This window comes from Pecten maximus, chromosome 12, assembly GCF_902652985.1.
Source record: "Pecten maximus chromosome 12, xPecMax1.1, whole genome shotgun sequence".
In the NCBI taxonomy this organism is placed as follows: Eukaryota; Metazoa; Mollusca; class Bivalvia; order Pectinida; family Pectinidae; genus Pecten; species Pecten maximus.
Window position 1 is genome coordinate 20,552,396 of NC_047026.1, and position 144,179 is coordinate 20,696,574.

The 144,179-nt window shown below is 34.6% G+C and overlaps 5 protein-coding genes across 6 annotated transcripts; 4 read left to right on the top strand and 1 right to left on the bottom strand.

Moving 5' to 3' along the window:
• The first annotated feature begins 21,878 nt into the window (after positions 1–21,878).
• On the top strand, positions 21,879–30,132 carry LOC117338815 (transmembrane emp24 domain-containing protein eca-like). 2 transcript variants are annotated; one of them, XM_033900166.1, is made up of 5 exons: positions 21,879–22,057; positions 23,258–23,373; positions 25,430–25,534; positions 26,014–26,160; positions 27,413–30,132. In XM_033900166.1, the coding sequence occupies exons 1-5, from the start codon at positions 21,919–21,921 to the stop codon at positions 27,560–27,562; spliced, it is 657 nt and encodes a 218-aa protein (XP_033756057.1). In that variant the 5' UTR covers positions 21,879–21,918; the 3' UTR covers positions 27,563–30,132. The 2 variants fall into 2 exon arrangements, with proteins under 2 accessions (XP_033756057.1, XP_033756058.1); XM_033900167.1 differs by lacking the exon at positions 23,258–23,373 and adding an exon at positions 23,843–23,958 and having other exon boundaries at positions 21,895–22,057.
• A 6,648-nt stretch (positions 30,133–36,780) lies between these two features.
• On the top strand, positions 36,781–38,593 carry LOC117339833. Its single transcript, XM_033901540.1, has 2 exons — positions 36,781–36,866; positions 37,049–38,593. Exon 2 carries the CDS (start codon positions 37,050–37,052, stop codon positions 37,512–37,514), a length of 465 nt encoding a protein of 154 aa, XP_033757431.1. The 5' UTR covers positions 36,781–36,866; position 37,049; the 3' UTR covers positions 37,515–38,593.
• Positions 38,594–41,800: 3,207 nt separating this feature from the next.
• LOC117339251 (putative pre-mRNA-splicing factor ATP-dependent RNA helicase PRP1) lies at positions 41,801–51,130 on the bottom strand. Its single transcript, XM_033900730.1, has 13 exons — positions 51,000–51,130; positions 50,245–50,342; positions 49,640–49,788; positions 48,971–49,161; positions 48,511–48,712; positions 47,954–48,130; positions 47,081–47,335; positions 46,085–46,343; positions 45,533–45,724; positions 44,340–44,462; positions 43,686–43,876; positions 43,163–43,332; positions 41,801–42,883 (listed from the first exon to the last, which is right to left on the bottom strand). Exons 1-13 carry the CDS (start codon positions 51,047–51,049, stop codon positions 42,763–42,765), a joined length of 2,178 nt encoding a protein of 725 aa, XP_033756621.1. The 5' UTR covers positions 51,050–51,130; the 3' UTR covers positions 41,801–42,762.
• A 68-nt stretch (positions 51,131–51,198) lies between these two features.
• LOC117339429 (sideroflexin-5-like) lies at positions 51,199–76,433 on the top strand. The gene is made up of 12 exons (XM_033901001.1): positions 51,199–51,300; positions 52,344–52,412; positions 59,024–59,128; positions 60,510–60,564; positions 61,577–61,602; positions 62,075–62,185; positions 62,770–62,835; positions 63,702–63,792; positions 64,760–64,875; positions 65,535–65,620; positions 66,341–66,458; positions 73,617–76,433. Exons 1-12 carry the CDS (start codon positions 51,244–51,246, stop codon positions 73,692–73,694), a joined length of 978 nt encoding a protein of 325 aa, XP_033756892.1. The 5' UTR covers positions 51,199–51,243; the 3' UTR covers positions 73,695–76,433.
• Positions 76,434–98,053: 21,620 nt separating this feature from the next.
• LOC117340027 (homeobox protein EMX2-like) lies at positions 98,054–122,268 on the top strand. The gene is made up of 3 exons (XM_033901776.1): positions 98,054–98,910; positions 112,618–112,790; positions 121,256–122,268. Exons 1-3 carry the CDS (start codon positions 98,448–98,450, stop codon positions 121,412–121,414), a joined length of 795 nt encoding a protein of 264 aa, XP_033757667.1. The 5' UTR covers positions 98,054–98,447; the 3' UTR covers positions 121,415–122,268.
• The last annotated feature ends 21,911 nt before the right edge of the window (positions 122,269–144,179 follow it).

A 144,179-nucleotide genomic window follows, 5' to 3' on the forward strand; every position in this document is an offset into this window, starting at 1 on the left:
CATTGGTCTTCTACGGCTTAACTATGATCTCATAAACAGGTGTTTTTTAATTTCATTTTCCGTACGTATTCCACGGACAGGATCAAATTTACAGAATCGATTTAAATAAACCTTGTTGGTAAGAATAGAACTTTTATAATTCTGTATACGATTGTTATTTGTCGAGTTTCTGATCAAAGGTTCAATCGGTATACGTGTTTATGTCATTGCCCAACAAATTAATGTGTATCAACATTTACAATGGCCACCACAATCTCAAATTTCCTGGAACCCATTAATTTGTTGTCGGGTTAAGATTACAAATAGTCAAATTGCAAATTCCATGTGATTGTACATGTACTACTTCAAAATAAAAAATGATATCAATTTCTTTAAACGCCACCAAATTTTCACAGATTATCGCCATGACGAATTGGTGAAGCCTCATTTTTTACTATCAGACTTTATTGTATACATTGAATTTACTTGAAATGAAATAAAAGACAGTTATAAAAAAATGTATTCTTTATTACTTTGAGCCATGTGGCTCATCAGTAGACACTTCAGATTACTACAGGACTACTTTTTAGAAAGCGTAATTAGCGCATCACAATTTAACGCAAATGAGATTACTGCTAAAATATGTACTTTCGCATTAAGGGGCATCTAAACAGCAAATCCAGTCAAAACATTGATATTTTACAGGCCGATAAATCCCTATTATGGTGCAATGTCACAGAAGTAACATGATGAACTTTTAGTATGTATCATGGCAAACCCTGGGTCTTGCTGTTGACATGTAATTTGTTAAGCTGTTTGTAAATTTCAACAAAACGTAAGAAAAATGCATGTTTCAGGGGGACATAATTAACTCATTTGTATCCCATATATTACACAAACTTGCCATGTCGTTTTTCTCACAAGTGTCTGAAGCACAAAATAGGAGCATTGGTTTGACCAGCTTTGACGTTATTATATGTATAAACGCTGTTTTTATTTTGACCTTGAATTGCAAATGGCGGTCGTGAATGATATCACACAAATATGGCATATGAGGAGGTATTTAAAACATCAAAAATGCTCTTATTAGACAATATAAAGTATCCTTGAAGTGGCAAGAAGACTGCTTTTATGAAAAAATGTTCAACCGTTGACTTTGGGGTAAAATATGCCTATTTCTGAAAAAGGCTGCAAACTCACCATTTTAACAAATTGACATTCAAATGTTCATGTTACTATGATGAGATGTCTTAAAAGTACGATATAGGAGTTTTGTTATTAACTGAAATGCCTCCTTTAAGCCATACTTGTGTAATATTATTCTCAGCTGCCATTTGCATTTCAAGGTCAAAACAAAATAAGTGTTTATACGTACATACAGTAAAATCCGGTCAAACAAATGCTCCTACCCTGTGCTATAGACACTTGTGAACATAACAGCATGGCTATTTTTCAGGTTTGATCATTTGCGTGACTTAGAATTATTCCATGCCAAATCTTACCACAAAGTTACTCTACAGAAGAAACTGGTAGCATCTATAGCAATTTATTGGTGATTGTAAGAAGCTACATGTCCAAACAAACATTTTGGTATATTACATGACATTTTTTGTGCAAATCTTAAGGTATTTATTCGTGTTTGAAATTCAACACTATTCTGCTATATAGATGACCCTTAACTGTACGGGCTCCATGTGCCTCCTGTTTTGTTTTTAACAACTTGCTTTTACTACCTCGTTATATTTTTCTGTGTGAAGTATGTGGTTTCTGTATTAGTGTCAAGCTAATGATATTAATTATATTAAATTTTGTTTTGAATAGCTATTAAGCAATTCCTCCTGTTCTGATAAATGTTTCTCTTGTCAGCCATGTTGTGGTGATTGCATATGTATTCAGTCTGGTATTTTACATTTCATAAAATCCCGTGGAGATGAATAGCACCAACATTACGATGTTCACCAACTTCTATTTTCACAGAACAGTTCATTCAGTATAGTTGTTTGGTATGATGAGTAAACCTTCACAAGTTCTGATTGCGACAGGCCCGGTGTTATGGTCCAATGGTTTTCTATGTTTGTGGATATTTTATAAGCCCTGTCTATTGAATGGACAAGTTGTTTAAAAATAGACTAAGTATTTGAGGTCATAGTATAGAACATCACGATCGACATACATATACTTTTAAATACAGTTCATGACAGCAAGAAAGTCTCGTGGTTCTGAGTCACCTAGTAGGCAGACAAATATATTGCGAAACATGAAACTGTCCTAGTAAGTGTAACACGGCTTCAGAACCTCGTACCATTTTATTCAATGTAAGAAACTATGTCAGGAAAACGTTTTGCATTTCACAAGTAAAGTTTTAAGCTGTTTCTAGAGATACATAGGCATTTTGGTAGTCATGTTATTGATAAAAGATGGGTCCGTCTGAAACAATTGGTACCATGCAGTGATTCCGTGTATCTGGTGATAAGATATATGTATGTACCCATTGTGTTTATAAAGTCTGTCATGAAACATCACACACCATAACTCTCGTTTTTATGACCCCCGGGATCATTGAGTTTATTTATAAACACAACACATATAGAAACATTCTGTGTGGGACACATGCCTGCTACTAGTATATCCCCGCGTCTACTGCGTAAGAAGCTACTAACTTGACCTGTCCCTCCTCAGGATCTGTGGCGGTGTCTCCGGTTTTGGGGACAATTCAGATTCCAAGAATGAGGCACTTTGTATCCTAATGCATGTAGGAGACAACTAAATGTTACTTCCGTTTCTTCCTTGTCGTCTGCTCAGGAGACATTGTAGAGACCAAAATAGATCTGGTGGCTAGATTTCAACATTTAGGATGTTATCCTTTCTTTCATGTCTGATCTATCTTCGTGCGTGTTTTACTCTTTTCTATTTTAATTTTTTTTTTAATTTTCTGTAATTCAATGAATAATTATAACCCTTATAATTATAAACCTGACACCGTCCTTACATGACCTTGAGTGTCGTTGTCTCCTTGACACCGTCCTTACATGACCTTGAGTGTCGTTGTCTCTCCTTGACACCGTCCTTACATGACCTTGAGTGTCGTTGTCTCCTTGACACCGTCCTTACATGACCTTGAGTGTCGTTGTCTCCTTGACACCGTCCTTACATGACCTTGAGTATCGTTGTCTCCTTGACATCGTCCTTATATGACCTTGGGTGTTATTATCTCCTTGACACCGTCCTTATATGACCTTGGGTGTTGTTGTCTACTTGACACCGTCCTTATATGGCTGTATCCTTGACACCGTCCTTATCCGTATGGCTGTATCCTCGACTCCAACCTAACATGACCCTGGGTGTTGTTGTCTCATTACATGACATTGGGTGTTGACACCGTTCTTATATGACTTATATGACTATGATTTTATAATAAAAATGTAAACTTCCAATGAATACATACATATCCCCAACTTATTATCTAAGGAATTGCACGCATTGCGGAGTTAATATTATCAACTGATTCGATGACACCTAGCGGAACTGTGATATAGAGGCTGCCATGTTTCGATTGTAACCTCATACCACAGCGTCGGTGCATGATGACATAACAGAAATAATTTATACCAGCGAGGGATAATCTACTTTTCAAATACATTGCCAAATGCATCATGGTTATGCGACACCATACAGTTGATTTCATTTCATACAGATTTTGAGAAACTGGCCATTTTGTTCTTGTTTGTTTGTTTATGTTTTACGGTCCATCGACAGCTAGGGTCATTTAGGGCCAAATAATACACTATCGTTTTTATTCTTAACGGGAAAATCTTTAAAGCACTGCCGAAAGGAGGATTTGTGTTCTTCGGGTAATGCACTCGATTTTGCACTCTCTTGTAGAGTAAGGTTAATATCCGGTGTTTCGACAAGTCATGACGGTACATCCGATACGGTGTACTCGCCTATGTTGTCTAAGATTATGTTAAGTTCATGAAGAATATTCGAAATTCTAATGCCAAAAGCCGGGTTTTCGGGTTGGATTTCAATTGGGCGGCAAATTAAAGAGCAATTTTTTTCCTTCGGTCATTTAAAGATAGTTCATTTGCCTCTACATAAAGGCTCTGCACTGGTGTTGTTCGGAAAGCACCAAGTGCTAGACGTAATCCTTGGTTATGGATAGGATCAAATATTTGCAGGTTTAGAATTCCATGCAGATCCATAAACGATGGACCCATAGTCGAGTTTTGATCGAATAAGTGCCCTATAAAGACGCAAGAACATTTAACGGTCCGCACCCCAGTCAGTATGCGATAGTACGCGTAAAATGTTTATTGCCTTTGAGCACTTATCCTTCGGGTGTTTGGTATGTGGAACAAAAGAGAGTTTAGAATCTAAAATTAGTCCGAGGAATTTGGTCTGCTCGACAACTGGAAGTTTGCTACCATTTAATGTAGATCGGGATCATTATGTGGTTTTTGTTTTTGGCAGAAGTGCGTGCAGACAGTTTTTGATCTGGAAAATTTGAAGCCGTTTTCATCTGCCCATGTTTGCAGTTTGCCTAAACATTGTTGAAGTTGTCGTTCTATCGTGTGCATGTTCTTCGACCTATAGCAGATCAATAAGTCATCAACGAATAGAGACCATTCAGTTGACTTACCGAGACATTTAGTTAAACTGTTGATTTTCAGGCCGAAAAGAGTTACGGAAAGGATCCCACCTTGAGGGACTCCCATTTCCTGTTTGGCTGTTTCGGAATAAGTTGAGCCAACGCGAACCGTAAAATGTCTGTCAGATATGTAATTTGAAATGAATTTTAGGAGATTCCCACGTACACCAATTTCATAATACCATATTGCCATGCAGTATCGTATGCTTTCTCCAGATCAAAGAACACAGCAACAAGATGTTCCTTCTTTGTGAAAGCTTCTCGAATGAAGGTTTCTAATCTGACCAGATGGTCTACCGTTCCTCTGCGGTTTCTGAATACGCTTTGGAGTGGACTCAAAATATTATTGAATTCAAGGAACCAAACCAGTCTAGTGTTTATCATTTGATCTTTTTAGCGATTCAAGCAACTCCGAGAGATTGAAAGACTTGTTGTGACTTTCTGTGTTTGGTTGATTTAAAGTTTAGACATTTCTTTTCTTTGTCCTTTTTGAAAGTTTGGAATTTTTTGAATTGATTTTTGGCGGATGAGTTCTGGGCTATATTTTTAGCAAATGCATTTGCAATTTCAGATGTAGAAGAGAAAATTTGGTTATTGTTGATAAGATGGGATTCTGGTGCTGTTTTTTCGTTTTCAACTTATTTTTCGTATCTGATCCCATATCTTTTTAGGTGATGTGTTCGAAGATATTTTAAAAATGTATTCCTTCCAGCTATTCTTTTTGTCTGACTTATTAGATCGCCGAGCCTTTGCTCATAGTAAACAATACAAATGGTACATTTATGATAATAGACTACTAATTGGGCTTTGAGGCGACCCTATCCGTGCTTTCTTTACTCCTTACTCACCAGTACCGGTATTTTAAAACGAAGAATTAAATGAGATCATTTAAGCGTGTTGGCTGTTTTATACCCTGTCATTTCATCTGGTGTTACCCTTGTCCGTCATTACCTCATTACATCGTCTTATTTACAGCTTTATAACTGTAATTTAGTATGAAGTTAATAATGATAGTACGCAGCCCAGTTCTTGCGTTGGTTATGGGTAATTTATATTTTCCGGAGTTATGGCAATATAACTTTAAACATTTCGATAAAAAATGTTAACAGCAATAGTGTAACCAAAATTAGAGAGCCTCGCCTAACTCCAGTGGAAATTAAAAACAAACAAAAACAAAAAATAAATAAATAAATAAATAAAATTAAAAAAAAAAAAAAAAAAAAAACAAAAACAGGAAATAATTACTTTGTTATAATCCAATGCTTAGTACATATCGTTATATTACAGAAGCCAATATCACTCAAAAGTTCCAAACTTCCCTTTTGGTTAGCAGCTGGACAATCGTACATATCTAGCGTGCTGTATTTTTTGGCTATGACGTCTATCAGATCTAGATTTACATTTCCTCGTGCTAGGGAAAACACATCATATTACATGTACTCAACAAAGGAAAATATCTGATATGCAGGTACTTTTGGCATTATTTGGAGTTGTGAAAGTGTTCCACGGGAAGATTTAAGTATCAGAATAACGTATGCTAGTTCGGTTCCTAAGGCGACAGTGGAGACATACAAGTTCTTTATTTACCAAAAGCCCTCAGGCCTATAACTGTTAAGTTTGGAATAAAATATGCCTATTTCTGAAAAAGGCCACAAACTCACCAGTTTAACAATTTGACTTTAAAATGTCCTTCTTACTATGAGCAGATGTCTTAGAAGTATGTTTTAGGAGTAATTTTATTGCTTGAAATGCCTCCCTTTATGTTATATTTGTGTAATATTATTCACAGCCGCTATTTGCATTTCAAGGTCAAAACAAAATAAGCGTTTATACGTACATAACTTAAGATCTGGTCAAAGAAAATTTAATGTTCCTAGAGACAGCATAACAGCTTCGCTACTTTTCAGGTTTGGTCATTTGTGTGACTTAGAATTATTCCATGCTGCATCTTACTTCAAAGTTACTGTAGAGGAAACATATAACATATTCATCGAATTAATAGTGATTGTAAGAAACTACATGTATGCACAAACATTTTGGTATATTACATGACTATTTTTGTGCAAATCTTCAGATGTTTATTCGTGTTTGAAATTCAATGTTATTCTACTATATAGATGATCCTTAACCGCGTCACTATCTAGGTTAAACGTGATATACACCTTACAAAACCACCAGTAGCGAATGCAATCACAAAACACACAGAAGATATTAGCATAAATCAATACAAACTGAAAGCTGTTCATACAAAACTCACATGTTCATCTTTTAGACGTCGAGTGATGTTAAATCTTAATGTTTTAGTAACTTGTACCTTTCAACCCTACAGGTAGGAAGTCAGAATTGTAACCTAATGTCTCACTTCATGATCGCAGTGAGAGACTAAATTTGGAATCTTCTCTCTTCTCTTCTTTCTGAACAATTATTTTCATTCCTAACGTCTCCCTTGACATGGTGGAAATCCTTGTTATACTCCCCTGTATGATACGAAGCTAAACATGGACGGTGTCCGTTGTTTTGCCTGGCTGCTCCTTCGGCATCAACCCAGCTCTTATTTTTGTGGAGCTGAATCAATGGGATAAATCAGAAGAAGCTTATCCTTCCGAAACCGTGGGTCTTATTCTCCATGTTCTGTACTTTGTCCATGTTTTGCCTTTTTTATCGATGTTAAGTTACACACATTGGTTACGTTGTATTTTCTATTAGGGCGTGTCAGTTATATAAACGACACGGCACTTCTCGCGCATATAGTTGCACGGTAGGCAGGGCGTAAAAATTGCATGTACACACTATCCCCATTACATGATTCGTAACAGGCGACTCAATTTGTGATTTTATCTTTTTTTCTATCCAACTTTCCCCTTCATAATATATATCTTGACTCTGTCTCAGTTTTGGCCTTAAGCTGAGTTTTTACCTCTAAGAGAGGACGGATTAGGGTTTGTCTCCTGGCCCCGACATACCATAGATTGGTAGTTGTTTACGTTACTTCCGCCTTACGCTCAGCATATTAGGTGTGAGACGACTGGTTCCCCCCTATGCCATTATGGGTGTCATTGTTAGTACAGTTCAGTGAGATAGCACTATATCGTTCCGCGCTATCAAAAGGAGGCAAACACGAAAATAACGCAGACTCACAAAACACGTCCTTAGCTCAGGACGTTAAACAATACAAATGGTACATGTATGATAACAGACTACCAATTGGGCCTTGAGGCGACCCTGTCCGTACTTTCTTCATCCTTTACTCAACGAGTGCTGGTACTTTAAAATGAAGAATTAAATGAGAAGATCAATTAAATCTGTTGGTTGTTTTATACCCTGTCATTTCATCTGGTGTTAAACTTGTCCGTCATTACCTCATAATATCGTCTTATTTACAGGTATATAACTGTAATTAGGTATGAAGTTTTAATAACAATAATTTGCAGGCCAGTTCTTGCGTTTGTTATGTGTAATTTATATTTTCCGGAGTTATGGCAATATAACTTTAAACATTTCGATAAAAAATGTTAACAGCAATAGTGTAACCAAAATTAGAGAGCCTCGCCTAACTCCAGTGGAAATTAAAAACAAACAAAAACAAAAAATAAATAAATAAATAAATAAAATTAAAAAAAAAAAAAAAAAAAAAAAAAAAAAAAAACAGGAAATAATTACTTTGTTGTAATCCAATGCTTAGTACATCTCGTAATATTACAGAAGCCAATATCACTCAAAAGTTCCAAACTTCCCTTTTGGTTAGCAGCAGGACAATCGTACATATCTAGCGTGCTGTAATTTTTTGTCTATGACGTCTATCTTATCTTGTTTTACATTTCCTCGTGCTAGGGAAAACACATTTCTATCATATTACATGTACTAAACAAAGGAAAATATCTGATATGCACACAAGGTAGTTTTCGCATTATTCGGAGTTGTGAATGTATTCCACGCGAAGATTTAAGTATCACAATTACGTATGCTAGCTAAGTTCCTTAGGCGACCTTACCAAAAGCCCTATTAGCCTATAGGTATACAAGATATATAACATTAAACATTATATGCAACATAGATGTGTACAGGAGAGTGTTACATACATGTACATAAAAATTGTTCGATATTTAATTATCTACACTAATCATGTCAATATTAGGATTACTAATTCACATTTCATATCAATGTCAGGATAAGTATTTCACATTTCATACCGATGTCAGGATACGTATTTCACATTTCATATCCGATGTCAGGATACGTAATTCACATTTCATGTCAATGTCAGGATAAGTAATTCGCATTTAATATGAATGCCAGGATAAGTAATTCACATTTCATATCAATGTCAGGATAAATAATTCACAATTCATGTCCATGTCAGGATAAGTAATTCAAATTTCATGTCAATGTCAGGATAAGTAATTCACATTTCATGTCAATGTCAAGATAAGTAATTCACATTTCATGTCAATGTCAGGATAAGTAATTCACATTTCATATGAAAATCAGGATAAGTAATTCACAATTCATGTCAATACCAGGATAAGTAATTCACATTTCATATAAATGTCAGGATAAGTAATTCACATTTAATACCAGTGTCAGGATAAGTAATTCACATTTCATACGAATGTCAGGATAAGTAATTGACAAACTGCATAATGCGCGCTAGCGCATTATGACATGTTTGTCTGCAAAGCTCTGTCATTTATATCGAACAGAGATACCATATCAAGACAGTTTAATGCTTATATTTACGTTTGATGAATTGTTTTTATTTGAAAAATATGTTGGTTTCGACTTATAATTTAAATTTCCCGCCTTATCGTCAATCGCGAAATTATACCGTTTCAAAACTGGAACAGCCTTTCTTCTCACGTGCAGATTGCCACACAAAATAGTGCATACAAAAACGACAAAAATAATGATATTGGTTTTCACAATGTTTTATTTATTATCATATTTTCTTTATTTGATGTGTTTTTGTCGATATTATACCATTTAGTTTAGTTGTTTCAAATGTCTTGTGTTTGGTCACTCAGGAGTTCAGAGTTCGATTCACATTGGCCGCCATCTTTGTTTACATTGTACATGTATTCTTACGCACTGGAATCATGGCATGCTTTGGGTGTCAGTTATACTCTCATAGACAACACTTTGTTTTGGTTAGTTTATTTAGTTGCATTGCCAGGCAAATGTAAATATTTGAACATATGCCCCCTTCCCCCCCGCCTCATGAAGTGTTGGACACATTTTGATAAGAATCGTTAAATAATTATCGGCATATTCATGAGTCGATGTAAAACAATTTTAGGGTTTTGGGTGATTTCTACTATAAAACCGCTATGTAGAGATGAGCGAGAGAGAATAAAATCCTACAGTCATCGAAGAACTCTTGCGTTCCTGATGTGCAATCCACCAAGACTACACACGTGACACGTATATGTTAATGAATGCCACCCATTTTATAAGCAGTCCAATTCTTTGTTTACTCCTACCTGACATGTCAACCACATTTGCTTTCCTCCCTTTGAGAATCACATACTTGTATAAAAAAGTATTTGCTCGGACTAAACAGGATTTGGAGGAAGACAAATGAGTTGATGAGTCTGTTTGCTCAAAAGTCGGCCATGTTGACATTCACCAATGGTACAACAGTGACCCGTTATTCAACTGGGCAGTCAACGAGTAGACACATTCTATAGGAATAACTTCATTTAAAAGGTCTTTAACCCTAACATATACAAAACACCTGTCTCACTTGTCTAAGGTATCTCGGATCAGAACAAAACACGACCGTTTCAATAAGTCAGAATTATACACTTGCTCAAGTTTAATATCATTTATTGTAAAATGTTGTCAGACGCGAATTAATTATACATACTGTGTTCCAACCTTTTATTATATGTACAAATCAAAGTATTATCAATCGATTCTAACACAGGAATTATGTTTCTTAAAAACATGGGCGATTTTCTCCCTGGAACACTGATTGAAAACATTTCCGTGATATAGATCAGAGTGCCACACTGAATTTAAGGCGGATTGATTATGTCATAGCTACATAAACTTGAAGTCCGCCTGGTTCGTTAATCACGTTTATGGTTTAATTATAAACTATTTCTTTGACTCCGAATGATTCAACACAGAGTAATAATAGCTATAAGTTGAAATTCGTGTTGTAGACTTAACCAGGATTGTAAGGCACGTGCAGCTGTTTACAGTGGTCACGATTTAGACCTACCCATGTTTATATTATATTAAAACCTGTTTAACCACTTAAAATAACACGGTCATTGATTAAACAGTAAAGATCGGTGCCAATAATATAGACATGGAACTTTGCAGTAAAAGCATGTGTAAGTAAGACTATACAGTAGTGTGGGAAATACTTGTGGATGTGGGAAATATTTGTGGACGTGGGAAATAATTGTGGATGTGGGAAATACTTGTGGATGTGGGAATTTTTTTTTTTTTTTTTTTTTCATTTTTCACTTTCTTTATTTTTCCAAGTTCACATATATAAACACATTGCTACAAGAAACAAAACATGTCTATTTGATTAATTCTTACTTCTGCTTACACATATACTTTTACTGTCTAGTACAAAATATATTTTCAATCTTACTTAATATTATTAATTATTAACTAGATCCAGTGCTGTGCTGATAGAAATCCATCTTTCTCTTATTCGGTTCGCCTTTGTTCGGGAATAAAATATCACACTTTGTTTTTCAATTTGTTTATAGTACATAAAAATTGACCGGATCCCTTCAATAGATGGGATAATATTTTTACATCTGCAGGAATAAATATACTTTTTCACAAGTAAAATACAAAAATTAATAACATCAAATTGAGAGTCATTATTACAACCTAACAGGACTGAAGTACAATTCATATCAAACAATATATTTAAATTAGTTATAAATCTATTTTTTATGAATTCCCATAGAACACGAACATAAGGGCATTCCCAGAAAAGGTGTTCAATTGTTTCTCTATTAGCCATACAAAAAGTACATAGTTCACTTTCAACAATTTTCATTTTCATTAATCTAGAATTTGTATAAATAATTCTATGAAGCAACCTAAATTGAAAAGTCCTTATGTTTGTATCATCTGACAACAAAAAAACTGACTTAAATATCAGTTTCCAAATTAAATACAGTTCCTAACTTTCTATTCCATTTTTCTACGACTTTGTTTGGAAATTCCTGCTGTTCACCGATAAGAAGATTATAAAATGTTTAGCCACTTTTTCGTTAGACTTAAGCGAAGTAATTAAATTGCCTTCAATATTATTTAGTTTTCTACCATTATTAATAATATTTTGTTTCCAGTTCCTTGGAATAGCAGAGAGTAGTCCTTGAAAGGTTATAACATTAGTATTTATATTATACTTCCGCTGGAATTCTTCAAAAGATAGAAATTCACCAGTCTCATTTAATAAGTCATTAATGAAAAACACATTGTTCTTTATCCATTTATAGTATATAACATGTTTATTATTTACAAGAATTTTATTGTTTAACCACAATGGTTGAGATGATTGGTCATTCGGGGTTGTGGGAGGTACACGTGTCAAGGAAGCCCATATCTGAATTACATTTTGCCAAAATGTGTTAAATTTACATGAAATTTTCAGTAATCCTTCACTATTCAGGTCCCAAAGTTTATCTCCTCCCATCTTTTCCACCTTACGTAATAGTAAGCAATTATTATGTACACATTTAATCAATATTATAAAATAATCTCAATACATAATTAAGTATCAGACATACAGTATTTATATTGTTTGGGGGCAGAGGGAAATACCATATCTTTATATTATAATCCGGTACCGGAATTTATAACAGAGTCCGGATAATATAGAACTGGGTTTTGGGTTCCAAAAATGTTTTAGTATTAGCAAGTCCAATTTCCGGGAGTGTTTTACTCGGATACACATGTGTTTCAATAGGAAAGTTTGTACTTTCTTTTTATAAACAATGCTTATAATTGGCAAAATAAATAATTAAGTATTAGACATATTTATCACATTGACATACATATTTCAGATACAACATAGTCTGGGATACGTATACCCCCATTCAGTAGCCCAAAAATTTTCAACTTCTTTAGAAGAATGTGTATCAATAAGTATCGAATATATAAGAATGTGCATGATGATTACGAGTGGTTGAAGAAAATACGGATCGCACATGGGCTGGGAAAATACGGGGATGAAGGGATAACACCTTGTTGAGGGAAACACACGGGAGTGTAGGGATTAGACGTGGGTGAGGGAAATATACGGGGATGTGGGAATTGCACGTGAGAGTGAGACATTTACAGGAATACGGGAATTGCATGTGGGTGGATGAGATATACAACAATGTGGGTATTACACGTGGGTGTTGGGCATATACAGCAATGTGGGGATTACACGTGTGTGGTACATATACAGCAATGTGGGTATTAGACGTGGGTATGGGACATATAAATATATAAAGCACTCAGGGTATTACACGTTGGAGTGGGACAAAAATCAATATGGGGATTACACGTGTGTGGTACATATACAGCAATGTGGGGATTGGACAACGTGGGTATGGGACATATACAGCAATGTGGGTATTAGACGCTGGAATGGGACAAAAATCAATATGGGGATTACACGTGTGTGGTACATATACAGCAATGCGGGACCTTCATAGAGGACAAAATTTCTCGCACAACTATTTGTGTTGAAATAGCCATCCTTTTACATTGGACTGTGCCTTTATAGAGGACGAAATTTCTCGCACAACTATTTGTGTTGAAATAGCCATCCTTTTACATTGGACTGTGCCTTTATAGAGGACGAAATTTCTCGCACAACTATTTGTGTTGAAATAGCCATCCTTTTACATTGGACTGTGCCTTTATAGAGGACGAAATTTCTCGCACAACTATTTGTGTTGAAATAGCCATCCTTTTACATTGGACTGTGCCTTTATAGAGGACGAAATCCTTTCTCGCACAACTATTTGTGTTGAAATAGCCATCCTTTTACAGTGGACGGTGCATGTTTTGCATTTACATTTGTCAGTATCGTTGCACCCATCACTTTAGGTATATATACAAAATGTGTTTAAAAATCGTGTAATTTCACATCGACTTACTCCCTAAATACCAACACTAGAGAGAAAACGTTTAGATCCACAGAATGGATCCACTAAATCACCACGCCTGGAAACTGCCACTACAAACTGAAGACAGCTGCGCACAAGTACATTGTACGTACTGCCACCGTAACTACGGCTGTCTCGTGTACTACCGCCCTGGAGACATTGACTTTGGTCTTAATAATTAGACATTATGTGGCAAATTGTGAATGTTCAAAAGGACCTTTCATATTTTTGATATAAAATCTACAGCTTTAATTACTTATGTAAAATTTGTCAAAACGACGGGTATGGTCCAACGGGAGGTAACTCAAGTTAAGAATTGTGCCGAAATTCACATTCATATAGGATGAGGTTTTTTTTTATTGCGAGCCTTAGCAAGCAAAAATTAAAACTTTGAGATGAGTTTCAACAAATCTTATAAGGAATGAAAACAGTTTTTATGATACTTTTTATCACGCCACTCAGAAAATGTAGGTTTTGACAGGTGTTTTTAAGTCAAAATGTGGATAACTTAATCAATCATAAATAGTCATTTTGTTGTGCCATTCACAATTCTTGACGTCACGTCATTAGAGTATGGCGTCACAATCAATTTCTGACTCTGGTGCAACCAATGAAAAATGCTCAGAGTATGTACACTAATGAAATATGTAATATGTTATAAGTATTTTAGATGATTCATTTGTTTCCATAAATTGCAAAGATAAAATTATTTTTATTATGAATGAGGAATTGCTGCAACCTCTTTTAGCTCGGTCAATCTTCCTTTTTATGAAAAGGAGACGTTGTAGACTGTGATACAACTGCTACATATTATGTATTTTATCTTAATTGGTGATGGTATGGCGACTTGTCGGTAGGGGCTCCCCTTCCACTATCGCTCTTCCCTCATCATTGCATCTAGCACAAATATTCTGTAAAGTATTTATTTTATAATTTACTATATCAAATTGATGTTATGATGACGAGGATAGGGGTTGTGCAACCTGTCGGTAGGGAATGGCCCAACCACAATCTCTCCCAGAGTGCATTGCGGTTCCCTTCATTAAGGGAACCGCAATGCACTCTGGGAGAGATTGGGCCCAACCACTCTTGCACTTCTCCCACCCTCGTATAGAGGTTCAATATTTTGCAAGTCCATGTACAATGGTATGTTCTGGACCTTAGTATTTCGTAAGTCAAATTTGGCTGGGCCTGTTTTACAAATATGTTTGTTGAGTTATTTGATGAATGAAATATTTTATTTTTATTATTATGCTTTTCTGGCGAATTCACTTGATAAGCATACTGGTTATGTGATAACTATGATTTACGCCTTTAAATCATATGTATTGTCGGTCCCTCTTTGTCAGTAAAGTCCGTAAACAAAATTCCGTAAATTCATGAATTCACAAAAATTTCAGGATTAAAAAAAAAGTAGAATAGAAGTACTCGGTATAAATTATAGATACGTGTAAATATTGTTACAAATACAATGCGGAACAAATATATCATTTATTTAATAAAATCACTTATTCACATAATGAACCTAAATGTGTCATTTTTACCCCATATGCCAAAATTCACTCTTTCTGAAAAGTGAGAAGAAAATAAATCTAATATGTTATACAATTCATTCGAATTTGTAAATTAGTTAGAAGAACAGCTAAGATTTTGTATCAAATCTAAAGGTGAAAAATACAGCAAAAACAAACAAATAAATAAAATTCACGTAATCTGTAGGGTGTGCTGAGATTTCCATATTACAAAGCAAATATATTCCAGGTTTGGTTAAAACAACATTGATGCTTTTTTTTTTTAGAAACTCGGCCAAATATAAACAGATCCCCAAGAGCATATTTGTACAAATCCACGGCACCCCTCCTGTTTTAATAATGAAATGCCGTCTTAACATCAAATTGCATCAAGCATGGGAATGCCTTGTAGAGATAATATCCAAGCTTATTGACAAACACATACCCGTACACAAGGTGAATGCTAAGCACAGATCCAATTTAGACCAGCAAACACGTCAGTCTATGATAACAAAGTCAAGGAAATGGCAAAAGTACTTGCATTGTAAACCAGAAACCAGACAACTAAGAATATAAAGACTTCAGGATACAACCTTGAAAGAGACCTAGTAGAGAAAATAAAAACTGATCCTAAACTATTTTGGAAACATGTTAGGTCAAAGACAAAAACAAAATCGTGTATTCAGCAAGTTAAGAACGAAAACGGAATACTTACCCAGGATGATAAAGGAACAGCTAATGGCATGGTCAGATTCTTTGCAACAGTCTTTGTCAAAGATACAAACAATCATCCACCAGCACTTAGAAACAGGGTGGTAATGGCTTACTTAACAGTGTGGAAATAACAGAAGAAAAGATAGTAAAGGCAGTTAACAAGTTAAAACCAAATAAAGCTGCAGGACCAGACAACATACACCCCAGGTTCATCAAAGAAACAATAAACGAACTAAAAGAATCACTTAACTTGATATTTAACAAGTCTTTTGACCAAAGTACTCTCCCATCTGACTGGAGACATTCGCAAGTCACACCAATACACAAAAAAGGACCAAGAAATGAGCCTGGCAATTACAGACCAATCAGCCTTACATCCGTGCCGTGCAAAATTATGCAACGAATCATCAGAGACTCCATCCTACAACACATGGAAACAAATAACCTGTTCAGTTCACACCAACATGGATTCAGACAAAAGAAATCGTGCACAACACAACTCCTTGAGACAATGGACGACTGGGCCAAACTGCTGGACGAGGGAAACAACATTGATGTAATATACATGGATTTCAGTAAAGCCTTCGATAAGGTTTGTCACAGACTTCTACTCCACAAAATGGAACACTACGGTATCACAGGAAAACTGCTACAATGGATTGCTGAATACCTTACAGATCTAACCCAACTAGTTGTCATAAATGGTATAAAATCGGAAAGTTTACCAGTCCTAAGCGGTGTCCCCCAAGGAAGTGTAATAGGGCCAATCCTCTTCCTAATATACATAAATGATCTGCCAGACCTGCTGAAATGTACCACCAAGCTATTTGCCAATGACTCCAAATTATACACCAAAAACTCAACACGGAAAGAACAACTCAATCTACAACTCAGCATAGACAAAATGTGTCAAATGTACATGCATTAATAAATGTAATTAAGGACCACCACAATCTGAAAAAAATATATAGCAACATCAAAGGGAGTTTGTTTTCTTGAAAAGTTTAATCTGGATTGGAATAAATGGAAAAACATATTATCTATTTAAGACCTCTAAAAGCTTAACAAGTGTTTATTTTCTGTTTTATCAATATGTATGTTTAGTTCTATTGATTCATGTGTTTTTTTTTGGGTTCCCCCCCCCCCCCCCCCCCCTCCTTTTTGACCCTGACAGTCTGTCCCAGGACTCTTAATTTTTAAAATAAGTATTATGATATGTCAAATTATAGCATTTTTAATACTCTGTCATTTGTTGTTACTAGGCCATAGTCTTATTTAGTATATCTTATATCCAGCTTTTACACTCAATTCAAATTTCATTACATTGTAAGTCCCGCCTCTCTCTCTCTCTCTCTCTCTCTCTCTCTCTCTCTCTCTCTCTCTCTCTCTCTCCCTCTCTCTCATAAAAAAGCAACATATGAATGAGATTTAAGATCGATGTATTTGGATGATGATAATGATGATGATGATGTGTCCGGATGACATGATGATGATGATGATGATGATGTGTCCGTATGACATGATGATGATGATGATGATGATGTGTCCGGATGACATGATGATGATGATGATGATGATGATGTGTTTGCTGGATGATGATGATGATGATGATGATGATGATGATGATGATGATGATGATGATGAACGGAAGGGAATTTGAATGAATTATTTTATTATGTACATCATATGTTGTTCATGAAAATGCTTTAAAAATACAAAAATACACAAAAAAAAATGTGTCAATGGACAGAAAATTGGTTGATGAAGCTGAACGTTGAAAAATGTAAACACCTGGAGTTAGGATCTAAGCAAAGGACAACAAACTACACCCTCACCCAACTCAACAACACCTTCAACATAGAAAAAACAACAAGTGAGAAAGATCTAGGCGTCATAATAGACGATAATCTAAACTTTTCGGTTCATGTCCAAAAAACAGTGAAAAAAACAATCAAATAGTTGGGATCATCTTTAGAAGTTTTACTTATATGAGCAAAGACATGTTCGTCCAATTATATAAATCTTTGGTAAGACCCCACCTGGAATATGCTTCCGTCATCTGGTCACCTATGTACATCAAGGACAAAAGGGCAATTGAGAACATCCAACGAAGATCTACCAAACGAGTGCCATCCCTAAAAGATTACTGGGACTACCAACCCTTGAATATCGAAGGGGAAGAGCGGACATGCTGCAGGTCTATAAAATTCTCAACAACATGGAAAACTTGGAGAAGGATAAACTCTTCACACTGTGCGAATATGGTGCTACTCGTGGCCACTCAAAGAAGTTATTTAAAAAAAACATGTAAAAAGCAGAAAACCCTAAACTACTTCAGTAACAGAGTGGTGTTAAAGTGGAACTCGCTACCAGAATGTGTGGTTTCAGCCCCGTCAGTAAATAGCTTTAAGGACAGGTTAAACAAGCACTGGCGTAATCACCCCCTGAAATTTGAACCCTCGTTCAACTAACCTGGAACACAAAGATCAGAAATAACACAATAAGTACATGTAGAATGTGCGAGTTCCAATCCAGCTCCACTGGGAAACTACGTCATAAGTATCCCACAAACTGTGTATACAATATAACCATAGTAGAACTATTGGACTATCAGTTAACCGATAAATGTATATAGTCGTGACGTCTACCATTCTCAGTAAGACATACCCCAGTTTTTTATGACCAACTTCGATAATATACTCTGTGTATACATTATGTATTTTAGAACTGTTTAAGTGTACATATAATTTTGTGATTATTAAGTGTGTGTGCAACCGGAACGAAGTCGCGAAAGACAATCATTAGTTGTGGATCACACGCTGGAATGGGACAAAAATCAATATGGGGATTACACGTGTGTGGTACATATACAGCAATGCGGGACCTTCATAGAGGACAAAATTTCTCGCACAACTATTTGTGTTGAAATAGCCATCCTTTTACATTGGACTGTGCCTTTATAGAGGACGAAATTTCTCGCACAACTATTTGTGTTGAAATAGCCATCCTTTTACATTGGACTGTGCCTTTATAGAGGACGAAATTTCTCGCACAACTATTTGTGTTGAAATAGCCATCCTTTTACATTGGACTGTGCCTTTATAGAGGACGAAATTTCTCGCACAACTATTTGTGTTGAAATAGCCATCCTTTTACATTGGACTGTGCCTTTATAGAGGACGAAATCCTTTCTCGCACAACTATTTGTGTTGAAATAGCCATCCTTTTACAGTGGACGGTGCTTGTTTTGCATTTACATTTGTCAGTATCGTTGCACCCATCACTTTAGGTATATATACAAAATGTGTTTAAAAATCGTGTAATTTCACATCGACTTACTCCCTAAATACCAACACTAGAGAGAAAACGTTAAGATCCACTAAATCACCACGCCTGGATACCCGCCACTACAAACTGAAGAGACAGCTGCGCACAAGTACATTGTACGTACTGCCACCGTAACTACGGCTGTCTCGTGTACTACCGCCCTGGAGACATTGACTTTGGTTTTAATAATTAGACATTATGTGGCAAATTGTGAATATTCAAAAGGACATTTCATATTTTTTTTATATAAAATCTACAGCTTTAATTACTTATGTAAAATTTGTCAAAACGACGGGTATCGTCCAACGGGAGGTAACTCAAGTTAAGAATTGTGCTGAAATTCACATTCATATAGGATGAGTTTTTTTATTGCGAGCCTTAGCAAGCAAAAATTAAAACTTTGAGAGTGAGTTTCAACAAATCTTATAAGGAATGAAAACAATTTTTATGATACTTTTTATCACGCCACTCTGAAAATGTAGGTTTTGACAGGTGTTTTTAAGTCAAAATGTGGATGACTTAATCAATCATAAATAGTCATTTTGTTGTGCCATTCACAATTCTTGACGTCACGTCATTAGAGTATGGCGTCACAATCAATTTCTGACTCTGGTGCAACCAATGAAAAATGCTCAGAGTATGTACATTAATGAAATATGTAATATGTTATAAGTATTTTAGATGATTCATTTGTTTCCATAAATTGCAAAGATAAATTTATTTTTATTATGAATGAGGAATTGCTGCAACCTCTTTTAGCCCGGTCAATCTTCCTTTTTATGAAAAGGAGACGTTGTAGACTGTGATACAACTGCTACATATTATGTATTTTATCTTTATTAAATCTGTAATTAATGTGTTCCAATTGATGTATTGGTGATGGTATGGCGACTTGTCGGTAGAGGCTCCCCTACCACTATCGCTCTTCCCTCATCATTGCATTTAGCACAAATATTCTGTAAAGTATTTATTTTATAATTTACTATATCAAATTGATGTTATGATGACGAGGATGGGGGTTGTGCAACCTGTCGGTAGGGAATGGCCCAACCACAATCTCTCCCAGAGTGCATTGCGGTTCCCTATATTTAAGGGAACCGCAATGCACTCTGGGAGAGATTGGGCCCAACCACTCTTGCACTTCTCCCACCCTCGTATAGAGGTTCAATATTTTGCAAGTCCATGTACAATGGTATGTTCTGGACCTTAAGTGTCTCGTAAGTCAAATTTGGCTGGGCCTGTTTTACAAATATGTTTGTTGAGTTATTTGATGAATGAAATATTTTATTTTTATTATTATGCTTTTCTGGCGAATTCACTTGATAAGCACATTGGTTATGTGATAACTATGATTTACGCCGTTAAATCATAGAATATCTATGTCTTGTCGGTCCCTCTTTGTCAGTAAAGTCCGTAAATAAAATTCCGTAAATTCATGAATTCACTAAAATTTCAGGATTAAAAAAAGGTAGAATAGAAGTACTCGGTACAAATTATAGACATGTGTAAATATTGTTACAAATACAATGCGGAACAAATATATCATTTATTTCATAAAATCACTTATTCACATAATGAACCTAAATGTGTCATTTTTACCCCATATGCCAAAATTTACTCTTTCTGAAAAGTGAGAAGAAAATAAATCTAATATGTTATACAATTCATTCGAATTTGTCTTATACAATTTGTAAATTAGTTAGAAAAACAGCTAAGATTTTGTATCAAATCTAAAGGTGAAAAATACAGCAAAAACAAACAAATAAATAATGTTTTTTTTTTTTTTAGAAACTCGGCCAAATATAAACAGATCCCCAAGAGCATATTTGTACAAATCCACGGCACTCCTCCTGTTTTAATAATGAAATGCCGTCTTAACATCAAATTACATTTGCAGCTGAACCAGAACCACCCGGTCAGATCTCACGACAGGACAACACGGAGGAACTGATGGGTCATGTCTCACATCGGCCCAAAACCCCGATTCGCTTGCTACGTCCTCCCAATGGCAATCACAATGCCACAACCGGCGCTCGTAAAATCCCATAGCATCCACCAGCGGACGGTTTCTCCGCCACCAACTAGTTCAGGCAACTGACCGCCACTCGAACAAATGTATGCCTCTCCATCCAAACACACCATTTTTTGTATCGAAAAGAGAAAATAATAGCATGGTACCGAACGAACATTATGACTTTTTTAATCAAAACATACATTTAAACAAACAAATCAGAAATGATGAGAAAAATGGAATTGAATTAATTAAGTCATCAATACCATCCCAAGCTGTGAGAGTTGTTCCGAGACCCGTCTTCGTGGTGCAAGGGAGATAACAATGATCTCATTTTTGTTTTTACACGTTGAGTAATTTCATCACAGATAATCAACCCGATCAAGACATTCAAAAATAAAAAGGTTGAGAAATAATTATTCAACTAAGGCCGAATTAAATATTTATGAAAATATTGATATTTTTAAAATTTTGTAATGCTGTCGCATCCTTAAAGAAATATATGTTGCTTGAAGCGTTTACTTGACCAAGAGTCAAAAATACGTGTCCTTCAACTACGCATGTGTGAACGTGTCACTTCCTTTCATCGCAACCATGGCCGGCAAAGCAGCATTTTGTAGCATTTTTGCTGTTTTAGTTTCCATTTCATCAGTTTCTGGCTTATATTTTCATATAGGAGAAACTGAGAAAAAATGTTTTATAGAAGAAATACCAGATGAAACCATGGTCGTAGGTAAGGAGATTTCGATAAGAGTAAAAAAAACTGGCACACCAAATGTTGCCACCTGTCAACGAATACGTTGACGTCGATATATTCGTCTGCTTTGTAGCAGAGTAGCTGCAGTGAAATCAACCAGTGTTAACAGTATTTTATTCTAACTCATTGTGTATTTATCATAAAACATATGGTTCGACCTACAGACTCGTATACTATGAAATGGCAACAAATCTCAATGTAAACATAAACAAAACTGAAACCTATTCCTACACGTGTATATGGGATCATATGTTGTTTTCGTGGCTTTTAGAAACTTTTCTTGTTGGATCGGCCTCATCGTACTGCCGGGACAGCGCTAACTTGATAATGATAATGGAAGTCACTTTAATGAAATGTTCAATAAAGATAGACTATCAATTGGCATTTTGATGTACAGTAGTTTTAGTGCATTATGATAACCCATCTGTTTGCATATAAATACATTATATACAATTTTGTAATTGAAATAGATGTGAAAAAGTTCAAGGAGTAGTAGTGTGCAGCCAGTCAGGATCGAAACCACGACCCTCGGCTTACTGGTCTGCTGCTCTACCGACTGAGCTAAAGGGAAATTCCCCCTAGCCTGAAGTTAGAAGGCGAGCATAAAACTATATACAGTATTAACAATTAAAACCTGGCCTGTTACATATGTCTTTTTCATTCATACATGCAGTATGCAAATTGTGACTTTGTCCTGCAGTCATAACCACACATCTTTACACTGGAACTTAGAACACGATTGTTTTATTAGATTTTGAAGGGAAGCGATCATTTTATTAGATTTTAAAGGGAAGCGATTGTTTTATTAGATTTTGAAAATCACAACATGTTCTCCATTTTAGCAGAACATTATATGTGATATAATAAGCACACATGAAACGTCTTAACTTTCATGACAATAAAAATGAACAAAAAATGGATATTATAATTTACTTTGGGTGATTAACTACAATTACTGTAATGACTTGCATCACTTAAAGAATAAAAGGAATTAAATTATGCGTTCTGGTAGTTAAATATGCTATCTTAACAGTATTTGGTATGTTTCGGAACATAGTATTGTCCACGTTCCTTGGAATACAATCTAAGCAGGATAATCGAATAAAAATATATTGATCGAAAGAAATCGGAAACTGTTTTGTTAGAGTAGGATGCATTTTGAATTTATTGTTTCAGGCCATTACAAAGTTGAGATTCTAGACAACAATATAAATGACTATGTACCAACAGTATATGGATTAGGAATGCACGTAGAGATCAGAGATCCTGAAGATAAAGTTGTGATGTCACGGGTAAGGACCCAGACTAACGAAGGTTACATGATCATGCTGTAAATTTAGGAATATTTGTTGAATGTCAGATAAGCTATTATGAAAAGTAGACAAAACTAATACTTGCTTTATTTACCAATGACCTTCATTGTCAATCACCAGTAAATGATTTTATATTCCGCCTCACTTTTAACAACATGGTCCTATTCCTATATCAATCTTTAAAAATGAATGAGCGTACATGGAGTTAAGATTCCATAACAAAATTTACTTGGATTGTTCCAATCTTTAATATCAATGTAAATATAATCTCAGCATGGATGAAAGTTAACATTGATGAAGGATGCATCTGAAATGTGATATTAGCTTATCTGACCTCTACAAATTATCTTAGAATGCAGCATGTGATACTGTAAAAAAAGGCAAGCTTGTAGGTTTGCCGTGGAAAGGAAGAGTCATTTCAATGCCAAAATGTTGACTTTACTTCCAGGTAACTACAAAGTACAGGTGTATGATTATACAGTGAAAGACTACATGCCCAGTGCCCCAGGGCTGGGGATGTTTGTTGAGGTTAGAGACCCAAACCATGAAATAGTATTGTCCAGGGTGAGTTCTGCTGTAATTTCCAGAATTCTTTTACATATGGAGACCATTGGTACTTTTTCCCCCTCTTTTTGATTTCATTTTTAGTACTTTATTCACCCTGTTTAACTTCTGTAGTAACATTGATTATAAATTAATGATCATGAGCCCACACTGATAATAACTTTTGTTATATGTGGACATCATTTGTGGGAGATTGCTATTTCATTTTTTATACTTTTAAGTGCATGAATGTCTCAACAGTAATTTAAGTAATAATTATAATAATTCTCTAATCCATTGAAGACTTTAAAGAAAAGTATTCCAACAATGTAGATAATTGTGATAACCTTTGACAATATATTTATGTACTCCATTTTTAGCAATTATTGTTTCTGGTTTTACTTGCATGCATGCTTATTGTTTTGTTTTAAATATGTAGATATAATTGGATACATTTGTTTAGTGTTTAAAGTAGATCAATGCATGCTTGCAGTCATACATATTTACACAATAGATTATCACACTTTACCTGTAGAATTGTCATTTTGCAGAATTTAAAAAAACAAAATGGAAAATTTTGCTATAAAAATAATTGGCTATGATATTTATATGTTTTTATTTTTATATTTTGGTCTCCATATGGAATTATGGAATGCAGTATACATGAAAATGAAGGACCGTTAGGTTTTATTTTGTGGCCCAAATTATATTTTTCTGGGTGGTGGTTTATTATTGGCTACATGTATTCTTTCATGCAGTTCTTTCAAATGCCCATATTGCTTTTGGTATTTTATGTTTTATCATTTGCTTTTCATAATCTATTTTATCTTTTAACTCCATTCATGGCGGCCGGGCTCCAGGTGATTGTGAATTTTTCACATTATTTTTTCAGATCATGCTGTCAAGAAGTATAAATGTACAGCATTGATTTAATAATTGAGCAATGAACATGTGTTCCATACTTGTGCTTTCCATTGTGTCATTTGACTTATTGCTTGTTTTATGGCTTTGGTCAAGATGACAAAGTAGCTGTCATAGATGTTTAGCAAGTCAATTTCAGAAGGTTTTATTTCAATATATCATTTCATTGAAATGAATGTTTTTTGTAAAAAAATTATTCAAAATATTAAAAATCCAAAACAATCAAAACTTCAAATGACAATTCATATCACAAAATATTGTAATCTTGTTTATGTTGCTGCGTTGCCTGTACTGTTGGTCGTTTTACCAGTGGCATGCTCGTTACTATACACGTAAGAGTGATGTACGAGACTGAATTTGTGTCATGTACATCTCCATGATTAAAGTTATAGTGCAAAGGTTGAAAGGTAGTAGGATTTTGAAATGAACTGAGTATATACATAAGAATTAAATATATTTTAGAAACACTAATTCATATTTTATATATATTGTGATTTTCTGATGACTACGTATATACCGAGAAGAGGAAAGTATATGAGCATTACTGAGAGTCTAATCTGTTGTGTTGTAGACTTACGCTGCTGAAGGACGTTTCACATTCACATCTCATCTGGCTGGAGAACATGTGGTTTGTCTCCACTCCAACTCCACAGCCTGGTTCTCCAGTGGACAATTGGTGTGTATAAACAGTTGGCTTCATAGACTTGAAAGTAATGATTTTAACTTGTACAGGTGTTCATGATACAGTGTGTATAATTATAGTCTATAGAGTCAAAATTGGCAACATGCAATCTTAATGATGAGCAGTACTTTGTTAGAATTCCTCCATGATCTGTCATGTCAAAAGTTTGAATGCATGAACACTTCCGTTAATAGACCTCTCTATTTTGGGAGAATTTGTAGATTTGATAAATGTTATTCTTACACGAAACAGCTGCTTGAATTCAATTGCTTTGGAAATCTGCATTAAACTGTATTTAAAGGGACGAGTGAAACCATAGTAACTCCTGACTCATAGTTTTAATCACAGCTACATTTTTTTTCTAGAATATTAAAAGATGGTGTGTAACTTTGCTAAACTAAGTCCTGTCTAATTTTAAATTATTACATACAAACATGTCAAAGTTATAATTCTATCTGCATTATCTAACACAGAGAGTTCATCTGGACATACAAGTGGGAGAGCATGCTGTAGATTACTCTCAGATCCAGGCAAAAGACAAACTATCAGAGCTCCAACTCAGGATCCGCCAGCTTCTCGACCAGGTAGAGCAGATCACAAAGGAACAGAATTACCAAAGGGTGAGTGATTTGCGGATACAAGTGAACTATCACTCTGGATACATTGTAAAGGATAGGGCAATAGTTGTAACAAAAATATTCTATTGGGACAAGATCTGTCAAAAAGGTGCTGTTAAATTTATATCAAGCCTACAATGAATATAGTGTCGAACACGCTTGAACCAAAAACATCAGATGAGTCGAATGTTTCATTCAGTTCTGATTTTTTCCCTTCTTTATCTTAGTAAATTAAACACGGATTTTTCTAACACTGTTGAATCGAATAAATTAAACACAGATTATTCTATTACTGTTGAATCGAATACCGTGGTTGTGTCCAATATATTTTGAGGTCCATCCCTTCTAAACTATACCAAAATTTCCATTTTTGTATCGAACATCGAGGCATCATGCTGTCTCAGGTAAAATTTGTTGACTTCGGCCTGATTGACTAAGTGTGACCGATCGGCCGTAAGATGTCTATTGTTTCTGGCTGTCAGTCAATCATCATCCCTTTGACCTTGTTTATACAGTTGCACATCTGAAGTAAAACGTTAAGGTGAAAATAACTTAATAACTTAGAATAAAATGTACATGTTTAAGTCTACAAACCATAACATCATGACCTACTGTGTTCTGTTTACTGTTTTGATACACATGGTCGCCGAAAAATAGAAGGAAAAAATAAACGATAAAAAATGTAACATTCTGTATTATGCGCTTTTAAGATATTTGTCTGTCATTGATAAATTTATCTATGCCTAAGTTCTGTAAACACCAATGCAATAGTAACATTAATATTTTATTCTGTGCAAAACCTCATGAAGCTGATAAACACTGACTGTGGCCTTCACCTTTTTACAAAATCAGCACGGTCAAATTTTTCTGAACTATATATTGTTTCTCTCGCTGTGTAAATTACATGTCTATAGCAAAGATAATTTTATACATGTATTTTGTTTTGATCTGTAACAACACATGGACACTGATAAGTTGAACCATTGAATAAGTGGAATATTTTGTTGGGTCCTGTTGACTTTGACTTAGATCTGAGTTTTACTGTATATGAAGCAGTTTTGATTGACAGGTTAACAATTTCTCTTAAATGAGTCCATTTATTTCTATCATGACTGTTATGTTTTGCATATTTCTTAAAAAAACAACCCAACCTATTGCACAATAATAGTACTTGATTTTCTTTTAATATTTAACGTCTCTTTGTTATTTTCTGTCTTAAATATTTTTAAACAAAGAAAATACTGCTTCATTTCAGTACCGAGAGGAAAGGTTCAGACAGACAAGCGAGAGCACAAACCAGAGAGTATTGTGGTGGTCCATTGCCCAGACCCTTATTCTCCTGCTTACCGGTTTCTGGCAGATGAGGCATCTTAAGAGTTTCTTTGAGGCCAAGAAGTTGGTGTAGGCCATATAATCATCCTAAGGCAGCAAACTGGCTGTAGATCAGGAGTTAGTGGATCTTATCCTCAGGAATTATTTCTAGATGTACAGGGTAAATTAAACAAAACTATTGAGACTTGTCTCTTTTGTGTACATCAGCTTCTTGATTATTGGAATGAAATTGCTTTTTAATTTGCAATTAATAAATCATTATGTCATAATCAGGCAATGCAATCTATATGTGGTTCACAGTTTGGTTTAAGATATCTCGTTCTCTTAGTTTTAAATTCCATAGTGCCATGTGCAAAAAAAAAAAAAAATGAAAAGCATTCTTCATTCTTCAAAAAGAAGGACAGGAAGGTATACCAACTTCTGAAGTTTCAAATCATGAAGACAGAAATCTGATTCAGTAAAGAGCTACAAATATCATTTTTTTTCCTGAATTTAGCATTTTTTGAAAAGATAAAGGGCCATAACTCCTGATACACAGCTTGTTGAAAAATATTGCACTTTTCATACATGTATCAATTTAAATAAGAACAAGAAATGTGATAAAGATATGATGCTGTTAATGAACCATTTGTTGTATATTATGTCAGGTCAAAGTACAATTGACATTTTGATAAAAAATATATTCAAATAGTTTGGTTTAGAACACATATTCTCAATAGATAAACAGGAATGAAATTATCACAGATATTGTTTGGCTAGACTGTAAACTTATGTATGCTCTCTGTATGATCCCAAGTAAACAATGTAGCACCATTTTAAAATTGGCACATATTCTAGGTGTATCTCTTTCAACTGATTTAATTGAATTCTTTTCTTCTTACAAGCGTCATTTGTATTGGTTAGAAAATTAAATATGGTTACTCTTAAATGTGTTATCATACATTATTGAATAGATTAAAAAATATAAGTGATTTTGTAGGCTAAGCCACTAAAGGGCCGATTTCAAGTCAGCTGTTTCTAGTCCTGTATCATTTGGCCTGAGATCCGTAGCTCTACCTTGTTCTGAAAACTTTAATTTTTGTGGGAAAAGGTATTTTATTATACCCTTATATTATATCCTATGTTTCCCCCCGACTTTTAAGGATATTAAATTGAAGTGCTTTTAAAAAAAATGGCTTTACAGAAGTTGAGCTATGTTTTTTTGTGATAGTTCATTCAAGAATTTTTATTTGATGTGAGGATGTATGATTGTGAAAATGAAAGAAATAGATCTTAGATAATTGAACTGGTATCAATACATATTGTAACTACTGCCAGTTGGTACATCAGTATAGTGTGATGGTGAGTGTAAGCTTGATGGTATGGTAGGATCCTAATCCCTTTTCAATACTAGATATTTTCTTAAGAATGGATGAAGGTATTTCTTGGGTTGGAATGTACATGATGTTGAGAAATAATTGTTTATTCTCCTGAAGATTAAGATGATATAATTTCATAACATGTTTAGTCAGAAACTTCATACATACAAAATCATATACATTTTGTATAAAGGATTGTAATCCGCATGGAAGAAATTTGTGCATCACAATGTTTTGTGATTTCATTTTGCTGATTGTGTTGACCGAATTTAATTTTATATTCATTCTGATGCAATTAGGTAGAAGAATACTATTATCAATTGGGTTACATGCTTGTTTTCATATAAAGAGTGAATGTTTTATACTTAGTACAAACTGTTTGTATATTTTAGTATAAATATTTTCAGTCCAATGTATATGTAGTTGTACAGTAATTCTCTGTAAGGTTCACATTCATAATGCACTTTGAAAAAATCCTATACAGATATGTGTATGCTGTAAACTGTGTGTGCTTTGCTTGTAATTTAAATGTGGTCTACACGATTTAACTACATGTGTGATTATCTCTTGCTTTGATTTCACAACTTGCCCCAAGTCAGTAGCTTGCTATCCGGACGCAATGTCTTTTTAAAACAATTTCCATCACCATTCCTTGTGTTTCGTAGAGTTGGTTTGTTAAAAGTTCATGTGTCCCATGAGTTTGTGAGAAATAAACTACTGGCATAAAAGTCACATTTAATTTGCACGCATTTATTAGAGTTACGGTATATAACCACTATCTCGGCACAATATGTACAGCCATATTGAACCAGTAATGACAGGATTATGTGGGCATTACATATACTTTCTTCCCTTCAAAGGAAATTGCATGTTTCTATTTTGCATGACTGCTCAATTCATGCTTGATATAACTTCATTATATTCTAAAAGTCATAAATATTTTCCATCATCACGTTTATTAAAAAGCACAGTGCTACCATGCACAATTTATGATTTATCCATTTCAACAATACTAACAAATAATTTTTGTCCTCTTTAAGTAATAATTGTTTGCTTTAGTTTTGCTGTTTAGTGTCATTTCTGCTGCTATCTTATGAAAGTAAATTGTGAGAGTGAGAGAATTTATCTTTTCTGCATCAGCGTGATAGTCATAATAAATAAGTTATTATTTCCAGTATCTGACTGATAGTCTCGTATCCCCATAGTGTTTCTCCGTTTATTTATTGTGACTGAACATGTTATCGTGAGGAAGTGTGAAATTGGAATAAAGAGTAAATACACTTTCTGTTATCTTTTTTTTTTTATATATTTTACTTCTAATTTGAAATATGAATATAGTGTCCATGATGGTTTGGATCATACAGACACCGGGAAAATGTAAAATTTTCTCTGTGTCTCTAAACTATTCCCCTTACCCTACTATTAAATGAAGATGATATTGAAACAGGACCTCCTGGTTAGTAGGACATGACATGGGCCATAGTTAGCCCTTAACAAATTTCAGGGCCGTGTAACTTTATAAAATCATCACCATCTGAAAAATCTCATCAATATTTCTCAAAAAAAAATGGGCCCTATCAGTTCTGATATGTTCATCTCGCCCTTATGGCATGTGAACAAGCTTGGTAGCCCTTCATCCATGCATGCTGAATGGTCAATATTCTAACCATGGACCTCCTGGTTATTGAGAAGACATCTACAATTTTCAACACATTTAATCCCACTGGCCATGAAAGTAGGTCAACAAAACTTGGCCCTTCATCCCAGCATGCTAATGACGTTATCCTGGGCCTATTGGTTATTGAGAATGCCATTTCAACATTGTGATCTTGAAAGTAGGTCAAGGTCATTCATTTGAACAAACTTGGTAGCTCTTCAAGTTCAGCCCAGCTGGCTATTGGCCCTAAATAATAAGTATGGACCTCTTGGTTATTGAAAAGTATTAAACCAAGTCGTTTAAATATTTGACTTCTGTAACCTGGAAAGTAGGCCAAGGTCATTTCTCCCAGCATGCAACTGGCCCAATATCACGACCGTAGATCTCTTGTTACTGTTGAAGAACGGACGAGCACGACGACGGATAAAAGGTGACAACTGAGACTTTGTCTCGGATGACCTAAAACGTTACCAGACGGGACAGTCACAAACGAGTAGTGTTTGGACCACATGTGGTCGTTATTAACATTCCATCGATATACATAACCTGGTCGTCTTTTTAAAAAATCACGGTTGCTCGTGATTTTTGAAAGAGCGTAAACGAAATATCTAGTTAAATGAGAAGAGTGTGAGTTCTCCATGAAACGAGACCCCTGCTACAATAAAGATGAATATACGTCAACTATTTTTATTCCAATCGGGAATTGTATCTTGCCATTTCACATCCCTGGTATTGGAATTCTATTGCTACATGTAGTTCTTAATGGATGGCAACAGGACTTTCTCTGCTGAGATGGTATGCCGTGATTTATAGCTGGTCCGAAACGAAACTTGAGACAATGTGACATGAGATGGTCGTTGTGACAACCATTTAAACATTTTTTGCGACACAAATTTTGGCGCATCGTCAAATATCAACTGTTTAGCATTACGATGAATTGAAGCGTCCAGAATTTTCGGCGTAGAAAGCAATGCAATTTCTATATCAAAGTTATATATAATTAAATTATTTAATTGATAACTAAATTAATATCGCTTCATGGATAATGATAACTTTGCTTATTATCCGCAATCGTAGGTTTGTGCATCACAGGTCAGTGAAATTATTACTTTGCGCAACGCTTAAAAGCGTCAAAATAATATCCATGCAGAAGCTTGAGAGTTTACAGTATGCCCCTGCGAAACATGACCACAATGTTGCATGTAAACATTGAATAACTGGCGATTTCACCTAGATCAAAATTGCCACAATTCATTATTGAAACTGGTTTGAATAACCAAATAACCACCAAGCTTCAATAGTTGATCAGAACAACAGTTCGATGACGTTGTCACTTTTAGAAGTTCTGACGTTGAATTCAAAATATAAAACTTTCTACATGGGGACCTGTCTTAAAAAATAGGTACGGAATTCAGAAGGATCGGTATTAAAATACTAAAATAAAGAAGGACCAATTCCGTACTAGTACGACAATTCGTTCGGTATTCAGAGTTGTTCTGTTTTTATAAGATCCGGTTTTCGGAAGTTGCACTGTATTTGTTTTCAAATAAAAGTAGAAAAAAATCCATCTATCCATCGCAGACCAGTAGATCATTGGATTTATTCGTAAAACGCCATCAGTCGTGACCGTATTCATCCTTCCAAGTTAGAAATCGTATCATGTACTGTAGTTAATTGATTAAGCCAGCTGACCCAGTATTACATGCACGTGGTAAATGACCCCAAATCGTTTTATAAGCATTTTTCAAAAAGGAAGAGTCAAAATGTAGGTAATTTATGCCTGGACCAGTTTTATGATTATTTTAAAGGTATCGCTAATAATACAGTTGAGGGTTCTGAAGTAAATTTGGATCAAATAAGAGATTATCAGTGTATATATCCTGAACTTGACAATGCTTTTAGCCTTGAAGAATTATTAGCTGCAATTAAGGGGTTGTCTAGAGGTAAGTCTCCGGGGCTAGACGGGATCCTTAATGAATATCTCATTGAGTACAGTGATGTTTTTGCACCAGTTTTATTGAAACTATTTAATACGATTTTACATGTTGGTTATTTTCCTAAAGCTTGGTCTGAAGGAGTTATCATCCCTTTGCACAAGAAAGGAGATAAAAATGACGTTAATAATTATAGGGGCATCACTTTGATTAGTCATATAGCAAAACTATTTACATCACTTTTGAATAAGCGTCTGTTAGAGTGGAGTAAGAGTGAGGGCGTCATAACTGATGCTCAATTCGGGTTTAAGCCAGGAAGTGGTACCAGAGACGCCATTTTTGTCCTTAATAGTTTAATAACTAAAACATTACAGAGCAATAAAAGATTGTATTGTGTATTCGTTGATTACAAAAAAGCGTTTGATAGTATATCACATGGTAATTTATGGCTAAAGCTTTGGAAATCTGGGGTGAGAGGACGTTTGTTAAATGTTATTAAATCTGTATATAATAGTATAAAATCTTGTGTAAAATTACATGGCGAGATATCTCCTATGTATGACCTAGAAGTCGGTTTATTACAAGGAGAATCTTTGTCGCCGATAATGTTTTCCCTGTTTGTAAACGATATGGAATCAGAACTTATTGAATCTAATTGTCAAAGTTATCAAATACAGATGCTTAACCTTTTCTTGATCATGTACGCAGACGATACTATTTTGTTCTCTGAGGATATTGATGACCTTCAAAATATGCTTGACTTCTTGAAACGATATTCTGATCGATGGAATTTGTCCGTCAATGTAGATAAAACAAAGATTGTGGTATTTAGAAAAAATAAGCGTTTGTTTCCGAATGAACAATGGATATATGATGGTAAAGTTATTGAGATAGTAGACCAGTTTTGTTATTTGGGTTTAGTTTTTAATTACAATGGTAAGTTTACAATAGCACAAAATAATATTGCTATACAAGGCAGAAAATCATATTATCTTCTTAATCGTAAAATGAAAAAGTTTATATTAAATGAAAATAAAAAACTGTCATTGTTTGATACATACGTATCATGTATTCTGAATTACGCTTGTGAAGTGTGGGGCTATAACACTGCGCCACAGGTTGAAAAACTACACTTGATGGTTTTAAAGTCGATTTTGGGCGTTAAAAGATCTGTTAACAATTCTATGGTGTATTTTGAACTAGGACGTTTTCCTTTTTATATAACGAGAAAGATGTTTATTGTTAAATATTGGCTACAACTATTGAATACTGAAAACTGTATATTGAGGGCTTGCTATAATGAGTTATTCGAACTTAACATTAAAAAGCCTAATAGCAAAGCAAATTGGGTTCATCATTTGAAAAATGACTTATGTTCACTTGGTTTTGGCGATGTATGGTATGCACAGAACGTACCAAATAAAAACATATTTTTGTTATTGTATAAACAACGGTTACAAGATATTTTTATCCAAGAAACGAGAGCTAGTTTAGAAAGCTCTTCTAAGTGCACCATATATAAACACATCGTTGATACGTTTATCATACAGGACTATCTCAGTAAACCATTAACTTTCAAAATAAAACGAATAATATCCAAATACAGATTAAATGCTCATTCGTTGAATATTGAAATTGGTAGGTACAGTGGTATCCCTAGACACCAAAGGCTGTGTACTTTGTGTGATAATCATGAAGTTGAGGATGAAGTCCATTTTATTTTGTTATGTCCAAAGTATTTGGATTTAAGGGTGAAGTATTTAAAACCATATTTATATCGCCGTCCATCTGTTTTCAAAATGACTGAATTGTTCTGTAGTACCAATGTAAAAACTTTAAGAAATTTTGGAAAATATTTAATTCAGGCGACGGCCAAAAGGAAGTCACTGTTACTTAGTTAATAAGTATTTATATGTTTGATTAATAGTAAATTAATTAGTAATTGCACAATAGTTTTTTCTTTATCAGAACCTCCTAGAGAAAATATGTCTAGGAATATAATTTCAAGTATGTGATTGTCTTTTTATGTCTTAAAAATTCGTGTAGTTTAAAATTGCAATTGTAATATTGTAATTGTATGATATACACTTTTTGTGATGGCAAAAAAAAAAAAAATATTAACACATGCTTTATTGAAATGTATAATACTTGGTGTTACATTGGCTGTGTTCTCCGCCGTCTTGCGCAAATGTAAATTGTTGTCATGTGTATGTATATTGTGATCCTATATGCTATTTGCATACGGAATAAAATAATTGAATTGAATTGATTAAGCCAGCTGACCCAGTATTACCTGCACGTGGTAAAACACGATTGGTGGGTCGCTTTAGTCCGTCAACAATCATTGGCTTGGGTTTATCGGCAAGTTGCTACGGTGAATGTTTTGCGGTGTCCATTAAGGATGCAAGTAGGCCTAATTCAAATGGATAAAATAAATGTTATTTTTGCAATTGTCCGGCACAATTTATGTTTAAAATGTTGGTCGCTCTCATTTATGTCCAATTTAAGTTTTGAAACGGCTGTTGAACCTTATGTTGAATAGCTTTACGTGAAAACACAATTAATTATCTTACTGTAGAACACGTCAGAGGAGGTGTTTAATATGTTTAACGTTCTTGGACTATGTAGCTGCGATAACGTAGATCTGGTTGACGGACGGACACTTTCTTGCAGATGGTCGTCGTCAGACCCTGCCGGAGAGCAGTGTAGGCAGGGTAGCTACGTGATCCAAGAGCATTTTAACAACAGATTTGGAAGGTATACGACTCCGTTGCAACTACGATTCAAGTACTGAACTTTTTAAAAACTAATTTGTATAATATGATGTAATAATACCTGCATAACAGCTGAAGCCTTCTTGAATTGAGAGACATTTTGTCTTTCTTTGATTTTATGTACGTCTATATACATGTATAATCGGCGCATATTGAATATATATATCATATAACGCCGTCTCTTTGACGAAAATGTGATACTATCCACGGCAACGTCAGTACCGCGGGAACAGATGTACTCCATGTTAAGTCTAAATTTCAAAACAAGTGCAATCAATGATTGCGAAAGCTCACCGGTGGCAGCAATCACACTATGCATTCATTTTTTATGTATGTATAAACATGTCATTTTGAAATTGTATGTCACATAATATCGCTCCTAGACCTCTAATGAATGTATAAACCAAATAAGAAGGGTGTGGACTTACAAGCTTTCCATAACTAACCCCCAAAATCTTTAAATCTTTTAAAGTGAGTTTTGGTGCCAAAAAAGTTAAGTCCACAAAATGGTAAAATGCGAAAAAATAACAATTTGTTTTTGCATTATTTTGCCATAATATCACTCCTAGACCTCTAATGAATGTATAAACCAATTTAGAAGGGTATGAGGTGTATACTTTTGGACTTACAAGCTTTCCAAAAACTAACTCCAAAAACTTTAATGTTTTGAGGTGGGACGCCGACGCCGGGGTGACAGCATTAGCTCTCGGTTACTCGTAACCGGTGAGCTAATGAAGATTATTCTATCTGATTACATGTAAAAGAACGAAAACAATATTGTAAAATTACGTAAATCAAATGTGTCCTTTGTATTCTTCTCGTGTTAGTGATTAATATCATTATTTATTTGTTTGAAATTATGAATTAGTATGCCAAAGTAGAAATTTATACATTCCAAACCATTATCGTTGGTTTAGTTCCTCTATGTAGTCTTTGTGGCCTCTCAAATGTAGGTAAGTTTATTGGAAGACTTGAAAAAAATCTGAAGAATTTGTATAGGAATTGTTGTGTTCCGCCATTGGTAAAGTTTGCTTTTTATATGTGGCATCTTGTAGCACACGTGTGTGTGAGTGAACAATAAAAATCTGAAATCTGGAACCACTCGCTGCGTAATGAAGGTTTCAACAAAGTCCAAATTGTGTAGACATTTTATCGATTTATTTTCATTTATCTAGCGTCGATCGATATAAAAAATCGGTAACACGTAAGAAAAATTCGGACCAATGATGGAAACTTGGATACAATAATTCACTGTTAAATTTGTCTATCGAGTTTTTCGAAGGCATTCAAAGATCACATGTACAACAAAGTCGTGCTATTCCTCATTGACCACTGTGGGTTAACATAAGCGCATCCTGCTACCGTGTCTAGGTATGGTATTTCATTGTGCTAGCACTATAAAAATGTACGTCGATGACCTCGCCATCCATGGAAATCGTTTAAATTGATTACCTTAGTGAAGGCGTAAAACCCGAATAAACAATGTCAATGTAACTTTTATATAGCTTTATAGTCTAGAATGCCCGAGCGTGTTATTGGCATTGTGACGTCAAACTTCGTGAAACACCATAAGTATGACGTCACACTCATTATTTGAACTTGACGTGAACACTTTTCGCAGGTGTTTGCAGATAGGAGGATAGTCAATTACTAGGTATGTATACGTTATAACAGACCTTTAAAAACTAGATTGTATTATTAAATTGTATAAAAGAAACAATACATTTGAAATCGCGAATCGCCTTGATATATTTGTTTCGAAATCCGTCATTATTCAGCTGATACGCTAAACCAATGCCCAATGACATTTTGATTCGACAGCATTATATTTTGTAGAATGGAAGTTCTGGTGGGAACTGCAAACGAAACCCCTGTTTGTCTTAGTCCTGAAAAAGTTAAGGAAAAAGTCCGACGTCCAAGACGTGCTCTCTCCAACATAAATCACAATGGTGACGTTACCAATGACGAGATTAAGATGATGAAGCTGACAGCGCAGACATGTCGTGAAATTAATGCTCGCGCCAAAGATCCCTATGATAACCAAGAGACCAAGAAGCCAGCAAGTGGTAATAGAAAAACTAACAAAGCTATCTTAAACACATATGCTAACGATGCGTTTTTTGTGAAGACAACTGACCGACAGGACTACGGTGGCTCTCTGGCTATCGCACGGCATCTCGTGCACGTGCCCACAACAATGTGCCCGGATATTCAAAAGCATGTTGAGAGAGTTTACACCCAAAGACTCACTCTCCCACTCGCTTGTCCCACGTGCTGGAGTCTCCAAAGAAACTACGTCTGACAGACAAATGTCCTTGAAGTACAGTCCCTAATATTTAAATACTCTTCATTAACTCTGCCTTATTGTGAAGTTCCTTGATCGGTTAATTATGATGAGCCAGAGCCGTTGTGTGTTCTATTGGTGGGCATAGGTACTTGGCACGAATTTCCAACCCACTGTTCATTCACTGTCAGGTCAAAAGTCTTTCCCTAAATTCTATTTTGCTTTATAATCCTACCACTTAAAACTCTTTTTCGAAGATTTTTCCTGGATTTGTTAATGGGCTGATTTGAGCGAAAGTTTGTATGCCGAAAGAGTTTTTATTCACATTTCATTTTATAATATTTTCGTCATTTTCTGTTGTCATTTATTTGAGAAATTCAATTTTATTTACAATAGAAATTTTTGTAACATCTTTTAGATGATTATTTGGTAAGTTAATGAATGATGATGGTGCCACGGAAATTTGGGTTTGTTATTACTTTTAATCTCTACCTACATAGGAGGTATTATGCATAAACAAATTGCATGAAAAATTTCTTTCTTTTTCAAAACACAAAATTTCAATAAAATACAACAATGGATGAAAGCAGGGCAAGTGATTTTAAAAAGTTGAACAGACAAGAAATTGAAGCAGAAATAAGGAGACTTTTGACCTGAAACCGTACGGCTTATGTACTATGGTGCGTGGGTTATGAATTGGTGACAAGTCACTGTGCCAGTTGGTACATACCGATTTTACATCATGTAAAACAACATTCAGAAAATGTATTTGATAACTCCCTGCGGGGTGTACATGTATTACGTAGCCAACAGAATATATCTTTTACTTACAGGGATTCAATATTGCTTCCCTTCTTATATCGGAACAACACAACTAAAATGTGTATTTCCCTCCAATAAAACACATTACAAATGCATTATTACTGATCCATGTCTTTATCAGACCGTTAGGGGTGGGCAGGTGGCGCAGTGGTCACACATGTACACATTTCACTTAGTCGACTGGTGTTCGATTCCCCGATCGGACCTGAAAAGACGGGTGTCACCTGCCCGACTAGGTGGGTTTTCTCTGGTGTCCACAAACTGAAAGACTTTCACCATGAATCTAAGGAAACAATTTACTCTTGGGATTCCATCCCCTGAAAAAAACACCAATAAAAAGGCACACCAATAAAAAGTGCTTTTTCCTTTTTATTGTGTCCCAAAGTTTCTTTGTAAAGAAATCATGCACTACGCTACTCTCGGTATAAACGATGTTCATACGGAGAGTAGCATATTGCTTAATGTACATTTGATTTTAATTACATTGTAAAGAAATGACAAATGCAGCAACAAATGAGGCCAATGGCCTGGTGTACTCTACCCCACCGGGCTTAAAACATTCCTATGACCCAAAATTAAACAATATCCCTATGGTCTCATTCCAAGTTTTTTTTTTTCTTTTTTTTTTGTTTAACGTCCTATTCACAGCCAGGGTCATTTAAGAACGTGTCAGGTTTTGGAGGTGGAGGAAAGTCGGAGTACCCGGAGACAAGAGGCCAAATGGGCCTGTATCGCTCACCTGGCTCTACAGCAACTTTGAAGTTGATTGAGGTCATTTCTACAGATACTATGCTGATTACCCCTTTATTCAAATATCATAGTAAGCTAGGTTTATTCCTAAATTTTCTAGTCCTTCATTCCAGCAATCTTTTGGCCTAATATCAGGTCTCGGAGGCTCTTGGCTATCGCAAAATTATTGTTTACAGATTTAAGCCGATTTCAAACCTGTGACCTTGAATGTAGGTCAAGGTCATTTATTTGAACAAAATTGGTAGCCCTTCACCCCAGCATGCTAAAAGCCTAATATCAAGTCCCTGGGCCTCTTGGTTATTAAGGAGAAGTCAATTGAAGATTATAGCCTATTTGAAAAATGTGACCTTTAGTGACCTTGAATGAAGGTCATTTATTTGAACAATTTATGTAACCCTTTACCCTAGCATGCTACAGACCCAATACCATGTCGCTGGGCCTCTTGGTTATTGAGAAGAAGTCTTTTGAAGATTATAGCCTATTTGACCTATGTGACTTTGAAGGAAGGTCAAGGTCATTTATTTGAACAAACTTTGTAGCCCTTCACCCAAGCATGCTACAGACCCAATACCAAGTCCCTGGACCTCTTGGTTATTGAGAAGTCATTTGAAGATTATAGCCTATTTGACCCATGTGACCTTGAATGAAAGTGTATGTCATTTATTTGAACAAACTTTGTAGCCCTTCACCCCAGCATGCTACAGGCCCAATATCAAGTCCCTTGGTCTTTTGGTTATTGAGAAGAAGTCGTTTGAAGATTATAACCTTTTTGACCCATGTGACCTTGAATGAAGGTCAAGGTCATTTATTTGAGCAAACCTTGTAGCCCTTCACCCCAGCATGCTACAGGCCAAATATCAAGTCCTTGGGCCTCTGGGTTATTGAGAAGAAGTCGTTTGAATGAAAAAGTTGACGCCGGACGGACGGACGGACGGACGGACGAACGCCGCACCACGGCAAAAGCTCACTTGCCCTTTGGGCAGGTGAGCTAAAAAACCACCGGCCTACAGTCAGTACCTGGCAACTGCCCCACGTAGGTTTCGAACACGCAACCCAGAGGTGGAGGGCTAGTGATGAAGTGTCGGGACACATTAACCACTCGGCCAGGTATTATACAAGTAAGCTTTGTGGTACCTTGTATGAAATATTGAACCGAAACCTAGAGGCCAATATTCGGTGCTCTGTTTGAAATTAGAATTTTGCATATGCATCTACTTAGCATGAAAGTTTTTATGTGAATAATTTTTTTTCTATATCAAAATATGTATCAATCTGACTACCACTTCAAGATTCTTGAAAATTAAAAACAACATCTTTCCCCTTTTTATGCTTTTTTTTAAAGACTAGGACTCCGGTTTGACTATTTACATGAACTTTTAACAATTACAGACAAGTGCAATCAATGATTTCGAAAGCTCACCGGCGGCAGCAATCACACTATGCATTCATTTTGAAATTGTATGTCACATAATATCGCTCCTAGACCTCTAATGGATGTATAAACCAAATAAGAAGGGTGTGAACTTACAAGCTTTCCAAAAACTTACCCCCAAAATCTTTAAAGTGAGTTTTTGTGTCAAAAAAAGTAAGTCCACAAAATGGTAAAATGCCAATTTTTTTCTGCATGATTTGCCACAGCATCACTCCTGGATCTCTAATGAATGTATAAACCAAATTAGAAGGGTGATAGGTGTATACTTTTGGACTCACCCCCAAAACTTTAAAGTGAGTTTTGGTGCCAAAAAAGTTAAGTCCACAAAATGGTAAAATGCGAAAAAATCACAATTTTGTTGTTGCATTATTTTGCCATAGTATCACTCCAGACCTCTAATGAATGTATAAACCAATTTAGAAGGGTATGAGGTGTATACTTTTGGACTTACAAGCTTTCCAAAAACTAACTCCAAAAACTTTTAAAGTGGGTTTTGGTGCCAAAAAAGTCAAGTCCACAAAATGGTAAAATGGCGGGGTGACAGCATTAGCTCTCGGTTGCTCGTAACCGGTGAGCTAAAAAAGGGAAAAACCTAATATTTTCACCACTGAGGAGGTTGTCAAATGTAGAAGGGACAAACAGAGCAACAGAGAAGTGGCCAGGAATGTGATAAAATATACCTTTTAATGTCTGAATTGAACAGTTTTGGTGAAAGTTGGATGAACAATCCACACTGCACCACCCCAGTAACTGAACTGGAGAGTTATCTATACAACAGATCAATCGGTCTAGCCTGGTTAACATTCTATGCTATATTTATAGAAGTAATCAATTACACAGTTAAGAGACATAGAGCAAGTTTGTCATTATCAAATTGTCTGAGTGTGACAAACACTTTGCTGAGAAGTATACCAATTCATTTTCAGAACAGGTAAAATGTTTGTTTTTTTAAATTCCCATGAGGGTCAGGCAAGGCTCTTCTATTTTGATCATGCTGTTTTTGTGAAAATCTTAAACCAAATTCAAAATTCTTAAAAGTTAAATGGCCTTAACTATGGAAAAAATATGTTTACTATAACGAAATCAGAACCTGACATAGCTCCATACAGTTCTATGCCTGTATCCATTCAAAAGTAAATGAGCAGATATGCAATTAGGATTGACAGCCAAGGGTATACTATTCAAATTCTGACCATGAAATGGCAGTGGTATGTGTAAGAAATGATTGTGAAAAGTACAATAAACAATTGTACGAGGTCAAAATGTCCAGTTTGGTCTAAAAACAACCAATAATATGGAATCCATTCAAATTTTAATACATTAAAATCATAATTCATCAAGACAAATCTGCATGACATGTAATGAATGATCAATTAGAATTTCCTAATTATGAATGTTAACATCAGTCCCAGTGTTCAAAAGGAGATTAGGCTAATCACTGTTTAACAACAATGTAAAAATCCAGATTAAATCGTTTCTAGTAAAACTAATTTGAAAAAAATTTATGAAACTATACGGACCCTCATCAGTCTTGTCTGCCTATTTCAAGGAATATACATACACAGATTTTGAAGTGAAGGAGAAATGAGAATTTCACATATCAAGTGATCAAGCTAATCTCTTTTTGAACAACTGGGCCCAGCAAGCACATCCTCAGCTTAATGGCTGTTTCTACATCACGTCAAAACAATGATAGCTTTACTTTAACAACAACCACAACTCAACAATGAAAATAACCATTCAGGACACAAATGAAGATGTTGATAATTATGAAGATGATAGATGATGATGAGCATGAACACAAGTTAGCTACGTGTCATAAAACGACACTTCTCTGAGCTGAAAGGTTTTCTAGTAGCACATCTTTCAACAAAAAAAAAACAATATATGATTCATCTGAGTTTTTTGTAAATGCTCCATATTATAATGCATTGATTCTGTTTGGATAAGCAAAATGTCAAATTAAAAATTAGTTTTCTGATTGCATTGAAAATCCATACGAGTGTCCTCCATTTCACTAAAGCACAACACTGATTTTGATCTCAATCCTGATCTTAAAAAGAATCTTTTACATTCTATTTTTTTTAAAGAATATCTAAAATAAACATCAATATCATAACAGTTTCCAGTACACATCCTGCGTGATAGCATATTGTTTTGTTTGTGAACTCTCTTTTATGGTATGGATCACAGAAGTTATTGACCTCTGAGAGGTATCGATTGGAATAGATAATGATCTGGAAAACGACTGATGACGACTTGCTAAAACCCTTCTTGGTACTGTTTGGTCTGCATTTTAGCAATAATTCTCTCTAATTGTCGTCGGGCTTCACACTGTGGGAAATTTTCCATGTCGTAGTATTGTGGTGCTACAGCTATCAACCTACAATAAAATTGAAATGGTTGTAATCAGACATTAAAAAATACACCTTTTCTAGAATTATTTCACCAGTAAAAGTTGATGTAAAATTAAAGTACTGTATAATTATTTAACATAACTAAAAAACTCGAAACAGGCCAGTTATCAGTGACCATTTTATCACTGCACTATATCAAGATATTAGGAGATTTGTAACCTAAATTGGCAAACAATTTGGAAGCTGAAAAAATATAGTGTGTGAAATTCTTTTGACTTGTACATTTCCCATCAACATATACATACCAATCAGGTTTGACATCCGACACGGTGCGAATGTAGTTCTTGGTGGTCAATACAAACTCATTGTAAAGGACCCACTCTGGTTTGTGGTCAAGGCAGGTAGAAGGATGGAGCTGGACAATCTGACTGTCCTTCACCGTAAGGTAGTGTCCAGTTCTCTCTAAATGGGCAATCTGTTACCAACAGAAGGTCAACAATTAGAAGAAAATTACCAGAAAATCCAAGGAATTTGCACATGCTGCTAAAAAAAGTTTTGAGTATTTTGAAAACGCAAATTTAAATGATTGTTAACTTTAAAATAATCATTAAAATGAGAAGAAAAATTCTTTTTCTTTTGCAATTTTGCAAGAAAAGAGTAAGATATAATGTGCATCTTGTTTGTTTGATCAAGCATGTCTGCATATTGAGAGGAACAAACCATTTTTAATATCAATCATTTTTATTTGTCCCCATAAATAGGAAATTTAAATTCCATCTTGTATTGAGAACAGGGTAACAAATAGCACTAGTAGAAATTGATACAGACCTGCATGAAAAATCCAGACACAAGTGCTTTCCTAATGTTGAGATAGTAGTCACGGCTGGTGAAGTCTGTGCTGGATCTCCGTAAATTGAATCGATCCATGATCCTGGCCAGCTGCTGCCGTACGTTGTCGGCACTCTTCAGTGATCGGAAGTTGACAAAGTTGTCATAACACCACTGAGGATCTTCCTGGCCTGAAAATGTATGAGATATATAACGTAAAATGTTTCAACTTTTTAACACCCCAGCTACTTAATAACTGTACAAATGTTACAGATTTTACATTTCAATCTTACAAAGTTAACAGTTACAGTATTTCAATTTTGGCACATCAAAATATTCCGTTAAATCAGGGTTGTTTATTGCAGGTTTCCTAGCATTGCTTTACATTTAAATACTATAACCTGACATATTTTAGTATTTTAATTTTAGAATTATTTCTATGGAATTATGATTGCATCAATTTCATACTCTCTACAGCAATGATGTTGATACACCAATTCAAAATTTTGCTTATCTGCCAAAAAAAGGTAGCACAGGCATGCAAAAATTGTATTGTGTCAAAATTATTGAGTTCAGTATGACTGCACCAATTCATTAACATGCTAACCTGTTAAACACAACAAATTAGATATATTTATACTCTTTGATACTTACTTTGTTTGAATGCATGGTATACGTTGAGAAGTGTGAGGTGGTCCCCGTCAATGTGAGCAAACCTCATCTTCGCCTCATCGGCAGCCTTCTTTGCCTCGGTAGGTCGCACAAAACACTGTGGGACTAAATAGGTGATACGGGGCCGGGCACAGAGCCCATCCGCATCGGCATTAGTAATCTAGTCTGTCACAGGCATTACTGATAGGAAGATGACTAAAAGGAAGCCAGTATATTAGCCACGAGTCTGACAAAGTACAGCGATTTATATTCTACAGACACAAGGGCATATGATACCAGTAACAGCATGTCCACACAAGGACCTATGATATAAGTAATAGCATATCAACACAAGGGCCTATGATACCAGTAACAGGGCCTATGAAAAATAAGATATGTGATCTTGTACAATTAAATCTTCTGACCAGATGGTAATAAGGAGCAGAAGTATATTACAGCTCCACCAATCAAACACGTCAAAATTTATTTATAGGCCAATCACTGGACTTTAACTGTCTATGGAATCAACTTACATTGAAATTTTCTGGACTAAATGGCGATATCTATATCTTAGAATAACTTGTTGACTTGTAAAGACACTGATGAAATATATTTTCTTGTGAACCCTAATACCAGTATACTACTCAAAAATGAGTATATTGAAGAAATTTGAGCCGCTCCTCCTGTATTAACCTTAAATATACGTTATCTCTCTAATCACTGACAGCAAATACTGTCATTGTAATTTAAAGTATTAACAGGTCCAATTTATTTAGTTTACATCTCGTTATATGTCATCCGTGTGTATTTCAATATCATCCGTGTGTATTTCAATATAACAACAATAAATGTCTGCCTTGTTACCTGTCAATTAAGTCAATACCTTTATAAAATTATTAATTACCAAAAATTTCAACACATTAAATCAGAATATTCGAAATACTGATTCATGTAATTTATAAAACAGGTACACCTTTGAAAATATAGTAACATTATGCCAGGGTTACTAAGAACTGTATACCTCTCAGGTGTGTGGGGGTTAAAAAGGTATGCACAAGGTCATGTTACAAACTTGACTCAAACAAGATTAAGTTGTAACTTTAAATTTATCAAAATCGCATTTGATATAAATTTTGGCTCTAGTCCAACGCCTTAGCTGTTGATTACTTTTGAAATTCATGGGGCATATATATTACCTGACAGCATGGCAGTTATTGACAAAATCTCATTGGAGCAGGTAAAGTCACAACTGGCTATCACCATCTTGGCCAGCTGTGGGTCAAGAGGGAACTCCGCCATCATGGATCCTAACTCTGTCAGTTCGCCATCGTCATCTAGGGCTGCGAGGTAATTCAGCAATTCCAGAGCTCTCATCAACGTCTCAGGGGCTGATGAAATGATATATGTATAAAATATTAAGTCATGAAAATATACATATTTTCAAATATTTCTGGAAGGAAATAACTGGAAGGAAAATTGGAAATCCTATTAAACAGACAAACTTTAAAAAGTGAATTTCCTTAATTACAGTATGTATATCAAGGCAAGAGGGTTTAGTGAAAAGTTTAATATCTCAACTGAATGAAACAGAAACTGAAGACTTATCTTTTTTTATTTCATATTAACAAACCTAACCATCTATCTCAGACAGACTTTTCCAAAGTTTAAAATAATTGTCAAATTCAAATAAATATGATAGTGTTATTTTAGGATGTATTTTGTTAAAAAGAGATCATGAAGAAACTAACCTGGAGGGTCCATAAAGTCGAAGTGGACTAAATCGTCAATACCAAGTTTCTTTAATTGAAGCACTACAGAACCCAGATTTGACCGCAGGATTTCGGGGTATGTATTTTCTTGCATTTCCTGCTTGTATGCGCGCTCTGTGTAGAGACGGAAGCATTTTCCTGGCTGTGTTCTTCCTGCTCGTCCTGCCCTCTGTTGGGCACTAGCTTTACTAATGGCTGTCACTAATAGTGATTCCACTCGTATACGAGGGTTGTACACCTGTTTGTATTCAAACATGTATTCAAAATATAAAATTTGTTTACTGAAATCAATTCAAAAAATTGTTTTCATATCATTTGTACTTATTTTGCATTTTAAAATTGTAAACTTTACATGAAATTCATTAAAGATAGGTTCCCATATTATTGCACTCAATTTTTGTTCCCAGTAAAAACATCTATGTTTTTTTTAAATTTTCTATTTGTTAAGTAACTTGCTGTATAATTAAGTTAATTTACAATTTGGTATAAACACAAAATAAGCACAAAAATTAGGCAATACAGGAAAACAGAATTATATAAATATTTTCATGGAAACAAAGCCCGGGAACAAAAATTGTGGGAACCTATATACATATATTTGACTCGTGCAGGAACCTATTATTTGACCCATCCTTCAGCCCCTGTGGGTCAATCAGAGCCAATATGTGCATACTATCAAACAGCCATCCCTCATGAATTCTAACCAAACCTGAATTAGTTTGAATACCAATCAATAAAATGGTGCTCACAATAGTTTCCCTATATTAACTGTAGTAAAGTTAACCCCCTCCCATGCAGAAACGCGAGACCCCAGGGTCATGAAATTCACAATTTTGGTAAAGCAACTTAACACCCTTCCATCTAAGACAAGTACATTTGATTCTACTTTATTTGGGTCTTGAGAAGACTTTTATCGCACATTTCTATGGTGTACATCAAATGTTATACGATCTTGTAATAAGAATATACATGTACCTTTTGTTTAGCAAATCCTGGGTCTATCACAAACACAACACCATCAATTGTTAAGGAGGTCTCTGCTATATTAGTTGAAACTACCACTTTCCTCCCAATGGCTCCATTGGCTTTTTTAGGAGGTGCAGGCTCAAATATTCTTTGTTGTAGATTTGGAGGAAGTGTGGAATATAACGGTATACATTTCATGTCTCCTATTTCTGGTCCCAAATTATCAATTTCTCTCTGTATTCGCTTACATGCTTCATCAATCTCCTGTGAATGAAAACAAAAGCGTTCTGATTAGAATATTTGTATGAAGATGAACAATCTAAAAACTGGCTTATACTCAGCATTCTTTTCCATTAAAATGAATAAAGAGGATCTTGCGAGGCTGGCTATGCCATACGGAATTAAAACTCTCAACGAATTTGATATGCCACAGGGTTTTAGGAATTGAGTAGGTTTGATCATTAAATTTAACTTCGACAATCGAGAAGGAGATATCGTTATTGCAGAAACAACAATTGAAATGTTTTGAGAAAGCAAGTAACTACGCGAATACATCCAGTGTATGTCAAGGTTATACCCATATGGATTTGAGCCTCGATATATTGTCTTTATCTTTGATTATATTTCAGACAATCAGGAAAAATGTAAAGACTTATACCAATCAACAATGAAACCGTGTGGTGATATGAAAATATTGGTTTTTTTTCTATCTTCCTAAACATTGAAATCGAAAAAAAAAAAAAAAAGAAAATGTGAAAATTACAGATTGTACATTTTTATTATTTACACAAAAATTGCTCCTCACAAAAATATTGTGATATATATACTGTATATCAGTTTTGACATAAATTACAATGCAGCAGGGTTATAACATATACTGACCTCTTGTCCAGTAAGGAACAATAAGATATCTCCCTCCTTTTCCTCACACATATGTATCTGGACCACGGTCCGTATAGATGCTTCTAAGTAGTCCCTCTCTGGCTCTGGTGTGTAGAAGATTTCTACAGGGTGGGTTCGTCCGGGCACACTCATCAAGGGGGCATTGTCAAAGTAATTCTGAAATCAAATTTTATTTTTTAATTCTCAATCCGTATCTAAACCTCAACAGAATTGCGAACAATAACAAGACAAACACCACCAAATGTGGAAGCATTGCCTGTGTGACCAAAGTAGAGAGATTATAGAGAAACAAATGTTGCTTCCAATTAAAGAAATAGTCATTAGAGGTCATTTCAAATTTAAGGTCTGAATCTGAAGCAACTTGTAAAGGTAATTGATTCTGGAATATTCTTAAGTGGTGTCAGGTTTAAGCATCTTGATAGAGTTAAAGGAACTAAAAGCACCCAAAGTGGCGAAATCATAGAGTAATCCCTTTTCAGTCAATAACTAAAAGTACAGATTAGAAAAAATGTCAAATCTTGTCAAAATAAATGTACCTGAAACTTTCCGGCATCCAAGGTAGCACTCATGATGATAATTTTGAGATCTGATCTCTGCTTGGCGACTTCCTTCAGTAGACCCATAAGGATATCTGTAGCTAGGGTACGCTCGTGAGCCTCGTCAAGCATGATGATACCATAGTTTTCCAACAGTGGGTCAGACATGCCCTCTCTCAACAACATACCGTCTGTCATATATCTATCAACCACAATAGTACAAAATGAAATGAAAACACTGATTATATATTTTGTCTTGAAATGCCATTCATGTTATATAAAATATTTCAAGAAAGAATCAAATATCTCAACTCATTTAGTTGACACATTTTTGAAAAGAAAAGTGAAAACTTTGCCTCATCTACAGGTTTTTGGTTTTATTTTATCTTGAACATTCTGCTGGAGAAAGTGAATTGCAGACAGTGTTGGGACAGTTTAAGAAAAGCATTTATGATCTTACTTTAAAAGTGTTTTTGATGAAGTGCAATCCTCAAATCGAATGCTGTATCCGACCTCTTGCCCAAGGCCGACGTCCATCTCCTCCGACACACGTTGAGCCACCGACATGGCTGCTACTCGCCTGGGTTGTGTACAAGCAACTCCTTTCTTGGCAAACCGTGCTCTTACCCATTCAAGACACCATTGGGGAATCTATAACACAGAAAGGTATCCATCATATAAAAGAAGAGAGAGAAATAGCTTTGTTAGTGCCTTGCATCCATGAACAGGATACCCCAAATATTTAGGAAGTAAAGTTACATCTGATTTCAAAATCGATGCCACATCCTCATCAAGCAGAGACTAACATAAGTCTGCAAAAATACTAGAATCTGTTGATTAATAATCTTATGTAGACATTTGTGAACCACTCTGAAACAACCATTTTACTGTGATACACAGGTATATAAAACTACAATTTTTTTTATTATTTGAATTGAATACATAATGATGATTATATTACATGTACATAATTTCCCACTTATGATCATTAAATGCCACTTAAATGTACAAGCGATTTGCTATTAATAAAACAGACAAACTCTGATTGATGTTTTAAATGCAAGTATATTTTCTTTTTTTTTTAAAATCATAAATGAAAATTTTATATAAATAGTAATTGATTACACACTTGTGTAGTCTTTCCAGAGCCAGTCTCTCCCACCAAGACCAAGGTCTGGTTTTTGTTCAGAACATCCATGAATTTCTCTTTGTATTCCCATACTGGTAGCTTGCTTCTTTTGTTAAACAATTCAAAGTATCTGGGTGAGTAAGGTAAACCTGAAACAAAAAATCAAATTAAATATTTTTTTGGAAAAATGAAGTTATCAATAAATCTTAATGAAATTGAAGCGTATATACTTTAAGACATGCTACTTAAAGGCTTCTTATCATCAGTTTTCAGTGTTAAAATATCTGAGGTAAAAACTTCTTCAAGAAATGGAAGACAACTGATTGCACTTGATATCAGGAAAGTGTTAATTAGATACCTAGTTTTATAAGTAACTAGGACTAAAGGATGCATTAAATATGTCTTATACATATTCATCCACCATGTCTTGAGATCATGCAAGACATGAAATTTACATTTTGATTACCAAAATCATACTATGCTGATTTAGTATTATATATTATCTATATAATTAAGTATACACCTGGTAATTCTAATCCAATGGCAACTCATCTTTTCAGAATTGGTTCCCTATGCTAAACAAATTGATATTCATGTACATGTACCTGTGAATGGGTTCATTTGTATCTGTGGCTTGGGTATATTGAATTGTTCAAATATTGATTTGGGTTTTTCCTCTTTGACTTTGTCCCCATCTTCATTCCTGAAAAAATGAAATGAAATGCAAATAAATGTTTTAACTTAACAAACAAAACTGTAATGAAAAATAAGATCCGTATTATACAAATATAAATTTAATATCCAGCACTTTTCATCAACATGAATATATATACCCACAATATTTCAAATCCTGATAATAATTATATACCTAGATCTGCCGTTAGTCTCAAACTGATTCCCTTTTCCCGGCTTAAATAACGGGATTCAAATACTACTATTAAAAAGTCGTACTGTAAACGATGCCATTGTTGGAAATGCAGACAGACGACGTCTACAGTACATGTGCTCGAATTAATTATGGTATGGCCATGCATGCCACTCATGGCTGCATCATGATCATCAGCCATACAGTATAACTTATATTCTGTAAAAGAAACCTGCTGATTCTAGTTAGATGATTTAACACAAATAAACATACCTTAATTATTCAATTTATACGTTTTAAGCAAAACAACTCGCTAAACAATGTTGTAAATACTTATTTTGGGAGATCTTATTGTTAGTATACAAGGAATATTAATTAATATCAAGTAGTACCCAGTGGCAAATTCACTGACAACACTTTTAGCACGTCAACTATCCGTTTATAATGTGTGTCAATGCCGATAGAAGCAACACTGTGACAAGCAATTCAATTTACCGTGATCTTTTAGAGGAGTCGCCAACATCTATCCGGTGTCTTTTCGACATCTTGTTACTTTTACCATATAATAAATGTACGTTACTTTTACGTTCTACACAAACAGCAAGGAATGATGGGATAGGTGCTTTATCTTTCGGGTAAAAGGTAAATCAAAAGCCCGGATGAAAGCATGTTGGTCACACCAATTACTTCCGGTTTCATTTTGACCTCCTACGTGGTTTGAGACCAGATACGATACGAAATGGACTCGAAATCTAAATTCCCCCCATTCGAATTGCAGAAGTCTCGATTCGACCAGGTTTGTTATTCTTCTCATCATATCGATACTGAGAATGCATATGCGATGAATATTTAAGCGTTAATTGTAAACCAGCTTACGAATATATTGCATACAAGGTTGCTTTCATTTTGACGAACAGATCCAACGTAATGGTACCGGTTTGACTGGTGGATTTCTGGTTATGTATACCAGATGAACTTTCAAGTGTTGGCATATAAATAAATATGGTTTCCGAATGCGAATTTTTGAAAACAGCATATAAATCAATTTATTCATTCTGATAAATAATAAGTTTTTAAAGACGAGACTAACCGATACATATACCAAAAAGGTGGGCGTACGGTCTGTCCGCGTGTCCGCATCCAAACAAATATTTTCATCATTTTCATAAAATATCAATATTCCAGGCCAGACTTATCTTCAACGATTTACTGATATATTTTCACTAGTTTTTTTGGTGCTACATCGAAACAGGTAGATATCAGGAGGCGTTGACTGGACGGATTTAGCAAGAGTTATCGCTCTTAGTACACTGGGCAGACATACTGCAGCTATGCTAAGAATTTACTTTGTTGAAATTATTTTCACAGAAGGAAAGCGAAAAAATATTTTTGAGAAAAGGTGATTTTCATTTGAGTGCAGTAACATATTATTTTATTTAGATAAAAATGACTATCAATATACATGTAGCAGTTTTAATTAAATTTGAAATGTGGATATAGAGGCCAATGGCCTTCATCCATGATAATCATAACTGATATAAAAGTTAATTTTTCAGGTTACAAGACCCATTCTCATCCTAAAGTGAAATGTAACACAATAATAATCATCAACATATACAAATACAATATAGTTGTGATGATACAAATATAACAGAAAATAATAGTTATAAATAACTAAATGAAAATAAAAACATGACAAATATATGATAAAAACATTATTATTATAATGATAAATTAATAATAGAAAAAAAATCTGAAGATTCAAACTTGCAGAGCTCTAAATGGACATAAACATAGTTGTTATGTCTTTCCTGTTTTTGATTTCTATTTTCATTTCAGGACACATTTTATGGAAGGTTACGCCACTTTCTTGATGTCATTGACCCATCCACCCTTTTTACCTCTGAAGTAAGTAATTCACTTTCATTAGAAATGTTATCTAGATCATAAGTGGTATGGTGTATTATCTCATGTTAATGAAAATGTGCAGCAGTTAGCTGGCAGTGGTGAAGAATTGTGTTTTTATTAGTTGAGTGATATTGGGAAATTGATGAGGAAATAAAATAGAGAAAAAAATCAATCATATACATCATAAAATGTATCAAATTTTCTGAAGAAGTCTCTATCCTCCACTAACCTTCTAACTATCCCCCACCCTTGATAACCTCAATCTTCTAACCATCCCCCACCCATGATAACCTCCACCTTCTAACCATCCCCCACCCATGATAACCTCAATCTTCTAACCATCCCTCACCCATGATAACCTCAACATTCTAACCATCCCCCACCCATGATAACCTCAACTTTCTAAACATCCCCCACTAATGATAACCTCAATCTTCTAACCATCCCCCACCCATGATAACCTCAACCTTCTAACCACCCCCCACTCATGATAACCTCCACCTCCTAACCATCCCCCACCAATGATAATCTCCACCTTCTAACCATCCCCCACCCATGATAATCTCCACCTTCTAACCATCCCCCACCCATGATAATCTCCACCTTCTAACCATCCCCCAGCAATGATACCCTCAACCTTCTAACCAACCCCCACTCATGATAACCTCCACCTCCTAACCATCCCTCACCCATGATAATCTCCACCTTCTAACCACCCCCCACCCATAACCTCCACCTTCTAACCATCCCCCACCCATGATAATCTCCACCTTCTAACCATCCCCCACTCATGATAACCTCCACCTTCTAACCATCCCCCAGCAATGATAACCTCAACCTTCTAACCATCCCCCACCCATGATAACCTTCACCTTCTAATCATCCCCCACCCATGATAAGCTCCACCTCCTAACCATCCCTCACCAATGATAACCTCCACCTTCTAACCATCCCTCACCCATGATAACCTCCACCTTCTAACCATCCCCACTCATGATAACCTCCAACTTCTAACCATCCCCCACCCATGATAACCTCCACCTCCTAACCATCCCCCACCCATGATAATCTCCACCTTCTAACCATCCCCCACCCATGATAACCTCCAACTTCTAACCATCCCTCACCCATGATAACCTCCACCTCCTAACCATCCCTCACCCATAATAACCTTCACTTCCTAATCATCCCCACCCATGATAACCTCCACCTTCTAACCATCCCCCACCCATGATAATCTCCACCTTCTAGCCATCCCCCAGAAAGGATAACCTCCACCTTCTAACCATCCCCCACTCATGATAACTTCCAACTTCTAACCATCCCCCACCCATGATAACCTCAACCTCCTAACCATCCCCCGCCCATGATAACATCCATCTTCTGACCATCTCTCACCCATAATAACCTTCACTTCCTAATCATCCCCACCAATGATAACCTCCACCTTCTAACCATCCCCCACCCATGATAACCTCCACCTTCTAACCATCCCCCACCTGTGATAACCTTCACCTTCTAACCATCCCCCACCCATGATAACTCCATCTTTTAACCATCCCCCAACAACTCCACAGTCCTCACCCCACTCATACACTCCATGTTTCACATCCCACCAATAATAACCACTACCCTCTATACCCCACTCCCCACCAATGATAACCCCTGTCCTCTATATCCCACTCCCAACCAATGATAACCCCTACCCTCTATACCCCACTCCCCACCAATGATAACCCCTGTCCTCTATATCCCACTCCCCACCAATGATAACCCCTACCCTCTATACCCCACTCCCCACCAATGATAACCCCTGTCCTCTCTATCCCACTCCCCACCAATGATAACCCCTACCCTCTATATCCCACTCCCCACCAATGATAACCCCTACCCTCTATACCCCACTACCCACCAATGATAACCCCTACCCTCTATACCCCACTCCCCACCAATGATAACCCCTGTCCTCTATATCCCACTCCCCACCAATGATAACCCCTGTCCTCTATACCCCACTCCCAACCAATGATAACCCCTACCCTCTATACCCCACTCCCCACCAATGATAACCACTGTCCTCTATATCCCACTCCCCACCAATGATAACCCCTACCCTCTATATCCCACTCCCCACCGATGATAACCCCTGTCCTCTATATCCCACTCCCCACCAATGATAACCCCTGTCCTCTCTATCCTACTCCCCACCAATGATAACCCCTGTCCTCTATATCCCACTCCCCACCAATGATAACCCCTGTCCTCTATACCCCACTCCCCACCAATGATAACCCCTGTCCTCTATATCCCACTCCCCACCAATGATAACCCCTGTCCTCTATATCCCACTCCCCACCAATGATAACCCCTACCCTCTATATCCCATTCCCCACCAATGATAACCCCTACCCTCTATATCCCACTCCCCACCAATGATAACCCCTACCCTCTATATCCCACTCCCCACCAATGATAACCCCTGTCCTCTATACCCCACTCCCCACCAATGATAACCTCTGTCCTCTATATCCCACTCCCCACCAATGATAACCCCTACGCTCTTTATCCCATTCCACAACAAGGATAACCCCTACCCTCTATATCCCACTCCCCACCAATGATAACCCCTGTCCTCTATATCCCACTCCCCACCAATGATAACCCCTACCCTCTATATCCCATTCCCCACCAATGATAACCCCTATCCTCTATACCCCACTCCCCACCAATGATAACCTCTGTCCTCTATATCCCACTCCCAACCAATGATAACCCCTACCCTCTTTATCCCATTCCCCACCAATGATAACCCCTACCCTCTATACCCCACTCCCCACCAATGATAACCCCTACCCTCTATATCCCACTCCCCACCAATGATAACCCATGTCCTCTATACCCCACTCCCCACCAATGATAACCCCTACCCTCTTACCCCACTCCCCATCAATGATAACCCCTACCCTCTATACCCCACTCCCCACCAATGATAACCCCTACCCTCTATATCCCACTCCCCACCAATGATAACCCCTGTCCTCTATACCCCACTCCCCACCAATGATAACCCCTGTCCTCTATATCCCACTCCCCACCAAAGATAACCCCTACCCTCTATATCCCACTCCCCACTAATGATAACCCCTGTCCTCTATATCCCACTCCCCACCAATGATAACCCCTACCCTCTATACCCCACTCCCCACCAATGATAACCCCTGTCCTCTCTATCCCACTCCACACCAATGATAACCTCTACTCTCTATATCCCACTCCCCACCAATGATAACCCCTGTCCTCTATATCCCACTCCCAACCAATGATAACCCCTGTCCTCTATATCCCAATCCCCACCAATGATAACCCCTGTCCTCTCTATCCCACTCCACACCAATGATAACCCCTACCCTCTATATCCCACTCCCCCCAATGATAACCCCTACCCTCTATATCCCACTCCCCCCAATGATAACCCCTACCCTCTATACCCCACTCCCCACCAATGATAACCCCTGTCCTCTATATCCCACTCCCCACCAATGATAACCCCTACCCTCTATATCCCACTCCCCACCAATGATAACTCCTACGCTCTTTATCCCATTCCACAACAAGGATAACCCCTACGCTCATTATCCCATTCCACAACAAGGATAACCCCTACCCTCTATATCCCACTCCCCCCAATGATAACCCCTACCCTCTATATCCCACTCCCCAACAATGATAACCCCTGTCCTCTATATCCCATTCCACAACAAGGATAACCCCTGTCCTCTATATCCCACTCCCCACCAGTGATAACCCCTGTCCTCTATATCCCACTCCCCACCAATGATAACGCCTGTCCTCTATACCCCACTACCCACCAATGATAACCCCTACCCTCTATACCCCACTCCCCACCAATGATAACCCCTGTCCTCTATATCCCACTCCCCACCAATGATAACCCCTGTCCTCTATATCCCACTCCCCACCAATGATAACCCCTGTCCTCTCTATCCCACTCCCCACCAATGATAACCCCTACCCTCTATATCCCATTCCCCACCAATGACAACCCCTGTCCTCTCTATCCCACTCCCCACCAATGATAACCCCTACCCTCTATACCCCACTCCCCACCAATGATAACCCCTGTCCTCTATACCCCACTCCCCACCAATGATAACCCCTACCCTTTATATCCCACTCCCCACCAATGATAATCCCTGTCCTCTATATCCCACTCCCCACCAATGATAACCCCTGACTGCTATATCCTACTCCCCACCAATGATAACCCCTACCCTCTATATCCCACTCCCCACCAATGATAACCCCTGTCCTTTATATCCCACTCCCCACCAATGATAATCCCTGTCCTCTATATCCCACTCCCCACCAATAATAACCCCTACCCTCTATATCCCACTCCCCACCAATGATAACCCCTACCCTCTATATCCCACTCCCCACCAATGATAACCCCTGTCTTCTATATCGCACTCCCCACCAATGATAATCCCTGTCTTCTATATCGCACTCCCCACCAATGATAACCCCTGTCTTCTATATCGCACTCCTCACCAATGATAACCCCTACCCTCTATATCCCACTCCCCACCAATGATAACCCCTACCCTCTATATCCCACTCCCCACCAATGATAACCCCTGTCCTCTATACCCCACTCCCCACCAATGATAACCCCTGTCCTCTATACCCCACTCCCCACCAATGATAATCCCTGTCCTCTATACCCCACTCCCCACCAATGATAACCCCTACCCTCTATACCCCACTCCCCACCAATGATAACCCCTGTCCTCTATACCCCACTCCCCACCAATGATAACCCCTGTCCTCTATACCCCACTCCCCACCAATGATAACCCCTACCCTCTATACCCCACTCCCCACCAATGATAACCCCTACCCTTTATATCCCACTCCCCACCAATGATAACCCCTGTCCTCTATATCCCACTCCCCACCAATGATAACCCCTACCCTCTATACCCCACTCCCCACCAATGATAACCCCTGTCCTCTATACCCCACTCCCCACCAATGATAACCCCTGTCCTCTATATCCCACTCCCCACCAATGATAACCCCTACCCTCTATACCCCACTCCCCACCAATGATAACCTCTACCCTCTATATCCCACTCCCCACCAATGATAACCCCTGTCCTCTATATCCCACTACCCACCAATGATAACCCCTGTCCTCTATACCCCACTCCCCACCAATGATAACCCCTACCCTTTATATCCCACTCCCCACCAATGATAACCCCTGTCCTCTATACCCCACTCCCCACCAATGATAACCTCTGTCCTCTCTATCCCACTCCCCACCAATGATAACCCCTACCCTCTATACCCCACTCCCCACCAATGATAACCCCTGTCCTCTATATCCCACTCCCCACCAATGATAACCCCTGTCCTCTATATCCCACTCCCCACCAATGATAACCCCTACCCTCTATATCCCACTCCCACCAATGATAACCCATGTCCTCTATATCCCACTCCCACCAATGATAACCCCTACCCTCTATATCCCACTCCCCACCAATAATAACCCCTGTCCTCTATACCCCACTCCCCACCAATGATAACCTCTGTCCTCTCTATGCCACTCCCCACCAATGATAACCCCTGTCCTCTCTATCCAATTCCCCACCAATGATAACCCCTACCCTCTATATCCCACTCCCCACCAATAATAACCCCTGTCCTCTATATCCCACTCCCCACCAATAATAACCCCTGTCCTCTATATCCCACTCCCCACCAATGATAACCCCTGTCCTGTCTATCAAATTCCCCACCAATGATAACCCATGTCCTCTATATCCCACTCCCACCAATGAAAACCCCTGTCCTCTATATCCCACTCCCACCAATGATAACCCCTACCCTCTATATCACATTCCCCACCAATGATAACCCCTGTCCTCTATATCCCACTCCCCACCAATGATAACCCCTGTCCTCTCTATCCCACTCCCCACCAATGATAACCCCTGTCCTCTCTATCCAATTCCCCACCAATGATAACCCCTGTCCTCTATATCCCACTCCCCACCAATGATAACCCCTGTCCTCTCTATCCCACTCCCCACCAATGATAACCCCTGTCCTCTATACCCCACTACCCACCAATGATAACCCATGTCCTCTTTATCCCACTCCCACCAATGATAACCATACCTTCCTGCTACAGTATTTGTGCCCCACCTCCCTCCAATGATAACCCCTACCCTTCCCGACCAAAACTCATGACAACCTATTCCCCCTTATCTATGCCCACTCTGCACCAATGATAACCCCTTACCCTCCCGATTCCCCGACCAAAACTCATTACAGCTCATACCCCCGCCGCACCAATGATAGTTCCTAACACCTCCAGACCACTCTCTTTTCTTGTTCATCACAGGCTCAACCCCCTACCCCCTACCCCCTCCCAAATCTTAATCTCTACTTCACTACCTCTCTACCTACATCACTTTGTCCACCCCCTCATTACTCTTAACCCCTGATCCTGCTTTTCTCCCACAATTCCAGCACTGTTGGACATTTGTCACTTTCTTGAGTACATGTATTTGTTTCAGTCAAAACTGAATGAATGTAAACAATTGCTGGATGACTATAAAAACAAGCAGACACCACCTGGTACAACAGATGAGCAGTTATGGCGAGCCCAGAAGGTCAAGCAGGTCAGTCTAATATAGGGGCCACAACTCCTACTACAAAAATTATGATCTATTGAAAGCAAGAATAGGCTGTTATATTTTTCATACAATACCAAAAGTTATATATCAATATTAGATATTTGGCCTGATGCATCTTAAGGTGAAGGGGAACCAATTTTGTATAAATGCTGGATCTGGTCCCCAGAGGTCTGAGGCCTAAAAGATGAGGTCCAATATATGAAATACATGTATAGCAAATTTTTAGTCCCCTACCAGTTAAAACCGGGGGACAAAAGGTTTCCTCCCCATTTGTCTGTCTGTCAGTCGGTCCACTTAGTTTTCCACACTTTTTTCAGCCATGCTTCAAGGTATGTTCATGAAAGGTGGTATGTAACTTCAGTATGAGCTGCTTCATGAATTGCTTTAGCATTACTCTCAGAATGCTTGTTTGAAATCCTTCTACTAATGAAGGAATGGCAGGATTTGTCCAAAATTCGACAAAAGCATCCATGGGGGAAGGGGAACACATTTTGTATAACTGGTAAGCCTGGACCTCCAAAGTCCTGAAGGACGGGGCCCTAACGGGGAATACTTGCAAATGCTTTAAAATCCTTCAGTAGGAAAGAATGGATTTAGTTCAAACTTCATGAGTAGAGAGAAAAGTATTTGTATGATAATGTAATTGGAAGATTCTGGCCATAATCAATGAAATATCCAAGTGAGTACTACAGGCTGTCTGGGACTCTTGTTCTTCAACTTTTCCGTCTTATCTCATTTATTGCTGGGAATTACTTTGAAAGTTACTTTATAATCACAATTTTTCTAATACTCAATTATGACCATTATTGATTGATCACAAACAGAAAGGTTAATTACATATATTTTATCTACAAAAACATTCACCAAAATGGGTAACACAGAACCATACCGAACTGTCTACACGGACGTTGGAGCTCCCACCTTCCTTATATTCACCAAAATGGGTCAAATGTGGTTGAAATGTTTATTGTTATCTAGTTTTGTTCAGACATATTTTTTTAATGCAATGAACTTAAACATTGAACTGTTTTTAATCTTAGTAAACCTTGATTGATTAGTGGTTGTTAGAGGTAAAATGACAAATCAGTGATCAAATCATTGAATCTGAACTACACTAGAGTCCCTATCCATCCTACACCTTATTACACTTTGTCACATGTTATACAAACTTTCCTATTTCATGATTTTGATGAAGATTCCTCTTTTGAAAAGTAATGGTCACTACATGGGGAAGCAACACTATCCAAAGATTTTAATTGATGTTAGTTAAATGCTCTGTAAATAATGGGAAATGACACCCTCAGACAGAGTTGCCTCCCTTCCCATGTGTCTTACCTGTTTTACTTTTATGTCCATTTTTTTTCAGGCAATTATTCACCCTGACACTGGTGAAAAAATCTTGACGCCATTTAGAATGTCAGGTATAATAATTTTTATTATCTTTATTTGTATTTAAGATACAGTTGAAGAATTGGTTTAATGATAGATTTCAAAAGTTGTGTTAAATTAGCATTCACTAGGAATTTATCAATTGATGTTGACTTTTATGGTAGACATGTGTAAACAAACAGAAAATTAATATCTAACAGATCTAAGAGACAGAGATCATATTTCGTGCGAATGACAACCAGGAATGAGCAAGAAATAGTTTTCAGGTGATGATGGCGACATTGTCAACATTTCACTTTAAAATTTTGTGTTGGTTCAAAAAGTATATGTCCAACTTTAACCAAACTATATTTAGTTGACATGGTGGACATCTCAACAAAACTTAGAGAATATCATCTGGAATTTAAGGTCAAGTGACTCTGGAATCTAAGAGTGCAGGGAATCTGGACTTCAAAGTTTTGTGTTTAGATCATTTTCCGCCCCAAATAATCAATGCTAGTTCCACCTGGAACATAGTTATATGGACATCTCAGCACCCCCTACAGATTGCAGGAATTTCATTTTTTTGCTGTACTTTTTGGTTGAAAAACTTGGATTTTGAGAAAAATCTTTTATTGCTTCTCCAATCGATTTAGAAATTAGTTTATTAAATTGTAGCTATAGAATCAGTTCTTAAAATGTCAAATTCATTTTCATCTCATAAGAGTGATTTTGGGGGTAAAAATGACATATTTAGGTGAATTTTGAGTGATTTTGCAAAATTTGATGTTTGTTTTGCAATGCATCAATATTTACACATGTCAATAATGTATCCAAGGTGCTTCCATATTATCAAGTGGAGGGATTTTGGTTGTTTTTAGCCCATTAGGTGGGCACGGCTGTATTTTCATTTTATTTGCTTTGATGCAAATACTGTACATTGTTGATAATGGCAATTTGCCAGGTAAATGTCGTTTCATCATTGAGTTAAGACAAGGTCAAAGACTATTAGAATAGTTGTCCTTGATTTGGTTGTTAAATATATTTTGTGTTTATGCATTTCAGGGTATGTGCCCTTTGGAAGTCCAATTGTAAGTATACTAAGTATATAAACATATACTACCTGTATAAATACATATCAGTGTGCCAACCTCTGACAATAAAAAATCAGGTCATGACCTTTTAAAACAAGGGTCAAAGGGTCAAAACAAGGGTCATATGCCTATCATTTTTTGCGTCATTTTCTTGACTTTTTCCAGTCATATTTGAAACTAAAGGCACCAAAAGTGCAATTTACATTATTTTAGTTATTAAACGTCCACTAGGCCTAACTAAATTATTCTGAAATGACACAAAATCTTTTGAATGGTTACCATATAAGACATTTAGTGTAATAAAAAATCAGAGTAAAGTGAATATGGAATATTCAAAACAGCAGACACCATGCTGAATACTTGTGATCATACATGTATATAATTGTATAAGCCTCCCTACCACGTTAATATTTGTGATTATATATAACTGTATAAGCCTCCCTTCCAAGTTACTATTTTCTCTCCTCAGGTAGTGGGTCTGTTGCTGCCTAACCCCAGTGTGAAGGGCGTGATCCTCTGGCAGTGGCTCAATCAGAGTCACAACGCTTGTGTTAACTACGCCAATAGAAACGCTACCAAGGTCTGTGATCTCGGACTTCTGTATAGTTCTTTATTAGCAAATATTTATTTCTTATTAGGCCGCAATCATCACATGATGACCCCTCCTCCATGGTATATTGTCACTCTGTTCCATGATCCAGTTTATTGATATCACCATTTCTTGAGAAGTATCTGAAAGATCTTTCTCAAAAAGGAAAGGACCAGTAAAGGCTTAGCCTGTTGTCTGATCCATTTGTTTATACTGTATATCTTTGTGTAATTGTACATACATGTATTACTTGATAATAAAATATTTTGAAATGAAAATCTTTCTCAAATTTCATATGTGGATACCCCATTGTTCCTTTGTTTGGCATCTACAATTTTTTAATATTAATGAAAAGCAAAATGGCAACTTGTTGGATTTTGACAATATCATATTTGTTATATAGGTTTTTCTAAGTATTAATGGCTCTCTCAAATTTTGTTGGTTCCCATACACGATGATTTTCATTGATGGCTCTAAACTAATTAATTCAAGCTATTGTTTAGTATAAAAATAAGATTATTCCTGGAATATTGTTCCTCCGAAGAAATCATTTTTTACGTTTGAATGTATTTCAGCCAACCCCTACCAGTAGGTTCATGGCTGGGTATGTCGGTGCTGTTACAAGTGCTGTGTCTATAGCTGTGAGTATTTTCCTCATTCTGGATACAAGGGTTACATTCACTTTTGCTTACTGAATCTGTGTAATAGCATAATTGAAGACTTGGTCACACATTTCTTGTGATAATGTAGTCTATGACTGCCATATTGTAGATAAAAAAGGACTAGTTTGATGCTTGTATGTGCACTTAGTAAATCATAAGGATGTCATACTGTTAGATTTGCTGTCTTTGAACTTAGTTTTTGCTCCTGTGTAATCTTCAAAAGATACAATGGCTTAGCGATTGGAGCTAGTCATTTGCTAGGCTTTTACCCAGGAAATTTAGCAAATCCTTGAAAAACCTTCTTCTGAAGAAGAAATAAAAGGATTCGGTTCATACTTAGTCTGAAGCATCCTTGGGTGAAGGGGAGCCAATTTTGTTTAAATGGTGGATCTGGCCCTCTAGGGGCCTGAGGGGCAGAGCTCAATATGGGAAAATTTAGTAAACTCTTAAAAATCCTTCATCTGTTGGAATGAAAGGATTTGGTCCGTATTTGGTCTAAAGTATTCTTGGATGAGGGGAAATCAATTTTGTATATGATTGGGCCTTGATTGGTTTTGAATCTTAAAGGAATTTGTCATGGTACTGAGTGGCAGGTCCAAATCTGAGAAATGTATTTGTAATGTAACTGGGAGTGTTCTGATATACCAGTAATCACTAAAATCCAGGTGAGCAATGCAAGCCCCATGGGCCTCTTGTTGGAGATATAAAATGTATAATCCAATACACTTCTTCAGTCATAGATGAAGTTGACTTGACATCTCCAAATAATGGCCTATTACAGTGAGGGTGAGTTACCTCTCTTTATCTGATGGCAAAAGTACAACTCTCTATTCTCTTTCAAATAGGTGGCTTTGAATAAGTTTATCCAGAAAGCTGATAAATTCAGTCCTGCAACAAAAACATTGATTACCAGATTTGTTCCATTTCCAGCTGTTGGTAAGTCAGAATACAGTATAATACATGCTTTTTACATTACTCTGTATCAGAATACATTATGATACATATACAATGTACTCTGTATCAGAATACATTATGATACATATACAATGTACACTGTATCAGAATACATTATAATACATGTACTCTGTATCAGAATACAATTGAATATAACACATACATATGTATCTCCTATACCGGATATCCTTATTATGAGACATATCCTTTTTATCAGTATACATCATAACACATAACTTCTAAACCATGATACAAGGGGCCGCGGTGGCCGAGTGGTTAAGGTGTCCCGAAACTTTATCACTAGCCATCTACCTCTGGGTTAGGAGTTCGAAACCTACATGGGGCAGTTGCCTGTTACTGACCATAGGCCAGTATTTTTCTCTGGGTACTCCGGCTTTCCTCCATCTTCAAAACCAGGCACATCCTCAGGTGACCCTGGCTGTTGATAGGACGTTAAACCAAATAAACCAAACACATACATATGTACCTTCTTTACCAGTTATCCCTATTATGAGAAATATTCTTTTTATCAGAATACATCATAATACATAATTTCTACACCATTATACAATATATGCATCAATTCTGGAACAGAGATCATTACATCAGTGAGCCATATTCTTACATTGTATTAAATGTCTATTGAATGGTCTGTTTACTGTAATTGAAAATCTTCCTTGGAAAAGAAATGCACAATATATTACTCTAAATTTACACACAATCTACTAGTAAAAACTTGTTATTGTTCATAATTTTAAAATTGAAGTTAACCTAACAGAAAGATCAGCTTCAAATATATACAATGTATAGCGTTAGGGTATAAGTTTGTCAGGAAGAGGTCTTAATGAAAATTAAAAAATCGACAATTACCTAGTTTATCAGCACAATAAAACTCAGGGTACACCAGCATCTTGTACAGTATAGTAAGTGAAGCTTTGTTTGTCCACAGCCGCAGCAAATGTGTGTAATGTTTTACTGATGAGGAACAATGAACTGGCTGAGGGAATCGAAGTTGTGGATAGTAACCAGAATGTGGTCGGAACATCAAAAATAGCTGCTAAACGGGTAAATATTTTACAAAAAAATTTGTTGACATTTCTTGTGAAATAAAGTCTTGCAGATAAACCCATTGTTATGCAAATGAAAAGTTAATGGGTCAGATTCAGGGTACTAGTATACAAGATGACAGTTTTTTTTGTGTGGAGAGAAGTTTTGTAGTTAATAATTCAAAATTGTTGGTTGTCAATTTTTCAGCTTAATATATGATAATGAATAAATATCTTCATCTGGAATATTTTTATGACTGAATATTTTACTGTTTCCACAACCTTGGGTATTCTGCTATAAGGTATAGTCTGTTTCATAAAACTTCAGAATAAGTAATCTTAATAAGGGCGCCCCCCCACTGTCAATTACCCGCGCCCTGCGCCCTTATTAGGTCAAATACGGTAATTGTTTTTTCTTTGCTTAAACATATATATACACTAAGGATTCAGAAAAAAATAACATGTTTAATTTAATATCTTAGTACCCATGTGACTGTGCATGATGCTAGTAATTTAGTCATCTAGATAATTTTCATCATACATTTTCATTTCATATTTATTTGCAAATAGGTTCGCACTGTAAAATATTCACTTTTTATTTACACTGAGAACAATTATGTTGTGTCTTGATAAACATTGGCAGTTTATCAGTTAATGAAGAGTTCATTGTATTGACAGGCTCTACAAGAGACGGCAATCACAAGGATGTTCCTGCCCGCCCCGGTACTGATGCTGCCCCCTCTGGTCATGTCACTAATAGAGAGGTTAGTGTCAGTTATAATTGATAGAAATATAGGACAGATAGGTATGCTGTTTTCCTTATGGAAATACTTTATGTAATTAAATTTGTGATTTCAAGAATCATTCAGGGATCAGTTGTTTTCTGGAAACTGAAACAGTAAAGGCAGATGTGCTAAGACCAACTTTTACATTCTATTGAAAATAAAAGAAAGCCTGAATTGGTTATGCTGTTCTGTTTTTTTGGTTCACCTGGCCCAAAGGGCCAAGTGAGTTTATGCGTTGGTGTGGCATCCATCGTTCATCTGTCATTGTACATGTAATTTTTTTCATTCAAACTCCTCAATAACCAAGAGGCCCTGAGACTTGATATTGGACATGTAGCATGTTTGGATGAAGGGCTACCAGATTTGTTCAAATAAATGATCTAGAGGGTTGATATTAAAATGAATGACCTTAATGTATTTTCAAGGTCATAGAAGTCAAAGATGATAAAAATCTTTCAACAACTTCTTCTGAATAATCAAAAGACCTAAGTATATTCCATAGAACATGTTTGTTGCTAACTGCATTAGTATATGTGTAATATGGTCTATGTGATCATGTTATCAATACACATCCTATATATGGTATTTCTGGAATTTCAACAATCAACTATCAATGACTTCTACTTTACAAAACAAACTCATAATACTTGACAAATAACTGTGTTATATAACATTATATTCTCTCCTGTATATTTGTAGGACGCGGTTTCTGAAGAGAAATCCTAAGTACCACCTGGCAGTAAATGCGGTAGTATGTACTGCTGTGTTCGGGTGTGCTTTACCAGTCGCCATTGCCTTGTTCCCTCAGTATTCACGGGTAAGTTGTATACAGAGGCGTATCCTAATTTAAAAAAAAAAGATTACAGGTGTTACTCCACCAACAGTGTATACACCTCTCACAAAAATGCATGAAATGGCACCCATAACACAGAAATATATTAACTCAAGGAGCATGTTTTGATAAATAAAAAGTATTTTCTTCAATATAATTATTATATTTATAAGCACTAACAAAAACTAATTCTGTGACATTTCATGTAATCACCCCCTTCATGATTCTTATGTAGACTGGTGGTACTTAGCACCTACAAATAAGGAAATAATAACTGCCTTCAAATGATCACTTTTAAAGCCGAAAGTTATGTAACAAATATAGAGGTGAAACATGCAGGATATAGATTCTTCTGGATGAATGAATTATTTGTTTGTTCACTTCAAATTGTCGAAGATCAAATTTTGGAGTGTGATGATAATGAAAAGTATGTAATCTTTGGTTTGTATAAAATCATATAATAAAAGCCTGTTCTTGTTTTTAATTGATAATATGGTAATTATGTACTCATTGCGGATGATGAATCACCTTTAGGAATTATTTTGTAATAAATTTCTTGTTGTTTATGTTGAAAGAAGTACAAAGAGCAATGGATATAGACTAACAAAATGTTATGAAAATGCACAAATGTATTGAAAAGTAAAGACTTGAGAGAACTGGAGTTAAAATGTCCATGCTTTTGAAAGCTACAGATCATATCAGGATATTGAACTGTTTATCACTATGGCATCAAATGATCCTTTTTAGGCTATTGACTCGGCGCAGTGGTAAGAGCTGTAGTCAATTTGGTACCTGAGTTTAAGGTCAAGTAAGAGCATGAGTAAAAATTTGTCATTTGTATTTCTATATCATAACCATATACAGAAATGTACATTTATACAAGAATGTGACATTTTATGAATAATTTGATATGGAATGTCACCTTCATCAGTCATATGACCAGCAAAATGTGTGAATACTACGTAATCTAATTAAGGGGTTGTTAATCAAATTGGTAAGTCAATTCACCAACACTTTATGAGGAAAGCATTATTTGGGTTTAATTGTTAAAATTTCATTTTAAAATAAGATTTAAGATTTGGAATATTTAAAAAAAAAACCCAGAAAATAGCGAGATACAAACAGAACTGTAATTTTGACTCTATCTCGATAAAATGAAGGCAACATATGAACACAATAGAGACTTACATTGGTAACATTGAAAAAGTACAAAGAGAATAAGATCCGGAACGGTAAGAGTCTTCTGCTTCATAGACGACACCCACCATACAAATCTAGGTCACCACGACATCCGTCATACAAATCTAGGTCACCACGACACCTGCCATACAAATCTAGGTCACGACGACATCCGTCATACAAATCTAGGTCACCACGACACCTGCCATACAAATCTAGGTCACCACGACATCCGTCATACAAATCTAGGTCACGACGACATCCGTCATACAAATCTAGGTCACAACGACACCCACCATACAAAGCTAGGTCACCACGACATCCGTCATACAAATCTAGGTCGCAACGACATCCACCATACAAATCTAGGTCACAACGACACCCACCATACAAAGCTAGGTCACGACGACATCCGTCATACAAATCTAGGTCGCAACGACATCCACCATACAAATCTAGGTCACAACGACACCCACCATACAAAGCTAGGTCACGACGACATCCGTCATACAAATCTAGGTCACAACGACATCCGTCATACAAATCTAGGTCACAACGACACCTGCCATACAAAGCTAGGTCACGACGATATCCGTCATACAAATCTAGGTCGCGACGACATCCGTCATACAAATCTAGGTCACAACGACACCTGCCATACAAATCTAGGTCACCACGACATCCGTCATACAAATCTAGGTCACGACGACATCTGTCATACAAATCTACGTCACAACGACACCCACCATACAAAGCTAGGTTACGACGACATCCGTCATACAAAGCTAGGTCACGACGACATCCGTCATACAAATCTAGGTCACGACGACACCCACCCTACAAAGCTAGGTCACGACGACATCCGTCATACAAATCTAGGTCACAACGACACCCGCCATACAAATCTAGGTCACCACGACATCCATCATACAAATCTAGGTCACCACGACATCCGTCATACAAATCTAGGTCACCACGACATCCATCATACAAATCTAGGTCACCACGACATCCGTCATACAAATCTAAAATCTGGGTAAATCATATCTTCCAAATGAGAACTATTGTGGAGACAACTGAGGGATTACAGATCACTTTGGTAGGACTTATCAACCTTATTGATACAGTAATTTTGATGATTGGCATTTCCGATATGGCTGTATCATTAACAGTTTTTATTTTGTAATTACTTAAGATGCCAGATAACAAAAGTCTGTTGCAGTGTCCAAAAAACCTAGTTGTTTTAGATATAAATAACACATCTGGTGAGTAAATGACCCGATGAGTCTCAGAAATGACTCATTGAAATGGGTTTTCAGTCTTTGTTAATGACAATGCTTTGCTTTAGCTACGTAAGTTAACAGATGCTGATGATGATTACGCGCCTTTTTTGATTGGATGCACGTGCGGACGTGTGATAGATGGTAGACATCATGGTAAAAAGACAAGCAGTTTTTTTTATCAGCATGTATCTTTATGTCATAACAAAACACGTGTTCACAAACTGTTGTTACTTCTCATTGTATTGTTTGTGTTTAAAAATGTTTCTGTGTTCAGACCACCGTGAAAGTGACGATTCAAAACACGAAGGGAAGTAATGGATATGACAGCTGTGTAAATGTTGAATACACAGAAATAGTTTATACATCGTATTAATTAGGAATAAAAAATCACAATGAAAAATGATCGTGCATAATTTGTTATTTTTAAAACTTTTACAGCAATCAATGTTTTTGTTAATGAAATAATCATATGTAGTCAAACATTTAATAGACCATTATGTGTCGTAACTATTTCATAAATTGTGATGTAATTTTTCGTTGAATATCTTTGCTTCTGGACAAGAAATTAAGAAGTTTATAAGATGTTCATAAATTAGCAGATAGATGCTGATACATGTATAATTATATCAACCCAATAAATTGTGACGAATTTAAAAAAATGCATTATTTTACTTGAAATATTTTGAGGTTTGCAAGTATATTCAATTCAATTTCTTTATTGACTGTGGGCCATACGGTCCATAAGTACATATCATTAAGTATATATAGGTTCATTTACAGCGACCACGTGCACTGAATCGTTCATGGTTACACTTCCATGACTACAGTGCTGTGTGCAATAGGACATATCAAAACCGATTGTGGGCTAGATACCTACAGAGCCGGAAACTCAGAATTAAACTGCCCACAAAGTTGTCTCATCCTTCTGGGACTCGTCGGTGATGTTTTGAGTCTAAAAGTGTTGACCAGAGGAGCGACCGAAAATCGAAATAGGTCGAACGAAATAACAAAATCTGATGGTGCGAAAGACCCGTTATTCAATAATTAAATCTCATAACAAAAACATCTGTGTATACGCAAGGTGTCTGAGATGGCAGCAATGTTGACAATTCTATTGGGCTACAGTACATATTAAGTTTAGTAAACAGTTACGAAGTAACGCTCTGATTGTATCAGACAAACAGAAACTCAGATTCTTTTAAGTACATATATCCACTTAGTTGTTACGAGTGTGCAAAATGGCCGATGGATCTATAATCAGGTACTAGACAAACCGTATTCAATTCGATATGTCGAATCTCTATTAGTAATATTTAACAGTTTATTGTATACGTATGTTTATAATGCAGTCGAACCAGTCTTCATGTTTGTGTGTTACATTTCCCCACTGTCCTCAAGTTATTGTTTACAGCTAAGTAAACACGTGATTACATTGTAACGAGACCACTACTAGATGGCCATCTGTACACGTTGGTGACATTATATACAGTACCATTCCCCTAAACGTTATGACATGTTGGTGACATTATATACAGTACCATTCCCCTAAACGTTACAAAATCATCTTACTACGTCTATCTTATATTAGCATATCTCAAGCATAGTGCAATCGAAAAGAGTTTGTGTTTAGATCAGAGGATAAGTATATAATTGTGTTTTCCAAAAAGCTTAACGAAAACATGTAAATATTTATGTATCTATTCTTTTTTAACATTTTTGTTTTATCTCTGTAAATTGTTATAATCTGCAATTACACAAAAACGGCGCATACGTACCCAGAACTGTGGGGCGTGTTTTTTCATGGAAATAACTTTATATTCACAATTTAATAACGTTTGAACTGGTTTGAAAAATAAGCAAAGACTGCAGAATAGCTTGGTAAATTCGGAGTAAATCAAGCCATTTCATATCACGTAGCACATTATTATATTTCAGAGTGTAAACGTTTGTTTTATGAGCATAAACTACCTGTTACATGTACGTTTATAACCAATAAATATGTGTCCTCCTTAAACTCACGATCGCCTAGCCAGAAATGCCCGCTGTAATCACTAGGCCGACGCCCCAAAAACAGACGTTTTAACGTTGTACTGAAAAATAGCCTTGATCGCAATGAATATATTCATTAACTTTATTGGTTTTTTGGCCTAACATTATTAGATGGTGGACTATTGAAATCGCCCTAGGTCATTAGTCCGTCCCTCGTCCATTCGTCCGTCCGTAAACATTCCTTGTTATTACTATATATTGGGAAGTAATTGAAGGGTTTTTCTCAAACTTCACATGTAAGTTACTCTTTGTACACAGCTTTTCCCATTAAATTTTCAGTCTGATCGGGAAAACAAAGTGGCCAACGGACATCCATCTCCGCCTTATTGCTTTTGACAGTTGTAATTCGTTTTTGATATGTGTCATTAAGTTCTTCATTAAGAGGAGCAGAAGAGAAGGAAAAATTAGAGAAAAAATTATTCAATGGATGGCGCAAAGATCCCTCTAGGATGTCTTGTTTAAATCTAGTTCTCTTAAGTCTACGGATTGTACAATAGTTCACATTCCAATTACGACAGGAAAATACGGGTATATATATATGTAAATCCTAAAAGTTTCAACTGCGATGTATTTTTGTAACCTTTATGAACGGAAACCCCTGAAATGTTAATGACAGTACTGCACACATCGGCTTGTGTATTTCTTCGCCTAACAATACCACATAACTCATCTATTGTTCTAGCACATAAAATGACAAAAACCGTATGCAATTATATATATAATTAGGCACTTTTGTTCTGTGAAACATGTGTAGATTGGTGTAACGGATGCTGTTGGACGAGGAAACAGACATGCGATACTTGTAAGACAAGCTATATCAGCCTGTATCTGCATGTCGTACAGTCATCCAAGATAGCCCTTCCACCATCTGATAAAGTCAGTGCGCGCTGCCACATGTAATGCTAACCGACAGCAGAATCGAGACCCGAGGCACCAATTACTTCGGTGTTGAAATAATTCCACTGTTTGTCCAATGTCGGGTACAAGTAAACGCCAAATCTCATCAGCTCCCTCAGTCCATCAGTTTCACTGAACAAATAAACGTCTTATCCAATCCTACTGCTCAGTTCATCAACTGCCACGGATAGACCAAAGCCACCCTCGCTCGCTCCATTCTTGGCATAGCTATTTGGTGGGTCGACATTCCAACAGATTGGCTGTCGTACGGATCAGTGCCGTCTTAGGTCCTGTCTCAGTCGTTATGTGGCACTTTGCAACACATTGGTGCTGATGATTTATCATGAGATTCCTAATTGGCAAATTAGTAGACTATTCATTTTTGTTACACTAGGAGATAAGACCCGTGGACTATGCAGTTTGTGTCTTATTGTTTTCATTAAGGCGCTGATAAGTCGGAAAGAGAGGTTATATTATCGTCCGTTTTATGCCTCTCACGTAGTCTTTGTGTACCATGTAACCTTTTTATGATCTCGGGGTACACTGTAAAAACATTTTAGCTGCCAATTGTATCTTGACACCACGTACAGTTGCCTTGTTTTGTGACATACTTCCGTTATTCTGTAAGCAATATACTCCCAACATATAATACTCCATGTGTTTTACGAGTAGAGTCAAGCCGAGTTCAAGTTCTTCTTTCTGTGCTATTGTACTTCTTACAAGCATATCTTTGGACTAAAATGATGTTTGATGAAATGCGAAATGGGTATTGTTCTTCTCTTATTAGGTTTACTGCATTCATACATGATTTTCTTTATCGAAGTTTTCTCTCTTTTTTCTGTTCTTTTATTTTGTCGGTTTATATGTACACGTATTTAAAAAAAGAAAATTGTCGGCTGATTATATCTCTATATACGTATATTTTTTCATTTTGTTTTTGTTTAAATTTCTGTCGGCTTATTATACTCCCATTTTTTCATTTTGTCGGCAATTTATATATACAAGTATATATTTTTAGGTCACCTGAGACGAAGTCTCGCTGATATGGTGAAATCAAACACTCTTCATAGATGGAAGGGACTTAAGGTGCTTTACCAAAATTGTTCACGACTCTGGGGTCTCAGGTTTGCCCCTGGGGAGGGGGTAAACTTTACTATATTTTTTTATAGGGAAATCACATTTTTGACTATCATTTGTTTGATTTCTATTGGAATTCATTCGAACTTGATTAACATTATCAGCTTGAGATGACAGTTTCATGGTATGCACATATTGGCCCTGACTGACCTCCAGGGGCTGATGGGCGGGGCTAAAAAAGGTCAAATTGACTGAAATTTCAAACTCCTTCTCCAGACCTAAATAAAGTAGAATCAAATACTCTTCATAGGTGAAAGGGTCTTAAGATGCTTTACCAAAATTGTGAATTTCATGACCCTGGGTCTCACATTTGCCCCTGGGGAGGGGGTAAACTTTACTATAGTTTATATAGGGGAAATTACATTTTTGACTATCATTTGTTTCTTATGGAATTCATTATAATGCATTATAAGCATGGGATGACTGTTTGATGGTATGCACATGTTTGCCTTGACTGACCCCCAGGGACTGAAGGTTGAGGCCAAAAAGGATCATTTTGATTAACCGAAATATTTCAAATCTCAGGTGACCGTTAAGGCCCATTGGCCTCTTGTTTCATTTCGTCGGCTTATTATATATACACGTATTTTTTCTGCAGATATCTGTGAAAGACTTGGAACCCGAATTGCAGACCAAGACGACTGAATCGGTGTTGTCGTACAACAAAGGCCTATAGTAAATCAATTACTGATTACTGTCCACTTCCAATGTGCCATACATACGTCGTACAGTATACAATGGTCTCTGAATCTATTGTTTGATTTGTAGGTCAAATTGTTTAATGACATGTTGTCATGGTATTTTTAAGAAATGATGATACACCTTAATTATAGATTTTAATAAACTGATACACCTTAATATTCTGCAAACTGACCTCAGATTATATTTAATTCCTTTGTGTTTAATGGGCGTCCATATCGTCATACGGGCTTTGGACATTTTCAAGATGATTATTATCATTATTTTTCCCATTTCGCCGATCATATGCTTTTAAAATATGTGTTATTTCCTTTCCTGAGTTTGAGTGTTCTTAATTTCAAAGGTAATATCTTTTTGATTTGTTCGTGTGTTCTTAATTTCAAAGGTAATATCTTTTTGATTTGTTCGTGTATGGACATTGTTTTCATTATGATTTTTTTATAAAGTAAATTCAGCTTAAGCTGTTCACAATATCATCTAACTAGAATATGTGATTATTGTATATGGAATACAATAGTAATGTGTGATTTTTAATTCTTTTTTATAGATTTGTATTTGTGGTGCTAGTTTTGTACTGTTAACTGTGTTTTGTTATTGAATCCATTCAAACATTTTATTGAACATCAATCAAAAGGCGGAAGTGTATACAAGATTGGTGTAAGAAGCCCTTTCCATGTTCGTGAATCATTTCGTATCCAGGGAGCGTTTCATCCGAAACGAAAATTATCATTGTTGCTTTTTATTCGCAGGATTTTTAATGTTGTGTTTAAAACAAATGATGTCTTCGATGTTATTTTCAATAATTAACCGAATGAAAGACGAATGATAAAACACTAAAGAGACAGTAGGACACAGCCAAAATACCTGACTTTAATTTGTTCTTATATACAAGCAGTGCAATTCTATCCAAATACAGACGGATCGAGAATCAAATGCATAAATGTTAAACATTTTGTGGTATCTAGTCATGTATGAAGTTTGTCATAAACCAGTAATGTTCCCGTTTTAAGTATATATTAAGTAAATTTCAAAAGGTCACTTGCTCCTATAGGGGGTTGTTTTATAAATCCTCAGTCATTCATAAACATTCTTAGGGTGCTGTCAAGGCCTGTTTTATTTTGATAAACAGGCACTATTTCCCAAAACCCTTGTTTTTTTTTTTTTTTTTTTTTTTTATAAAAGTCAATTTTCAGAATTTTATGGTGCTATGTTGATGTCATACAATATTATTTCCGGAAATTTTACCACGCCATCTTTATGTTTTACATATGATTTCCGGAAGTTTTACTGTGGTTACAATGTTAAAATTCTGTGTTTTTGTCTATGTATTACATCATAGAGTCCCGTAAGTTTACTGTTCTTCTTTATCTGAAACCAAAAAGTCTCTAAAGTTTTACGGTCGTCTTATTCGTTTTACATATTCATTTCTGTTATACATGTAACTTACGGAAGTGTGATTATATTTATGTGTGTTGAAATAGATAGTGATAGTTTTATCAGGCAGGAACCTAGTAGAATATTATTTTCTATTGAATTCAATTTGACCAGGATGTGTAAATTAGTAACTTTGAAAGGTTATCTGAAGAAATGCAGCGTGCCATATGGATTTATATATAGTTTAAATAAGAGAAACACTTTGTGTATCTTGTATAATTAGATGTAAATATAAAAAAGAAATATCAACTAAAATTCCAAGACTTGAACAATTTTATCGAGTATGTTATGGAATTTCAGTTGTCATGTTCATATTTCTTTTTTATGTTTACATATACACGTACATATACGTAATTTCTGAATAACGTTATGTAGATTTTGTCTTGGATATGATGGGAAACAGTGAACCTCAGTGAAATCTTCAGTATTTCACTACTAGTATTTACATCTTTGAAATATAGCATGAAAGATGTAGAGAAAAAATATATGAACAGGTATATAATGTGTAGCACTCGATGTATGGATGTATGCTATGTGTTATCCCCTCGCGATGAATTTGAGGAGGGGGATGCATTGTTCCGTTCATTCTTACGTGAATATGTTCAGTTCTTGTCATAACACTAGCGACTTCATTTATTATCAGACTCCACCAATTGGTACAGTATAAGAGGATACCTTCAACGAGTTCATGTTTCATGGTGTCAAGGACTAGATCATAGCTATTGTGTGTGGAAAATCTTTGTCATTGCTCGTGCAAATTGATTAGTCATTTTAAACGGATTTTGATAAAAGATTGCATATTGGCCAAGTATGTGAATACTTCGTGTTGGCTAAAGGGACCCACCAACCAATTAAAAGAGACTTTTGAAATTGCCCCTGTGATTTGAATTTGACTTTTGTATACAAGATTGATCCAGGGATAAAATGTTTGGCAGCCACATAGATAATGTTTATAATTTATTGAGTTATTGTTTATAATTATCAGTCACAATAATCAATAGTTTGAAATTTTTTTAGATTTTTTACCGCAGAATTCACACAATTTGAAAATGGCTACTGTAGGAAAACTTTGAGCGGAAGGATCCCACCATTTGTATCAAGTGTTGTATCAGACCCTAAACTTTTGTTTTCAATCATAATAGCCAAAGTGAGTTTTAATGATATACTCTGGAACATCAACACTGAAATGGGAAACAATTGGTTGGTTGGTCCCCACTTAAATGACTGGGTATCATTTAATTATGTTGAAACGTTAGTTGTTGTTGCTGTTGTTGTTGCTGTTGTTGTTGCTGTTGTTGTTTATATGTAGATGGATAATTAGTTTAGCATAGAATACTGCTTGCAGTATTTTGTTGTGATTTATTCCAAATTTGTATAGAATCATTTGTTATCGAAATATATATTTTATAATCAGTATTTACATGATGGATGTGCCTTTCTACGATGCATTTGATGCATTTTTACAACAGGCAACTAAAGTGTATTATTATTTTTACGATTCCCTGTAATGTACATGGGTACGATATGATATTTCAAAATTCATATTGTTTTATTAGTAAATTATTTTATTTTAAACGTACAACCCGCTAGTGAAAATTTAAACGTTGTTTACATGATTTATGATTTACATTTATATTCCAAACAGATCATAATATTTCTATTTAAGATAACCGGTACATTAGTCCTCCTTTACTACAGATATAATGACACATAGTCTCGACACAATTGTTCAAACTAAACATACGAGGTAAATAGTTTTATTTATTCAACCATGGCTGTCTGCATGCCGATTATGTCATTCGACTGTGTTAAATTAATATCAACGTGGTTACACTGATGAGGTGTTTGTTTCAAATTTAATATATATGGTTTTGTTTTATACAACTTTACATTATATATAACTACATTTGTAGTCTGTGTACTTGATGCCGTTACATGTACTTGTAATAAGATATTTTACACCAATATTCATTTCAAACATTTGTATAACTAAATGTTACTTCAGACTTACATTCAATGCTACGTTTTGCATGAATTTAAAAAACAAACCGTGAAGTACAAAATATTCTAAAAACGCCCTACGTCAGATGATCAAGATATTTGTAAATTAAGAAACGATATCTTTAATATTGACATATTTTATTTCCTAGAAAAAGGATTGAGCAACAAGCATACCTTATCCAAATTGGCAAAATTAGAATGATCTCAAACCCATGGATACAGATCAGTTCATTACAGCTGTCACATTCCCCTCTGATCAGGAGTATGAACTTTAATTGGAATATGAAATATATATAATTAAGATTCAAATGATGTATTATTAATTGGGTTGTGCGTGCAACTACTGATGTAAGTCCACCAGAAAGAGGTTTAATCCCATATTTTACTGAGTAGTATCATATTATAGCAAAATACTAATAACTGTGATAATTCGCAAGATCTTTTAAGAGCTCATTAATTCATAAATCAAATGAAAAAATAAATATTAGATTTGATTACCACACCTACCCGTCAATAAAGAGATTGTGATTTACATAATTCTATTGAATTTGTACGTTTGTTCACAGTTAATCTATTCAGTCTGCTATGCTTGTATTTGTTTTGATGTTTGAAATGATGTCTCAGAAATCCTTCGTGTTTAATCTACAAAATGAAGCCTTATATTGACGCATATTTTCATTTGTATGGTCAGGAATTCTAGCTGCATAATTATAAATATGTATAATGAAATGATTCCTTATTGAATATTGCATATACAGTATTATATATACATATGACAAATAAAAAGTATAAATTAGAAAATATATATATATATAACAGATGTGTTCTTGTTTTTTTTCCAGTATATCATCCATATGTACATAGTTAATATCTCGCTGTCGAACTCGTTTAATTTCTTCATTAACAATATACAGACGTTCTTTTTTTCGTAGTCTACATCTCATACCTTGGGTTTGGGTTTGAGACGGTGACGTCCTAGAATTGATATTTGGATTTCGGTTTGTGACGATGGTGTCTAAGAATTCTTACCTTGTGTTTCGTTTTGTGACGATGATGTCTTAGAATTCATACCTTGAGTTTCGGATTTGACGATGGTGTCTTAGAATTCATTCTTTGGGTTTCAGTTTGTGACTATTGTGTCTTAAAATTTATACCTTTAATTTCAAGTTGTGAGGATGGTGTCTTGAAATTCATACTTTGGGTTTTGGTTTGTGACGATGGTGTCTTAGAATTCATTCTTTGGGTTTCAGTTTGTGACGATGGTGTCTTAAAATTTATACCTTTAATTTCAGGTTGTGTGGATGGTGTCTTGAAATTCATACCTTGTGTTTCGGTTTGTGACATTGATGTCTTAGAATTCATACCTTGTGTTTCGGTTTGTGACGATAATGTCTTAGAATTCACACCTCGGTTTTCAGTTTGTGACGGTGATGTCTTAGAATTCATTCCTTGAAATTTCGGTTTCCAACAACAATATCAATAAATTAAAAATTCATTCCTTCCCGGGACACCATTCTGTCTCTCCCGTTAGCGACGCCAATGGCTCGTGGTTCGTGATATATCCTGATATTTGGAACCCCATAGTTGACACTTCCCTAATTAAATATCCAAACACATTTTATCAATCCCTTAATTTGTCACCAGTAAGCATCACTTGATGACAGTAGGGACTGTTCAAATAGCCCTTGTTCAGTCCTTCCATCCGTAAACTATGATTGTTTTCGCTTCACTGTTTCTTAGAAAGTACCAGAAAGATCTTTCTTTCAGGTTTCGCGTGATTCTTGATTATGCAAAGTCATTTTTGAGACTGGTTGGAATACCAAATGGCCGAAAGACGGCCATTTTAAATTTTAACCGTTAAAGGTTGTTATCGTTATTTCTCCGAAAGCTCTTCATGGATCCTTCTCAAATTTTGAATACATATCTTGCTGTTTATACTCAACTTTGAGACAAATTGGAAGGCAAAAAGTAGGGAAAAGATCTTATATAAACCCCAAAAAGATCATACAATGTCAGGCGCCATGATCCCTCTGGGATCGCTTGTTCTTTAAGACGCATCACGATGAGAAGGTACAGAAGTATTTGATGCATTTGCCGCTGAAACGTAAACTCAGTTATTTACGAGTGTTTGTTTATAGATTTGAAGTCCTTCGAAAAGTACTAGTTTCAAAACAGATAACTGCAAATGGCTCTCCCTTCAGAATATTGCACTCGATAATACAGTTATGGTTGTATCATTGAGTCTAACACTTGCAGTATTTTGTACAAATGATCATAATATGTTTGATATGGACATATATAAATGATACTTGTAATTGCGATAGATGTGTGTAGTAAGATTTTATATAAGATTAAGCAAGATTACTTCTTCATTTGTATTCTGATGACTCATCATGGTACCACGTGGTGTTTGTGTAATTAGCCCGTGTGATGTATGATAGAGGGACCTGGTCACGCCCACCCAATAAAACTCTGTCAAAAGTCAGAAGTAAAGAAGCAACCTTCAATTACAAATTTAAACAATCATCATGACTTATTTGGCCCCGTAATGGCGTATTCTCACTGTAGACGCCCGCAGCTTACTGTGTGGCGCAGAGGTCAGAGAAATCACTTAGACAAACTATAACAAATTTGCACGTGTTAAAATTGATTTATTGTAAACAATTTTGACCGTGTTATTCTTTCTACATAATAATACCATTTTCAGGCTAATTAACTCTTTAAAGTGACCTATCTGATTACCTGCAGTGGGTGGCCTATTCAGGGTTGGGTAACACTGCCCGATCGGTTCGGACCACCAGGCGGCGCTCTACCTCATCTCTGTCTACTACACACTTAACACACATAAATATAAGTATAAACGTTTCAAACTTTTTAAAGGCCTTGCCTGAGTTTTCCTCATTTTGCAATCGTTTCCAAAATATGATGACTTTTATGGGGTTTTCTGTTCGTAAACGCTGGTTTCTATTACAATATCACTGCTCTTGTTTATAAATCCAATCAAGTTTATATACATGTACACTGATACACAATGTCCTCCATGGAAGAACGACGCCACAGTACTATCGCGTCCCATGTTGCCAATATATTATGGACTCATTCGTGTGCAATGCTTATCAAACTTTCAACGATATCTTCATACACATGGGTATCGCTTTAATAGGATTACGTATTATGTTACCATTATATTTTTCATGTTGGCCTGGTAGAGCAATGCTATCTTGTAATAGGAATATTAATTATATTTTAAAAGATGTAAAAAAAGGTATCACAATTTATTTGACACGTGCATCTTACACTTTTTATGCACGGGTCTCTACTTAAAAGATTATACAGCGCCGACAGCGTATATATTGCTCGTCAGAAAAATACATATGACACCCATGGTATAGAAATATATCCAATTAACACCAACAAATTAAAATAAGAATGGTCGCTCATAAAGAAAGTTATGTACCAAATATAGAGGCGCAACACGATATTCTCTTTAAATCTAAATGTAAAAAGAGATCAACCTTTTAACAGATGATGATGTTATGTAACTTTTAGTATAAACCTTGTTTTATTCTAAACCTAAAATTACAATACACAATGCATTTGATATTGAATCCAACGAAAAATAGAGTACAGAAACAGGTTGTTTAACTTATATCAATGTGTAACTTTTAGTTACTATATACTATTGTACAACAACATATAATTCTTGTTTTCAACCGAGGATAATAAAACTGTTTACGTGTATGAGATTATCATCTTAACGATGTAAAATGTTTTATTATCCAAATAAAACCACTTTCATGAATGTTAATTTCGCCACAAACAGAAAAACGATTAAATGATTTGTATATATAAATATATATATAACCAAACAAACAAACAAACAAATCTATTGGTGGAGCATCTTGCCTTGCATCACCCGACTTTAGCTATATATACCTGGGACGTATATTTTCTTATACGTCCCTGTATGGGCGACCGAAAGGGAAACATCCATTAAAACAAAACCAATGTCAAAAATCATATCAATATACATCCTTTCAAATCAACATATGTTATGGAACAATCCGTGTTCAAAACCAAACCAATAGACAAGAAAACCAAACCAATAGACATGAAAAATAAACCAATAGACAAACGGATACAATATTCACGGCTGCAGCAAGAAATCTAAATCAATGAACTCACAAACTGACGCTAGATGGCGTTGTGTTTCAGTATACGTCATCTATACAGGTCCATGTGATTTCGTGTAGTCCGCATCCGGACTCGGACTCGGACTCGGACCCGATACCCGTATCAGGAATATTGATATTTTTTTCTCAACAACGACTCAAGGAATAAAATTTCTTATAAATCCTGATTAATTTCGTTGCGAAAATGCTGTGTGTTTGCTGGGTATGCACTACGAATATAACCAACAAAAGCAGCACAGTGACGTGTGATATACTTGTACGCGTCTCATGAGCAGCAGCAGCAGCAGAAAGTTCTAGGTTTTGCTTCCTTTTTGTTTAAAATGTCAGATTTTCAAATATTAATCAGGATTTATAAGAAAAAAAAAGAGATTTATTCATTGAGTTGTTGTTGAGAAAAAAATGATATCAATATTCCTGGTACGCCGGGGGATCGGGTCTGGGTCCGGGTCCGGGTGTGGCGTACACGAAATCAAATGGACCTGTATAGATGACGTATACTGAAACACAACACCACCTAGCGTCAGTTTGCGAGTCCAATGATTTAGATTTCTTAATTCTGCAGTCGTGACTATTGATTTCCGTTTGTCTATTGGTTTATTTTTCATGTCTATTGGTTTATTTTTCATGTCTATTGGTTTGGTTTTCTTGTCTATTGGTTTGGTTTAGAACATTGATTGTTCCATAACATATGTTGATTTGGAAAGGATGTCTATTGATATGATTTTTGACATTGGTTTTGTTTTAATGGATTTTTGCCCTTTCCGCCGCCCGTATCCCTGTTCATACTCACTAACCTTTGTCCCCGTCAGCTTCATATGCATTTTGTACATGTACCTTCGGTACATTCCGTAAACGATTTCTATTTTACGGAAAGTGCCGACGATTCCCGATTGTATGATGAACTATGAAATAATGGAGTGAGACATGACGACTTCAATACTAGCGCTCTTGTTCTCCATACCGTTCCATTAAAGGTGTAAAATCTAATGATACAAATGGCAATTACATGTACATGTACTTATAACATTTTGCACCTGAACTTAAATGAAATAACATTTGGGCCTAGAGCTGTTAATTTGGTAGTTTGGTCACACCAAAATGCTGTTGTACTGGCGTTTCTGAAATATGAGTAAGTTGTACAGCTTGACCACCTACCCTATCAACGCTCTGTGGAAAATGTATTCGTATAGAATAGGTGCTGCAATATGACGACGAGCTTTCAAATGATGACAAAGCTTTATTTTTCAATTGTACAGAATTTCTTTTCCCTCTCCAACATATTTGAATAAGCGCTTTTTATCCAGCAAAAGATCTTCTATTTTCCTATCATATATTTTTTCTATTCTTATTGGCACGGGCAAATCCCTCACCCCCACCCTCACATTTCCATAAAACCGCTCAAATTACGTTTACAAGTTAATTACTCTTACATACTGTGTATGTGGATTTCAGTAATAAGCCATCATGTCTAAATTGAATTAGATAGTGTCAGGAAACGGATTTACATAAGTTACTACACCTTGTTTCCGGATCCCATTCTTTCGTACTGTACTATGTGGTGTTATGAACTTATATTAAATTATAAATAAAATAAAGTTTATATTGATATGCCAGTTTTCTCAGTATACCAAAGGGAAGCTTCTGCGAAGCGAAGTATAACTGCGAATGCACGTTTCTTCCAAGGAAAATACTTTGAGCGAATAAAAAAAAGACAGAAAGAAAAAAAAAAGTTAACATTTGATTTATATTGAATGTTTTTATGGGATTAACGGCTATTGGACTCAGGGGATCTTTTGATGGTAGGATGTTGAGTTTGGTCGCCTTCATACATTGCAGAGAAAATAATCGTTCTTTAAAAGTCTTACCGATATACATGACAGATTAATGAACTTGTGTGACCATTCACACAATGCACATGTCGAGGAGCGGTGATAAACCTTGAGTGTGTCTGTGGGTTGTCCATCTGTGTCCAGCACTGTTTAGATACGTGGTCACTTCTAAGGACGAGACATTACCCTAGTTAAGCGGTAGTAAGGACTTAATTAGAACAAATTGTCCGGGCCATATCGGCGTGGCCTGATAAGTGTCGCGGTCTGAAGCATGCGAACTGACCATAAATCTCTCCGGACGTCTTTACTAAGCTTTATCACTGACTGACCACGTCCTGATTGGCTCCAGAACTGACCACCAACGGCAATTGCCTCGCTGAATAATTACATTTCAATTTCACAGAGCTCAGGCAACATAGACTACCTTCGCATAAATTGTTTCAAGCGATTTGATTTAGAAATAAGTATTACATTTTTAACCAAAGTGTGTGTAGCAATTCGAACTGCTTCTTTCATGAATAGATTTCATAAATGGAGGATTTTTTTAAGGCATAAACTTATATTCTGTTATATATCAATTACTGTGTTTAGGGGCGATTTTCTGCTTCTAATTGCAGTTAGCTGCAGTTTACTCCAATCGTTCTGAACTATAAATGAGGACAAGTAAAAAATAACTACATTAAATATCGTGAAATGATATTTCAAACAGAAGTTAATTTTAAAAATCTTAACATGGCCTGAGGTGATGTGTATTTTACCTCTTCCTCCTCTCCGAGTCAAAGTATTAAGTATTTTGCTTTGTAACTAAGATGGTATTTTAACAGAGTTCTAATTGAATTCTAATTTCAATTATGACTCAATTTTGACCTTGTGTTCAATTCAGGGCGGTGACAATGACAGAACAATTATAAAGAAAAGAACAGAAAAACACTCACAAACACACTTGTCAGTTCTCCAGAATGTCACAGAAACACCCGGATTGCTGCTATCAATTGGTTCACCTTCGAAGCTCTAATTGATTTCTTCTTTATTTGTCGATACTCTGCACGTTAATTAAGTGAACTTGCTGTTGCTTTTTTTTTTTATATAATGATTGATTGAATCACTAAAGGCCAATTTTGTACATAAACTAAAAAGTTTCCCAATGGTTTCTCTCGTAATTTTTGTACAAAATAATGTAAATGAATCAAAATTAGCCATTATTTGTCACGATGACTATGATATCGCTGACAAAGCGTAGCCTTGGACGTAGAACTTTCCCTTGAATGCCACCAGTTCGCGCGGTAAAGCTCTTTAGCCTTTGTTTTGTTCCACACCAATGCGCATGCGCTGATTAACGCCCACTGATTATGCGATAAATGATTAAATCTAGATATTTAATTAGCCTTACCGCCGTGGTCGATCAGCGATCGAACCTAAATCGTCAACAGGTAAAATTAAGTGGTTAGCAGAACACACGAAAACAGGATGTTCTCCTGTCAGGACAGCCGTAACCGGGGTTTGAAAACGTTCTAAAAAAAATGATCATAATAATGATATCAATATATTTTAGTCCCTGATATGAACCAATTTCCATAATTTGTTTAACTACATTGCATGGACTTTTTCTTTGTCTACATTATCTAGGCTATATTAGATATAGCAATGCCAACAGCTACTTGAATATCAAAATTGAAATATTGTCATCTTCTGAATACTGAGAAACTGAACTAAAATGATCATTGCAACAGCAGAGTCTACACAGTTTTAAATTGATGTTTTAAATCACACGTTTATACCATACAGTCAGAGATAATGATGAAATATAAGTAAGATTTGTATATATCAACATACAATGAATTACCAGAGCAGGCCAAAGTTTGTCAGATCTCGTTACAGTCTAACAATGAAATCGTGTGTTAAACTGGTCCAATTGTCCATCAAATTTCTTCACAATTATCGGAAACTTAAAAATCTATTAGACAACGCCCTATTGTAAGCCGCCAGTAATTTCTGCGCTAATAGAATAATTAAAGTCAATTTTCTCGACAAAATTTATCTGAGAATCTGTTAGTTATTTTCCCGGTGCCATGTGTCTACAAAAACCTAACCTTAGACCACTTGTCGACTTTTACAAAAATCTTTTTGACGTTGTAATAATTTGTGAATTTGTTCATTACAAAATGCTATCTTATAAAAACAAAACATGTTTTTATTGAGAACAGTGAAACAAAGGTCATGTTCATAACGTGAGTCGGGAACCTGAGAAACTCTTTAAGTCAATTATCTGATTCGGTAATTATTTATGGGATCATAAGGTCTCGGGGATTGAAAACAGAACACTGGTCTGTATATAGTTTTACAACAAATTACCCGCATTGGCTTTTCAGAGCTGATCAACTGAAAACAATCGCCGTAGGTGTAACATTACAAATCGCTCAGGCCTCTACGGGGGTAAACTGCGTTACTAACTTGATCCCGTCCTAGCAGGTAACGTACTGGGTTAGTCTTTAAAGATCTACCTGGGTTATCTGACTGCCTAATTACCTCTATACCTGTACACTTGTCACGGACAGGCGTGACGTCATCATCATATATCGCCCACAGCGTCCAGGAAACGGTGGGAAAATCACCGAAAAGTTTGGCCGATCATACCTCTACAGAAGAAAGATGAGAGAAATATGTTGATGAAATGAAGGGTGATGTGGCCAACCTTGGCGATAGTCAGTCACGCATGATTTCCTCGATGTATTAATCAAAACAAATGTGTTTGTTTCAGACTGTGTTGTATAATGTTTGATTGCGAATTAAGCGAAAACCTTAGTTTGTTCAATATGTAAATAATTCATGTCAACTTATTCCAAAATCGTCCGTTATTGGTTAGTAGACATTTTCCTGTTCCTTTTCCGGTATAAATTTCGACGTGTTTGATGCTCGTTATTTGCCTGTTTTTGTTGTTATTGTTTGTTTTGTTTTGCTTTTTTCATTGTCATAACCTCAGTTCTCATATTTAGAGCAGGATATTATTTTGATATAGATAGGTATGGCGGGTGTTGTTGATGACGCGGAAAGCACTTCCAGAACACCAATTCCATCCCCAGTTTCCGCGAGTTTTAAGGAATCCTAGTCAGGAAGATTCGATCAATTATCAACCCCTATTCAACGTCACTAAAGTACATGTACTGCGTCATAAAAAAATGCATTTATACTAAAAAGTAATTTTGTTCTGTTTCAAGGACAGAATGTTAAAAATCGTCTTCAGATATATAAACGAGGTATTTCGTAAGTTGGACAATTGAAAATTTCTGTACCGAGTGTTTCGGGGTACATGGAACAAAGGTAGAAAATAATAGAGAGCAACGAAGAACAATTGAATGCGGAATCCTGCATTGTCTCCTTTATTTATCGCAAAAATGTCTTAATTTGTTTTAAATACGAAGACTTTAAAAGAATGTTAATCGAAGACCCCCTGGTAATTTCTGTGATTTATTATGTAGCTAATTGTACACTCTGCAGTGTTTATAGACAAAAATACACAAAACATGTCTTTTTACAAAACGTATTTTATGTGTGAAATAAAAAAACGAAAGGTATTTTACATTGATTGATCTGTCAAGTGTTGTTGAAAATCATAAAACATACTGACAATTACAAAAAAAAGATGAGTAATACCTGTCAATCAATCGTGTCATATGCAGTACAAACAACGAAAGGTAAATAACGTACATGCATATGAACAATGAAGTATACAAGTTAGTCATGTTATACTGAATTGTTCAGAAAATAAATAATGACAATTTCTAAAAGTTTACCAGTTTATTTTATCATTGTTTTATATTTTCCCGACTTTATTTACTTTCTGAGATTTAACACCATGAAGTATGGGACTCCGACATTATCTAACTCTTAAATTGTGTTGAATGATGTTAATATATTATGTGTCCTTTGTACAAGCCTTTGAGATTGCAGGTGGTGGATAATATAAGTAATTACTGCTAGTGGAAATTTAGTCCCGGAGGTTGATCGTAACCTGCTCGTCACGTTTTAATTAATTTAAATAGTGACACTTTTGTGAATATACGCATGTATCTTACATTTTAATAAATCCAATATTGACAATTTTGAAGTTCATTTGATTATGAGTCTTTGCTCCTACCCATCCAGATTTTGACATATTTTCTTTGACCAATTTCGAGTGTTTTGGTCGCCTCCCATGATTAATTTAGGACCTTAGCATCATCATCCTTTTTTTTTTTTTTTTGAAATGTAATGGAATAGATATTATGATAACAAAATACACTTTTGTTATTTGTGTGTATAATCGGGAGGGATTTTTCATTGTTATAAACTCCTGTGCTCAATACGTTCATTTATTACAATATAAATCAACAGCACCAAATGTGTACCCAATCATTGTTTTATTAACATAATTATTTTATTATAGTCTAGTTCTAAAAACCGAGGACAGACAACACACGACTAATGTAACACCCAACATATAATGTCTGTCAATTCTCGGAGGTGGTCTGATAAAATATCTCACATCTCAAACGTCTGCTTTACTAATCAATTGGACGTACATCGTCATACTCGAAACACTTTCTAGATTCTACATACAAAACTTCATAAAATCTCGCCTGGGGTGTAACTTAGTTATTGGGCTTACGCGCCTCCCCATCCAAAATTTACATTGTTTCGACCTATTTCGAGTTGTTTGCTCGCTTCCCATGATCATCACTTTAGGCACTTCGCATCAGTCTCAGAAGGTGTGATGCAGTTTTATTCATTTTGGCTCTACTGAATCTAACTCTCAATTAAGCATTGAACGGCTTTCAGTTGGCATTCATAGTCAATATGAATGCCAACTGAAAGCCGTTCAATGCTTATATTTACCATCTGCGATTTTTTATTTGTCGTGCGATTTTTTTTTTGAAATTTTCAAATTCAAATTTCAGTTGGCAGTTCATAAGCTGGTGAACTCGCAACTGAATTGGTAGGGTTATATAGTGGCAGTGCCATACAATGGTAAATATATTGTTTTGAAAGAAGCTGATATCTTATGTGTCTTTTGTAGAATCACTTAAAAATGAAATTTCCCGAACGAGGTTGGTAGTTATTAACCGTTATGAAAGGGCACGTAAATACCTTAGTCTTTGTAGAAATGTTCGTCATTAAAATTTAAAATAATGATTATGTTATTGTTTCCTTCGAGATATATGTACATTAATATTATTTTTAATAACGCATGATTATTTTTGTACAGTTGTCGTCGCCAATGTTTTGTTGATAGCGATACGATTGGCAAACATATGTTTCTTTAACGAAAAGGGAGTATTACTGCTCTTATTCGGAGCAATTTATTAAATCGCTTGTAATTCAAAGTTAGTGCTTTCACACTGTCAATATAATATTACGCTCAGTTGTTAGTTGACGAAAACTTATTGTGACGTCACAAGGAAAGATTGAATGGCGCCTTTCATTCGCAACAAAGGAAAATTGCTTTTGTGAAATAATTGATAAACAGTGTCAGCTTAGATGATTTATGATGCAGGTAATAAAAAGAATATTAAATTCAACACTTTATCGTATGATATTTAAAAAAATCTTTGCAGAATATTCTATTGTTCAGAAAAGGAATTGGGAAAACAGGCAACAAGTATGAAAGTCGTCTCCTAATATTTTTTTAGTTCAAGCAGTTCATTTGATTTTTTTCTGGACTTTTATTAAATTTCCACAAATAAAAAAAAGTGTATACCGACGGAACCAAAACAATTGTTTTACCTCACCCATGACCTTATATGAGTAAATCATACATTGTATGTTTGCGTGTTTTAAAAAATTGTTTTAAGGAAATTAAATATTTATAACTAATATTTGCAATAAATTTTGACACCTTTGTTATAGTACAATGGTTTGGGCATCGAATTCGTTATTTAGTAATGAAAAGGGATATTCAATCGTATGAAAATAATTAATGCATGTTTTACGATTTGGAAACGGACGTTCAGTAAACTACAGCCCTACTTAAACACTGTGTCCGCTAGTATTTATGAGCGGATTGGTGAACTATCTTCATTTAAGGGACAGATAATCAAACTCAATTTGATCTGAGAAGTTAGCTCTGAAGAATAATGAGCACGTTTCCTTCCTTTGATTTTGTAAAACTGGAACCAAATTTTCTTTAATCGTCGGTTTCGTCTTGTAAATTAGTTTCCGATTTGTATTTAATCGCTTACTATATGACCATGTGATCACTGCCTTTGCACTGCCAAACTCCCAATGGACGTTATACACACTTTACCAGTTGATAGTCACCTCTTTAAGTCAAAGATTACCGAAAAATCATCTCCGGGCATTGGTCTCCCAGGAGCCTCATTTGAGGCACCAACCGTACAGTTCTGAACCTCGATCTACGTCATTTCAACGCTTCAGTGGCATGCTGGTTACTGTGTGCGATAAGAGCTTGTTTAGAATCTGTTTACGGTGTATGGAACGTTTAGGAAGACGTAATTGAACTGTTAGGGTTATGATTTTCTCCAATGGACAAAGAAAACAGTCCAATTAACCTTTCTTCACAGTTATCCGTATGATATCGCACTGTCAGTAGTGAAATTTATGCCACAGAATTAAGCTGTCTTCAACAACTTTCGAGTGAAGCACTATGAATAGCATCATTGGGAGCCTTTCATGAACAAAGTTCGTTGCCGATGTATATCAATTGAAAAGAAATAAAATTATTTAGTTCATTGTATCATTTTTTCGCGTTAGAAAAAACCCAATTATCTTCCTAAAGAATTTAACGATTAATTTATTGTCTTGTGGAATTGTTATTATCAAATTTCATACACTATTCTAAGTTGTAAAGCCTATTATCATTTTAAAATCATTTTAATATCATCATCATCATCATCATCATCATCAGAGCACTATGTGTTCACATGCATCATAGTATCACGGATAGATTAAACTAGATTTTCGTGCAATTACTGACATTTTCATTTTTTTAATCGAGAATCAGCGCTTGACGTATTCCTCCATGGAGGCTGCCATTTTGAATCTTAACCTCGTGTCATATTCTTGTCTGACCGAGGTTAAATCTTTCAGTTTTTGTAGAAGATATAATGTGTTAATTCGTTATTGTTCTAATTTAACATGCAAGTTTGATGTTTTTGCTAAATAAATTTATCTTACTACTTAACAAACGAGATCTTTTAAAATATTGAATTCTAACATGGTCATATAGTAAACGTTCACATCTATATTATACAATTATAGCCTTTCGATGAGGTCGGTGCATGGTTTTATCAACCCAAGAAAAAATATTAACCGAGGACGAGCATGTACCTGACGATCTTTCGAAATTCAATATTTGAAAATTATGAATTTATTGAAATATGGAGCTATCGCAATCCCCATCTTGATTTTTACACTTCATTTCGACCCATTTTAGTCGCCTCCTCGGTTCACCACTTTAGACCCTCCTCATCACTGACGAGTCCTAGAAGGACTAAACAGTTGTATGGCTCAGTTTGATTCACTTTTGGTTCTAATATATCTAACTCCAAATTTGTTTTGAAAGGTGTTTAATCTTGTGTCTTTTGTATAATCCTTATGTTAGCGTTTCATACAACAGTTCAAAAGATTATTTTTTATGTTCTTTAAAAAAGGCCACACCCATCTAAGAACAGAAAAAATGGTGCGTAAATGTGAACATACATTGGACTTGTCTTTACGAATATGAAAAGTTGTTGACTGATCATTAAAATATAAAATACCAAAGTACATGTAGGTAGGATTGACAATCATTAAGATTTTTCATGAGTTAGATCATTCATCTTGGAAAACTATAAAGATATATATTCATCCATGTACCTATAGACTAATTCCTGTGTAATATGTATACCTGATCAGAACCGCTGTCCTAATGAGGACTTTTTAAAATGAAATGATGAAATGTTTAGATAAACAGCGTGACACATTATGATGATGCGGCGTTTCAGAATTTTGTTTCGCTTTCCCTGCCTTCTGCACAGTTAATTAAATAAGAGAGCTCGTAGATCACCGAGCTGTCGTCCCAAATATAATGCCTTTTGGTGATGGACTGCTTACTGTAATCACTCTGTCCGCCATTGTCAAGGAAAGCATGGGCTCACTCAACCAAAGATCCTCCTCAAACGGCCGACTCGAGATCGCAGGCTGAAATATCAGAAAGATGAACCCGCCATTATAAGGAATCGGTGGAACGTCAGCGTGTCTTCATGGTGCACACGCCTCAACAGTTCGGCATAATCCATGCTCAATTTACCGCAAAAATTAGCATTGCCTGTTTAGGCTTAAAAATATCAAACCGTGGATCCAAAAACCGCGTGTAAAAAAAACGAAGTGTTGTTTCAGTTGACAAGTATAATTAAATTTACAGATTTGTGTATTGTTTGACAGTAGAGCGTGTGTATTGTTTGATACAAATCTAGTGTAGTTTTTCTTTAGGTTCATTATGTCAAAATGTCGAAATGTCATTTAATTTTTCTAACCAATGGTATAATTCCTTCGCTTGGTAAAGCAGCCTCAATATGCCACACGCATATTAACTAATGTACACAGGTTGGCCGAGTCACATGACCCATGTCAATTTTTCCATCTATGATGTACTTTAGCACGTTTTCTCGGGACACCTCTGGAAATATTAGACAATCAATTGTGACATTTTCTTCCTGAACCCCTCTCTTGTTTTGAAAGGAGATCTTGACACTAATTGGTGGAATTCTCATCAAACTGTAATGTATTGTTAATATTTAACAAAATGTATAAGTGCACTTTCGAAATAGCAAAATTATGACAGAATGAAAATCCTCAAAAACGGCGATGTCATATCACGGAGTTAGATATACATCTATTTATTAGAGTCCTGTGGTCATTTCTACAGCAATAACGGATCTTCGGAAGCACGTGTTTTCCCGAGGATATGACGGAAAGACCCGATTGATATTCCTATAGCAAGGCTAGACCACAGTTGTCTCCCTTTAGCTGCAATCGTAATCCAGTCTCTCGTCATGCATGACATGTTTCACTTTCTACGTTTCGGTACGACTCCAGTTCGGAGTTATACATCAGTTTAGATACTATCAACAAACACATATTTTCGTTGAGTTTCATTCATTATCTATAAACAATAACATATTATCTTTACTGATATACACATATAGGCATTGATCATTGCGTTAGAAAATACATGGATTTAGAACTACCGGATTTGGTTAACAGCAGTCTTCTCTAATATATCAGTATTAAGATAAAAGATAAAAACACACATATTCACACAGTAAAATAAATGTATTTATTGACAGTTCCACGAAGATCAGTCCAATTCATCCATGTAACAAAGGCGTTTCCAACCAAATTGATAAACATTTCCACTATAATCACATACAACAAAAACAACCCCAATCTGACAAATCTCAGGTCCGTGATACCATTAAAGCATAATTAAACTTCTTATTTTGCTGAGTTAATGAATCAACGTGTAGATATAGATAATATCGTTGTCCAACAATAAAACATTTATCTTTGAATTCAGCAAATATCCGGCACTAGTAGTTAAAATGGGCGTACTTGATATTATAGTTAACAACCGTCAGCCTTTTGTTAATTTAATTTTTGTTTTCTTACGACCCCCCCCCCCCCGCCCCCCCCCCCCCCCCCCGGAACTATTCCTCTCATATTTGTATTTTTTTTTTCAATAGGCTGTATACAAATCTATAATTTTTTTGCCTTGTTTTATAATTTTGATTTACTATTACGGTTTCGTTATTATGTCGACATGTTCTCTATTGTTTTCTAGCTTTTAATGCGATTATTATCAAATCTCCAGACGGTTATGAATAAAAACAACTACTTCTCTTCGGACTCTCATTAGTGAATCCTAGGAATTTTAAGAATGCAGCTAATCAATAAACACATTCTATATATATATCTATAGGTGTCAGATTTATATAAGTGTCTTGACACTTTTTTCTGATTCCTTTTTGTATCATTTATATGTTCTATATGTATCGTTAAATGGAAATTTGACAATTAAAACTTAGTTTAATCTTAAGACTTTGAAATCGGCCATTTAATATTTTATTTCACATGATACATCCGTAAACAATAACCAATAATCATTTTAATTTGATACAGATTTGATGACGATTTGCATTTTAAAACAATTGATTAAAAATTACGTATTTACGTAAGATAATACTTTTGTTACTCGTTTGTATATTTATACGTTTTCACGAATATTAATGGTATACATAATATTAACTCGGTCTCAACTAATGTATTCAGACCAGTTTATCATTTACTGTAGAGTGAAATGTTCTTAGAGAATCATTAACATTTTCTAAACTGATGCTCTCTAGCATGTAACAATGAGTAAACTGTTACTCAGGTTGATTCTATTACCAACATGGCCTAAACTCATGTATTCATCTTCATGTGACAAGAAACTAATATTTACTGAAACAACAGAGAATACCGACAAAACAACAAAACCGTAATTCCTATATATTTACATGGGGACCTCTGAACAAAAGTAGATTCTAATAAACGGGACCTGGAATCATTCTCCATACTCAAGAATGTAATTGCTAGGGGACGTTTTACTGAAGTAAATCCTAATATCAATGTGGCCTTAAATCAAGTATTAACACCGTGTAGCATTTATAGCAAACTTTTAAAGAAGTAGATTTTTATATTAACATTACATAAAATTATAAACTTTCACCAAGATCTTACTTCACAAACGGCTTGACAACTCAAAATCCATCACAGAAATATTATTAGCCGTTGGCCAAGCTTACGTACATTATTGTTTAACTTAAACTGGAATTCAATAATTTTATTCGATTTTTTTTTTCGAAATATCAAAATACCGTTCTAAGAACAGTGCGACTTAACGACTTGAAAACACAACCTTTACGAGTATCGATCGAAAATTTGACAAGTTTGACGGAGTGACCACAAACATTGCTGAATGTTTAAACATTATGTACATATTTTGATTTACAAATGCTTTCCTACTACGGGAAATGTTTACATATATATTTATTTCAATAGTAAGGTGAAAGGACAGCGACATCCAACCGTTAGTGAGTCACAATGATTTGTACGATGTTTGGAGCATATTCACGAAACGTTCAAAACCGAAAACTCGGATACCGTCCTCAATCTTACCGAGTTATTTTCCGGTGATAAACTGTTCAGCTTCAACAATTTTCCATGCACCCTAAGGAATATCAGGCAAGCATACATTTTTCAGCGATCTAAACATTTGATTGTGTCGGGTGATTCAAGTTGCAAGGAAGTTGGTTTCAATATTCATTCTTTACCATCACCTAGTTAAATACAGGAAAATAGTTTTGTACATTAACTTGGCATAACACGCCGACAGTTAACGTCATATAATAAATAAGTTGGGGAATATAAATCTATGGATATTAAAGAATATGTCCACATTGCTAAATGTGCATAACCTTGCTAAATGTGCATAACCTTGCTAAATGTTCGTGACCTTGCTAAATCTGCGTGACCTTGTTAAATGTGCTCATGACCTTGTTAAATGTGCATGATCTTGTTAAATGTGCATAACCTTGCTAAATGTTCGTGGCCTTGTTAACTGTACGTGACCTTGCTAAATGTGTATGAACTTACTAAATATTTGTGACCTTGTTAAATGAGTATGACCTTGCATGGAATCTGTTGATCAATGTTATTGATAAAAACTGAAGTCTATATTTTGTTTTAATCTTAAAACCTTATTATGAGATTCAGCTGTTAGTACCTCGCGTGAATGTGGGGAAACTATGTGTTGAGTAAAGGTTAAAACGCTGACTTGAATATATAAATCCGCCAATGAGCGTCTGGTGCAGTGGGGTTGTTTATTTTCTACATTAGTTTCGTTTCTAACTTTCAATGTCTCTTGCAATGCCTACAGTTTAACAATTATTTTTGTGTATCACCGTATAAACTTATGTTTACGAACCGTTAATACTTGACCAAATACACATATGATAAAATGACTTTTGTTTGCTGGGATGCTATTGAGGCAGATACTTTCCAATCAATCTTGAAAAATATAAAGCGCTTCAAAAGGAAAAAACAAGTATATATCAGTTAATAATTGAGTAGCATCAATAGTAAAAGAAAAAGAAAAAAAGAAAAGAAAACGGTTTGTTCAAGAATGACTGAATGTTGCAAATATCAATCAATTTATGAACATTTTAATTGCTGTCTATGAAAACCATGCCTTAGAAGACACAATTTAATTTTCAAAGTAGCATCAAGGAAATATTCAAAATTAAAGAAATAATGAATTGAAGCTCAAGTATTTTTTTAATACTTTTGATGAAGTTAAGGACTTAAGATGGGCCAAACAACATTTGGATCGTTTGTCTTATATACACTTGTGAGTATCGACAAAAGGCTATTAGGTAAAATTATTTCAATATGATAGTACATTCTTCACGAAGTGTTGAAGCGACCAAGACTTCGGTTTTACACTGAAAAGACACCGAAAGTCGTCTTTGTTCATTTAGTCAATACATTATTTTCTAACAAAAACAATTGGGATTACTCAAAACCTCTCCCCCGCAAGGCATTCTCCTGTCGTAGTGACGACATGTTTACGGGTACTTCTATCACTGAGTGCACATTAGTACAGAGAGGTATCCTATATCAGGATAGTCCACAGGGGATCACCAATGTCATATAAGGTGTGTGTGACTCAGGAATCGTATACTACACTACCAGATACTCATTATTGACACGGCTAATACTATTGTTAACAAACGGCCATTTTAGGAAAATGGAAGAAAATTTGCGAAAGAAAACCACAAAAGAATTTGTCACGCGTTGCAAATGAAGACTATTGTCTAGAAGTCTCATCTGCAATTTGATATTACTCTTGCGTTACAGTCAGGGAATAGGTTAATCTGTAGAATGTTAATATCTGTGGATCTTTGTGTTGTTTAAAATGCTTAACAGATATTTGATATTCAATGTAGTCTTCAGAAATTACTTTTTGAAAATTAAAAAACTTATTATTTTTTTTTGGAAACAGCCTGTCAACAGAGAATGGTCAACAGTAATAATTTTTTGACCCCGTTCATATTTATTTGAAATTTATGATTTCGTTTGAGGGACATATAAAAAGATTTATTGTTGGAATCTGTCATTAAAAGTCCTTATTTCCTCACTTAAAAATAATACCCAACAATTTAGAGGGAGAAAAAAATGAATGAGCATAATTTATACTTATTTTCGGCTTTTTTTTCCTAGCATGAAGTGTATTTTCTGTTACACTCATTTTTGTCGTTTTTGTAAAATAATCGTATTTTTCCGTTGTAAAGTAATTTTGTCGTTTTAAATGGCATTCATCTGTGAACGATACAAATATTTTAAACGTGTGATTAGATAAGTGCATCAAAAATTGACAAAACGTAAAATCTTTATATTATTTAAGTAAAATGTGTCTAACGGAAACGATTATCTAAATATGAATTTAGTTTGGACAATCAGAATCTTTGTGTACAAACGTTATATATCTATATAAAATAACCCCAATAAAACGTGAATACTCAAAACTAAAATCATTCTTAGGGGATATTTTTTTCTCTTTGGGATGTTATTAGACTTGTATTTTCACGTTTATTTCTTCATTTTTAATAGTTGTTCAAACCGCATCTGACTGTCCAAACTAAATTCCTAATAACATTGTATAATGCTGTAGTTTTAGTATTGCTTATTTGTTATTTTAATTACATACTTTGTGTCTTATTTTAAATCAAGTGTCCAAATTGAAAAAAAAAGTGAATCAAAATGTGTTTCTAATAATATTAATCATTCCGAAGGAATATGTGATACAACAAGATAATTAAGTTTGTAATTTTCTCTTTTCTTTCAACATTTATTTCTATTTTGGGAAAATAATTTAAAACATATTTTCGAGTAAATGTAAAGAAATATAATTTTTTCTTTAAATAGAAATTTATTGTTCATTATCGCTAGTTAATTCCCTAATTCAATGTGAATTTATAGAAAATGATTAAACCAATATGATAAAATATGTTATTTTTTAAGGAATGTTTGCAATATTAGTCATATCATCAAGTTGTATTTTAAGCTATCTGTAATTGCAAATTCAATAGAAACTGGAATTGAAAATATAGTTGTTATAAAAGAGAATATATATACATAATATGTTAGTTTTACTGTCAAATAAAAGGGGATACCGGTAGTGTCTATATGGAAACCCAGGGTGACTGCTATTTGGGTTGCACTTAGTAAACTCTGACATATACCCGTTTTCTTTATTGAATTTGTGCTAACAACTCATGTTAGATACCTTACAAGTTAAGAAAATAACATAGTCACCAATCATCATGGTTTTGAATTTATTAGCTAAGGTATATTTAAGCCTGGTAGATTTCCTCGCTTCACATTGTAACATAATTAAATTTCTATCAGCTTGTTCATCAAATTTTGGACAAAATAAACTACGTTATCGCAATGTAGTGAGGGCTGCCTCCATTCACAACACTGTAGTTTAACTTATTGTAGTCACAACCCCTATAATTTGAATGACAATGACAGATTTTAAATCTTTTTAGTACATCGATCGTTTCAACAGAATACATTTATATATATCTGGCAACATACGGTTTGTATTCAAGTGGTAAACTTGGGATTATCTGAGTTGAGCAACGAAAAAGAATTTTGTTAAAAACAAGAAAGACATCATCAGGTGACATTTGATACATCATGCTGCTTAGAACATCGATCCCGTCCATAATTATAACGTGCTGCCACCTAGCGGGTTAAATGACCCCCGCAGACGACAGAGCATTAACTGGCCAATCGCTGTCGCCGACCAGAAGCCTATTCACCAGAGGAAACGAGCTCAAGAAAATGATCGAAAGCAATTCCACTGGCCAGTTAGGATCGCTCGTCAGAGCAAGTGCAGTCAGTACAGCAAAAGTGAATCTGCTTATTTGAAGGTAGACATTTTCTGTTGTTGACATAGGAACGACATTCATCACAGGAAAAAATATCACAACATTTATACTGTATTTTTTTGTTTTATGAAAGAAAGCTACGGGCGAAATATATGAATAATGACTTTCGAAACATATCTGGTATTGACATTATAATATATTCTCCTAAAATCATTGGATGAGTTTTACAGGACATAATTAACTCTATGATATTATTTGGGCAGAACTTGTGACAATATTACTTGGAAGCAGGAAAGTGAACATGAAGCCGATTTTACCTGTTCCGAAACACGCTTCGAATGGATTTTCTATAGATTCTTTGATTCACAAAGACAGTCGCACCACCTCGGGTATCGAACCCCAACACAGCATTGCAAGTTCTATCTCTTCTGGGCTCACATCCTCTCCTCCGGATGCTGCTCTGATAGCGGGTAGGATCCCCCCATTACACCCGGCATTGCCTCCTCACGTGCGAAACTTGTTGTTAGCTGAACAATCTCAACTAAATCCCAATGATTTGCTAACGTTACAAAGGTCTGCAGCATGGGCGTTTCAGAATACCATGGCCCCGGGGGTAACGTCCCTGGGTCGGACACTTCCGCCTCCAACAGGCCCTTCACTTCATCCTTTTTATCCTGGACTTTTAGGTGCTAGCCGAGATCCCACAAACATGTACCCCTGGATGTTGGCACGACATCCCCAGGGACTGTTTGGTCTTCCGTTCGGTAAGTACTTAAATATATGGATTTAAAAAAGTATTGTTCAAGTTCTGTAATGTTTACCTTTTAATACTAACATATATAAAATATCGTCAATATTTGTTTAATAATCAAGTCTTCTAGATTATCGATTTCGATTTCCATCAAATCATTTCACTGGAAATGGCATTAAAATTCTTGTGACACCTGTGAAATTTTATGATGATAATTGAAGAAAGAAATATGATTTATATAAATGAATATTGACTAAATTTTGCATTTTGTAATATCAATATTTTCTTAATTTCTTTCTATTCATTTTCTTTCGCTTTGCTTTTTATCTTTCATATTTTGGTCGTCGAATAAAATAGATTTGTATTTGTGTTTTATTAATTATACTATTTATTATTTTTGTGTTACATTTAAATCGTTTTTACCACTTACAATGTGTTATTTTCCTGTTATATTTACATGATTCCATCATTTTAAGTTTTGATAAGGGAAAAAAACTCGTATTGGTTATATTAGTTTTACCCATAATTTGATTGAATGAACACTTATCATCAATTAAAATTTACACTTATTGTAATGAATACCTATCTGATATAATAACAATTTCCCATATGTGACATTCACGAAGAATATTGCAAATACTTTTCAATCTTATATTAAAACCATGTTGTTGTCAATTATAAGAAATACTTATTTATTATTTAAATGTTTTGACAGTTTAGTTTTCAAACGAATCTGAACGAAGACCATTTAACCTTATGATTATATTTATACCAAAATGTCTGCCTTCGCCAGCATGTTGTTTATGATGACGCCGACATTATCTGAACAATTGAACACCGTAGGACCACTATCCTCATGATTTCCTGACGCGACTCCCACAATATCATGTCTATATTTTTTAAAAGTTGGGTTCAACATGTTTTTTTTCATAAAAAGTCATTGACAGTGCTTTTAGGTCCATTAATCTTCATATTTAGGAACCTTGATTTCTCCGGCCGGCAGTTCACCCTAGGGTAGCTTGCGATAATTACCTGTGGATACAAGAGTGTAATCACCTGGAGATCCATATATCACTGTGTATGACACCGACCAATTATCATATATCGACTATTAGTAATTTTGAAGAAGTTTTTAATATGGTAAAACGCCAGTACTGTTTTATTCTGGTTTTATGAGGCTTGGGGTAAATTGACCATATTAACAGAAGTATTAGGTAAATTATGTCAATTAAGCAGCAAATCATTGGGTGATTCTATAAAGAAACCTTTCTTAAATTCTGTCGTGATCTCTGGCGGAGCACTACTTCAAATATATCATATGTTCAGACGTTTGTTCTTGGTCATCGCCAATTCTAAACACCAAAATGTCGTGCGTATGGTATTTACGGGAGACACACATTATAAAATTACTATCCATGACCCGTATTTCCGGGGTTGAAATCCATTTTCATTATTCAATAAACACGGCCAAATTTATTGTCATTATTCCATACAAAACTATCTCATGTTTAGAAGCAAGTAAACTGAAATTAACCATACAAAACACCCTTTATCGTTAACAATAATTAAATACATTTTCTCATGTGTGATTATTTCTTTTTTTCTTTTTCTTGGATATGGATTTTACAACTACACTCACACACATGTTCATCAAACAATGGAGTGTTATAAGTACATACTACAAGTTTGACAAATTATTCCTTTTTTATTTATCAAGTAGCAATTTAATTTAATTTTTTTATTGCATTCATGGGTTTTATTTTTATATATGAAGTTATTCCTCTGGTTGATATACAACGAATTATTTTTAAGAAAGACGGTGGCATAAATAAGCTGCATTGCTAACGAATGTTACTCTATCTGATGCACTGACATTCAGTATTTTTAAACTGCCAAACAGAATAAACAAATATATCATTTTTGTAACACAATAAGAATGAGCACAATGTGTGTTAATTTGTTCTGACACCATGCTTGGTAGTTTAGATTATTTCTTGGTGAGAAAACACCAGTGTTTCGACATCTGTAACAAATGGAAATTTAAAATGTTCTTACCACCCAAGAAACAACATTCCGACGTAAATGCTTTACACAAAATATTGTAAATTGAATATGCTTCCTAAAACAGTATGATTGTACCCTAAATAGCATATTTTTGATGTAATGCTAATAATATGATATCGAAAATAAAACGTAAACGGCAATGTCATTGTAAAATATATTCTTATTGATTTACACATAAAATTATTAAATAGAATTTTATTGTCAGTTTACAGAAATCGAAAATTAAAAACATGAAATATAAATTAAAGCTTGATATGCAGAAATACTGTCTTTTAGCAGTTGATATTTGCATATTCTAGTCTACTTTAGTCCAGTTATTCTATCTCTTTATCATAAATTTGCTATACGTCAATGTATTATTCCAGTGTATCTGTAAATATATGGTGACGGAAATTGTAAATAACCTGACCGTAATATTTTGGTTTTTGATCAATTCCTTCAGTAAATAATGTTTTATTGATTTCGTGGGGTGAATAATTGAGTTAGTCTTGATTCAATTTAGTTAATGTAAATTAAACAGATCCATGTATGATTGGAATATATGTATTAAACAAGGATTGATATGGTGTGCATGCAATCACTCATATTAAATATTAATATATTTGTGTGCGATGTTGCACTAAAGTGAGATTTCTTTACAACCTAGTTGAATAAAAGTTTTCGATATCGATTTAAAAAAAAAAAGGTTTTAAAGAAATTTCTGTTTTTATTTTGATACTCTGCAAAATAAAACACATTCCCATGTCCATTAAATTGCATAATAAACACAGAATGAAATATTACGAATTGTATTGAAAACAAACTATATAATATTATTGTGAGACTATTAATAATGTAAATATAAATTTTAATAAGACTTTAATAGATAACGGAAAGGGTTATAACCTGCTATTAAAGTTTAATTCCACCAGGTACTAATCATGAATATATCATTAAACATTTTGTATATCATATGATTTGTTTGATACATAAAAATGAAGTAGAGACCAAGGCCTAAAAAATACGAATTCAACATTGATACATTATACGTACATTGTAATCAAATAAGTATTCATTTAGAGAAATTTAGACATTTATTGAAATTTATGACATATAATTATATATAATAATTCTGCAACAGAGTATGGAGATTCATTTTGGGGTCATAATATCTTTGATTGATCTGCCAAGCGTTTGGCCTCCTGTTAACCCGTTAACAAGGCGTTGATGGTGTTATTGGTCCCCGGGGATTGCTCGCTGTGATTTCACAGTTCCTCGTCAGAAAGGAAGCCTCTGTGTATCATTTTACCGTGACGTGTTGTCTGCTCAGGGGTTTACATTTCATTGCCCAAACTAAGATAATCAGGAATGGATCAGACCAGTTCTTACTTAAAGTTTTAATTAGCAAATGATCAAACGAGGAAAGTCAGCCATGCGTGACTAGTACGCTGAACCACATTCCCAGATAAACGCTCCCCCGGGAGAGGGGCGTGGTTTGGCGGAGATACACAGTGCATTTAAACAATGAGAGGTTGATAGAGTTCGAGAGTTAATTATATGTACATGACAAGTGTTCTTGATAAAGATAATACAAATTGAATTTAATGATGTGGACAATTCAACTTACACCGAAAGTGTCACCTATTGTACTTATTTTTTTGTTTGAGAGGTCCACATAGAAAGTTCATGTTTTTACTTTGAGTGAAGTCTTAATTAGAAAACGTATTTGTATTATAAAATCATAAAATAACAACTAAAACTATTGAATTTCCCATTTGAAAGGGAAATCGTTTTATTAAAAATATTTCATTTTCAGTGTGAATAGGGCAGTTTAAAAGTAAAATCTGAACAGTGTCCATGTTCTATTATTGGGATCATTTAATCCTATTTTGAAATTATTATAAATTACATTTCCTTTAGCGCATGACCTCCACTATTTGATTAAAACCACAGTTGATAGTCAAGTAAGTACTATGGAGGTTCCTGTCGTGTGTTAAGTAAATATACTCAAATACTTACTGACTACCTGATACCTAATCAGCGCTGGTAGGTACGTCTTCAGGTAAAAAAGCATTTTGTTTACAAATTAACATACAGCACAAAGAGTTGATTTAAGTTTAGATTTGAATTTATCAAATAGACTTTTGAAATACAGGGCTGTCAAACACAAATAGACAATTAGGGGACATTTATAGGAATAAGACAAATGTATTACAAAAACAAATTGTTGTTTAGGTGTAAATAATGTTGATGTCCCTCCATTCACATCGTGTTTAATACACATAATTTATATCCCATTTCAAGAAATTATACCTCGTTTTTCAAAATTTATGTTTTCTGTTTTTGATAAAATACCCTCTTATGTTTACACTTATGGCTTGAAAAATGTCCTTTCTGTTACCGACACTAGAAAACACACGATGATGTTACTGTTAAGTAAAGTTTAACTACATATTATACAAATACATTTACCGTCCACCTGGATACGTCTTTAACATTTAAGCTAGGAACTGTACTTATGTATTTAAACTTTATGGGTATTTGGCTAATTTGTCATATACGGAATGACATGATAATTATAACTCTTGGCTCTATCCCGGGGATTAATGACCAGCGATGTATCCCCTCGTGGGAAAGGCAAAGATGGAGCCGACTTAAACACCACTAAACATAGGTATCGGGTGCTTTGTCAAAGATTGGCATACCAATAAGGTTGATTTTACAGTGGTTGTGATTTTCTATGGACAACACTGTGGTGGCTTTTGTTGGAACACCTCATCGATAAACTCACACACATAACACCGTGAATGTCCCAATGGGTTTTATTGCTGCTAACACTAGTGGCAATGCGTTTTTGATTGCATCGCCAAGTATAGTGTTTAGGAGACGAGGGGAGTGTAGCGTGAAGCCCCACACGTTTTACGTGAAACCTGAAAATATCTGAAATGAGACGTCTGACTGTACTTGAGCACAGGAGGATATGTTTCACCCCGTTTCCACTCTCCTGTAGAGAACGTATATTTAATATGTCAGTCAGGTCTTGTCAGTTTCTAGTTAAATCCCGTTCTACTTATAGGATTTTCTGTACTTGTTCTGTCGTTCTTATCGAATTCATAGGGAATAATTACTAAACTAAAATGCTTACTTGATATTTTTTGTCAAATGTATAAGTTAAGTGTTATATATTATTCAATAACGAAATAAAACATATTCCTTATGCTTTTTTAAGCATTTGCTTTTGCTTCAATGTTAATGAACTATATTTGCAATTATGCTATTAACATTGGTGAACTTTCGTAGTATAGACATGTTTTAATTTAGTTTTATGTAAAAAAATTATGTAGTTTTTCCCAAATTCATGTTATAATTTTTTCAATCTATAATGTATGCTACCAATTTTCGGAATATAATGTAATAGCAACTTTACTTGTAACAATGAATAGCAATTTTCATGATTTGATTTACTTGTATCAACAAGAAGTTTTTTTTTTACCTTATTACCCGTAACAGACATTTGCACAATAATATACAATACAGTTTACTAGTATAACATACAAAAAGTTTTTTTAAAGCACAAAAATATAGTTTTCCCTATAACATAAAAAAAATCCACAAATACAATGTCCCGTACCAAATATTCGTACCATACACAACTTACATGTAACTTGCTTTTGAATCTCTTATATACTGTAGGCAGTTATTGAAGAACCCTAAAAACATAGAGTGCTTGTCATGGACAGATATTGTCACTGTGGACACCGAAGAAATATTGTGGGCGTGGTCTTTGCCAATTTCTCGTTATAGAGTAATTTGTGAAATAGTACAGTCACGCAGACAGGCCAATAGCTGAGCTAGATGATTATAATATCAAATTCTAGAGCGTAGATTTCACGTCGCCATGGAAACGAACTACCGTACAGAGAACCGAACAAACGATGTAAAAACAATGTTATTATGATCATTTTCTGTTAAGGAGAAGAGTAAGAACATAACAGAATTGACGAGGAACACACATACTTTACCTGATAACAGGCCTTGATTTTTCAATTATGATTTTCCATGAAATTTGAGAATTCATTAAGCATGCTTATCGCAGTAGATATTGACCTAAAGAATTGATTTAGCGTGAACACGCAAGTATCAGCTTAATTTGTTGTGCATTAAGGTGGAAATAGTTTAACAATAATTGTTTTGTTTTCAAGAGTTACCGGAATCTAGAATATATAGTTGTTTTACCATTCACATGATCAGAATATAAAATTGACAGTTATATATATGGCGGATTATCTTCTACATCACGTATTTTTCATTTGATTAAACCTGTTAATAAGAATGGAATGAATTACAGCTATTCAGTTTTGTTACATTAAAAGAAAACACTGCTGAATTTGTAAACCAAATAAAGTAACGTAGAGATCACTTTATTGTTCACAAATAGTGTGGAATGTCTATATAGGGCACACTTTATACAAATCACCCTTGTTTTACAACAATAGCCTGGGTCAGATTTGTTTTTGCAACAGCATGATATGACTTATCTTAATCTTTGACGTACCCACTTTACACGGACACTATGTTAATTATTTGGATGAACAACCACATGCATATAAAAAAAAATAAACAGTTAAAGTACATTTTTGACGAAATTATGACGTAGCTAGAGATGTTGCGATATTTGTTTAAAACTTATCAAAGCTATTTTCAACAACTATGAAACAAGCTATGATGTTATAATATAACGTTTGTTGGCTACAAGGAAGAACGCATGGGGTTTTATTGGTTACATCTCAAAACAAATTCACCTAAAATATATTTATCCTTCAATTCGTTTTTATTTAGGTTTAGAAAATAATTTATTTCTGGATTGAAATTTGTAGCAATAACATTTGTATTTATTGTCATTCTAAATGCATGTTCCGTTTCATTTACTTGACACGTTTAGAAATGTCCTATTCCAATGACACTTTAAGCGTACATTCTTTCTTGTCATATTTATTTATTTGACCTCGTGCTTTGAAATCACACATCTTGGAACAATATTGTGTCTGAAAGGAAACATGGCGACGCATCTGTTACCGGTGCTAGTTTTTGCAACTAGATACGACTAGTCGGTGTGGGTAGGCCATTAAACTAAACATATTGTTATTTTTGTTCCAGTAGCTTGAGCACAAAGACAAAATTAATTATCCTAACCAGGACGCGAGCCTGTCAAACTAGCGAAAACGAGAATTAATTAAGGAGACTTTGTTCAAAGAAACTGAATTCATGGCCAGCTTAATTCGTCATCATGGACTTTTAAAGAATGTGTTTATTGATATATACTGCACTGGGTATGAACGCATGTTATCTTCTATTTTATATCTGAGAGGAAAATTGATTAAACTTTTGACCAATGTGTAGAAAGCATCGCGATAACAATAAACTTGAACGTTTTGAAACTACGTTTAAGCTTACGGGCACGTGAAAGCTAAGTGTGTCAAAACCAGGTAGGAAGAATGACTTATGCAGCTAGTTTTTATACAGTGTGTGATAAGGGGTGACCTCTGGTAGCAAGGTTGGTCTTCTTTTGTCTAATTATGTATAACAGGCAACAGAACATTGGTCGCTTTATAAAGTATCAACGAAATCACTAACCGTACAGTCATTAAATATCAATTGTCAGTTTAATTGTTTTTTTTTCTAAAAATCTTTAATCATTTGTTAAAGACAACATTCCTGTGTCCCTGATTGTTTTCAACCCACACAAGAACTCTTCACAGCTTCTTGTCATTGTGTCTGTAGCGTTGATTATTTTTGTGAGCTGTGTCGGGTTAAATCCAGCACCTCACATAACGCCATTCTGTTTAGTACGAACACGCAGAAGCTGCTCCCAATACCGCAACTATGATTGACAATCCTTTATTTACATGAATATGTGTCAGAGTATCTAAAGAATTTAGATTCACTGCAAAAGATTTTTGTATATAAATTCATCAAGTTTTATGACGTGGTATTACAAAAGACGTATAAGATAAATGTCTGAGTCTTCGTTGGGAGGTTCAATAGCCAAATAATTCAATAAAATATCTTACCAACAATGTTTATATCATTTACTTCAGTTGTTTACCTGGAAATAAAGTGCTTTGACCATATCACTAAATAAAAACTATCAGGGACACAGACTTGTGGTGACAAGAATGTACAAAAAGACACACAATGTATCAAAAAAGTACGAGTAATGCTTGATAAACTACATTAAAGAAAACGCGGGCTATAACCTGGTATTTGTACAGATTGTAAATTACATATTCGGATCCGTCAGTAATCCTATCTTAATGCTATCGGTTATCGATATCACTTAAAGAACATGATGAAAAGGGAAGGTGAATCTCATTCGCTTGAGTAAAGTTTTATAAACAAAATGGCAAAATGACAAAACATAAAGTACATCATTTGGAATGAGAATGTTTGTTGATATGATATTTATCTCTCAGATTTTGTTTTTTCTCTCCACAAATTTTTGATATGCACATTTCAGTAACAAACAGCAATTTAGACGTGAATTATAGAGTGTTCTTTATAAATCATGTCAATAAGAATCGTTTATACTATATAAATTTCTATGAGTTTGTGTTATACGATACTCTGTGTCAGTGAGGTCCTGTGTCAGAACTTACCAGAAAGTGTCACATGTACTTATCAACAATTCTTCGAAATGATGCCAGCAATTTCAATTGACATTTCAAAAGTGCAATTTTCCCATATCTCATATTCTTATATTCTTTATTGAAAATGTCTTGAGATATTTTTTATGAAAGGTTGGACGAGCCATGTTTCAAAATCCCTTTTGACACCCCTGTATTCATTGGCACATCGCGTCCTGGCAAGTACTTGTCCAATTTGATCCAAATTTCAATGATTAAAGAAAAAAGTTTTAAAGAAATATATTTGTTGAGAGCTGTTTCGTAAGATTTAAAAACTTGAAATGATAAGGGTTTGTACAAAGACTGGGCGTTCACCGTTTGCCAAGGGTATTGTGACACTCATCAATAAGCCCCTCCACTACCCAGTACCTGATTGCCAGCAACGCACACTCTTATTAGTGACAAACCAATTCATCTCTCGTAAATGAGGGCATAAGTCCATTTATCGGAAGTTTGATTTTCAAATGGAGGTTAAAGGTAAATCAATGATTAACAAAATTGTGGGAAGGAACCATTCACAAAAGATTCACAGAAATTCAGCCATACTAATTTCATGACCTGTACTAATTTCTATGAATGTCTTCAAAGACCAAAGTAAATCTTAGAACGCTAAATACAACAAGGTCAATATTATTTGCGCTTAATCTTCAACAATGTTGATTCAAGACTAGAGAACAAACATGACCTAACAAATGTGTACTTGCTGCCTCGCCTAACCTCCACTAACTTTCTAACAATGCAAAAGGGCAAAAGATCTCCCAGAAATTAGACCCAGATACAAAATGGACAAATACTTAGTAATTCTACTCAAGAAATAAATAAAAGACATGAGAAGGAAGAATGTTTGACATTTTCACCACCACAAACAACATTTATTCTTTAGAAAACCGGAAAGAGCAAAGATTAATCGGAAATCAATAAGAACAAATGTTACATGGTCAAAAACTTATTAACCCTGTTTAAGGAAAAGTGCTTGATTTTTCCTAATTTAAAACGATTCTTACACAATTCCCGAGTTTCCTTTCCCGTACTTCTCCAAAGGGCAAAGGAGTCACAATGAACGAATAGGTTCTGTAGTATATGGGCAAATACTCAGTAACCTATTACAGAGAGCTAAATATCTATTGTTCGAGGAAAGATTGACAATTTTTTCGCTAAGACAAAAACATCTCTGCATTTGCGGAAAGGGCAAAGGGATAAATAGACCATAAAACTATGTGGTGTATAGAAAAACACTTGTTAACCTTGAGGAAGACTTTTACTCTCTAAGTACAAACTATCAGTTGATAACACTGGTTAATTTGTCCAAATTTTTGGTCTGTGATCAGAAACAAAGTACATTTAAATTGGAAAATAAAATATTGCATCCAATCTATTTTCATTTTCATCATCACCAAAAACTCGATAAAGCATTCAACATAGATTATAAAATCCTAATCCTGCTTTACTTAAGTAAAGAACATCTTTAGTGCTGGAGTTCTCCTCCAATGTATTTTGGTTCATTATATTTGTGAAAACTTAATAAGAGCAATTTCTTTCTTTTTATATGATATAACATAATTGTACTATTTAAAAACAAATATATATAATCTTTAGTCTATATTTGAAATCTGCAACAAATACAATTTTCGTTGCTAGCTAAAATGAAGATAAATATAAGACAAAAACAATTAAAAATGTAGAATATGAAAATGATTATTTTAAATTTGAAATTATTTGTCAGATAGGAATGCATATCAACAACTCAATGTTCTTCTATTTGGAAAGAAAACGAGTTAATACACAGATACGAAAACAATACTTTATGTTTATATTTGAAAAAAAGTTTGACTCTAAGAGCTCATATTTATCAGCCGGAAACAGGGACACTATCATTGGAAACTCATAATACGGATTTAATAACGTTCTATGGTGCCTTCTGAAAGGGTAGCATAGTTCGGATATTTTTTAGTTAAAAACAGAATAAATACACTTTCTTATAAAAGGGAAATGTTGGGTATACTTGTTTTTATTAGTCTAATGATAGTTGCTTTGTGTTAGTGTTGATAAGGAAATAAAAACAAATATATGTAGATGAACTTCGTTAAACAGTTTTACATTGATCGCTATTATTATCGTTCAAATATCTTAATTGTTGATAATAGTAATATCAATATTCATCTTAAATATATAAATCATAAAATATATGTTCGATAATTTTTTTATTTCTATCTTTAGTTAGAATTTGAAATTATATTTGTTTTTTCAATCCATATACCAGAAGTAAAATATATTGAATTTTGAAAAGATCACGAACCCTCAGAATAGAATAGTTTATATGTAAACAATGGTTTATTTAATTGTTGTGTTACAGAACTAATTAAATCAATAGTTCGTCTTGCGAATAACATCTGACAATTAATTGTTCCTGATAAGCACCTATTTGACTGTGTGGTTAATTGATATGCATAGCATTTAATTTAATCATCGATCTTTCTTGTGAACCCAAGTTAATATCTTTTAGCTATTAGAAGGCATGCCCCGCTGGTGCTGACAGAGCTAACAATGAAATGGCTTTGTAATTAATACTAATAACTTGGAAGGGAGCGATAACGGCAACAAATTAAGAAAAATATATTTAACATTGCATTGTGTTCTCAATAGCGGCAAACTGTGATTAAAAATATAATGCTTACTTTAATGATCAATTGATTAAAGCAAAGTGTGTTTGAAGTGCGCTAACAGTGTCAAGCAGACGTAATAAATAACAAACAGCTTGATACAGCTTGTTAAGAAAATTGTGAAGCTGTTACAGAACACAAATAGGTGAATCCTGATAAACCAACACAACAAAGAATATCGAAATAATATTGATAACACAAAGGCAAAATATGAACATAGTATAATTTAGTCGATATATCTGAAGAATATAATTATGTATGGTATGTATGTATTAAATTATTTACGAGAAGGCGGATTGAACTAGCTTATTGATGTTTTTGTAAAATATCTTGTTAAATAGTTATCAGGTGAAAAGTTTATACAACTTTTAATTAAATCAATAAAGTTTATTCTTCTTCGTATCTACGTCTTGCAACAAATTGTATATACTTATATAAAGACAAAAATAAAACTGACTTTGTCAAACAAAATAAGAATTTCCCACGGAATAAAAAAAATAAAAAAAAAAAATAAAAAAAAGTTTTTGTATAATCTGTCTAGCGTGTCATTGTCATCCAATTTTACGGCCATTTAGTATTTTCCATAACAATACAATATTCTTCACAAATTGCATAGTTTCTACTGCTTGCGTGTTCCACATGCTTAGCAGATTTCTCACCACATAGGAAACCTTACTTTTAAATGACTCAGAATCATAAGTACCCTTCCATTGTCTATTTGTGAGTAAAACGTGTGATTATCTTTGCTATATTTCCTTATTTGACCGTACGTTTAGAGTATATTTGTCCAGAGTGACAATGCTAATTTCGGGAGTAAGAGTTATATGTTAGGGAGAGAGCGCGGTAATTGTGACTTACTGGTGTAAACCTTATACTAAGATGAGGGGATAATTAGCTAGAAGTAATACGTGGGGAGGGGATTCACGGGAAACCATTATCTTTCTTTTAGATGTTAGCCAATAAGACTTTGTGACGTTCATTAGGTTTGGGGAAATATATGGCTTCACCGATTGTAGATAAGTTTAGACGAGGAAACCCTATCCGTTCCCGGACTATTACGGTGTGATCAGTGCTCGCCTACCGCATACTACAGTAGACCGAACGCGCGCTCGGTGAACAGCCATTTCCAATACAATTCCAAACTGATGAAAACACAAAAATATATTGCAATCATGAACCCCGGTCATTATTTGTTCCCTTTCAAAGCTGAATTCTTATTATTCGAAATGTGCGTTAAGATGCACCCGTTCAACAATCGTATTACACTTCACCTTTTAAATTTCTAGTTCTCGACCGTAAAACACTCTTAATCAATGCTTTCCTTCCATTCTGTCTAACTTTAGAATGTAAAATTATGCGTGCAAATGCTACACATCGAACTTTACAATCATTACATTCCTTCGACCCATTTAGTTAATGTTTCGGGCAGGGTAAAACTCACGTTAAGGAAGCCTGTTGTATAAAGCTGCTATCTTTAGAAAAGAGTCATATTTCTGGTGATATAAACCATACAAATGTTGATATTATACAAAATCGAAATATCATTTAATTAGAATTATTGTGATTTATTTCGAATAACGACGATTATTAAAGTAATACAGGACTATAACCTGTTTCCAGTTTCGCAAATAAATGTGATTCGAGCGGTCTTCGGCAAACCACTACACCAATATCAGACTAAGTATGATGGAGGGCGTTCTCACAAACACGCCAAAATAAAAACTAAATCAATCGAGCGCTGTAAACAAAAGAAACATGATGTGTATGAGTGATGACAATTATGGTAATGTCAATAACTATTGAATATGACTTTTAAAAAAGAAGTCAACGTTTTTTGTTACTTTAGTATTACCAATTAATCTATATATTAATAAAACGCACTCTAATTACCCTTTCAATACACAAAAGGAATGATAATTGTGACCAGTTTTGTAGATAATGTTGTTAAATAGCATTTTAAATGGTAATCTGTGTATTTGAAATCAATACACTATACATACTGTTTGACTTAATATACAGCAATTGTCATATTTCATCATTGCAAATATGACCTTTATCATAATTTCAACTTTCGCTTTCTATTAGAGAAACGTTAAACATGCCATTGGAATATATATATATATAGTAATAATAATAATAAGCGCTTTCACATGCTTTGAGAGCAAGCTCTTCAGGTGTAATCACCTTAGTTTAGTTAATTTGTTTAGTAGGTGTGATTACACCTGAAGAGCTTGCTCTCAAAGCATTTGAAAGCGCTTGTGATTTTCTGGTTTGTGTTTTTTATTATTATTATCACTATATATATATATATATATATATAATTTCTTTGTTTAGGTCATCAAGATCCAAGCTTTTACTTTCATCCTTACCGAAAACCCAAACGCATCAGGACAGCATTTTCACCTTCGCAGCTTCTGAAATTAGAACACGCATTTGAGAAGAATCATTATGTGGTTGGACAAGAAAGGAAAGATCTGGCAGCCAAATTGGGACTGACAGAAACTCAGGTGAGGATGCAATTTCGTATAGTCAGTATTCTTTATGACATTAGAAGCTGAAGAAAGAACTACTGCTTAATGTTAAAAGGGTATTTGAAGAAGGGAATGATATATGCGACAGAGTAAAACGAAAACATATTTTCCTTAAAATAAACATATAGTCATTTTCATATTAAAAGGGAACGCATCTTCACGTAAGTACATGATCCGATTCGTGTGAAATTCATAAATGAATTACGCACGAAACTTTCCTAACGAAGGGATACTTTTTTTGTATGTTTACTATTGCTATTTTTTCAAATGTTTGAAATCTGTGGTGTGACTCAGAAATTTTTCATTAGCACTTACATGACCTGCTGGTTCAATTTAAAAGTACTGTGTTTGTACTTTAGTTGTTTTTTACTCATTTGCTTTGCAATCTATGTAAACAACATAGCGTCTTTGTTCCCATTTCCTATTTTGTCCATGGATTAATTTGAGCATATGCCTTGCCCTGATGAGGTGTAAAATGCTATATATGACTTATACGTTGCAAAAGTATGGGTAAAATAATAATAAAAATAATAAATAAATATATCAAAATGAATTAAAATCAAAATGATATTATCACGCCAAAACCGCTTATTATAATAATGAACATAAAATTAACTGGCATTACTCCTGACTCATTCTTCATTAATTTGGAGAAAAATTAAACGCAAATCAAAAATAAAGTACACCTTATGTACTCTTGTAGCTGGTTTGATAATGACTTCACACCAGAAAGAGTAGAACGGTAAACTTAACCTGCGTTTTATAATGTGTCATATTCAGAGTAAATTGTCTCCAGCACACCGAAAATTGCCATTTTCACTGCAGGTCCATAATAACGAGTTCTCGATAAAGCAGTATGTACACTCACCGCTCATAAGGGAGCCTTTTACACAAATACATGATCTTTTTTACAATTAAAATCAATGGATCGACAGCCATCGCTGTTTATTATTTAAAGTGTAGCAAATATTCAACCATGATACCTCAAACGGATACTCACCCTACGAAATCATATTGTGTTTCCGTATCACACGATTCGTCCTATACTTCCGGTCTCCGTGGTTTGATAATCAATATTGAGATATGATGAAAAGAAATACATGATGTAAGGACACACGTATATTGCTCGATATGTAGCTAGATTACCTTACAAAAGATTAAAATAGCAATTCCTAAACCAATGCTTAATCTTATACGATCCATTGAAATTCCTTAATTACATACCATTATTAATAAGCATCATGCTCAATTTGGGGTTGTGAATGTAGATATGATATCCAAATATTTGTTGTTTTGTTTTTGTACTTTTTTTACGGTCAATCGACAATTAGAGAAATTTGGGGCCGAACCAGACAAACAATGATCTATCAAAACATCTGGATGTTATACATGTGTAAGGATGCAATAAATAAACTTAATATTCTTGTTCATAATTTCATAACATTCCTTATAAATTCCTACAACATTTCCGTCCCAAACGTCAGCTATTTTAGTCACAATCTGAGAATCCTTCTGTGTCGCGAACATCAGCCCACCGTATCATCCATCCACGGTTCCTTTGTGCTCTTAATATGAACATTTTTCGCCTGAAATTACTTTATCATGTTTAGAAAAGCTGCTAATAGAGCAGGCAACGGGGTTGACTGGGCGAACAACAGTTCAAAATTGTTCCCCGCAGTCTTTATCATTTCATTGCTAATGAAAGATTGAACACGATGTGTCAGTCCTATATGGCTCAATAACCATTTTGACTGCCTGGCTGCTATATTTAAAACTTAATCTAAAGAAATCAAGCACTTTTGAATATTATATTTAAAAGAAATTAACAAACGATATATTTCGAAACCTAGAACTATATGTTTGTAAATATGTCATATAACATATATAAAGACACAAAGTTAGATATAGGCTTTTGACAACAACAACAACAACAACAACAACAACAACAACAACAACAACAACAACAAACGATGATATGATATTAACAATATACATATTTGCATGGAGACCCTTAAAAAAGAAGAGGTGAATAAGCCCAAAAGTTTCGGAATACAGCTTACAAGATAAACCACAATACAAACAATAACAGTAATTAAATAAACCCGAATAAAACAGTTTAAATGTTAAACCTTTACTCTTCAATTCTCAAAAGTTCTCCATCAAATAAAGGATAGTAAAGTAGAGAAGCAATCGATACATTCGATAGAGATAAATATATTATGATCAATTACATTTAGTTCAATGTACTTTGAACTTAGCTTTGGTCAGTTTAAAAGACTGTCCCCAAGAGTACCCCCAGGTAACTAAGACAAACAAGGGTACGAAAGCAAAACTGTTCTGTTTAACACCAAATTGCCTGATGAATGTAGTTCTTTAGAAAAGTAATTTATCTAACCGTGTGAAACCAAATAGAGGTAATTGAACTTATTTGAATTTATACTCATTGCACCGAGAGTCTTAGAAGCACCCGTCCTTGTGTTATGTAACGTGGTACCAGAGAAAGAAACAAATAGCCCGGTAATTAAATTAGATCCGTGCTTACGAAGTGGTGTTTGATACATAGATAAGCGTGTTAAAATAGTCTATAATAGATTTTTTTCTGAGAGCTCATGACAAATAAGTGGTAGGCTCTCAATGTCTAACTACACCACGGATCAATGACATCCGAAACAAACGTTCAAATGACTCCACAGAAATCAGGGTAATCTTGATCAGAGGTCGCTGACGAACTGCCATACAGCCTAATTAGACGCATTCGAGAATTCATTAAGCTTACGAAATGTGCAATGTAATGGAAAAATGCAGTGTATTTTTCCTTCCTACTGTAAAACCTTTACGTTGACTATAACAATACTATTTTCATAAAATGAACAGCAAAATGCCATTTGAGTCTTTTACAAATTTGACTTTTGACACGAAAACAATATACCTCCGCGATTGTGTTACACACAGTTCTGTCATCTCAATATTACTATGCTGGGTGGATACCTTGATAATTAATGCTAATCATTAATAACACTTCACCAGTGCCATGATGAATCAACTTTGGCATGGGATTATCTTCACAAGTCGCAAATATTATCAAGCTAATACAGAATAATGACTAATAAGCATGTCAATATAGCACATATAAATGTCATTTTAAATTATCAATATACACGTTGAGTGATTGACAAAACAACAAGGTGTGTCCTCGAAGCAGGTAATTTGTCACACACAGGTGAGACAGATCCTGCTAAATATTCCTACAGGTGGGCATGGTCGTCAGACAATGACGTCCTGTCATTCAAATGGTTCAGAGGTTAGTGTTTTTGCAGAAGGAAAGAGCTGATGTCTTGTTGTGATAACCAATCTCCTAGTTTGGTTTGTACGCCCTAATATGTCACAAATAATGATGAAGCTCAGCCGTACTATGCAAATAATTAGAAGAGTTCTGTCACTATGACGATGGGTATCTTGATTGAACAAGAGTCATTAAGTGTTAGTTTTTGTTTGTTATTATTCAAAAATGGGCCTCAAGGATTTTTTATCAGGTTAAACACTACGCTGGGTCACTAAGTAATATATGTGTACCCTGTTAGCACAACAAACCTTTAAGTGTAGGTACAATTTTTCATAAAACCCTCATCTTTTCGGATTAATTTTTTTTTCGGGAAATTCATTCAAACGTTATAAAGGATAAGCAGTATGTAAATTTAAATCTGTTCAGATGAATATAACATATACTTGCACATCAGCAAGACATGTTTGTGACGTTTTACTCAGTTTACCGTATGCATATTATATTTTACATGACGACTGTGTTAAAATCTAAATATTTATCTGGTATTAACATAATTAATATGTTTACGTCTAAAACTTGTGCAATATCTCAAGCCAGGCAAAAATATACGTACGTTAATAAATCCATTTGTCTGATAAAAGTTTATCATACTAATGGCTCATACTACCACGATAACAATATATATAATACAATACATGCCTAGGATTGTCACAGCTATTTAATAACGTAAACATGTTTACTTCTGTAACAAGTATGTTATGTTAATTGCATCCTGGTACGCTAATTGATGTGCACTCTGGTTTCTTTTTACAAATTGTTTGTAATAATACTTCCATTAACAGAATAACCTATATAATTGTTTAATATTCTACAAAAATATTACATTAATTGATATAAAAGTAAAGGTCTAATTAATTTATCTGTTAATGATAATCATATACCACAAATCAAAAAAAAAAAAAAAAATAATTACGTCTGTGATATAGCGATGGAAAATGAAAATGAAAACAAGATTAATGTCAATTTGCATTTAAACTGCAGAAGATTTAATACGGTTAGACAATTAAACAACGTTTATACTTACTTGTCGACATGTGGTTTCTTACAAAGATGATTAAATGTATATTCATGAAGTCAATGTTCACATCTTCATAATTTGCATAATTTACTTATTAAACAAGAGCGGTCGGCTTCATATGACAGCAGAAAGGACATCTCTATTTTGTGAGATAAGTTATTATAATTTGCCGTACGGTATATTAATAAGATAATTCATTACTATGTAAATTGTACCTATTAATAAAATTCAACGTAACATATTGCATATTTTCTTGATATTTATATGCTTTCTAAATATTGAGTACATTTATAAAGCTAGGAAGTCAAATACATATATCTATCAACTTACAGCTAAAATAACATTATATATATATATCTATTTATAACGAAAAAGATCGATATATCAAACTTATCAAAATCAAAATAGGAAACGAAAAAATTCTAATTTTTTCAATTCTAAACTTGTATAATTTTATTGTTGGTACATGAGTATTTAAATAAAATTAAAACGCTTCGTAATATTTGCAATTTCCTGTTGAAATCATCCTTTTTCTCGAGACTGATAATGCAATAAATGATTGTTAAACATACGTTTTGCATTTATATATCGGTAATAATAATATCGAAGTATTCATATTTTAAATATTTTATATAGATGCTATGTCTACGATTTAGAAATATACTTAAACAGTTATCATTCATAGGTGGAATCAACATATGGTTTACCGAGTGTCTATTGACTTGTAACATGTGTGTTGTTATAAACATGTTTTAAATTTACCTTTAATATAGTTTTTATATAATCAATACCATTTAAACGTTTTATCAAATTCCAAACAGAATTAGAAAGACCCATGGGCGCCTGTTGAGTATGATTCTTATATTCACAGTGGGATGTTACTTAAAAATCATCAGTTATATTAAAAATATTTTTCATTTTTGTTTGAATATATAGACATTTTCATCATAATCTTTGCCTTTAGATATTCATATTTTCGCACTTGGACTAAATAAGATCTTGTCATGCATTTCGTATTCATGAGCATAAACAAGACCGGCTTCCAGCTATCCATGTAGGATATATAATATATATTATATGACATTAGATTTAAACTCTCCCTAAATCGCACACTTTCCCGTTGAGAGGTGTCTCATTACTCGCATGATAGATGATAAATAAGTCGAGTCCTACCGGTTGAAATGCTGTGTCTATGATAAAAAATATGTCGCTCCTTTCACCATTTATAACATTAATAGGCTAATTTTAGAAGAAGTTATTACCCTGCCTAAGAACGTAATCTTTAAAACTGCTGGATTCCAACAGATTTAAAGGGTGTCATTCTCGCCCGGAGCATGGATACCACAGAGACACTATTCCAAAGTCCGAATAACCTGAAAATCATATTTCAATAACTTTGATAATATGCCACAAATTTTATTACAATCGGGCCCTAATCCATTTAATTTGGCATTATTCTGACGGCAGGGGTTGTTTGTCCGGCAGCGCGATAGGATTTTGGTACTAAAACACGTGTCGGTACGAACTAGATGGATCAACAGACACTGAGCTATCATATTACCTCGTACATCATAGAAACAACGATCCACGTCCCACCTTTCACACGACACGGTCGTTTTAAAGATAATTTCAATTTCATCAAGTGCAAATTTGCGAAAATTTAAGATTCCAATTGAATATAACAATCAACATTTAATACACAAACAAGACATTCTATTGTCACTGTTCTCGTTTTGGTGAAAGATGATACCAGTTGTTCATGGAATTTTTATTACTCACAAATTGTCGATGTCCTTTCTTTGGTATATTAGAGAGGTTCCTTCAGGTTGACTTCATGGAATAGTAAAGTACATCATGGTTGTTTGGATAAAAATGTAATGTAGCTTATCATAGCTTTTGCGTATTCCACACAAAGATAATGGCATGTTTGTTGCTTAGGATTTCCATCAATTATACTACAAAGCAACAATAGATCGCCTTTAGTCTGTCAAACGAACATAATCGGTTCCGAAGGATGTGCTGCAAATCAGGAAAAAGAAACAGCTGGTATCATTGGAACGAAAATAAACAGTAAATAAAAAAAAACACGTATATAAATAGGCTCTGATTATTCAGTTTATTGCAGGATAGGCGTAGCACTGAATATTTATTTTGAGAATTAAACTGTCGGACAGTCTAGGCACTAATTACATTACATTTGTTCAGGTTTTATTAGGTTCTCATTATTCCTTGTATATATAACCATGGTCTAGGGAGAATGCAACACTTTGATGATAGCGATGAGAATAACATAAACGTAATAGGTCGGATATATGGCACCCAAATTAATGTCTAATACTTTTACAAAGCGGTTTGCTCGTAAGAGGTGTTCATTGAAACTACAGGAATTTTAATCTACTTTTTTTCCAGAACTATTTTACTACTGTGCCACTATTAATCGTTTGATATCAGTTCCGATCTACTCAAATTATCAGAGAGAGGTTATGACATTGCATAAGAGTATTTAATCTCTGGGTCGTTTCTATTGTCCTAGCTTCCCTGTGAACACACTGGTTCTCGTAATGCAAACACTACGATTTGCACCTCCGGGTCTTTAGTGGTAATTCGACAAATTGTCAATTCATATAAATTTCTAATAGTTAAACTCACGTCTCATGTTTTTATGCTTAATGAATGCCAAAAACTGCTTTATTAAGTTTGAAAAACCTCTTAGGATTTCGGAGACCTTTCAACATGACCGTAATTAGTCTTCGGAGAGTGTCAGAGCAACTCTCACACCTCCGACACCGCCACCCCAGACACAGCATTCGTGTACAAAGACTGCCAAGGTATATGGTCGTCTTTCAGCCTTTGATGGTCATATTAAAGCAAGAAAATTGTCTGCTGATTAGAAAAAGGAGGACGACATGTTTTGGTGGATTAACTAACAAATATCGAATTTCTCTGAGATATCAATAGAATTGATGTGATTGCTTTTTATTTGACAGATTTCAACTAATACTTTATTTTTCAAAAGCATGTTTATGAACCTCGTTAAAAGTCAAAAGAAGTTCAAAGACATTGAGTATACTCTATTTCAGCAAATACGCGTCATTTATTTTTCAATAATTATTTTGTGATAATTAATTGAGTCGAGAACAAAGTCTCTCAGTTCAACTTTATCATAATTTTCTTATACAAATTTCCATTTAAACGATGTTTGATTCTTAAAGAATATTATTAATTTCAAATGCCATTCGGATGATCTGTCTCAGAACTCCGTTGCACATTTATCAACAGTAATAACTGTCAAAAGTTTTGGTTAAAATGTCATAATATTTGATATGATGAATACGTTTTGCTTTTTTAGCTATACAATGGTAGTAAAATAAATTAAAGTAATTCATGACACAGCGGGTAACGCTCGTCTGGTACCATTTAGAAAGATGATTATGCGCAAGGTACTGTTATATATAAAAGAACGCAAACATACACAAATAAACCATATTGCAGTTACCATAATGAAGTCATATTAAACTAAATGATATATAAAGCTAAGTAGAGAATGAAAATCTAATACCTCATTAAAACTAACAAGCGAAGTTCTTTTATGATTATGATTGATTATCTCGCACGTAATTAGGGTGGTATATCCGAACAGTTATATAAGAAAACGTTTTCTTTTGTGACATGTTTTACAATTTTTTTTTTTTTTCGTTATTTCAACACCATTAAACAACTATTAAACAAGGCATGCTGAAAACATCGTAAATATGGAAATATGGGTCACAATTGATAAATTGGGTGTCGCCGATGAGGCAGAATACGCTTACTCTTCCAAAACACCTGGTCTTATCCTCCTTGTACATTTTCAGGAGTCTCCATACGAATCTATGTTTTTGTTTATATTATGCCCACGTTTAATCTTTTTTGAGTTTGAATTAATATTTCGTTCTTATGTCAATATTCTTTGTTTTTAAATTAAAGCAGATTTTTTTTTAAAGAGGCTACAGTTTTGCCAAATTCGTATAATGAATTAATATTCATAAATGTGTAATGCAGATATCGATCACACTAAACATTTTCCTGTCTGATTTGTAGGTGAAAGTATGGTTCCAAAACAGACGAACAAAATTCAAGAGAATAAAGAGTGATGACGACGAAACTCAAGATGATAGCGAAGGGCAGCACCAAGACGACATTAATGTCACCGACTACCACGAGGGGGCGTCTGAATCAGAGAGTGAGGAAAACGAATAGCCACGTGCTTACAAGATGTTCAGAGAAATATACCGAAATGTGCATATGCAGTATGCATGAGCCTTCCATTTGCATTTTCAAACCACGTGTTTACATTCACTCATTCATGAAAGGAAGATGGATTCAGTAGAACTATTTTATGACGTAATTGTGATGTTTGATATTACGTAACTGTTGTTACAGAATGCATATAGTATGGAGTGATGTCATGACGCTCTCTCGTATGGACAATGATACAAGTGCGGACGAGAGTCAGTTGTACATGTGTATTAACTTAATAGATGTGATGGAAACTTTAAGTGACGTTATGATGACTTTAATTCGTCAAATGATATTCTATTTACATTGAAATATGGAGACAGTGTGCTTTGAACTCATGTTATCATGAAAGCGATAAAACAATGTAAGTTTTGAAGAAGTGGGTATTAGAAGCCAAAACACTGTCAATAGTTGTGTTACCTCAGGGATATATATGCAATACATTAGAAAACATAACGATGTGATCAGAACGGTTCCATTGGACTGATGATCGTTCAGCCAGGCGTGACAATGTTATTATTGTGTAAATATAGTGCTAGATAGTTATTGTTTCATCAGTCTGTTCAATACCTTATCTACTTTTTGGATGACAAATCCTTTCTTGAAAACACTATGTACATTAGTTAAACCAGTTTGTATGAAATATTTTGTTTTAAGATGAGCATTATTTGTGTTCAGAAATAATATATCGAAATAAGGCCTCCTCCTGTCTTATCGTGTGACTGTCTACAACGTTTTACCTTATTTTCCTCCATTTCCATGTTCACCTTCTATTTTGCCAGATGTGCTTCTCACTACAAATAAAACAATGATTTACAATATAATTGTGGCTTCGTTTTTATTTTTAATTGATACTACGAACAGATTTATTTTAGCGGACATAAAATATTCTAGCTTTGGTCACGGAACGCCTGGTCTTACTGTCCTTGTACTTTATCAAGGGTCCCCAATGGAAACCTATATCTTTTGTACATATATTGTACTTTATCAAGGGTCTCCGTGGAAACGTTTATCTTTGTACATATATTGTACTTTATCAAGTGTCTCCAAGGAAACGTATTTGTTTGTACATATATTGTACTTTATCAAGGGTCTCCAAGGAAACCTATATCTTTTGTACATATATTGTACTTTATCAAGGGTCTCCGTGGAAACGTTTATCTTTGTACATATATTGTACTTTATCAAGTGTCTCCAAGGAAACGTATTTGTTTGTACATATATTGTACTTTATCAAGTGTCTCCATGGAAACCTATATGTTTGTACATATATTGTAATTTATCAAGGGTATCCATGGAAACCTATATGTTTGTACATATATTGTACTTTATCAAGGGTCTCCAAGGAAGCATATATCTTTTTACATATATTGTACTTTATCAAGTGTCTCCATGGAAACCTATATGTTTGTACATATATTGTAATTTATCAAGTATCTCCATGGAAACCTATATGTTTGTACATATATTGTACTTTATCAAGGGTCTCCAAGGAAACGTATGTTTGTACATATATTGTACTTTATCAAGTGTCTCCAAGGAAACGTATATGTTTGTACATATATTGTACTTTATCAAGGGTCTCCAAGGAAACGTATTTGTTTGTACATATATTGTACTTTATCAAGGGTCTCCATGGAAACGTATATGTTTGTATATATATTGTACTTTATCAAGGGTCTATATGGAAACCTATATCTTTTGTACATATATTGTACTTTATCAAGGGTATCCATGGAAACCTATATCTTTGTACATATATTGTACTTTATCAAGGGTATCCATGGAAACCTATATGTTTGTACATATATTGTACTTTATCAAGGGTATCCATGGAAACCTATATGTTTATACATATATTGCCCTCGTTTTATCGATTCTGAGTTAGAGTTTCCGTTATATGTCGATATTTTCTGTTGTTTTCGTAGATGGATAAATTAGTTTTAAAAAAGTAAAACATTCGAAAATATAAGCACTCTAATATGGTTCTATTTGCAGTATTTTAATATCTATTTGTTATTAATCAAAGCAATATTATTAACTTTCACGAAAAATTCGAAATACAAATGTTGTGCTAATTTCCATTGAAGGGAGACTTTTATCTGAGTAAATTATCGTTTTAAGGGTAGCTGATGTAGGACTAATCTGAATCTGTTTATTTTTAATTTCTCGTTAGTCACTCGTCACGTGAATGACCAGATGTGCGCCATATTTTACAATGACTATCAGCAAGATGGGAAACAATCCTAAGGAATTCATTCAGTTGTACTTAATACAACTTCATCCACCTATTTATGTCATTAACTTTTCTTAAAAGGATGAAATTTGGGGTCATTTTCAAGGAAATGAAGCGCACAAAACTCCTTATTTAAATTTAAGATTTCTTAGAAACTGCAAATGGATGACGGAGGGGGTTCCGTGTACGGTAATCGTTGGGTTTCATGTGTAACTGACGTGTATTTTTGTGGAGCTTCTTGGAAGAAATCCAGGTAAACGAACACAAAGAGGAGACATAATGTCTCCCCACGATACTTTAACACCAGGTCCAGGGAAAAGAGGAACTACTGCGACATGTGTTCATACCGCAATGGTTCATGATAGGTGTCAATCACTGAAAATCGACCGTCAAATTAACTTTTGTGACAATATGCAGCACAATGTGTGTTCAATTAAAGTTATTCAGTACCATTGTGACGGAATTGGATGGATAATTTGATTTCTATTACAATATGAGAATGTCCCCGTGTTCGATTAAGCAATACACATATTTACTGGCTACATGCTTATGGTTTGATGCTGAGCTATGATCGTGAATATTGCGACAAAAGATTTAAGATATTTTTCAAAACCTTGTAGCATCAACCGACAATATTAACGTTCGCCAATCTTAATGTCTGAGAATCTACAATATTTGGAAAGTATTCAATATACCATCGAAGACTTCTATTCCTAGTTGAAAACCAATTCAAAAACGTGTAACACACTGGAAACTGTTTGTCCGACGATGAAGAATTTGTTAAAACAGTTTGTTTGTGTAGTTTTACTTGAATAACTATGATTATATTTATTACTTACAACTTATCATTAACATTAACATTAACATTGCAATAAAGACAATATCAGAAACAGTTCTATTCATAAGAAATCATAGAAGTCAAAAGAAAAATAGCAATAAATAAATAAATAAAATAGCAAAAAAAACAACAAAAAAACAATTGTATATATAAAAACATGCTTTAGATTAAAATGTATCTAATTGATTTGATTTTAAATTTTGTATTTTGGTATACAAGTGATTTCGTAATTAAAATGTGAATACAATAATCCATCAGATACAAGTGAAATGTGAAGACATGGATCCATCAAAATACAAATGAAATGTGAATACAAGAATCCATTAAGTACAGATAAAATGTGAATACACGAATCCATTTAGACAAATGAAATGTGAATACAAGAATCCATTAAATACAAGTGAAATGTGAATACAAGAATGCATTAAGTATAAGTTAAATGTGAATACAAAAATCCATTCACTACAAATGAAATGTGAATACAAGTATCCATTCAGTACAAATGAAATGTGAATACAAGAATCCATTTAGTAAAAAATAAAATGTGAATAGAAGGATCCATTAAGACAAATGAAATGTGAATACACGAATCCATCAAAACAAGTGAAATGTGAATACAAGAATGCATTAAGTATAAGTTAAATGTGAATACAAGAATCCATTCAGTACAAATGAAATGTGAATACACGAATCCATTTAGACAAATGAAATGTGAATACCAGAATCCATTAAATACAAGTGAAATGTGAATACAAGAATGCATTAAATATAAGTTAAATGTGAATATAAGAATCCATTTAGTACAAATGAAATGTGAATACAAGAATCCATTTAGTAAAAAATTAAATGTGAATAGAAGGATCCATTAAGACAAATGAAATGTGAATACACGAATCCATTAAATACAAGTGAAATGTGAATACAAGAATCCATAAAGTACAAGTGAAATGTGAATACACGAATCCATCAAAACAAGTGAAATGTGAAAACAAGAATGCATTAAGTATAAGTTAAATGTGAATACAAGAATGCATTAAGTACAAGTGAAATGTTAATATTAGAGTCCATTCAATAATGTAAGTACTAACTAAATTAAAAAGGTTATAAACCCTGGAAGTGAACTTTAAGATCCTCCATTGTCATCGATGGTGTTGTATTAATTGTTTTTATTTTTTTAGCTGTATTGAATCTCTCTGATTTTAATTTTTTTTACTAAAAACATAATAACAATAATATAGATCGTGTGAATGACACAGACTGTATAAGAATTTTTCTTAAAAATTGAGTAAATATTTTCATTGTTAAACTGTTTTATAGGACAGTGCCACCTTTGGCAGTTTGAATGGTATGTAAAGCACATGGCTACCAGTTCATTTAACGAAAGTCTCTTGTTTACTTCAGTACACGTCGATATAGGAGAGAGATCTTTATTAGCACTCAGGCACACTATTATGTGCGACAAGAGGTCAACAAAAATTACAACAGCATAATACAATGAAACACATACATTGAGACAAAGTTTGTAGTATACACTGCATAAAACATTCACTCAATACAGGATGGTATATTTAACCATACAATAGTACTTATTATAACATGTATGTTTTAAAACATATCATTTCAATATTTTTACAATATACATTATATATATTTTACAATTTGATGTTTGAAATTCACATATTATTTTTTAGATGTCATCCATTGCAGAAACAGAACCTTTTATTGGCTTAATGTATATCATAATAGAATGCTTGTATATAATATTCTACAAAAAAAGAATACAGACATAACAACGAAACAGTAAACCCAACTCAAACTAGATAAAACAAAGGTAAGATATCAACAAAATATCGATTGTCATGGAAATCCATGGAAAGTACAAGGGGGGTAAGACCAGCTGATCTTATCAGTTATCACACAACCATACTAGATAATACGTCTTAACATGAAACTATAGACTGGCCACCAGACCCTAAGTTGTTTGTTAAGAACTGCTTAGCTAAATCTTATACTAGATTATCTGCCCCTAGTTTGAAACTTAGAATCTAGGATCATACATATCCTAGGGACCAATATTATAAACTTCTATTTTATTTATAATTTTAATTTTCAGGGGGCCAGTCTACATGACTTAGACAAGATCGTGGTTTGTGATTTCACATTGTATTGACATGACACATTAATAACATTTTGTCTGTTGAGTTTTATGTAACTAACGTTTCTGGACAATCGTCACTCACGGTAGAAGTACATGTGACAGCCAAACCCAAAACATGAAGAGCATGAGTGTCACGTTGAAAATATTTTCATCTGATGAGCATTATACAACCAAAAAAGTACTAGAAACCTTTATGTGTAAAGCGATATCCAGTTGTATCTTAAAGGCAAATTATCTAGAAATGACTCAATAATAACACCTAATATCAAATATCACGAAATCTGTTGTCTGTAAAGTGGGAAGCCTGGGGCTAAATCAGACTGTAATGAGTTGGTAATCGACACAGCGACAACCTTGTGAAACCTGTGAAATTCGAAGAGAGATTGGATGACGTGTTGTCATAACACTAGAGGTCATTTCTGGTTGGCAGGGTTATACAAAGAACGTCGGAGACCCGAAAATAGTATTATCAAATTATGGTACAATGGCCAACACAAGAGGCTGACCTGTTCCATGTTATTTTTCAATCTCCTGCAACTTTGGTTGGAGACAGTAAACATTGTATTGGTTACAATGTCATAGAACTATAACTCGTGGTCTGAATTAAAATAATTTTTGACTTTATTTTTTAATGAAAACCACATGAAAAAAGCGAAACAGTTCTAAAAACGAAACAGTGCTATATTGTTGTTCATCTGCTCTTTTCCATTGTGTTTAATAAACTGTTAATATTGTCATCGTAGGCTTTCCGTGTACAAAATTCAAAAGTAATTTCTTGATTGTCGTTTATTAGCAGCTCGAATTAAAGCTTCTAAACTGATATTCATTATCTTTCGATTTTCGACACGACAATGCATATCATATTCTTGTATTAAAATCGTCTGTTAATATTTTCTCAATAACCAATAAAGAAATAGTTATTTTCTATTATGTTTTATATAATTAACGCATTGAGTTTGATGTAACAAACCAAACAAAAATGAATAAATAAAAACAACAAACAAACATCACAAACAAATAAATCAACATAAAATAAAATACATGGGAAACATAAATAAACAGAAAACGAACAAACAAAAGATATATGAGCGTATCCATGTATGGTTGTTTTAATGCTACATGTAAATAGAAAAGAATTAGGTCAACGTGCGAACACAACTCATCAAACAGGTGCTTCGTTACCTAGGCGACATTTGTTGATTTATTTTGTCCTATTTGGCTGTCCTCGCTTACACCTGACGTGGCGTAATTGTAAATAAAATGTCTAGATAGGGGAGAAAGTAAAAGATTGGTCACGTAAGTTACAGAGACCGGATGTTACGGACATCCATCTCTATAACACCGTTGATCTTAGGGGTCAGCTGCTCGTGGTCTACTCTTTATCAATTAAAATAACCTTACCTAAACCTGCAGATGTCATGTGACACTGACTAGATTTATTGACATTGAAACAGATTTTCATTAGAATATCTAATGGCTGTTTTCAAACGGAAACGGTGACTTCCTCACTGACCAAAGCATTTAAAGAAATATATCCATATATGAAAAAGATAAACTTATACCTTAAATGTCCATTTGACGCTGATGTGCAGACTACAATTATTGATTCTGTTAGTAAAAATTATTGGAAATTAATGTTTACAAAGAGTTGTGCGGTTATGATAATTTCGACTTTATATCATTTAAGGTAATATAGAAGCACTTAAGTCATATTATACATGAAACATTTAATTTTCATTAGCTCAGATTTGAATATTCTTATTAATATCAATTTACAAACCTTATATGACGTTAATCTCACGACTTTAATTCAGGATATTGTTGATCGTCATTAATAGGACAGAGATAAAATGATTCATTAAATCTGGTCACAGCAGGACCATCAGACACATTAAATATAGAAGTTATTAACAAATTAATGTCACCAGTTTATTAAAACCGAGACAACAGCCGACAGAAAACACGAAACATCTGTACCTGCTTGGCATCTTAGGTACTTCCGGTGGCAAGTTCCGGTCGCAAGATTAAAATACGTTTGTTATATAACTGAGTTATGGGAACTGTTCAACTCAATGAAAATCAAATCAAATGAATTCCGAGTTTGTACATGTACCTGCATGACATGACTTTTATTTCCTGTGGCCGAATGATGGTTTTGTAGTTTTCATGGTTCCTGGAATTTGCGGATTACGGGACCTTCTCGTATTCTGTGATGAGAGAAATGAATAACCCGGACGGAACGACTCGTCCTGTGATGGTGATATCCTCCTATAACAGACATTACCAGGAAGCCACAGGCAGCCACAATATCAAATGTTATTTGCATGTCCTGGCGGATTAAGGGAGTGAAGCGTTGCTACAATTAGATAATATAGCCCTCATGATGACAGCTTATGAGGTATTTTTGGAGAAAATGATTATAGAAAATAGCCTTTATTACTGGCAGATAGCTCTATGAAAAGGAGTATCTTTTAGAATGAAATGATTCTCTCATTCATGTATGAAACTATGTGTTTACAATTATCACACCTGGCTTGCTTGGAAAGGACATAGAGCGTTCCAGGTGAGAGAGAGAAACATCATTTAATTCCTGCTCCGCCACCTCATCCTGCAGGTACGAAACGGGGTTTACCGATACACAGCACATGGCGCGGACAATATCGGGTACAAAGAATCTTTTTGAGGGATGAAAATGAGGGCGGGAAAAGGGGATCATTACAGTAGTAATCCCTTAATCCGCTCAGTGTCACCTTTACCGCTCTAAGTAGGGTTCTATTTTACCCTTAACTTTATTCAATTAAAAACCTTTTTAGTCAAAATTGAAAATTGTATCAATTGAGTGGAAGCATTTTGTGTGGTCGATCAGCTGGGTGTGACACGTTTACTTATAATGTTCTCTATTATACTACAGAAGGGACACTATTAACGTGGAATTAACTCTGTCATTGAACCTAATGCTTCAGAAGGTATGTTTTTGTCCACTGAAATGGACATGATCCACTAAAGTGGAAGAGATGATGAGAATGTTAATGAATTTGTAAGAGGCTGGGTGGTATGTGGTATTACAGTATTCCGACTGGGTACGCTTGCAATGTTTGTCTACACAAACAACACGAGGGGGTGATCAGAAGAAATACTTTATACTACAGGTGTAAAGAGGGGGAGGGGGTAGCATCTGTTATCACTGTTTTCTTTAGTACTAGAATACAGGTATATTTACCTAGTGAGAACATTAAGGTATACTGCATACAAATATACCTACCTAGTCAGTACATACAGGTATACTTACTTTGTCAATACATACTTACCTAGTCGGTACATACAGGTATATCAATCTAGACACTACATACAGGTATACCTTCCTTTTGAGTACATACACGTACATGTATATCTACTTAATCAGTATATACAGGTATATCTACTTAGTCGAATCATACAGGTATATATCTACCTAGTCAGTCCACACAGGTTCATCTACCGAGTAGCCACATACAGGTATATATACTTAGTCAGTACATACAGATATACATATATATTTACCAAGTTATCACATACAGGTATAATTAAATGTACCTTGTCAATATATAAAGGTATACTTACCATGTCAGTACATACAGATATATTTACATTCTGTGTTGCATTTGCCTATTTGTCGTTAGTAAACCATATTGTATTCATGAGACTGTATACTACAATATACAGTGATTCGGTCAGAGTAGGAATACAGCCCCAGGTGTTGCTGGTCAAAACAATGGCCGCCAGTTACTTTCGGTCTGGAGATATTTCGAATCCTAGCATTTATAATCCACAACACACAAAAAATAAAGCATCTTCACAAGTTATGAGAGTAATATTTTATAATTAAAACAAAATGTAGTCAACACAAAATATCTATAAGCGCCGTTCTTGATCTAAGAATGATCAAATTGTCTATGTCGTCACACACACAGGGTCTCGTTTCTGCATTCTCAGAAATGTAGCCTAAGACACGACAACATTAAAAGTCCAGTATTTATTTTAAAAAAAATGAATAAAATAATAATCGGGAGCATCGACATGGTTTCCGGTTGTGTATTGTATATTAGATTTTAGTTTTGTGGTTATTCACTGATGTTAAAGGCCTACCTTACAAAATCGAGCTCCTGTGAAGTTGAAAATCGTCTGCTAAGATGCGACTGGTTAGACTTGAATCTGTTTCGAACGAAATATCTTTGGAATCGTTTTCACCTACTGACAAGACGACTTTCATTTAGAATTTAAGAACCGATATTCTTCCGAAAATAATGTAAATCCAGTCGATAGAAACTGATCAAGTATTTCCGAGGAATCGAGTCTGTCCTGTGCAATACTCCGTTCAAAGCCGCATCACTTCTAAATGTTAACCGTATAGCATTGCGCCGAAAAACGGCTTGGATTTTAAACAATAAGAAATTATGCAATTGTGAATAACTTGACGATATCTACAGACGTCTATGAAATCGAAAATTAAGTCAAATTTGTGCAAAACCATTGCATGTGCTAATAATAACGACGTGAGGGACATTCTATTTATCTGTCACCCAAATTTTATTCATATCGACTGTATACTACCATTTGGTAACAGTTCAGTGCTTAAATATATAAATATATATTTAGTCAGTGCATACAGGTTTATATATACATATCTAATCAGTACATCTAGGTACTGTTTATCTACCTAGTGACTACGTACAGATATCTGCGCAGGCTTCGTGAAGTTTACACAAATAGTTGAATATCAATTTATTTTATAAATTGATATTTTGTTATTTTGAATTTTCTTCATTCCCTTCTGAATATTTTACTAACTCTATTGAAAACCTTGTTTGAAGTTTATTTTAAACATTAAAAAAAAACAATAACAGGAAACATGACGTGAATGAATGACCTTTCCCCCCACCCCCTCCCAAACCCCACCCCAACCCTCGGCGTACTATTTCTAATATAAAATTACTATATAATTGGTTTTCACACTTATATCCTTTGTAGGTAAGCTAAATTTACACTGACTTTTATTTACGTAAAGAAAAGATTAAACTCTGTTAAAATGGTTTTAAATCTGGAGTCAAACGAGGTGACTATTTAGGTCTTGTTTTGTTTTAACTTCATCCTTTTATAATTAATTTTTCTTTGTTTTCATGGTAAATACTCAAATGTGATTGGTCGAAAAATTCGTTTCATTCTTCTATGAAAGAAATTCCGAGAGTGGCGTGAAAAATGTGACGTCACAATGCGACAATTGACGTTGCGTATTGATTTGAGAAAAAAGAATCCCATTTAAAACCAGTAAAATTGTACATAAAACATGTTTTAAATTAGAAAATCATTTTCAAAAATTAATTATAAGCGTTGATGTCAATTATTTTTTAGTTTCATCGGGGTATGAAACAAATTTTGTTTGCAAACTTCTGTAAGAACCGCTACGCGGATTCATACAGTTTGCAAACAAAATTTGTTTCATACCCCGATGAAATTAAAAAAAAATGACATCAATGCTTAAATAAAAAAAAGTTTACCATGACAACGTTTTAATTTGGTGATTATCGGATATGTATATACATACAATGTACATGTATATGTACATAATATGATATTCGACCAAACAGAAAACGGCCATCTTTTAAGCCAACAGCGAAACACTTTCATTACACATATAAATGTACTCTTTCAAATGTGTGTTTCGAGGGCTTCTCGTATTTTTACCGTATTTTTATGTCGATAACACATTTAAAATTTCATTTAATTTGTTTTAAGGGGTTAAGGGGTTTAATATCCTCGCAAACGTCAAGGTCACGCGACGAGTGTGAAGGACACATCTATGACAGTCTTAATATTGAATCTGGGCGCTACAATAAAATACCTAGACGTCAAAGAATTTGCACAGTTTGTGACAAAAATGACGTCGAGGACGAAGTACATTTTGGACTTCTTTGTCCTGCATATTCTGAATTAAGAAAAACATTCATCAAAAAGTATTATTATTCTCGCCCAAGTGTTTATAAACTGATAGAATTATTTTCCAGTAAAAGTGTTAAAACTTTGAATAGATTGGGTAAATTTTTGTTAAATGCCACTGCAGAAAGAAAAACTCTCCTCGTAAGTAATTAAATTAAATGTGTTTTGGAAATTAAGATCACAGTTTTCATATATAGTGTTCTTGTGTGTATTTAGAAGGTATGTTACTTATATTGAATAGTACATGTTTAAATCATGTCGTCATACTGTCATGACGTCATAGGCATGCAATACGTAAATGCTGAATTGTTATGCATCAGTTACAAGTTTTCAAAATCATTATTTAATTCATTATTATGTGTATATTGCTTGTGTTGTGTCCTCCGCCATCTTGTCATTAAGGTTGCAATATGTATACATATTATCTGAATATTGTGTTATCCTATTTGCTGTGTTGCATTTGGAATAAATAAATTGAATGACAGAAAACAAAGAGCAGAAAGTCAGGACAGAGAAGGAGGAAAGGGGGGGGGGGGGGGGGGGGATATCCCAAGTATTGTGATGGAGACATCTATTTTGGTCTCTTTAGAATCTCCTAACTAGAAAAACATGCGAAAAAATCCGCGAATTTATTGGGATCCCACTTTTAGTCGCCTCCTACGACTAACATAAGTACTTATTTTGATTTCAGCTAGGCCTATCAGGAGTTATGATACATAAAACATACAGTTTATGATGCATTATTTGATATCAGAAATAAAATTATAAAAAAAACAACCAAAAAAAACAAAAACAAACAAACAAAATATTCCATAGGTAGTGTGCGAGCAATTAACGCATATATAACGAAACATTTTCACTGACTCACGGTTTCAATTAAATTTGATTTAATACAAGTAGTCTGTTTTTTGTTTTGTTTTTATTTAATGTTTTGTAGTTCGAGCATCGTATGGATATTGTATTTTAAAAGGGGTACTCATTGTGTTTAGATAATTGTGAAATTTTTTTTCAGTATTGAACGAAATATTGTGTTGATTTGCCTTTTGAAAGTTGGACTGCGCGTGGTTTGGATATTGCTACCTTTCTGCTTTTGTTAGATTTAATAGGAAAAAGTTACACAATATTTTTTCTACATACAAATACTATGCATACGTTCAGATAACCGCAATGTTATCCTTCGGATAATTTGTCAATACCGGCATTCTCTGTCAATTTCATTTGAATTATATGTTTACATTCAAAAATTTTCGTGATTTAAAAAATGAGAGATGTATAGCGAATTTGCTATCAATTTCAAATTTATACAGAAACTGTGAAACAAAATTTGTTATTTGTACAGTATTGTCGTGGAATCATTTTTCCTTTTGATTAAATTCAATGATCCTTGAAATTCATTTATTTAAGCTTTTATTTTCAGTAATTGAGATATTACGTTGCGGAAGAATACATATGTCGGTTTAATTTAACTCCTCTTCATAAACAACGAGAACCACATTACGTTTGCAATGAGTACCCCATCGCGAGCAAAATAGCATTTCCGTTTGACAAATGGTTTGTGATTTCGAGCAGGGATCGAGTAACAGAAAAAACGAGCGAGACAAGGAGGGGTGGGGAGGGAGCATGACTCTTCGCCACCCTTGGTTTTCCGGGTGCCGAGATTACACAAATTGAATGCAGAGGAGTTGATATCGGACAATGATAATTAAAACCCCGTTTTCGAGATAATCAAACAAATGATTTTAATTGAAAGAGCTTGCGATGTTCTTACTTTTCGATCTTTGAGCGGAAATGACGGAGGAAGTGGGGCAGTTAGATCAACATGGCGTACATTAGTAGAAGGGAGTATGGGGCTATTATGAAATGGCCAGAGACAATTTGTCCGTCGTTAGACCCTCGCTGGGACATGCTGTCCGTGGACACAATCCCCTCGTCATGTTTGTCAGTACCGTCTAATCAAACAGCTCCGTGTAGCAAACCACGTAATCACCGCCTGAACAAACTTCAAAGACCGCCTGAGCATAACCATTAGTTAAACACTGGACCGTAATTGATATTTTATTGTAACAGTAATTGGTTGTCGCAATGGTGTCTCATTTCACTAAATTAATAGCCTATTTAAACAATTTTGCGCGAAAACGACATCAACAATAGTTAAGCAAATACGTCTTTATTTAATTTTGGTCAACGATAATAGTTTCATTTCACTTTCATATAATGTATTTAAATAGTGTACGTGACTAACGGGAAAATGCTGGCTTACATTTATAGCTATCTTGTTTACGATTCATAATGTAGTGAGCGTGTATCGATGTATCTGAAAAGACAAATAAAACCTCATTAGTCGCTGGTTGTTTAAGCTAAATACAGAATGGAATTATTGTTAATATAAACACATAACTATTAGTGTCAGTAATTGACGGTCGTTTAAAGCTATCTACTTTAGATGTCATCAAACAATGGGCTTTACACCTTTTTCCATTAAGGTCAATACGTTAGATGAGGCATTTTACAACATCGTATAGAGCAGGTTAAAGAATTGTTTATTTCAGAATCCTTAATTTTTGCATGAAACATATTTTGAATTATCAACACAATACAATTAATGCATTTCAATAAAACCGCATGTATTGTGTTTTTTCTCAACCTAATTCATAGTAGTATTTTAGAATCGGCATTATCTCGAATATTTGAAAAACTGTAAATCGCAGTAACACGTTTACCTTTTGCATAGTAATGTATTTTAATGTTGTCCATGCAGCAAAGCTCTTATAATTATCTAAGATCTATCTACGGGTCGCTAAGGGTACTCTGGGATTTTTCTTAAGCAGGACACAAAAGGAAATAATCCGATTTTGAAAAAGAATAACATAAATATATTAAGTAAAAAACTTCTTTAAACAACTGAACACATCTCCAAAAAATATAAGTAGGCATGCAGATGTTTATCCGGATATTGCTTACAGTCATTTTTTCATTCCGTTTAATTTATCAGGCGATGCATCTGAACTTCCTTTTTACTAAAAGACAATTACAATTTTATGGTCTTTTTCAAAGGAAAAAGAACATATGACATCTTTAAATAGCATTCTGCTTATGCAGGCCGATGATATATGTTTCAAAAAATGAGTACATGTTTTGTCTTGATTATGGGGGGTGCAGTCCACGGAATACATCTTCTATTGATGAACACATTTATAATTGTATAGTGTCCTTAATTAGTGAGTCCAACAGGGATAAGTTATCGGGCTTCATCTACTTCATGTGTTTATAATACATGACCTGTCAATAGGTTTGAAATTGAATGAGTTCATATTCGCTGATGACACAACAATGGCAATGCATAAATAATTTCCCAGAAATCCAATCAACCGTTGCTTGTTTTAATTAAAGAGTATTTGTTAATTGATCTTGTTGTTTAAATTACTTAACGAATTAAAAAAGCTATTTCGAATATGATGAAGCACAAATAAAACATATTGACGCATTGTCTCCCTAGTGACCTCACAAGGAAAGGATTCAAATGATTGTTGGAAAAGACGAAGACAATTCTTATTTGTATTTTGTGTACACTGTTTCAATAAATGATCAAACATGTTTCGTACTTTTATAAATTTTATGTTGTATTTTACTTGTTTTTGAAAAGTAAATGTTTAGGTGTGCCATGTTAAGAATTTAGTGACTAGGATCTATACTGGTGCCGCGGTAGCCATGGTTTCTACTGCGGTGATATAATTAAGCGTGACCTTCAGACCACTCTCACCGAGAATACGGGTTCGAGACGCACGGGCAGCAGGTGTGATGTCTGTAGCGAAAGTTATTTCTCCATCGCTGGCTTGTTGGTTTTTCCTCGTCGGTTTTTCTCCAACATCCAAAACAACATCTGCACATTTAGTTTCGTAAAAAAAGCGCTAGAGCTCATGTTATTTATGACCTTGTAAAACGAAGCTGAATAAAAGGGTATTCTACATTGTAATTGTAACATAGATTGACAGCGATTATCGACTTTCTTATATTCATTTGATCTATTAAACAGTTAATGACAGTAGAACATTATAAGAAATTGAGATTTGTACAGTTCAGCATACTTTTGGTACATATACATGTTTGATGCGTGTTCATATTCAGCATGTATTCTTTGAACACTGCACATTTCTCATATCAATTGAAATTCTCCGCACTAGATAGTATATATCAAGTATACATTAACTCAGAAAGGAAAGTAATTCATTCGAAAGAAAAAACACCCTTAATTAAGGTGATGAATGACAAGGGAGGTAACTAAATGACATTAAGAAACATACCATTGCAGTAGTTTAAACTAGCATGTCAGGTCACACTATTATATAAATTAGGAATTAAATCAAAATTGATGACAGAATGTCTAAATATGACATTAGACTTACCAGGCTGACTCTATGGCTACACGAGACTCCGCTAATCAGACAGGACAGACGACTTTATGTGCCATGTATGTTAATTCAGGCGCCAGAACTCACGAATTGGGATTTACAAGTGAAATAACAAAAAAATATGGCTATTGTAATCATGGCTGGGTGAAGATAAGGGCATTGACTTATAACACTCTCTGTTCAGCAGAAATCTGCTTTTTCTGTAAAAATGTGAGCTGATTTTGTTTTGTTTTATTATTTTTTATTATTTTAAAATCACAACTTTCATATTTTTCTCTGCATTCAACCATTATATATTCTTATGTACGTTTGATGTATAGATAAATATACACATGAAAGAAGTTCTTGATAATTTGTCATACCTGTATGTACCTGTACGTACCTGTATGTAGCTCTGTTCTTGTTATTATATTGATATACTGGCGTGTATATATATATTATTGATATCATTATCATGTATGATAATATATTATTGATATCATTATCATGTATGATAATATATTATTGATATCATTATCATGTATGATAATATATTATTGATATCATTATCATGTGTGATGATATATATTATTGATATCATTATCATGTATGATAATATATATTATTGATATCATTATCATGTATGATAATATATATCATTGATATCATTATCATGCATGATAATATATTATTGATATCATTATTATGTATGATAATATATTATTATATCATTATCATGTATGATAATATATATTATTGATATCATTATCATGCATGATAATCTATTATTGATACCATTATCATGTATGATAAAATATATTATTGATATCATTATCATGTATGATGATATATATAATTGATATCATTATTATGTATGTTAAAATATATTATTGATATCATTATCATGTTTGACTTTACATAATTATTTTACTCAACTATAGTATACGTATACATTCTTGTATATTATAACATATGATATAATTGTCCAACCAGAAATATCCGCAGCCTATGCCACTGCACCACATCCACGTTTTTAAAAGACGTTTCAGTGATGATCGGCCCGTGATCGTAGTGACATGTGTTTTAAACTTATATTTAATGCTGCAATCTGATGCAGTTTGGCTATGTGATTAAAGAGATCGTGATTTTGTGGGGTTTCCCCTTTCATCTTTCTACTTCAGTACTCTATTTACCGACGTCCTGTAATAGTCCATTACTATTATCGATATCGTCTCCACCTTTACTTTCGCTTTCAATATTCACGACCAGCTCGTGGAGTAGATCGACAAAACCTCAAGATGTTACCTAGATTTACAGCATAATAGACTTATTAAATACACAAATCCATAATAATTCCATTAATTCATGTTAATATACCACAGATTATAGCCAAACTACCACGATCCCCGCCAGCTGTGGCGCTGTTCTAGCCGAATCCGGACAGAAATGTCTATTATTTATAAACAAGGTTAACTCACAGGGCCTGCTTACAGCCCACATTTTAGGACTGCACCATCACGACGAATCTCATAGGGAATTACTTAAAAGGTGGCAAGGAATATACGCAATTGACATTTTCATTACAACGATTGATTTCGTCTGGAAGGTGGGCCTGAAACCTGAAAAAGTGAAACATATAAGAATAATAAATTTGATAAAAAAGAGTATGAACAATTATTTTTCGGATATAAATCAACATATGTATATAATTTTATATAATTATTGGTGTTTATGTAGTAACAGAATAAAAAACAGTTTACCAAATTCAACCTTTGGGGAAATGTTTATTTTTCGTCCTACGTGTAATTCGGATCAAGAAATTTTGTATAATTGGCTGCTTGCTTGACCAACTTTGAAGTGTAATATCTATTTGTTTGGATACAATAGGATATGGGGGTGAATATCTATACGTATATAGCAAGATGTCTATGTATAATACAGATAAGACAACAAATGAACAGGAACTGGTGTATTAAAAAACAACGCACCATAACTTTTGCTAAACAACATTCACCAAATGTTGATTGAACACATTGGCTTTCATTGCACAAATAAGAGGTTTTGTTTTCATTTAATGAAATTGAATAAAGTTATAACTTCACCTGTGCGGTTAAGTTAGATATCTTCCTAAGTCCATATTGATTTCCCATTTTATACAAGTTGTATTCTAAAAGATAAAGGCTGAAAAGCTCATGAAACCGCTATATGTGCATGCTTTTTTAAGCAGAAATGCCATTTTACTTAGATATCTGGAAATAATGAAAAAAAATCAGGTTGATCAATACCTCTTCTCGTGTAAATTTGACTGTACCGTTCTGATCAACAAAAATGGGTGTATATCTGACGACTAAATATTTTGGCTTCAATTACTACAAAAGTATGGTACGTTAAATTAATGAGAATTAAGTTTAAAATAATACCTCTTGTGTTTTACCAAACAAGTATTTTCTTTCGCTCCAGGATCAGGTAGTCGGATAAAACTTGTTCCAGAAATATCGATTTTTTTTTGTTCAGAATCGTGGCATAATTGCATATTATGATGATTTCAATGTTCAATTTTCGATACATATGTAAATTTATCTTAATACCAAAATTAGTATTTCCAAAAAGCGATGCAATAAATCTTAACAAAATTTGCATTTCAAATCAGCGATGCACATAAGCATTTTCTGGTCCTTTTTAGTTTAAATCAATTTTATTACAGATAAAAGCAAATGGATTGGACAAAAGTGGTACAACTTACTTACGTCCTTTCCGTAACAAGAGAATATATACAAAATACGTCACGCAACAGGTTATTTTAACTTATATTGTATTATAACGAAGACGGGAATAAAGATAGAAAGGGACGGAACAGATAAGGAACACCAACGAAAACAGAATGTGGAGTTTTGTAAGATGAAGAACATGTGTGTGGTTTATCTGGTCTTGTCGACGTAGGTAGACTGCTTTTCTAACACACAGGTCCTTCTGCTTTCTGGTCCTGTCCTAAATCACAGGTGCAAAAATAGGTATATCATTGAATAGTGACAAAAAATAACACCAAATCCACATACTTAGACAATTTAATGTTAAATGTTTTTTGTATGTGCATTTAACATTGGTCATGTGAAATTCAAACAAAATGCCGTATTTATAGAAGTTGAATATTTGCATTTGAGATAAGTTGACGATATTTTCCACATTTTAAGAGACAACAAAAGTTATTATCGCCAAACCAAACATGATTTGAAGCTATATCGATATTTCAATATTTTTTCAATGCAATACCCAAGTTGAAAAAAAGTCAAATCTTTGCTGTATTTTAGTTTGTGTTACTAAACTGTTAAAATTCCTTATCCAGTATTATTCAAAAGGTAGATATTACACTTCAAAGAAAGTTAGAAACGTGATTTTCTCTTATTTTCTTAAGCTCCTAGAATATCTAAAAGATTTTTTCAAAAGGTCGGTTTTGGTAGACTTTCCCCCTGATATGATGTAGGTTCCCAACTTCCCACAAGATAGGGAACGTACGTCACAACGAGAATAGCACACGGCAAAAAACCCGGGAAACTGCATAATTCGAGATACGTTATGCATGCTAACATTAGTCTGGCTACATTATATACACTAGCATACAGCCTATCGAAGATCTGCAGCTGTAATTGATCGGATTATAACCAATACCGACAAAACTCCAGAATGTGTTGGAAATCGGGGTTACAAAATCGAAAACACGATAGGACAACGGCACAAACAGCAAACATCCATTTTACGTGTGCATGCATATGATACATACAGCTTGGTCGGCGTAAATTAAAGAGTTAACAACCTTTTTTATGTTTACGTGTAATAAGTGCATGTTTGTATCCCCATACTTACAGGTACATGTGTACAATGTTAGGATAGTCTAGAGTAACAGACACAGACAGATATAACAGTATTCGTTTAATTTCCTAGACTTATTTAATGTAAGAAATATTATGCCTGTATTATATCTTTTTTAATGTCACATCTTCTTTGATGAATCTCAATTTCTCGGACACCTGTTGTATGCTCTACAACTAAAAAGTGTTTTTTCATTGTTTGTATTTCACAGCCTTGAAATCTAACGAAGCGTATTGCTGCCACGTTAGTGGTTTATTTTATTTCGAGTTTCACTGTACTAAGTGGAAATTTCAACTTACTAACCCAAAACTTTGAGTTACTGGCTCGAAATTACGATAGAGTTAATCAAAATTTTAAGATAATTGCTCAAAACTTTGAGACAGTGATTTGAAATTTCGAGATATAAATTCAAAATTCCGAGATACCCCGTGATCAGTGGATTGTTTCCCAGTTTTTATAGAAATTATAAAAAAGTAGAGTATTGATTTTCACATTATATCATCATAAGGGTATATTATATATTCTATCATTTAACACATTTTCAGAAAATCAGAAAATGCACCGCACATATGATTTTGTGAAAATGTATATGTTACGAAAACAATGGCTTAAATAACAAAATAATACATCAAATTTTTAACTAGACCGGGATCTGTTTTTCATTTCACACCTAGGGATGCTATCTACCAGGACATTGATGACACAAACTTCCTCATGCGTTGACATACATCTGTTCAGATCTCCTGCTGCAAACACATGCAAAGATGAGCGGACATTGTAACAACAACATAATTTACAAGTCGTGTATGGGACAATTACTACGGAAACAGTTTATAGTTTCTCACCATGTGAAAAACAACTGTTACGTCTGACGTGGGTTTGAAATGAGCTAAAATTAGATCGGCCGGTGAAGGTAAGCTCTTGTACATGGAGGTATCAAACTGTGTCGTTCTTTTAAAAATATCGAACTCGCTATAAAGTCAATACAGGAAAAATTATTGGTAAATGTAGCACGTAATGTTGTAAAAATGTTTTCTTTTGGCAACAAATGTTACCATATCTTATTCGATACTTGGTGAGAAGAAATCTTCAACCAATTAACATCAAAGGTTTCATTATCGTGCGAGCATGCATTAGACACGTGAGGGCAAACGAAAAAAAACTGTATAAACGGTATGTTGTATCTTTGTAAAGATTCAATGAACTATAATACCATAGACTTGTCAGTGTATCAAGACTACTTATCTGCTCAGTTTGATAAACTCCTCCACGTAATAGCCAGTCAATATACCTGGCACAGATGGACACATTGTTACTTGAGAGCATATTTTTTTTCTTATTCTGACTAGCAAACTCTTTTGATGTAACCGAGATTTGACCTAGTCTTACATGCGACGTCTAAATTCTCGAAAAAAAAGTGACACTGAGTAAGAAAATACACCGTACATGTGATTTTTTTTAATCAAATTGATTGAATTACTTAGTGATCATACCTTCTATATTTCATTATTTGATGGGACAGATTGTGATTTTGAGGAAATTCGACCCCTGAATGTCCACGTTTTTGTCCCTAGCATCATAGATAAGTCCTAGAAGGCGACTAATCATTTTTTGACGATTAATCATTTGAAATGTACTGTATCTATCGCTTAATTGTTATTTAAATGTGTTATTTACTGCAGTGTGTGTCCTCTGTACAATGCCTTGGAATTGTTTGGGTGTAACGTTTTACGTTCCAATGCTGGTGAATATGATGGTCCTTGAGGTTTTCCATACTTTTTCGTGTAACGTTGGAATTCTTAGGAATATTGGCACCAAATATTGTGTTATATTACCCACTGTTCAAATGGTTCATCTATAAAACACAAAATTATACTAAATTTCAATAGAATTTATTGTTAGATAGAGTAGAATTAATATACTGCATCATATAGTTGATTCGCCCTTTTTGTTTAGATAAGTGGAGAGTAATGTTAAAGTATGTGGATGTGGAGATGCAAAAGCCATTCAATACATTCAATAATTTAAATATTGGTTTTCATAAGTACATGTGAATATCCTGAATGAATTCAAACGGAACTTGCAGGTTACGATAAACCTCGAGGACTGAAGTCAACCAACACTGTGTCTAACACCTGCAATTTCAAAGGCTTGTACAAAAGACAAGGAATATTAGCACATTTCCATATCAATTGAGATTTAGAGACAAAAGAGCCAAAATGAATTGAAGTTTGCTGAACTTCTGTACTGTAACGTAAAGTAAAGATGGTTTTGATTTTCAATCTTTCGATCTGGATTTCTTCACTAATTGCATCTAAAATCACAATTACAGTCTTTTAAAGATCTGTAATAATAGTGTATGTATTACTAGTTTTGTAAGTAAATGTTCTCTTCATTTGTACAACCAAATTTTTGAACACAAAGTACCAGTTCAGTTCTTACTTTCCCTTAGGAAAGTTTAATTGTCGGCAGTATGGTCTCATTGTGAAACATTCTAATTCCTTGTGCAATATGAAGGCAGAATTGTTCGATGCTAGTTGTCAAAACCCTTGTGCTCATTTTGAGAATCAGACATACCCCAAATTGACCTAGATTTGTATGGTGGTGTTGTCGATGAAGTAGAAGACGCTTATCATTCCGCAATGCATCATTTTATTCCCTTTGCAACTTTTCAAGGGTCTCTATGCAAATCTATATACTTTGTTCACATTTCCCTCTGTTTTTACCGATTCCGAGCTAGAATTATAGCTTCGTCATCATGTCGATATTGTGTTGTTTTTGTATGATTGGAACTTAAATACAACCTCCACTTCTTGACCAACAATTGTCTACCATGATATACTATTGCTACAAATTTACAAATGAAGATATCATGTAAATTAATTGGTAATATAACTGAATTAAAATAAAATACCGACTAAATAACGAAATCAGAATTTCATCTCGATAAAACAAGGATAAGGTATGAATATGAATAGCATGGTGCCCTTTGACAAAAATGTGATTAAGACAAGGTGCCCCGGATAGGGACCAGACAAACTACAAATAGAAAATGCAAGTATAATCTACATTAAACTACCTTAAAATTTAATATTTGGCAGTATATGTTTCATAAAATTTGATATTTGGCAGTATATGTTTCATAAAATTTGATATTTGGCAGTATATGTTTCATAAAATTTGATATTTGGCAGTATATGTTTCATAAAATTTGATATTTGGCAGTATATGTTTCATAGAATTTATTTTTTGTGAGTTGAATCCTT

What these genes read in the sequence shown, in the direction of transcription:
- LOC117338815 (XM_033900166.1), top strand. Translation starts at nt 21,919, where the DNA reads ATGGCCGGCAAAGCAGCATTTTGTAGCATTTTTGCTGTTTTAGTTTCC. An exon ending in ATAAAGTTGTGATGTCACGG is followed by an intron (nt 23,374 to 25,429) that starts GTAAGGACCCAG and finishes GTTGTGTTGTAG; the next exon opens with ACTTACGCTGCTGAAGGACG. An exon ending in GGTTCTCCAGTGGACAATTG is followed by an intron (nt 25,535 to 26,013) that starts GTGTGTATAAAC and finishes TATCTAACACAG; the next exon opens with AGAGTTCATCTGGACATACA.
- LOC117339833 (XM_033901540.1), top strand. Translation starts at nt 37,050, where the DNA reads ATGGAAGTTCTGGTGGGAACTGCAAACGAAACCCCTGTTTGTCTTAGT.
- LOC117339251 (XM_033900730.1), bottom strand. Translation starts at nt 51,049, where the DNA reads ATGTCGAAAAGACACCGGATAGATGTTGGCGACTCCTCTAAAAGATCA. An exon ending in AATAACTGCCATGCTGTCAG is followed by an intron (nt 44,463 to 45,532) that starts GTAATATATATG and finishes TCACCTATTTAG; the next exon opens with TCCCACAGTGTTTTGTGCGA. An exon ending in TCGGATGTCAAACCTGATTG is followed by an intron (nt 42,884 to 43,162) that starts GTATGTATATGT and finishes ATTTTATTGTAG; the next exon opens with GTTGATAGCTGTAGCACCAC.
- LOC117339429 (XM_033901001.1), top strand. Translation starts at nt 51,244, where the DNA reads ATGGACTCGAAATCTAAATTCCCCCCATTCGAATTGCAGAAGTCTCGA. An exon ending in CCACCCTTTTTACCTCTGAA is followed by an intron (nt 52,413 to 59,023) that starts GTAAGTAATTCA and finishes TATTTGTTTCAG; the next exon opens with TCAAAACTGAATGAATGTAA. An exon ending in GTCATGTCACTAATAGAGAG is followed by an intron (nt 65,621 to 66,340) that starts GTTAGTGTCAGT and finishes GTATATTTGTAG; the next exon opens with GACGCGGTTTCTGAAGAGAA.
- LOC117340027 (XM_033901776.1), top strand. Translation starts at nt 98,448, where the DNA reads ATGAAGCCGATTTTACCTGTTCCGAAACACGCTTCGAATGGATTTTCT. An exon ending in ACTGTTTGGTCTTCCGTTCG is followed by an intron (nt 98,911 to 112,617) that starts GTAAGTACTTAA and finishes TTCTTTGTTTAG; the next exon opens with GTCATCAAGATCCAAGCTTT. An exon ending in TGGGACTGACAGAAACTCAG is followed by an intron (nt 112,791 to 121,255) that starts GTGAGGATGCAA and finishes TCTGATTTGTAG; the next exon opens with GTGAAAGTATGGTTCCAAAA.